The sequence below is a fragment of the Melozone crissalis genome, unplaced genomic scaffold (genome assembly GCF_028551555.1).
Source record: "Melozone crissalis strain CALT ecotype California unplaced genomic scaffold, PUWL_Pcris_2 ptg000042l_1, whole genome shotgun sequence".
Classification (NCBI taxonomy): Eukaryota; Metazoa; Chordata; class Aves; order Passeriformes; family Passerellidae; genus Melozone; species Melozone crissalis.
The window spans coordinates 20,589,774-20,711,669 of record NW_026535820.1 but is presented as its reverse complement, the minus strand read 5'-3'; the positions used below and the strand labels follow the sequence as shown (position 1 = coordinate 20,711,669).

At 39.3% G+C, this 121,896-nt stretch overlaps 1 protein-coding gene across 1 annotated transcript; it reads right to left on the bottom strand.

Annotated features, from left to right (window-relative positions):
- Window positions 1-764: 764 nt before the first annotated feature.
- ARHGAP28 (Rho GTPase activating protein 28) lies at window positions 765-73,049 on the bottom strand. The gene is made up of 15 exons (XM_054285047.1): window positions 73,013-73,049; window positions 32,015-32,214; window positions 27,248-27,465; window positions 21,627-21,714; window positions 19,551-19,708; window positions 15,854-16,019; window positions 15,650-15,741; window positions 14,251-14,328; window positions 10,865-11,027; window positions 9,654-9,736; window positions 6,576-6,773; window positions 5,738-5,881; window positions 3,482-3,636; window positions 2,763-2,827; window positions 765-926 (listed from the first exon to the last, which is right to left on the bottom strand). Exons 2-15 carry the CDS (start codon window positions 32,178-32,180, stop codon window positions 835-837), a joined length of 1,866 nt encoding a protein of 621 aa, XP_054141022.1. The 5' UTR covers window positions 32,181-32,214; window positions 73,013-73,049; the 3' UTR covers window positions 765-834.
- Window positions 73,050-121,896: the final 48,847 nt, after the last annotated feature.

Below are 121,896 nucleotides of genomic sequence, written 5' to 3'. Positions count from 1 at the left end.
AAGGTGATGACTGTAAGTGGCACCATTAACACATCTCATAGTGTGGCATTACACAGATTTAATTCTGAGAGTATCAAGTAAAAGGCAGAGCTAGGGGCATATGCCCCTCCTCACCCAGCCTTTTTCTCCTGAAACTTGTGTGACAGGGGAAGGGAGGGGAGTGTGGTTTGTGCCATTACAATTGCATACAGCTGAGGGATCCAGACAGATGATTTTGGAAGACTGGTAGTGAGATATACAGTGGTATGTACACGGAGCAGTACAGCTGTCTGTAGTTCCTCCTGCCTCCCTCCCCCAGCACCAGGTACTCACGAGGAGTGACTGAGAGACACAAGCACTGCAGTAACACACACTCTATGGGTTCACTTCCAAGAGAAAGGTTTGGTTCTCACACAGCTGTCTGGCATTGCTGCATGCTGAGCTCCCACCTTCCATGCCTGACAGACACCTTCCCTGCTCCAAGGTCTGTCATGCTCCTGTGTCATGCTGTGGTCAGTAGTGTTTCATTCATCTGATGCCACTGCATTATTTCCAAAAATTGTTCTAACACCCGGTCAGGAAACGAACACCGTACCTTGGTCTGCCCTCCTCACCTCCTGGGCCAGCTGGCACAAGTGTAATCCATATGGAAGCATAACTAATGTGATATTTTTCCGATGGATTGGAAGCTGGAATACCAAAAGTCCTATGTGCTGACCATCAGCTGGACAGTACAGTAGGAAGGAATGATGTCCTGTGGATACCATTTTGTTATGTCTCTGCAAGAGCTGCTTAAAATGACAGGCATCACTCTTGTCCATGTGGCTTTTGTCCAGTACACTGCTGCCTTCTGCTTCAGCTGGCTTTTGGTTTTATCACCCATTCTGCCTGAGGATTTGCACGGTAGACATCTAGCATGAATGCATCTGGATCCAAACAGTGCTGACCTGGAAAGGAAATTGTCAGCCATGAATCATAAGATGTTCTGAGCACACAGGGACAGAGCTGTGTTAAAATGTCCTTGAATGTTTCTCTGACCTGCACACAGCAAGCCTAGTTTGGTGTGTCCATCCAGCTAACATCTTGCCTGGATACAGAGAGGGCCTCTGGTAAATTTGCCAGTGATTTTACTCTCTGACAGTCATGAATTTACTGCCACTTCCAGACAGGATGTCCTGCATTACACTGAGTAATGGACAAGACATTTAGTCAAATGGTGAATATGGTATCTTCAGAAGCATCAACAACACTGTAAATGTAAGTGCTGCAGTTTGGGGGGGTTTATTTCTTTGGATTTACTGAGCTGGAATTACAACTTTCTGACTTCTACACTATTTTTAAATGCTGAAAAAGTAGCTCTGTAAACAATGTGTTCCCATACAGTAGGATCTTGGAGAGAAATACAGGGACTCTTAACAAGGTTTTTGGGAGTTGCCAATTTGCTAATTAAAAAAAAAAATCCTTTGCACTTTGGCTGTTTCATTAGCTGGTGATTGGGAAGTTGTGGCTGCCTTTGCCTGAATGAGGATTTTGTGCCTCTTAGCTGAGTAATAAGGCAATAAATTCTAGAGTTAAGTTGATTTGTTGGACTATATTGCATTTACATGGCGTAATGAAGTAATTTCACTGGTAAGGTTACTTTGCTGTGACACAAGATTATGGTAAAATTTTTGTATGGTTACTTATGAGGTCATTGGGGTCCTAATGATTTTATTCAAGTGAAAGCAATAGAAATGAATTAATGCATAATCAGTGGACTAAGGTACCCTGAAGGATCTAGGACTATAAAAAAAAATTATTTTAAATGAAGATGCAAATTAAATGTCCCAATTTTTTGGAAGACCATGGTAGGAATATTTAGGATTGTTTCACAAGGTCTTTAGGACCATTTTTCTGTTTTAGCATCAGTTGGTCATCCTGTTTGGACAGGCAAAACAAATCACTAATCCAATGTAGGTTTTTTTTATCAGTAATAAAGACTGATTCCTGATTGCTGCTGAAGTAAGTCTGTGATGTTTTGTAGTAAGTTTGCAGAAAGTCTTTAGAGCTGAATCTAGAAGAAATAAGGAATTATCTAATCAGGTAATTCACAACTGACTCCAACACAGTATCCAGAATTTTGACATGAACAGAGAAAGGAGAGAGTAAGAAGAGAAAGCATTGTGTAATATCAAATTAAAATATGTTTTTTGACCTTCAGGCCAGAATCTTGTGGGCCACTGTTGTTATAAGAAGTGTCACTGCATGAAAGTGAAGAAGACAAAAACCCTATTGCAAGGAATTTGCAATCTTTATAAAGCACACAGATTAATGTGAGTAGAGAACACCTATACGTGCAGGGGCTGAATTCACATTTCTGTAGGTCTTTATTTGAGGGAGGTTAACACTTGCATACAGTAAGAAAGAAAGAGATCTTGGAAAAATGCTTGACAGCAAGGTGGAATGTGCTTGCAAGAGGAAGACCAAGGATCTCTTAACCATGGAAAAATGTTCAGTTACAAGAGTGAGAGAGGTAAAAGCAAAAGGTCAGATGAATTTGGAAAGACTGTAAGAAGTGCTGCTGAGATCCAGCCGCCGGGTTCGTTCTCTCCTGGGGTACCCCTCCTGTCACTCTGGAGTTGGAATAAATGATGACATGGATTCTAACAGCTTTTGGGTCAGGCTCCTTTCCTCCAAATGGACTGGAGGGTAGGAGAGACCCAGCTGTGTCAAAACATTGCTGGCCTGAGGTATTTTTAGGAGGTTAAGGAAATTAAGAATTAATTTTCAAAATCGAGACCTACCTATATTTCCTCCAATTTCATGTAAACTTTGGATCTGGCCTCTCACATTCTGTGATGATCCACAGCTAGGATAGAAAAAAACCTTTCAGTTTGTCCTTCACCACTGCCTCATCATCCACCATCTATGGTAAGCTAAAGTTTGACATTTTTTCCCCTGTGAATTGCCTTACTAAAACCAACAAGTTCTACCAAATGGACCACTACAGAATAAAGAATCTGCCACAGAGGCAGATTTCTGCATCACAATCAGCCAAACCTTCTGTATTATTCATTTTATATTATTTATTCAAAGAACAGAATTATGTGGTAACATGGGAAGACTTTGCAGAAAAGACTTTCAGACACAATTTACCATCTCCCATAGCTGTTAATAATTATTACTTTACAGAAATAAAAACATTCTAGACTTATGGAGAGATGTAAAACAATCCCTTTGGGTTCTCTATGTGGCAAGTCTATAAAATATACATTTAATGTACATTTTTATTAGTGGTATAAGGGAGGGCAGATTGATTCTGTATAGGAGCCAGTTATTAAGGAGAATAAAAAGGATAAGATAAGTGGTTAAAATTTCTTTGATTGACATAACCATAAATCAGCAATTTTAGATTAGAAAAAGAGTTATTGTAACACAATGAATCTTTGAAGAGGGAGGAATCTATTCCTTTGTAGTTCTGACATTGTTATTCAGGAAAAACAAAATGTTCTGCTTTACCCACCTGTTTTCACAGTGGAATCGAGCCAGGATGTCTTTGGCTTTTGTTTGGCTGTTGAGTTGAATTGCCATAGAGACTTTTGAATGCAGTGGAGCATAAACTCTTATCACCCCCTCGGGTATGTCAGACTGCAAGTATGGAGGGAAAGTGACAGCTCCCTAAAATCAATATTCAATAGAGTAAGTCTAAGGCAAATATTGCTCTAGCTCAATTTGGAAGCTGTTCTGCAACCTCATTTGAGGTTGCTTGCAAAATTCACTGTCATGCATTCTCTTGACTATTCAAAAGACATTTACAGTCATACAAATGCAAATTCATGGACACAAATCAGATACAACACAAAGACACAAACTCTTTGGTAAGCAGCACATAAATGCACACAGGGTAAAGCCCTTGAATTGTAACTTTAACTTATTTCTGTTAACAGTGGTCAGTGAACCCGCTGCTTATTTAAAAACATAAAAATTATTAAGAATATCTGGTTTTCCTTCTAAAGATGAAATTCTCCTGAGGCATAAAAATTCAGTTCTCTGTTTCTGCTTCCTATAACTTCAACCAGATTGAAGTGTGTGTACAGTAAAACATCAAGTACCATATGGTTTCTGTTAATTTGAAATTTGACCTTGTGTAGGGTTCAAATGATCATCTATGAAGTTTATGCACTCTTCCATGATTAATGGTGGATAAATCAATTAGCAAGGTTTGCATTCCAGTTCTAATCCAGTTAATACCATGCTGACCAGAACACAATAGTCTCTCCAGTCTCTGTCTCTGTGTAATTTAGAACATCTGAGACCTGGGGATTGCGTTAAGTGCTCTCAACATTAAACTCAGTTATCCAAACAGAGTCTGCCTCCAATTTACCCTTCATATTTCAGCTCCTTGCAATGGCTACCCTCATTTTTATTAGATGTAAAGCCAATTACTCTGATCAATGGACTTGTCTTCCCAAAGGTGCAATGACTTCAGTAATGGACTCTCCTCAGAGAAGGAGTCTATCTGTGTTCATCCCACGCTGAAATTAACTGTGCAGCACAGTAGTCTACACTGCCATTTTAAACAAACATCTCTGTCTCCATCTGGAGCACCAATGTATGTCCTACCCTACCTAAAATACTTCAGTCAGTGGTGGCAAATTCTTGAGAAAGGTGAATTAGAATGTATTCACCATTCATACTTAACATTTATCTTTCTACATTTTCCCCCACACATTACCTTCTGCATTTTCTCTCTTGCCTGTAATAGTGGCTCATTCTCTGGTTCTCATAACCTTGTGATATCATTCCTTCCTAATTTGTCTTTTCTTTTGTTCTTCAAGACTATTCTTCTACAACTACAGAGTTCTTCACCATTTCCTTGATTACTTCTCTTATAATTGACCAGCCTTCCTTCTGTTAAGGAGTCTTCATGGAAGACTCTAAATACTTCCTCTCCAGGGTATTAGTTACTACATGGAAATACATGTAAGTTGCTATAGGGACTGTGTAGGTTGTGCACAGAGAAATGATATGTCTTGTTGCCCAAATTTATGTTGCACTTAATATGTAAGATAGTTTTAGTTGCCTATCAAAGCAGGATACTCCAAGTAAGTTTCTAGGCAGTAGATTAAAATTGGTGGCTTTAAGACCTTCAAAGAAAGGTTTTTCTATCAGATTTTCTTAAGTCCAAACTGCTACTGGAGCCCTGGAAATCCTCAAAAGTGTCCACCTCTCTCCTCTGACTATACAGGGAATAACAATACAATCTACTTCACAGAGCACATTAAGGCACAGTTTAGGTGTCTATGGTAGGCAGACTGAACTTTCTCTCTGCTTACAAAGTTAGTGCAAGCTGTAAGACTAAATCTTGCAAGAAGAGTATCAAGTGGCCTGTACCAGGACATGGATAAATGCAATAGATCCTAATATGGATCACTCTATTATTCATCAACAGATCCATGCATTTGTTGAATATCTACAAATCACTGCTGCCAGGGGCAGTCCACATATAACCATTTCTTATGGAACAGGTTGAAAACCAGCTTGGCAGCTTTGGCTGCTGGAAATCATTCTGCCTTTCTTACCTCTTCTCAATCAAGTCCCAAAACTTTGTCTTATCAGAGTGTTAGACTGGGAAGCACACCTTTCAAGACACCTTTCACACAATTCTCAAATCAGCTTATTTTGTATGGCAAAATTTCCTCCCCACACCCAGAATCTTTCATGAGATAAAGGAGGTAGGCTGTTTAAGCTGCTCTGAAACCTGATGTTTTTATCACACCTCTGGTCTTTCAGGTCTCTCCCGTTCCATGGTCTTTCTCCTCAAAAGTTTTCTCACTCCTTTGTCAAACATCAGCTGTCTCTTGCTGTTGTTCATGGCTGCCTCATTCATTTTTCTCACTTGGGAAATCAGGAAGGATGGGACCTAGGAGGAGAAAACCAGATCTGAGAATATACAGTAATTTTTCCCAATTGTGTTGCATTTTTAGAAGAGCACCAAATTTTAGGCAGCAGAAACTCTGTTTATTCCTAGAAGATAATGCAATCAGTAGCTTCCTCTAACAACCTACAGTTATCCTTTGGTGAAACTGTAGATTGTCTTTCATGCCATATGAAACTTTAAAGTGATGTTTGCAGCTGCAGGAGCTTTATTCGGAGGTAGTCTTTGCAACCCCCATTATACTCTCCCTCTGTTATGAGCAAATAAGCTGAGACTGTCAATATCTTTGGGCCAACCTTCAGAAGCCCAAAAAGCTGTACACACTTTTGCCCCATTTTATTGTGGGGTAGACTTTAAACAGACATCTAATCACATTCAAGTTTAGACGTATCACCTACACATCCAGATGAAATAATTCTTCTATGCATCACTCTGTATAAACAATGGTGTGGGAGAGGGACTTCCAGAAGGCAATTGATGCTAAAATAGATGTCTTAGATAAGTAAGATAAGTAATTTTTTCAATCCAGAAAAATCTGCCAGGGTGCCTCATTCTAGATATGGAAGACTCCAGTCAGTTTCCAAAGAAACTGTTTCTCCTTGGAAGGTGCGTTTATTCTGATTTCTGCACATGTCCTGCACTGAAATGGGACCATCAAGGGGGAACCAGCAGTACTCACAGTCCACAGGATGTCCTGGTACCGGATCAGAAGCCGCACAATGTGCGCGGTGGTGGCGGCTGCTTGCATTTCCTGTTGGTTTGCGCGTTTCCCTTTGTAGATGAAGAGGTTTGGTGCAACAATCATAGACACGTTCCACAAGCTCATCTTGTTTTTCCCTTCGTTAGCAACCACCTTCTTCAGGAACTGAAGAAAGGCCTGGAAGAAAACAGTACTTGTTTAATTTCAGGAAATAATTTACTTTTGAAATGCAGCATTTCAAATGCACATGTCTGGCTGCTACATCTGCACTTGGAAATGAAATTTAGTGGTTTTTTCATAGTATTTGGATTACTCTGATATTTGTTGTTACAACAACCTTTGTCAACCACAGAGGAACAGTTAATGTTATCAAAACACACATTAATAAATATCTATCACTTAGACAATAATCCCAAATTTATAAGGCAAATGCAGTGTCCACAGTAAGGCTCTGAATCCTATACTAGAGGTAAGATGTACACGTATTGCAAGGGAATAGTTACTTTCTTCATAGATTACCAAGTGTCCATTTTGATGCATCTAACCAATGCTTTTTATGTCACAGTCACTTGGGGTGATTAGTCTCTCCAAATCTGCACCAGTCCCACATGCAATACAACCTGAAATTTCTGCCAGAAACCCTCAAACTTTTATTCTGGGATAACAAAAGCAAGAAGAGCTAAGTGGTTGCCCATTGATGTTACTTCTGCACATGCTTGGCGGAGTCCAAGGAAATTAATTTCCCCTTTTGGGTAGTTTGTTCAGAATTTTGCTTGAATGATTAAACAGCACAGACTGCAGCTGTGATTAGAGTTAGCGTCTACCAATGACTCCTTCTACAATATTGTTCTGGTTTCAGGCTGGGATAGAGTTAATTTTCTTCCTTGTATCTGGTACAGGGCTGTGTTTTGGATTTAGGATAAGAATAATGTTGATAACACACTGATGTTTTAGCTGTTGCTAAGCAGTGTTTACTTCATGCTTAGCTTCTCATGCTGCACTGCCAGCAAGGAGGCTGGGGCTGCACAAGGACTTGGGAGGGGACACAGCCTGGCCAGCTGACTCCCAAGGGATATTCCATACTACATGGCATTGTTGTGCTCAGTATCTAAACTGTGGGGAAAGCTGGTCTTGGCCCACTACTCAAGAACTGGCTGGGCATCAGTCAGTGAGTGGTGAAAAATTATATTGTGCACCACTTGTTTTGTGTGTTCTAATTAATCATTATTATTTTCCCATTCATTTCTGTCCTATTAAACTGTTATTGTCTCAACCCATTAATTTCACTTTTTTTTCAGATTTTCTCACCCATCCCACTGGGAGGCGGGAGGAAAGAAGGAATGGCTGTGTGTGCTGGCTTTAGATGGAGTAGAGTTCATTTTCTTCACACTGACTGGTATGGGGTTATGTTTGGGACTTTTGCTGAACACAGTGTTTATAATATAGATTTTTCTTGTTACTGCTGGTTAGGACTTCCTTAGAGCCAAGCCCTCTTCTGATTTTCATACTGCCACATTGCTGAGAAGCATGAGAAATCAGGAGGAAACATGGCCAGGACAGGTGACCATATTCCAGACCATGGGACATCATGCTCAGTGTAAAAAGGTGGGACGAAGATGAAGGAAGGGGGGGACTTTTGGAGTGATGGCATTTGTCTTCCCAACTGTTACATAAATGAGATCAAGCCCTGCTCCCCTGGTGACAGCTGAACACCTGCCTGTCCATGGGAAGTGGTGAGTTCCTTTGTTCGCTCTGCTTTCATGAACAGCCTTTGTTTTCCTATTAAATTACACTTAAGTCATTAATTTTCCAGCTTTTACACTTATTCTCTCCTTCATCTTACTGATGAGGGAGGGAGAGAGGAGGTGCATGTGCTTGGTTGCTGGCTAGGCTTAAACCATGACAGGTATTAGCTGCCTCTTGGTTACACCATGAAAAGCATACCATTAAAACACTGTCTTTGTACCCTGACATAGCAATTAAAACATTTTTACAAACCCAAGAATTACAAAATAGAAACTCTGCTGGAGAAGTTTCTAAAACCTCATTAGAGAGTGGAGATTTGCAGAGTTTCATCATCACTTATATTTTTGTACAGAAGCATAATTAATAATAGAGTAATAATTAAGGGTACTCCTCTAGCATGTGTTTTACATATGCAGCTCTATACTCAAATGTATTTTGGTAACAGAAACAGCCCCCATTCTTTACAGAGCACTATCAGACCTCCAGGTACTTTGAAGACATTTGTTGGTCTTGTCCCTTGTTACTATGTAAATAAATTCAAGTAAAGAAGGCATCTGAACCTATAAGGTTGTATCTAAACTGACTAGTGAAAGGCTTTCAGAGGTGAGAGACCGGCATGGTCCTGATGAGCAGGGGACCTGGTGAAATGTCTGGAGGTTCCCAGGAAGCTTATTCACTCAGGTTTCCTTGATGTGGAAACAGGCCCAAGAGGCAACCAGTGTCTCTTAGGGTCAGGACACAGCTGCAGTCAGATCTGGGAGTTCCCAAGCATCCAAAATGCTTGTAGCTACTGTGTTTGTATCAGGAAGCAGGACATGGTGGTGGGCATGGGTTTGTAAGGCAAGCCAGCTGAGGGTGAGCTCCTGACATCTGTGCTGCAGATACGTGCTTTTACTTTGCACTACATGATGCAGTCTGGCCCAGTGCCCTGAAAGCCCTTCCAGTACCAGGAGTGCACTAGGCAAGCTCCTACAGGGTAGCTTCTCTTTCAAATTCATCCTGGAGAATTTCAGCTGCACAGAAAATCCAGAAACTGGACCTCCTTTGTCCAAACAAAGTGAGGAATATGGCTCTTTGAAATGAGTGTTCCATAATAATGATGCCTGAGATCCAGCAGCTGGATACCCCCAGCAACTATTTCTTAATTGCTTGTAAAAGAAATGACAGCCAGGAAATTTGAACATCTTTTCAGGGAAATCATCAAAAAACACAGATGAACACTTTCCTAGTGTAGCATCTGAAAAAAATGAGTCTCTCACTTAAAGGTCAAAAGCACCACAGATGGCAGGTGATTACAAATGAAGAACTTACCTTGGCTGTGTCTCTGTTGGCTTCAGGCATCAGCATGATCAACAGATGCAAAGCTTGTAGTTGTAACTTGATCTTGGAGATTTCTAAGGACATGAATAATTAATGCTTTTGAAATCCCAACTGCAATTGGTTTGTTCTAAAAACCTTGTGTGTCAGCAGTTCTAGACATACCAGCTAGTGCCTGGTCGAGACTAGCATGCTTAGGTGTTGATTAACCATAAAATAAAAAATCACTTCAATGAATGGATTTTTTCTCATCATTTTGGATCTTTGTTGCACAAGGCGCTATAAAATTCTATCTACATAGTAACAATCCAGTATTTTTCAGTACTAGCTAGTTTATCTTAGGTATCTGTGTATTTGTTGTAGGGAATAAGGTCACTTTATTCTGCACAGACATCTCCTGGTCAGTCTTCTCCAAACTGCTGAGCCATTGTAACTGCATGCAGCCTGGGACTCATAAGGAGTCCACACACACTCAGGTATGTGAAGTTTATGGAGAGAGGTCACCTCCTTCTGCCCTTTAAGCTACTCATGGAGACATTGAAAGCATGACTGCGACCTTATGTAAAGTTTTCTGTACCAATTTGCTAATAAATTCAGTCTGTCCTAGCTTGAGTGACTTTACAGTGAAGTCATAGGTATGGCAAGGTACAATTGCATTCTTCCTGGAAGAGAAATGAACAAAATGTACTGAGATTGAGAGGGTGTATGTACACTGGAAACAAAACCCAGCTGCCTGAACCTTTCTGTGCTCACACATATCTCTGTACCAATGTTCTGACCTCAATATAAACTTTAACAGAAATAAAATAGGTCCAGTAGGTCCAGTAGATAAAGGACAGTGATTTGAGTTTACCTTGCAGAAATTTTCATTTGTGAAACCTACAGTTAATGTGAATCAGAGTCTATACATGAAAGTCACTACTCAGTTTACTCAGAGGTTCCAAACTTTACATTAAACAGTTGTTTTGTTCACATAACAAGCCTGTGCTATTAGCTGAATGCAGACACCTTTCTCATTTGAAAACAAAACTTTGCAAAAAATGAAAACGTTTAGACAAAGCACTGGGTCTGTTTTTCTCTATTCTTCAGAGGGAGAAAAAAATTACCTGACTTTTCTCTATATACTTCAGAGAGAGAAAAAAAAGTAATGTCTACACTTGCATTTTATCATATTATCAGTCCATACTAACTCAATTTCTACATACTTTCTACGAGTGTGATGAATGCAGGCAGATATTCTACTGTGAAGAGCGGGCTGGGGAGTTCTCTTATAAACATTTTTAGCAGTCCTGCTGCATCATTATTTCGTACTTGGTCCCAGTCAAAAGTGTCTTCATAAAATTTTGCCTCAAGTTCTTGATGGAGATTCTGAAAAATAAAAGAAACATTTGGCTTTCAATCATTGCTGTTGATCCAGTAATTTGTGATCACTTCAGAAAGCCCATTACAAGCAGCAGACAGGTTTGTACAGCACTTGAACTAAATCAGCCCTAACCCAGTTACAGCCACGTGGAGCTCAGAGCAGGTTAACAAGTCAAGTTCCTGCAGATATTTGGCAACCCAGGCTAAATTTAGTTTCCTACAGCTACTAGACTTCTGCAAATTCGAACCACCTTAAGCAAGGCATTTTGTGCAATGTCTTGGAACTAGAAGCAGAAAACTCAGTTAGCACAGCTAACTGAGTTATTTTGTTTAAAACACTCTCCTGAGGTTTTGACCTAAAGTCACAAAGGAGTAGTGTTTCCTCCTCACTGCCAGTGAACTTGCTAGATACTCTGAATCCATGGGCCTTGAGCAAATGGCTTAAAATTCAGGTCTCTCCATCTTTGAAAGGAAGTTTAATGTTGGGATAATTATAGTTAGATTTGGTCAAATTGTAGAAAAATAAAGATTCAAAACCATTACTTACTCTCAGAAAAAACCTTAATGCATAAAAAACCTCCCTAAACCTCTAAAAACACAGGAGAGGTTTAAGATAGAATTGATGATGATACCATTTTGGGTTCCCATTTAACCCCCCTGTTCTACAATGGCAGCATCCTGCTCCATAACAGAGGTGAGTTAAATTCTGGAGGGTCACTAGCCAGTGTTCAAAACACGTATGTGAAAGGGAAATACTCAGCAAGGCTCCTAGTAGGAACAGGATTTGGCTTCAAACCCAGATTATTGTTCAAAAAATTGCAAGCTCCTCAAAAAATTGTTGAGTTAAAAAGATTGAAGGACAGTATTTTCACATAAGGATGTCCATAAATAATGCAGCTTTCACAATTATTACTGGCCAAACACTGTCCTATCCATAGGAAGTTTGTTGCTGCTTTTTATGAGACCATTTATGACAAAATGTATCTGTAGCAAATATTTGGTTTTGGATCATGATTTTGTCAGTTGTACTTTAATATTATGCAAAACATCCAGTCCATTCAGGCAGAAAAGCTTTTAGAAATGAATTCTGCTTGCCATGTCTCACATGAATGGAAGGAAATTACCTATCAAGTACAGTCACACATAATGAAGTAGAATGGCTGCACAAACGGAAGTAGAAAGTCGTTCAGGATTTGGCATAAAATGCTACAGTCTCATTTTGACTAGCACATTTTACTGGTTTTAATCTGGGCTATCTCAGCTTCCCCTGTATTCACATCCTTTGCACATAATCAATACAAACACCTAGACTGAATTCTCTCCTGTAGCTGACTGGAAATGTGGAACAGAAATCCTCACCTCATCAAAAGCACAAGAGGACAGAATTCTACTCCACATTTCTCTGCTGAGAACTGGGAAAAAGTCACAAAAACAGAATGCAAGATTTTGGAAACATAAACATTTTTTATATATATATATATCCAGTTATATATATATATCCAGTTATATATATATATCTCTCTCTCCACACGGGTAAGGATGTATTTTATACACTCAATTCCCTCCCTCCCCTGCCTTGTATACATGTATCTCTGTATGCATCTAATATTTTTAAAATATGTGCTACAATTTTTTTTTTAACATGACTGATCCTTCACTAGACTATCATACAGTTTCGGTTCACTGCAGCTTTTGTTACAGAGGAAAACTTGTATTCACTTCTAGTCTTTGTTTCATAGAAGAGCAACCTTTAATCATTTCCATATGCCTTTTGTTACTCCAAACAAGACTGAAATAAAGTTGGAATGCCCTTAGGTCCTAATGTCATAATAATGTATGAAGGCTTTTGAAGGAAGAAATCTGGATCTGCTTTGAAAAAAATCTCTCTCTTGCTCATTGGTTTGTTGGGCAAATGAAACCAAAACTCAAATAATTTAAAAACTTTTATATGGGCTGTTTAACTTACCACCTAGTATGGAGGAGGTGCATATGAAGTCATATCTCATAGCAGCTTCCAGGACACAGGTTGTGAAAAAGAAGTGAACAAGACACAGTGCAGTGTATGCAAAGAATATGAAAATAATTGAATTAGAGCACAGCCCTGCTGTGTAATCTCCATGGAAAGACTGGAAAAAATTGAGATTGTGTGAAATAACATTCAATCATTTGTATGAAAAAGTGAGGAAGCTGAAAAGTACAGGGCAAGTTAGGAGCTCCCTTCTGCAAGATGTGGCACTTTTCAAGGCTTTGGTGACTTTTATCAGCGCATGGAGTCAAAGGAACTGGGATGCTGCTGCCTAACTTTGGTATGTTTCATGTAATGCTGCTTCTTCTTATTCAGCCATTTTTTATGATCCTCAGCCCACCCAATCATTTAGCAACCCCCATCATTTGTGCGGCTGCCACAATGTTGAGACTTCTTGCCTCAAAACACAAAACTAGCTGAAAAAGTGGGAGTAGGATGCACTGTAAAGTGTTGCTTAAACCAGATAAAAAAGAAGCCTAAGGGAAAAGGAAAAAAAAGGAAAAAAGCAAAAATCTGGGAAAGAGATAGACCCTACTAAGCCCAGAAAAAAGCTCAACCAACCAAAAAAGTGTCTTGTTTTTCTAATTTGCCTCCTCCAGCTCCTGGAATGAAGTTGGTCTGGAGAAACAATTGCAAATATTACTGGCCCAGAGTGTCAGGTTATTGGGTGCCAATTATACTGTGTTCATAGCCCACAAATAGCCTGTGAAAATGCAGTACTTCAGGCTGCCAGCAGTGAACAGAGGCCAAATTTCTCTCACTTGGATCATGAAATTGCGAGATCACAGACGATAAATGGAAAACAAAATGACACAGAGGTTAAAATGACAGAGAATAAGATCTTTATCTGATGTTCACTCAGTTTAGGGACTCTGCATTTCTGAAATAAATTAAAACAGAGATAAGATCACAGCAATTCTGGATGACAGAGATAAACTGAAAGGATGTCTCCAAGTTTTGTGGAGAAAAATCACATTCAACATCCTCTATGCTTTATATAGAACGTTAACTAAATCAAAGTAATAGACCAAATGGTCTGTGATTTATTGGTTCCCAGGAACTAACCTGACCTTTCACTGGCAGGAGTAGGAATGCTGAGCTACACAGATCAGTATTTATGTGCAGTCTGAATTTGTGTGTATGCTGTATTATTTTACATAGAGTCTGTGGTCCAGAAGACAGAAAACTGGCTTGAGTGTGTACCTTCACTCTGGAGGCAGATCCAGGAACCCGTAGAATTCCTTCAGTTTCCAAACCTGTTTCCTCAAGCTTGAGCAGCAGCTGAAAGAAGAGACAAAAAAATCCAGGAAAATACTCAGAAGTGCTTAAAAATACTCCTGACTTTCTTTTCAACCTAGGTGTCCTTGAAACGAATCTGAAAAAGATACATTTCTATGGAATCAGCTAATGAGATCCAGCCAGTTCATATAAATAAATCTGCCTAATTTGTCTCCATAGTCTCGACCCTGAAGTAAGGAGTATGCACAGTATAGAAAACTGCTAATGCAATAGGCCCCTCTATCCTTGACTTGAGAGTTGGCACTGCTATAGAACAATTAACACATAAATATAATAATAAAACAGCAGATATGCTTAAACACAATGGTGTTTTGAAGGAAAAATAACCTCTGAGAAATGTTTAAGTGTGCCCCAAGGGGCACAAGGGAAAGGTCTATAGATAACATAGGTTTTTTGGAACTGAGAACTCTGATTAGGAAACGATCCCAGGATATTTTATTTTCATATTTCTGTGAATAGAGGACTAAACTTTCCACTCCAATTGGTTATTAAAAAAAAAAAAAGCTTTGATTTTATTTAATTTTGAACACTGAGGAAAATAATAAAAATTGCAGCATTTAATCATACAGCTCTGGACTTTCACCACCAGATCTGCTTCCTGCCCTAGCCTTGATTCTTCTGATTTCCAATATTATCTTGATAGGGCAGCAGTGGAGCTAATCACAAAGTCATGTAAATACTCAAGTTTTGTCAGTGTTTCCCGTGACATTCCCCAACACTTCTTTTGTCAGTATTTACAAGGAAATCTGTTGCCATTTTGAGTCTGTGTAAATCTGTGCACCTGCACACTTGTGTCTGTGTACCTTTGTCTGTGTACCTGCCTCCAAGACATCCACAGGATATCCCTGGCCCAATATCTCATTTAAATACCATTGTCTGGTCATACAAACCTCAATCAGAAGACACCACCTCCATTCTGCAAACAGTAGCCAAGTAATATCTATGGTTTGAATTAATGTTAAATTAAAACTCCTGAAACAACAACTCATCTCTGCCTCTTCTGCACACACATAATTTTGCTTGGCTCTCTATTTGAATGAAAAAGGGAAACAGAAAGACATTTTTTTCCTGTGTGGTATCACATAATTACAAAAATCAAAAAAGGTCCCCACCAGACATAAACAGCCAAAAAAAGAACAGATTTTCTCTCCTTGTCACAAAGTTTTCAAACCTTAATATTCAGTCAGACAGTCTCTAGACACCTGAAAGTCTAAAACTTCTCTGATCCGATGACTCCTTTGAGTGTCAATGCAAATGGTGGAAAAGCAAATCCTAGTGACCAAGCAGGCCAAGTGATACTCACTTTTTGGAAGATAAGGGGCACTTTTATTCCAGGAACCTTCTTTTGGTCATTCTCCAGCAGCACGGTGAGAGGGACTCCGAAAAGACCATTCTCTTAAAAATAACAACAACAAATGTGAAAAGGAGGAAACAGAGCCTCGGAAGCACCTTCTTCCACAGCTGATGGACACGAAGGTGGCTGCAGAGGGGCTGCCACACACAGTACCTCGTCCCCGCACCCTCTCCACGCGGTTCCTCTTCAGCTCCACGCCCAGCGCGTCGTAGAAGGCCGTGAGCTCGATCAGGGAGAGGTAGCGGATCTTCTTCATGTCCTCAGGAGACAGGTCCCCGACCTCCGTCAGCCCAAAGCGGCTCTTCCGAACAATGAATTTCTGCAGCAGAGATGGATCGCATCTTTAGTTGCGCCAAAGTTACAGGGAGTGAATTTTTTTTTATAAAGAGATGCACGGATGTGACTGGAGATCACGTTCAGGTAGATGGGTAACAAGAAAGGGATAACTACAGCCCTGTAGATTGGCCTGGCATGGTGACACAGCTGGCATCCACCTGAACATAAAACTGAGCTTCTTGCTCACCATGCACCCTTGCAGTTTGACTGGGAAGTGGTGCTGGAGCATCTCAGTGCCTGCACTTCAGCTAGGACAGATAAGTTATGTGCTTCTTTAAAAGTTTTGCCCAGTTTCTGCAGGATGTAGCATTTTGCTCTGCTCCTGCCTTCCCCAAAACATCTTTGAATGCTGTTGAAGTGGCTGGCACAGTTGATCATGGATATGGTTCTGTATCAGCTGTGTGTGTGCAATGAATCCATGCCTGCTTTGCATAATGCTATTAACTTATGAGGTCTTACAGGGGAGTTCAAACTCAAGATCTGAGGAAAAGCCAGGAAGCAAAACTGCTTAGTTCAGAAGCCAACCTGCCAACTTAGGGGTATTTTTTATTACTCAAGAAAGCTTAGAAACAGGACTCCCAGCAGCCAACAAATAATTTATTCAAGTAGACTTAAACTAAATGATACTGAGTAATTTGGGGGCATGTGAAGATGTCTACATATTTTAGAAACTGCAGTGTCAGGGACCAGAGCCAGGAATGTTGCGTCATAACAGATGCATTTGTACAAATGTCAAAAAGAACAAACATCCATCAGTTTCTGACATAACTGTTAGACATAATAACAAATTCATAGTAAAAAAACATGGTAAAAAAACATGCTTTTCAAAGAACTGTGGATTTTTGGTATTGTACTTTTTTTTAAATTTAAACCAGGCATTGTTAATAAGAGGCATAAATAAATGGTATTACAAAATCATCTCATTCCTTTAGGGAACTGAGTGGAAACCCAGTAAAGTTTTGCTTCTGGAGATTTCAGCTCAGTCCTTCATTTTTTTTAAAACAAATTTAGACTCAAAAGATTTAACCCATCTTTAAATTAAGCCAGTCAAACTGATTAAGAAAAAGGTAAACAAAAGAAAACCACAAACAAACCTTAAAATCTAATCAAAACAGAAATTAAACTTACACTAGATTTCAAAAGGAAGAGAGTACAAAGGACACCTAGATCATGTAGTTTAGGACTTCATAAACTACACTGCATATGGTCTTTCGATAGGGGTTAACAATAATTGGGGGAGAAAGAGTGTAGGGAATGGAATAACTTTTTTACTTGCTGCCTGGGGCATTTTTAGCCCAGAATATTCCTCCTTAGAATGCACTGTTAGCTTTTTTCTGAGACTTAATGTAAGAAAAGCTGCATAGGAGTTAGCCTTCTGAAGAAACATAAAATACTAAAGAATATCTACACGTTTTGATTCCAGTGATGCAAAAAGCAGTTGAAATGCAATAAATCACCTTGAAAAAAAGGAAAAAAACCCAGACTGTATACATATATTTTCTGGGGGAAAAGAGAAAAAATTCTAAGCACTGCAAAACTGATTAAAAAGCGTACTACAAAGATTTTCCACAGTGGCTATTTGACTCCTAGGGGTCACCATGATGTGATGCTGTGGTTAATACAAACTTTGGGGCTGGCTCTCTTTCTCTGTCTTGTGTCACAATTTTCCAGTGTTTTTTCTCGCAGTGGTGTAATATGCAGGTTTGAAGGAGGCTGTGCTATCCTGAAATTAGATTACCAATGTTTTGGCTAAGGATTGCATCTGATGTTTTGCAATGTTGTTTCTGTGCAGTGTACTCAGCCTTGTACTTCTGTGGTATCTTCAACAAAGTCACATGGACCATGGTCCCATATTGGAGAAATCACATGTACTCTGGGGAAATCCCTATGCTCCTGGGGATGTGGAGTTGACTCTTGTAGGAGACAGAGGACTCCCTGCTGCAGGGGGCATGCTATTTTTTGATATACAATATCTATGCAGCTCTGTACACACCACCAATGAAGTTGCCTGCGTTGTCAGGCCCACCCTGGAGAAAGTGTGATCTTCCACTGCCTCCCGTGTATAGTCCCACTGTGCCACTGTCCTTCTGAGTGTAGGTGACCGGCTGCTCAGGGTAACAGAGTGAGAGGAGATTTTCTTCTGAGGCCCATTACAGTCTGAGTCATCATGGGAAAGAACCAAACACCACGAGCAGCAGCAGATGAAGCAGGGGAAAGGCCAACATCAACAGCCATGATTGCTCACTTTTTTCAGAAATGCTTTGCAATGACTTGGCATGTTTCTTGTGTGGCCTTCTGAGCTCATAAAATTATGTCCTGTATGCAGAGCAGTTCAACTCCAGCACAATACTGGCATTTTCTAAGGCTTATCAATTATGAATCCACAGATACATAATTCAATATGGCATCTTCTCTTCCCTTTTTGTCATCAGTTTCCCTGCTCTGTCAACTGGGAATTGTCTGTGCTGTTGCAGAGAATATATCGTGAGTGTGCATGTAGGTAGTAAAGACCAAAATCATGATGAGTGTAGAGATGCCTTAGTCACCACCAAGTTATCCCCACCAAAAAACCCCCAAAAATCCAAAAAACCAAAGACAGAAAAAACCACACAGGGATTTCACATAAATTATGTAATCTATGTGGTGTCTTATCATTCAACATAGAAGCTTACTTCTGCATCTCAGCTTCTTCCTTGGTGGAATCTGTGATGGACAACTGGCTAATTCTCAGATAATTCAATGTCTGTGTGGATTGTAAGAATTTCAGATTAGTTTGGGACCTCAGGACATCATAACATCTAGGAAATTTTTCCAAATACTTTACAGCCACTTCATAAATGTCACTGAAAAGGTGGTATTGGAAGCACTAAATTAACACTCCAGTTTTCAGTGATGGAAGTTGTGAGGGCTGATGTGAGTAGAAAATTGACTTCCATGACTTCATTACATAATTCCAAATAATGGCACAACTGCTCCGTGCATGTCTGGATGATATGGCAAACTTTTCTTGAAATTCGTGTACAATCTCCTATAGTGGCATTTGCACTCAATACTGACTGGAATCAGCCAGGACTGCCGCAGGAACAAGGTTTGCGTTCCTCCCTTCCTCTTCAATTTTAAATCCATATATTAACAAAGGCACATAATCTGTGGGGGGAAAAAGGAGGAAAGCAGACAGGTAACAAAAATGATTGTTAGTTTTAATGCCAATAAGCAGTTTTTATTTCTGGGTGAAAAAATTGTGGATGATGCAATATTTGAGGACTGAGTTACACATACTCCTCTGGGTGCACATGTTCATGATGGGTACAAATGAAAACCTGGCTTGGATATCTGTATTAACTTTGGGAATCCGACACAGGCAGTAGGCAGGCACACAGAGAAGCCTCTACAAAGCACACACTGCAAGGGCCAGATCATGTATCTCAACAGACTCCATTGTGCTGGGGATATGAAACAGGAAATTGCTGTGTTAAAGAAAACAATCGAGGAAATATATGGAGAAGAAACTTACTGGCAAAGCTGAGTCTTCCTTTTTGAACCTCTGGTTTTTTGGCCACTCTTGGGTTTTTGGAAGGACTGTAATGGATTCTGAGAAAGAGACATCATAGGAGAGCTCTTCTGTTATGGATGGGCTGCCTTTATCTGTTACGCAGTCTAGACAGCTCTTAGCTGAAAATAAGGGAAATAATATATGAATAATAAATTGCATTTAGTATGGAGACATTAAAAATTTGAACCAGGCAGACAAAATTCTTGAGAAAGTAATAAAGGAAGTGCTTCAAAGAGGAATTTCAGTGCAAACCACAGCATGTTCCTGTTTTGTCTTGAGGAAATAACCCCTTAGAAATAAAATCCCTATTTTCGTTTTAGATTATTTAACTTGTTGCTTTCTGTGAGAAAGATAGTCAAGCTGGAACTTCCTGTTTATCAGGAATTACCAAGTTTTTTTACTCCATCCCTGTCTTCCCAGGCCAGCAAATTGTGGTGGCACTTGTCAAATGAACAATTAAAAATAAAAGGTCTTGACAGAAAAATGCTGTTGACACAGTTTCTCAAGTTACTGATGACTTATATACAATCACAAGACATTGTGCATATATTTTATGTAGTGACATACACATATTTCTCATTTTTAATAGTTTAGGTGTATAGCACCATAAAAGGACAAAACATGCAATTTTCCAGTTTAAAAAACACTATATCTACTGGCATTTATAGTAGATATTGCGAAATGACTTAATGCTCTTCTCTGAAATTTAGTCACCTCCTTAAATTGCTGGATGTCAGAGGAAAATTTTTGAACTCAGTACAATCAAGTCCAGAAATATGCTATTGTCATGGAGGCCAAAGTGTGAAAACATAAATAAGTTAAAGGGTTGCCAATTTTCCTGATGGATCTCTAGTATCTCAGGAAAATTTTTAGTTTTCCTGTAAGGTTAATCCATTTGGGATGGAATAATAAATTTCATTGAAAGTGAAGTAAAATTTCAGCCCCCAGGACTACAGAGAAGAATTTACTAACAGGACATAAGTGTATTCAAAAGTCATGGCAATCAGGAAGTGAATAAAAAAAAATTACATGTCTTATAAACATGTAGTTTTTTTAAATTCACTGCCCCATGTTCCCTGAATCATTGCATTTACAGTTACAGGGACTTTTCTGCAACACCGCATATTTTACAAGTCTGATATGAAAAAAGTTAAGTGAGTTATTAGGTGGCTTCTGGTTTCTGAACTGTGGCTTTAGTTGTTGTCTAATGTCCAAGCCATTTAAGGTGTTTTCCATCTCTCTTCCCATCTCTCTTGGACATGGCACCACAGGCTGCTCATGGTACCTCTGGGCATTTGGTTCCCCATTTGTTTCAGTAAAACTGCTTGCAGAGCAGAAGTATCACCTCAGCAGCTTTTGCCACCAGGGAAAATGTCTGTGCCGCTGTATCCAGAGGTAGATATCCAAGGGATTAGTTTAGAAATTTGGGTATTAATATCCCTTTAGTTAAGCCCTGAACAATGGTGATGGGAAGAGCTTTCAAACTGAGAGATGAACATTCTCATGGAAGATTGCTGACAATTATCCAGACACTGTGTAGAGGGGAGCTATTACTTTCATTAGTACTGCCAATCACTGTCAGGGCAAAGAATTTAAGGGATAACACCATTCATAGATCAGAATAACAGGGCAGAACTAGGAAAATTATAAATTTCTAATACTACAATTTCTGCAGTACTAGAGAAGAAATGTGAAGGAAATATACTTTGATTTGCAACAAGAAAATACACTGATGACATATTTTGGACAAATTCTGCATGATATTGCTTACAGATTATTTTTACATTCCCAGCTTTGCAATGATCAGCATTTTTAGATGCTGATGCCTCAAGGGCAGCAGTCTGTGTCTGTACAACGTTGATCTTTAATGGCAAACTTTGGTTCCTGCATGACAATAAGCTGACAATGATTTTGAAGAAATATACATAGCACTGCCCCAACATGAAAGAGGGGATTAACCTCTGAACCAGAAAGGGATCTTTCTGTCTGTCATTTACTAAGAGGAAGTGAACACTGGTTACATATTGTCATACTCACAGCTAACTGATTTCCAAACTGGCTTCTGCCCAGGAAGCTGGATACCATTAGAAGATACTGGTGACACTGGAACTGTCTCAAATGTGGGCTGATAGGCAAGGAAAGATGATCAGACTGCAGTGAAGGCAAACGTCTACGGACAAAAACTGCTACAGTTCAAGCAAAGGTGTATCATTCTCAGCTTACACTCTCTTGACAAGAATAAACAATCTGTTGTGATTCTTCAGAGTATATTTTTCAAAGCCAAGCCTGAGAATCAATCTTCCCCAGACTGCACAGATTTGGACTGTGTGGAGGTCAGTAATACTGCAGCTTGCTGTACCTAATGAGTCCTGTCCTATAAAATGACTGAAATTAGCCAAGTAAATTGCTGTACAGAATTAGGCTAACTGAAAGTCCTCCTCAAATTGTAATTCACCCTGGCTTTAATAATTTTGTCCACAAATCTTTCTGAAGACTCTCTGGCACATGTTGAACACCCGCTATTCCCAGGGACCTGTCAGAAATCAGTCAGTCTGCAACCTCTTGTGATTTGGGCACCAGAAAGCTTCTAAAGGATGGATGTCCTCCCACAGGTTATACACTAATACTTTTATCAATGAGTTGCAACAACCAACTTGAGGGAACAAAGAAACATTTTCTATAGTCAAATTAATTTCTTTCCACTCCAGAAACCATTCTGCACTGCTGAGAGGTGGCTTGGCAGCCCAGAGGGTGACTTTCAAGCAGTGTCACCTCTTCTTAGCAGTGGAGTTTTGGCCTTGTCCTCAGCAGTTTTGTGGCTCATAAAGACAAATCTGAGTGTTTGTGTTCCACGGGTAATAACAGCTCAACTATTCATTCTTGAGTAAAAAAAAAAAAAAAACAACAAACAAACAAAAACAAGATCAGGAATTATAAAACTGCTCTGAAGGTTACTCAGTGAAAGGAACTACAATGTGTACATTTTTTCTGCTGTTATTTATCTTCCTTGTGGGAAGAACCCAGCCCTCCTTAAACCTGCTGTCTCACACACCCCGAGCCTGATGGAACAGACCCAGTTTTCCAGGTGAACCTGTAGCTGCAGGCCCCCATGAGCCCTTAATAGCAGCTCTTTTAATTAGTCTTTAAATTGCTAAGTCAGCTGTTTATCAACAAGTGGCAATGCCTCAGGGCAAAAATTCTGTTTTCCCCAGTTGAAGTCAATGTGTGGGAAAAGTGTTCAGGCTGTCAAAAGATGTCAGATATTTAAATGACAGGCAGCTCTTCTAATTGGAAGCCTGAAATAACGTTTCAGTTGTTTTATCCAGTCTTATCCTTTAGCTATTTGGGTAACAAAGTCAAATGTAACAAGAATAAAATCGCTCCTGAGAAAGTCCATTCAATGGCTTGTGAGCTTGATAGCAAACAGGATCTGAGTCACATAGGCTTCCTTTGCCAGAAGACTGTAAGGACCGTGGATTTTTTAAAAAAGAGAGCTGGATACTCATGATAAAATCCCACAACATTTACACAAAAAGCTTCAAGACATAAAAAAGCACCATAAATTTCATGTGGGAGTATAGACGTGGAGAGGATTGCTTAACTGGTCTCAGCAATTTGGGAAAATCAACCATAAAAGCATATATGCTTCTGCTTAAGATCCAGATGTAGAAATTAATGGTAAATATTAGCAACTGGCTCATCTACTTTCAGTGCTCAAAATGTCTGACCCTGTGAACAATGCTCAGAATAGATTTATGGTAAATCAAATTTATTAAGAAAAAAACTCTTCCAGCCTTGTTACATGGGTGAAACGAGTCATGAAGCACCTGCAGTACCCCGGTTCTGATAAGCAGGGCAGAGCTGGCAGACACAGATATGGAAGATGGAGTGGACTGCACACTCTGCCTGGCACCAGCAGGGCTGGCAGCAGGCAGCCGTAGCCTGGGGAACTGCATAATGTGAACTGTGCACAATAACTGGGGTACCTGAAAATCTCATATCCTCAGTCCCATTTCCCAGCCTCCACAGTGAGAGTCTATAATGAAACCAAATCTATGTCTCTTTTGTTAAAATGTCTTCCTTCCTCCCCGCCCTTACTTTTTTTTAATGTTAGAAAGACTGGGAATAAAACCTTTTTAATGCATGAATTTAAAGATCCAGATTATTTCTGCAGGGTAAAAGAAAATTAAAGAACTTTTGAAGACCTTTTCCCAATGAATGTGAAAGACCAAGAGTCAAACTGTGTCCTTAAATAAACTGGGACAGCTTTATTCATTTGCCTGAGGCTTCAGCAAAGGTGAGACTTCCCATATCCTGATTTTGACTGAAAGTGATTCATTAGACACACTAAAAATGAGCCCACTGTTTACTGCTACAACATACACAGGAATTTCCAATGGGAAGATGAAATCAGAAGAGCAAAGGAGAGGATGGAGATGAGGAAGACAAACAGTTCTTTAGTAGCTACACTCATTGTAGAGATGTAAAACCAAATCATTGGAGCACCAAAGAGACCAAATTTTATTTTCAGCCCTGAAGCTAAAGGAAATAAAGGCAAAGGAGGATAACCTTATAGCTCTGGCAAGGATACAATTTGCCCATGCTTTGAATATATTCACATTTCCAAGCACTGCCACCACAAACACCTGCTCATGCAAAGAGCTCTGGGTTAGTAAGGGATTTTTCTTTAACTAGGACATGATTTTGTCATGCATTGATGAAGTAAAATGCTTGTAGAAAGTATTCAGGAGTTTTAGTTAATTACAATGTACAGGGTTGGGCTGTTAATGAGCACAGTGCTTCATCTCCTCTGTCCAATAACACAATGAATGTATGTGTGTCCCCCATTTGCATGCTGCTGTTGATTTTTCTAAGCTCTGAGCACTAACAGGGCCGATAGCTTCTGATGGAAGCAGCAGGGTAGCAGCAGTAAGGAAAATCAGGCCACTGTGATTAATAAACCATCCAATTTAAAACTCAGTAGTGTGGCTGTCAGTCGAGTCTGCTGGCTGTGGACCTGTCTGAAGCAGAGCAAAAGCACCTCAGCTGGGACAGGCTGCTCTGCTTGCCAAGGTGTGGCTTTTGTAACCACAGGGGTAGTCTTTTTTGTAACACAGGGGCAACATTTTGCCCCAAGGGATGAATGGCTTCTTTCCAGGACAGGCAACAGAAGAAAATAAACCCCTGCACCAAAGCTACCAAAACAAGAAAAGGAATAGCTGCATTTCCTTTTATTTCAGTCCATTCTGTCTGTTGAGGGGACACTCCTGCCATGAGGGCATGGACCTCAAGGCAGGATGGCTGGAAAAGCACCTTTTGTTCTGTGTTGACCCATGCAGAGCCTGGCCACTAGGCAGTAGTAGCAAAACATCTAGTAGGCAGGGTTTTTTCAGAACAGAGAGGAAAAAGGGCAAATCTATCTTCTTCTTCCCCCACTCCAGATGACAACTAATTTATGCCTCTTTAGTGGTCCCCTAAATCTCATCTCAGGTGACCCTAGTGAGCTAATCCCCTTTTCTCTCATCATTAACCAAGGAAGAGAGTAATCCATCCTGTGACCCATCCCTCTGGGCTCTTGTGATTCTTAGGTTGCTGGGAAGAGGTGTAAATCCATTCTCCTAATGGGGAGGATTATAGAGTTAAGTGAAACAATTAGGTCTGATTTGCTATTTGCAGCATGTTCTGTTTACTTCTGTCCTTCCCAACTAAAAGGCAGGATGGGAAAGCAGAACTGCATGTCATTTCAAGCAGCCTCTCTTACCCAGCTGTGCAGAGAAGATTTGCTTGTCTCCATCTCCAGCCACTCTTTTCTTTTAGCTGGGTTGTTTTTAATGTGATTCTCTTCCCCAAACTGATAAATCTCAAAGATTCTCTGGCAGCTGTAGGGCTGTGCCCAAAGAGGCAGCAAAGCTCCAGGGACTGCTGATACCCCCTTAAAAAGACTACCTGGGAAACCCTTAGGTCAGGGACACAAGCCCTCCTGAAGTGTGTTTATCCCTGGAGGGCTGATAATTAGGACAAAGTTTCTACATCCCATAACAAGCAGCAGAGATAGGAGCACTGGTGAATAGGAAAATTAGAGTGCTGGGGCCTTGCAGGCTTTTAGAACTAAAACGTTTCACAGGCTGTTGGAGGGAGGTGATGGTGTGCTCTGCAGTTGTGTTTGGGCATCTGGGTTTAACATCTAGGTCAGCACCTGCAGAACTGCATATTTTTGTGGGAAGAAGAATTAGAAGACTTAATTACTGATTTGATCTTATCTTTTAGACTTTCACAATTCAGAACTAGTAAGCAAACTGAATTTTGGAGGAGGTAAAACACTGATTTGAAGCGCAGCTGCTCTGAGCATCCAAATTCCTTTTGCAAGTGAGAAACTTCATCAAGTTAGAAGCAGAAAATAAGCAGGTCAAAAATAAATCAATAACGTGCCCATCTGAGAGAAAACATACAACTCTTACTTGGCTGACTTAAATTAATTAGGAAATTCAAGCTTTTGTAAAAAAAATTAAACACTTTATGGTTTACAGATACTTGAATCAGAAGAAGTGAGCTAATCTAACTAGAAGTACCACAAGCTTTTTAATGTTCATGCAAACATGCCTGATATTTCTCATTAAAGAATGTCTGCCCACAGGAAACTACTGGATGCTTCTGGATGTATTAGTGGGATATGTGCAAAAAGTTCAAAAGAATCCAGATATTAAATTTGGAAGCAAAAAGTTTAAATATCTGGACATTGTATCTTTGTAATTTTAACATAACTATGCAGCTACAATTTTTGTTCCCATTTTTTTTTTAATAATCCAGGATATCAAGCCTTGAGGAGATGGTAGAACACACAGGAAAGGACAAAGCACTGCCATAATGAAAAACAGTTTGTGGGAGTTTTATAATGGCAACAATTTTAATAATAATTTCAAAGGTGAGCTTGTGATCTTATTGGTGACTCCCATTTAAGACATCATGAGTGATAAACATAAAATCATGTGTGTTGCTTTGAGCAGTGGACTAAACTCACACAGCTGACTACATTCACCAGAATCAAAACATGTACTGACAGGAACTGGTGTGTTCAGAGCTATCCTCAGGGAAAAGTGGATGAAACCTCCAGAGGTACTGCTGATTTCTGAAGCCATGAAGCAAATGAACAGTAATAGGTTTTTGTTTGCTATGTAAGTGAAATGTAACTGCCAGTGTACAAGTTACAATCGTGCTGGCAGGTGTTTAATTGCTTATGCATATTTGAACCCCAGTTGCTTCATTAGACAAGTTTTACTTCACCGCTGAGACTGCTGAGTAAATAGCAAGTGTCCCCAGAAGCCATCAAAAATTTGAATAGCTGCCAAGAGTAACTCACCAGTTTCCAAAAAATAAAGGAGCAAATGTTAGTCTTGACATAAGGCTGCAGGAGGATGGCTGGCAACAGATAAAACTTTATGTTGCAGGTTAGTTACAAAACTGTACCGCTGCATTGGGTTTTTTCCTTACCTCTCAAATGTACTGTATACAACATTGAAAGTCTGGTGTTATGGTCAGAAACTGTTAATGACTGTCTGTGCATTGTCAGCAGGAAAGGGTTCCTGTCTGGCACAAACTTTGGTGAGCTACTTGCAAAATGCGTAAAAGTTAAGATCAAAGGCATGCATGGGGACACTTACAGAAGAGTCACTGGTGCCAAAGATGTCTCGCACATCCCGGACTGTGTGCTTGTTCTTTTTCCTCAGGGTCTGAGTGTAGGTGTTGTACCTCTTCTGTACAGCAGCAGCTTGAGTTCTGGTCAGAGTGGACAGCAGGGCTTGGCCATCCTCCTCTTCAGCTCCTGAGATCAATGTGGATAAACCTACGTCTTGCAGCCATTCCGCCTCCAGCTCCCCTTCTGTGGAGGAAGACAGCATGTTAATAACCCTGGCAAGTAGGGAGAGGGGGCTGAGGAAAAGAGTTGGCATGATGGACTGCTATCACAGCCTTTACCTTGAGAATACTCTAATTCCAACCTTTCTTAGGCCACAAGGGCAAGTTAAGTTAGGTTTGTAAACATATTGTCTTCAAAAAACTTTCAGTTTATCAGTATCTGCACAAGAGAGGCTTATGAGGAGAACAGAAGAGAGATTTCATCCTCATTCAGAGCATATGTGTGTGAAGAAGGCAGCAGAGTAACCAGCCTGACAAAGCAAGGTCCCTAAAAATTAACTCGTAACTCAAAAGCATAAATCCCCTCAGGTCCCATTTATGCCACGCTCACCATTTGTAACATGGTGTACTGGAGAATTTATTTCCATTTGGCTGATGGAAATAAAATTGGTATTCCAATTCAAATAAACAGAAATACTGGAGGTGTGTATATAACAGAATAATGGATTTGCACTCTAGCGATGCAATTCCAGAGGATCAGCTGGTAGATAGTGAAGAAGCCACACTGAGAGAAGGGTGATGTCCACCTAGTCCAACTGCATGTTTTGAACAAGATGATTAAGAACCAGGACTGCTCACTAAAGAGCAAGGGTCAGGAAGAGCTAAGTGTCTAAGAGGTCATGTAAGGGAGGAAGACGCAGAAATAGCCATCCTGACAAGTCAGGTATCACTCTAACTTCTAATTATTAAAGACTCATTAGCACTGTACACCTCAGTGTTTTTTGGGATCTCAATGTTAATACTTTCTTTAATCTGTTCAATACCTGCTTCCCAACTGGTTCAATACTGCAATTGGTTCCACAGTAAGGGCATGCATTGTGGGAAGAATTTGTTTTCTATCCTGGCACTGTTGGACATGGCAGATGCTTCTGGCATCTTCTCACAGAGCCACACATGCAGTCCTCTCACCACCAAAACCTGTCCATGTGAAGACAATATAGGTTTTCAGCTTGCTACCTGTTACCTGAAATGAATGTGCCTTGTCACTATCTGGCTCTGGAAAGGTCCAAGTCTACCTTCTCTGAATCATTCAGTAACTTTAAACTTTGCTCTTACTGCTTTTTGATTTGTGTTCTTTTTAAAATAAACAGTCATAGTATTTTAAAATCTCTCTTCACGTAGGAGATTTTGAGGACCTTCATTTCAGTTTTGTGAGCAATCCTAGCTCAGCAGTAAGCTGCTTGACGCAAGACAGTAATTTCATTCCAGCCCTGACTGAAGAAGAGGTACTGCAAATAAACATGTCAAACAGGAAATGGATTAATTTGCAGCATGTTCTATAAAACAACTCGTCAATGCTGTTATTGTTCTTGTCCCAGCACCAGTCTTAATGGCAGGCTGGTATTTCCACTCTCCCTTTATTGCCTTTTCTTGACATCAGAATGCAGGCTGATTGATGGACACCAGTTTGTTGCACTTTGGCAATTACATACACAAAAGAGAAAATTACAGGACTGGGCTGCAGGGACAAGCAAAAGCATCTTATGCATGTGCCATCACTGACTTCATTGTTAACTGCCCTGCCCTGCCCCTTTACAAAGCACTACAAAAATAGCTGCTTCTAAACCCCTGCTCTGTGTTAGCCAGGGGTGTGACCAGCCCTGTATCCCATCAAAGAGCTTGTCTCTGCTCTTATCCTTTCTGTATCCACAGACAGGATGAAGACTCTTCCTTTTCCTTCTCTGTAAGCTTTGAACCAGTGATTCATCTGCCATTTTCACTCTTCTTTCTAAGAAGGTCTCTTCTCTTTCTTGTGCACTGCTGTTGGAGCCACATCTGTCCATATTTCAGCTTTTAAATAACATTAATTCTGGCTTTTGTCCTGACATATTCTTTCCAAGAATTGAGCTTGTAATCAAACTTGCTATGAAAAACATCAGGGCAGACATTAAATTCTGCCTGCTTACGAGTCACCCTGTGACTTGTTTTCTCTGGCTTTTCCCTTTTCCTGTTCCAACCACACACAAACAATAGACTAACACATAACAACAACAATTAAAGGAGTAAAAGTATTCAAGAGAAGAAATTATTGCATTAAAAATGCTCAAAATTTTATGACACATTGGTATTAAATTAAGGTTAACTCCTCCCCTCCCCCATGTGGTTTAAGAAAGCATTATTTTTATGGTTTTAGCTACTAATAGAGAATGGTCTTGATACTGTGTTTGATTCTGCAGCACCAGAAGACAGATAGTTGAGAGAGTAGTTCTCTTTTTTTTCATAGAGTTTGCTAGGAAAGACATGTGTCTTGCTTTGAATCCCAGATATAACCTGAAACAGCCCAGAGATATAACCTTAAATAACTCCCAGCATTCAAGCCTTGTAACAAAAGTTGTAAAGCAATTCTGCACAGCATGGGCATCTTAAATACACCACGACTTTCGCCTCCCCTACATTTTCATCCCTTGTGTCACTTGTCATGATCCTCTGTTCCTTTTTGACTCTATTTGCTAACATCAACAGAATAAGTATGCTGTTGTCTGCCCTTTGCACATGATGTCTGGCAAAGCACACTGAGGTTTTGACAGTCATGCCTGCCTGGCTTCTATCACCCTTTGGCCTCCTTCTTAAGGATCTTCATCTCCTCCTCTCAAAGACATCTGAAATTAATATTTGCTTTTATTTTGCCCTGAGGGTTTCCACATTGGTTTTTAGTGTTTTGATCACTGGCAAGGAGTATTATCCTATTAGGACCCTAAAAGAACTCACTATTATTTCCAAGATTTATGATCCCAGACTGAATATATTCCTAATGTTAATAACCAGGACAAGCACTGCCTGATTGTGTGTGGGTGTATGCAATACATATATATGCATTTAAGACAACAATATGAAGGTAAATGAAGTGTGGAGATGTATTGCATTTTGACTTGCAGTCTCATTTTTAATTCAGGGCAAAGGGGAAAAAATCAATGTGATTTCATGAGGTGTACTCAGACAAAGGGTAACACGGGACTGCCGCAGAGTTCAGGCAGTTGAGAAGATTTAGTTCAGCACTGATGAAACTAATGGAAAAGTTTCTGGAAAGTAAGATCTTGTATTGCCTTGTCCTATTAAGTTATCCAACTTGGCAGCTCACAGATTTGTGTCATTGTCCTGACTGTGCAGACGAGTCAGGGACACCTGTGAGTTCGTGCTGACAATTGCATGGAGGTGGCACCAAGAGGCTCATGATCTCCTTAGGGAGTCTCTAAGCTGAAGAGTATGACCAGACAGGAATTTTCCCAATAAGAAACAGAGGAGTGCAGAACAGTGGATTTAGGCTGACTGATCATAACCCTCACAGCAGACCAAGATTTCTGGTGGTCTTCTCCTTTTGCTTCCAGGAGAGCCCAGCTGGAAACTAGTGAATGGGAGGTGTTTCCCATGGAAACAGCACATGGTTGGAGCTAGATACCTCTGCATGGGTTACTTACCATGACTGGTTGCATATTTGATTGCTTAATAAATAATAAAGCAGTACTTTCCACCATTCTTCCTGGTAGCAGAATTAATGACATCCCATTGCACGTCAAGGTAGGAAAAATACATCATCACTCATGTTAATAATTGTATGGAAAGAGCATGCCATTGTTTCAAAATCTATCCCTACATCAGTAGTAACCAGACCAGGGGCCAGGAGCCACAGAAGGGTAGCAGCAGTTATCAGCAGGTCACGACCTCAGAAGAAATTTGGTTTCATTGTATAGTAACACTTGGTATTTTGTGTTACACAATCTAATACATTTGTGACGAGGGTCCTAACTGGAAAAAAAAATGGGAACCACTGTTCTAGGTGTTATCAAATCATCTAACACAAAGGTGCATTGCAACAAGCCATCACATACTGAATGTTTTTCCAAACACAGTGCCTAACGAGAGGGGAAAACATTAAGGTAACAGAATGAGGCAGTAATACCTTCAGGACATGCTGTATAAATGATGAATTAATTTCGTCAAGTGGAGAGCCCGAACAATGTAGGCATCCCTACATTCAGACTTATCTCTAAACTTTCTTAAGTTTAGATATCTTAATTGGGCAATCTCAGAGAAACAGGCAGATATCAAATTCATGATAGGAGAATACTACATCTAACCAAAAACTGCTTCAACACTTTAATTATTTCTGAATCATATCCTATGAAAAGCCAGAAAGTTTAAAATTATAGCATACTAAATTAACATTTTGCTACTTTAAATGTTTTGTTTTAATCTATTTAATGCTGCAAATTTAGTTTTCATTGAGTGGCTCTCTTTTATGAATTACACTGTATCTGTCTTCCCAAAGCACAAATAAATTCAATGCAACAAAACTTACTTCAGAATTTAATTAGTGGCTCCAGTGCATAAACCAGACAATTATTGTTTCTTGCCAGTGGTTAACTGTGATGCTCATAAGAGGAGCTACAATGATTATAGACCCAGACTAGTACTTGTGCTCAGACTGAGTGATGCAAGGAAGGAGATCAGGCCATGGCTCTTTAGAGAGGAGGCAAAGCCAGGGAATGAGGAGTAAGTGGTGTTCATGTGCTCACCATCAGCAGGTTTGAACTCCAAGAGCATTGCTTCTTCAGGTCCATCTTCTCTGCTCTCCTTGATGCTCTCCACCTCACACCAGAAGTCCTCCATGGAAGTGCTGTCCATGGAGGCCTGAGAATTGGAGCGACTGAAGGCAGGAGGCACTGACTCGTTGGAAAGCATCCTGTTAATTCTTCGACAACGAGAGAAGGACTTTCTGAAAAGAGAAAGCCATACAAAGAAAATCATCTTTCTATCACGCTAACTTGTGCCATTCAAACGGAGCAGGCAACCAGTGCTTGACCGGTGGCTGTACCAGGAAGTAGGAACAAGATTTCAGAGGCCAAGTACACAGTCCTGGTAGTTTCATGATCTCCGTTGCTCACAACAATAAAGGCTGGACATGTATTTTGCATCTGATAACTTATCTCTTTAATGTCCTTCAGTATTTCCCAATCTAGAGGGAACTCAGGAAACACAATTTCTATTTCTAATACTGGTATCCATTTAAAGAGACACTGGAAAACTATTTTCACTTCTTTTTGCCTCAGTTTCTCTTTCTATCCCTTCCTGTTTTGCTTACTGGATGAAATGCCTCAGTGAAAACTTCTCTGGGGAAAAATAATGAGAACTGGGAACACCGAAATATGTTACAAACTCGTCTTCATTTCCAAAAAAGAAAAAAAAACTTGAAATATTTTAATTTGGAAAAAGAATTACTTTTAATTTGAAAACCTTTTAAAAAAGATTTGGGTTTTTTTCTTAAGTTAAAATAATTTTAAACAAAATTTGACTTTGAATTAAAGTAGTATATTCTAGGTCAAACAGAGGTTTTGATCAAGGTTCAAAAAATTATGATTCACCAAAAAACAAGTTTCAAGTTAAGATTCAATACAGGTATTGAATTAAAACTAGGTTTGCTCCTTGCTCTTTTGTTCTTGTCTTCTCCCCACTGTAAGTACATGCTGAAGAGAGTTATACAAATTCATTCGAAATTTCATATAACACCTACCATGAAAATCGCCTGACTTTGTTCTTTCGCATTATTATGGCTGCAATACTGTAAACAGCTTTTGTATGTGTAATTGCAGTAGATACAGCAATCAGTAGTAATAACCACAACAATATTTGTACAAAGGAGTTAGGAGGTAACACAATTTTGGCAGAGAGCTAGACCATAGGACTTAATGGAAAATTCTGACCTAAGGTCTTCTGACCTTCACTTATCTGAATTAATTCAAATACAGTTTCCCTTTCTCTTCCTCTTCTGTATGGCATGATCCTGCCAAAATGCCTTTGTTTAAAACCACAGGCATCACTTTTACTCCACTAGAAAAAAAGATATTTCCTTTTCAGTGTTTCCCTCCTTATCAAAGTTTTCCTAATGGATGTATAAACAATGTATTATTTCATAAAGCTGACTGAGCATGCTTCTCCCTCACTGCGCTGCTGCCTTTGCTTCATCCTTCCCTGCCAGTGAAGGGCTGGATGCTTCCCTGGGGCTTGCAGGGCCTCCTCACTTTATCTGGGCAGGTCCTTCTGGGCTAGATCTGAGCTCCAGGCTGGGGAGATGTGGTGGGGACAACAGAGCACAACAAACCCAGCTTTGGACATGATCAGGCATTATAAAAGGCAAAGCTCAGGCCTTCGCCTCTTTCTGAACACTCATAGGTGTAATATGGATGATTCATCTGCCAAATCAGCCCCTGTGCTCTTGGAAGCAAAGCTGGGAAGCAAAGCTTTCTGATGGGTGACGACATTGCAGCAGGAGAGAACACTCAATGTGGTGGTGGAGACACGTTCTCTGGAAAGAGAAGTGCTGTCTTCAGTGTTTCTCTCCGTTTCTCCCCTCATAAACAGTTTGTTTGCTTTAAAACACAGTGCTGAAACTGTTGTTGTTTTAATTAGAACAAGCCACAGCTGCCAAATGCGAGAGGAATTTGTGACACAACTGTGGTTAAAACGCTTTTGTTGTAGCTCTCCCTCTGGGGAGATGTGAGTTTCAGTCGGCTTTTATTCCCAAAGCCTCACATGGCTGGGGTACCTGATAAATTATAATCACCGGAATTATGCATCTGGACATGTCGGCCTCTAGGGTTTTTGTATGGATTTCCCTTTCTTTTGTGGATTCATCTATGTCTCATCCTCACATTAGCAAGTAAGAAAAATGCAAGGATCACTGGATTTAAATATGATGAGTCAACAGTGTACCAAGCCTCCCTGAGCAGAGCTTTTAACCAGCAGAAGCAGAACTCCTGAGAAGCAGCCAGAAAACCCCATCTCTTCAGCTGGGAGCTAGGTGGGATGGGGCAAACAGCACCCACCAACACATTGCTTGTTGCTGTGAAAACCTGAGCTCTTTTGTTCAAAAGGTGACAGTGAACACGAGTAAGGAAAAAGGCAAAGCTGCCTGGTACTCCAATGGTGTTTGGGGCCTCCGTTCACTGGACATTGTGCAAGCAGAGGAGACACCAGGGGCTGTCTGTCCTGCCACAGCTTGTCTCTCACCAGCTCCTCTTCAGCTTGGGGCCTGAGGCCCCAACACTGCTGCTCACTGAGAAATTAATGTCCCTGCTTAATATAAACCTTTGTGGAAAGTAGGTCCCTACACACGCTATATAGCACAGCCCAGAGCACCCAAGCCAGCAACTGCAGGAGGGAATGCTCTCACCATTCTGGAATCAAACACAAGCTGGGATGAGAAGAGGGCACCCCTGATAGCATCACTGGCTCCCATCATTTAGTCATGGTCAGGGAATTTAAACATTCCCTGCCTGCCCTCCCAGTGTGAATCCTGACCACGACCTTTGTGCTCTTCAGGCGCCACACCACACTGATCCTTGGGCTTTGGCTCCATCAGCACTTCAGCTGGCTGGGACCAAGGCTTTTTATTTCACCATATTAGGAAGAAAGAGGCTTAGTGGGTTGCTGCTTTTCTCCCCACAGTGAGTGTGCTTATTTTGTAATATTACCATACCAGAAAGCTAACTGCTTAAATAGACCATGTAAAACAGCAACAACTGCTGTGGCAACCAACTTTGCCAAATACGTCTAAGGTTCCTGTGTAATTAATGTGCATTTACAACAATATTACAAGTATGGAGCTTATTTGGAAAATCAGCTGAACAAAGTTCCTGAGAACTTCATATTTGAGGCTTGTTATCCCAACCCAGATTAAATCAAGCTGTGTAAAATTCCGGTAACAAGAAAGGTTAGGCAGAGGTGCTCTATCCTTATTGGTAAACATCTGAAGCTTGCTTCCAGGTGGTCTGGTACAAACTTTCTCCAATTATTCTGAGTCTGCCTAATTAAAGCTCATGTGTTTGAAAGACTTCCAGCTTTTTTCCAGCTGCTGTTTTGACCCATATACCTGTGACTTTTGTCCTGGAGGAAGTGGTCTTGCCTTTATGTGATAATGGCAGTTGTCTCCCATTTCCTCCAGCCAAAGCTGCTCAAAACAGTTTCAGGAAAAAAAAATCCTACTGAGGAAGCAAAGCATATTCTTCACTGCTTTTAATTAATTCTTGAAGGACACTGTAAGAGCACTGACTCAGCAATCTGTCTCCGAAATAGCTTAAGAAGCCCAGGCTGCCTGTTACCTGGGAACCCTTGCAGCAGACAACCTCTGTTCCTGACACATTTTTCACCCTCATGCTGTCCTTTGTTTTGGTCTTTTTTTCTCAGTGTCTCAAGAGAAGTTCAGAACAATAAAAAGTTTTCACTAAGCTGATTCTGCTGCTCCTACAGGAAAGTGGTAAACCAGTCCTGTTAAGCAAGCAGCAGTCACAAAGTTCATGCTAAGTTTCTTTTGTTCCCTCACACACATGGGTAGTAGTGAGCTAATCTGAAATGCTGATTAAATTAAACACAGGAGGGATCTCAGATCCTGGCTTCCTCGATGGAAAAAGTTGGGAGAGGAGTATGAAACTAAAAGCACTGAGCAAAAATTATAGCAACTCCACTGAATGAGCTGAAATGTTTTTCAGGATGGAATAAAATAAAAAAGAAAAGCCACGTAAAACACTGAGAAAGAGAAACAAAAGAAAGGAGAAGTATATAAAAACTAACGTTATCAAAGAACTTGTCTGTTTCTGGATATTTGCAGAAGAAAGCATTGATGAGTGTCAGGAAGGAGAAATACAATTTAGAAAGCTTTCCATGGAAAAATTATTGCAGGGAAGGAGGGTATTTCCATGGGGCACTAGAAAGCTAATTCAACTGTGTTTGACTTTGGTTTTGGCCTGGTGTATATTTATAACACTGATGAAATGCATCAGCTAAACAAGCCTCCTGACCCTCTATTTTATCTTGCATATGTACTGCAGTAGTGTGTTCAGGATCTGATACCACTTATCGATTTCAGGATAGTCAAGCCAGATCCAATAAGCTGTTCCCACCCTATCCTCAAAATAAAGGTTTGTAAAACCACACTAAGAGCTGGCTCAGTGACACTTAATGATTGCTCACAGGCTCAGTAATGATAAAGCCAAGCTTGTATTTTGAGTTTAATTAAGTAATGGATGGTGAAGAATCCATAAAACAAATTGAAGCAATAAAGCCATCTTGCAGTTAAAAACAGCACTTGATTGTTGTTTACACAGAGGGAGAGGACATCTTATTCTTGTGGGCTGTTATCCTTCATTTCATTCAGTGGGTCCTGAACCTGCTTCAGCACAATTAGTCACTTTTATAAGAATGGGAAAGGTGAAGGAATCAAATTGTCCAGGTCATTGTAGGATGAAGATCCACCTTTTCACACTGCAATAATTCCATCAGGACAACTACCTGTTCAGCTTTTCCTATAGCTAAAAAAGGGGATAGTAGCTTGCACTGACAGGGAAAAAACATTTATTCATTGTTATTAAGAACGGTTCTGAATTTTTACCAGTCATGTACCAACATATCTCTTTCTTCTAAATAAAATATAAACAAATTCCAGGCAAAGGAAGAGACCAGCAATGGGAAATAGTACTTTTGTGCACAGTTCACTCTTGACCCAAATCTCCCATCTTCTGGTTCCTTCCTGGTGACCTTGTTCCTGCACTGTTTGTGGTCTGCTTATTTCCTTCTCCCCATGCTTCATGGCTTCTGATCACAGAGAAGGGAATATATCAGACAATATCCCCCCAACTCCATCTACACACTTCTGTTTCTGATTATCTTGCAGATGTTAGGCAAATTGTAGACAGTGGATGCTAAAGCTTCCTTGTCCTTTCTCTAGCATGTGGTATAGCAAATATTTAAATAGCATGCTCATTCTTGCTGTCACACTGCCCTGCTTTGTAAAAGAGTATTTAAGCGAGAGGCAGAGGAAGGTTTTATTTCATTATTAATTTTCTCATCCTGTGGCCCAGCAGAACTTCAAAAACATGTGAATCTCATCACTCTTTTATTAACAAATATGGGTTTGCAAATAAGCCATCACCTTACTGTATTGGTTAGATTTCAAAACACACGAATTCTCAATTTTGCCTGTCTTTGTATTCTACAAAAGATTCTTCAAAAGATGTTTCTGTCAACTTGAATTTTACTCCAGATTCTGCACCTGGGGGGGGGGGGGGGGTCAACCCTGGAAATATGCACAGATTGAGGAACTAAATACTGGAGAGCAGCACCACAAAAAAGGGTCCTGGGGGTCCTGTTGATGGCAAGTTGAACATGAGTCAGCAGTGCCCTGGCAGCCAGAAGGGCCAACCCTGTCCTGGGGGCATCAGGGACAGCATCACCAGCCCAGCAAGGAGGGGATTGTCCTGCTCTGCTCTGCTCTGCTCTGCACTGGGGCAGTTTTGGGAGCCACAGTATAAGATATAAAGCTATTAGAGATCATACAAAGGAAGTCTACAGAGATGGTGAGCTGTCTACAGGAAAAGCTGTATGAGAAGGGACTGAGATCACTTGGTTTTTTCAGCCTGGAAAAGAGGAGACTGAAGGGAGACTTCACAGCAGTCCACAGCTTCCTCATGAGGGAAAGAGCCCGGGCAGGGACTGATCTCCTCTATGGTGACCAGCAATGGGACATGAGGGAATGGCATGAACCTGTGTCAGGTGAGGTTTGAGCTGGATATTAGGGAAAAATTTTTTTCAACCACAGGGTGGTTGGCACTGGAAGAGGCTCCCCAGGGAAGTGGTGATAGCACCACCCTGACAGAGTTCAAGAAGAGTTTGGACAATGTCCTCAGGCACATGGTGTGACTCTTGGGGCTGTCATGCATTGGGCTAGACGTTGGACTATGATGATCTTTATGGTCCCTTCCAACTCAGGATGTTCTATACTTCTATAGTTTTTAGGACCAAAAGGGGTTGTCTACTGAATCTTTAGATTTAAAGACTTAAAAAAGATCTGTAATATTTACAGGAATTAAAAGCTTTTTTAATTTAATTATATTTTGTCTGCAATTCATCAAGGTAGTAACAGAAGTTTGGAGATTGAATTGCAGAATTTGCATGCCAGTGTTACCTGCCAACATTTAAAAATGCATTTTACCGTGGGTTCTTCAGCTGTCTCTTACGCAACGTCCCTGTAAGTGGGAGGGAAGTTCCCTGCCCTAACAAAGGCCACATTGTGGCCCCTCTTCAGCCAGGCATGGAGATTGCAGAAGAATCTCTCTCTGTTTGTGGGTTCCAGTGTGAGGGCTCTCACAATCAAACCCTTTGAGCTTGGGGAGTTCAGGGAATATACTCTCTAGGTATTGCCTGCTGGCAACAGTGACCTTTGGGGACACAACCCAGACCTCTCCTGCGCTCCGGCAATCACATCACTTCAGTGCTGGCCCAATGCAACAGAGACAGTGCACTACATGGCTGCAATGTGTCTGTCAAATGCTGAAAGGGACTCTATTTCATCTTCTTTCTCCTAACAAAGCTGTTGCTAAAGGGCAGAAGGGGTTCCCAAATGATTAACAAGAGTATGTTCTGTTAAACATTTTTTTTCAAGTTAATTGGAAAGAATTCTTTTCATATACATTAAGAGGAAGCAGTATAAGCCAGTTTTCAATGCTGATTACTTAAGAACACGAACAGATCATGGCAGAATAAGTCATATGTAATTTTCAGTGGGTATGGGCAAGATAAGAAACATCTGGACATGACCTACAGGAGGCAAAAGCTGGACATAAGCATCTGGTTAAAACATCTTAAACATTTCCAACACATATTTATTGTTAGAAGTGACAAATTATTTTCTTGTGTCAATGCTTGCCTAAGACCTGTTTATTTTCTACGAAAAACAAACCCACGTAGGACAAAGAAACATAGGAATGCTGGCCACGTACTGTAGGCTTAGAAAACCCTGTGTTTCCAGAAAATGTTTGCTCTATTGTGCCTTTACAGTACCAATGACTTTTGTCTGAGCACTGAACCCACTGGATGTATGTCACACTTTATCATGAAAGGCTCTGGGAGCACCAGGCTCACTGCACATGCACTGTACAATTTATCCACTTCTGTTGAGTAGATGTCTCCATAAATTCCATCTGGCACTCACCCAGAGAGATCCTAGTTAGCTAAGAACTCCGAAATCCAAGGCAAACCCTTCAGATTCCACCTGGACTGACCCTGAAAATAGGTTGTGTGGCAGCCCTGCATTTACTACTAGTCCTTGGCATGAATTCCTCAGTGAAGGCACACAAATAGCATGAGGCAGAAGTGTTTTATTCTGCAGTTCAGGGCAAGCAGTGTGTTAACTAAAGTAGAAAGCAAAGATGGTTAAGAGTCACATGAAGGAAAAGGAGAGCAGGAAGCACAAATAAATTAGATTCTGTCTAAACACTGGTACTGCACGAAGCGTGATGCTGTTCGCTGCACGCACTCAGTCCCTCCTCAGAGAGCTATCTGTAGCAGTGAGGAAAACCTCACAAAAGGCAGTGGAAAAGCTGTCACGCTCTTTTGCTTCCTACTGCTCTGATGGTGTCACTTCTAAGGTAACCAAGAGCCCTGTAAACACTCCCTGGGTACAGCATGGTCTCATGTCAGCTGGAGTACATCAGGACACTGAGCATCCTTCAGTGTGCAACTATAAGTACCAAGGAGTTAGAAGGAGGAGGAAAGTAATGCACAAACTGATCCACAATATTTATTTACAATAAAATTGATTAGCCTCTGCCAGCAACTCACATTTAGCCAGATTCATTATTTATAACACAATAAGATAGTTAAAACTGCAGGAAATGCACAGGTTCAAGAGCTCCAGTGGGGCCCAAATCATACACCAAGCAAAGAAGCAAACTAAGTAAAATCTATGTGAGATGTAAACTTGACAATCTTAGGAGAGTTTTGGCTCTAGAACCACAAATTAGGGTTTTTAAAGAAAAATAAATATCAAAATACTCAGCAGACACAATGAAGCACTGAAACATAAGGGATCAAACTTTCTACAGCTTTCAATACATCTTCTAACATTGCCTCCGTTTATGACAAAAATGGGAAAGGAGGAGCTATCCTTTCAACCAGAATGATTATTATAATTAAGAAACTCAGAGTGTTTGTATGATTTTCTGAAACACTTCAAAAGACAAAGTCTGTCATTTTGGTTGACTTAAGGTAACAGCATAAGGAACTGGACTATACTGTCTACTGGAAGGCATCTCATGAAACTGCATATATTGCAAATGTAAGCACTGTAAGGTCCTGATATAAGCAATGAAGGGAGGCAGACACATCTAGAGAGTGGACATGTAAACAGGAGCCTAAAGTCATGCAACATGTGTTTGAAGTTTTCTTTGTGCTTAGTTTTAAGCAAAGTTCAGCCGTTACTTTCTTCCTTCCTATAATTAAGGAATGCTTTTAAGTAAATGTCACCACTCCACCCATTACACTTTTTTCAAAGGCTTCAGGACCTAAGCAAACAAGCATTACTTGAGTTATTGGTTTTTCCTTTAGATGTTTTTAATGTATATTGAAGGCATGGCTGAGCTACAAAACATGAATAAGTAAACTCTAATGTATTCATTTACATTTTCATAATGAATGGTATTTATGACAAAATGTTTTGAACATTGAGCTTAATAGTATTCACAGGACCAGACTGAAGAAATGTAAAGTAACACACTGAACTTTTAAAGTTAAGCAAAACACTACCTATAAAGTTATTTTATTTTAAAAAAATGCATATTCACTGAAGATATTATTGAATCTTTTGATAGAGTGATGAACAACTTTACATTGTCATGAAAATCCTGGATCAGATTCTCAGATTGCAACAAACTGTTACAACCCCATTGGCTATATTTATCCCTTATGTTTAAATTCAGAACATCCTTCTTTGTGGTACTGCTAATGTTAAAGTTATTACAAAACACAAAAACTTCCTGAGCAAATGTACACCATTTAAATTTTTCTTGGCAGTTCTGGGTTGGCTGTCTGGCAATTTTGGACTCTCAGGGTATTGCTTGTATTTTCTGTGCTGTATTGTACTTTGTGCTATACAGAACTAGTCAGAAGGAATGAAAAATTTGCTGGAAATTTCTGTAGCTAAACAAAAATCAAGATGTGGGCTTAATTTTATTTTCTGCCACTCAAGTACATTGGGAACGATTTTATGAGTTGCTTTGGAAAGTGTTCCACACTTATTGAATAGTCTGTTTTTTTGTTAATGAGATCGCTAAAAAAGCAGTGTAGATAAAGAATGTGCAATGAATAAAGAAACGTAGATGGAGAATATCTCAGAGCACTGGCTTTCTATTTTTACCTGAACAAAAATGGTTATACATCTGCTGATGGGAAATACATCAATGTGGAAACTCCTGTCAATGACCTGAATGGTCTGTGACTTTATTGTTGATGACCTGAGGCAATGTGAGGCCTCATCTCTAATTCTGTCCTCTTTTCCATCCCTCTGTCTGCAGATGTCCCTGAACCCTGCTTCTTTCCCTTCCCCTTCCATTTTCCAGAAATCAAGTGCTGCTGGGTGGGTGAGAGGCTCTGTAGGAGTGCAGCAAGCAGAGAAACTGAGAAGGGCTCTCTGTGCAGGGGGAGGTGACACCAACACCAAAATACACAGGGAGGGCAGCAGATGGGCATTGCAGCTGGTGGATGTCTCCCCACGTCTCTCCAACAGCATTTCACTGTCGTATTTCCTTATCAGCAGAAGTCACACACAAGCCCCTCTTTCCACTCAGTTCCAAGTATTTGTAAAAAGCTCAGTCAAAGCAATGAGGGCACTTTACATTCTACAAAAATTAATGACTAAAAAAATCCCAAACAGCCAGGCAATATGAACAGAAGTAAATCCTCTTGTCTCTGCTGAACAAATAGATGTTTTGCTGATGTGGTGCACATTTCACCTTCAAGAGTTAAGAAGAAAACTGTATCAGAATAGGCTTTTGGCCCACATTTTGTGGGGAACACTGAAGGTTGCATTTCTTGCTAATTCACTCATCTTCTTTTGGTTAAAATTTTAGGCTGTTTTACTCACTTTAGAATTAAATTTCAGTATATTATTTGATAATCTCTCCTATTCAGGACATCAGTAACTATACAAACATAACTGTGTAAACATAAATCTGATTTTAAATCGAAAACTGGTAGAAGACTCCTGCTGAAGATTGGTCTACAGAGTTTTCATTTAACATGTAGGTACAAAACTGTGCTGGCAAGAACCTCCTGAGCTGCCAAATAAGTCTAGTAGCATTGCCAATACTATGAAAGGTCATGGTGAGATGATAGTAAATGACATTTTAAGAAATGACAGAAAAGAGCTGAAAATGAGCAGAGGCTAAATTTCATGGAGACAAACACAACAGACAGGAAACACCAAATAGGTTCTCACAGGCCTCTAAAAAGTAGAAATTCAGAGTTTAGGAGGAAACAATGGACCACAAAATCAAATTTAGTTTGCTATATTCTCAGGTCTTCAATGGACAAATGAAGAAGTCAAGATAATAAAACCAATGCATTTTCTTATACTTTGGCCATGCAGTTCCTCTCAGTGGAGTATAAAAGGTTTTCTGTGACCTTAAAGTGATTTTTAGGCTTATAGTAAAGAGATGGAAAGAACATCTTCATGAGAGCTGTCAAGGTAACACCTTCTAGGTCCTAAGTGGTAGTTTTCTAATTGTGCCCAAATTTTTGTACTACATGCCTGTGAAAAACATTTCTATGTAAGCAGTCAAGTGAATCGGAGGTGCTTCCAAACCACTAGGACTCCAGTGAGAGCAGGAAATGTTAGATTAAGACACACGTCTTCACAATACCCATAAAAAAGGCAAATTCCAGAACAAGAAAAATCACCTTTTAAATGGGAAAACACATGATGCACAACAGCTTTCCAGTTTCCTTCTGGAAATACCACTTTCTCCTGCTTATATGATTTTTGAGGTTTGTCTCAAATATTTCATCCATGAGGACTCTGAGGAAAGCTATAGCATGCCAGGTATTTCAAAGCTAGGTTTTCAAATATACTGCAGCTCCTGAAGCTCTTAGAGCTACAGAGGCTATTAATATTTACAAAATATGGTTGGTACCTGAGTGATGAGAGTAATTCTGAATCCAACAAGCAGCCCTGTTGAAGTCAGCCAAGTGACTCCTGTGCTAAGGTTTGACTTTCTTAACTTTCTTAGTATTGATGCTGGGGGAGTAAGATGTAGCTCTTGGAAATCTCACAGAAGTAAAAGCTCTTGTCGAGCGGAAGAGAAGACATAGAGGCGTGGTACCTTAGTTTGAAGTATCTTAACAAAGGCACAAAATGCCCATTCACCTTCTCCTGGGAAGTAGAAACCGCAGATGGCCCAGCACTCCATTAGAAATTTCCTCAGCACCTTTTGTAGAAATCACATATTACAAGAAGGGATAACTCTTGGTTATTTTGACATTTACTGTTTTGCACTGGCTTTTTGTAAACTCTTTGAGGTTTGCACCAGGTTGTGCCGAGACAACGGAACAGAGGACTTTAGAGAATTGCCTCTTTAAGCTGAGTACTTCCCTGCCAGTCACAGCCCAGAGTGTGAACCCAGATATCAAACCATCATGCAGTAGATAACAGCAGAATTTGGTGACTATCAAAACACCTCAACCACTCCCTGTAGCACTTCATTAATTATACAGGCAAGAGCTAATTCATCATATCCCAACTCCAAAGGCATCATTTAAAAATTATGAGGCAGGTGAAATGAAATGTCCAAAATGACACAGATGTTTTGTTACAGAAGAGGGCTAAAAATACAAGCGCTATTTTGTGACTTAAAGCTGTAGCATACTGTGAGTAAAAGCACTGCTCCTGTAAGTCCTACAGAGCTTGGCTGAAGTTTCCATCCAAGCTCGGCAATCCTGTACATATTCTTGTATAGATAACCTCTAAAAAGTAATTAATATTGCTATGCAAACATAGTAAATCATGTCTGGAAGCTCACATACTCCTGTCAAAGGAGTACAACTAAGCTGTTGTTGTGCCCTCTGTCATTGTGGGTTCATGCTCCTCTTCCCACACCTGCCGAGATAAGAGAGCCATGATCCATGATAGGAGGTGAAGATTCATCGGGCATTCGTCCATCTTTTAATGACTGTGCTAGATCTTTCACTGTGCAGGCACTTTATGAATGTTGTGAAACTGTAATGCTATCCTTCCCATAAGGACACCAAATTACTTATCCATGCTTTTGATATAATGCATCTTGGCTGAACTGCTGCAGCTCTCTCTCTCTGGATGATTTCCAGTCCAGGGCTATATTTACGTCAGTTACAATTGATTCAAAATGCTTCCACAGGATCTTGAGCAGGCTAACACATCATTGTGAGTTTAATCCAAACCAGATGACACACGGCTTTCCAGTATAACAGGGAATAATGATGCTTGTACCTTTAGTTCTTTGGTTTGAGTCAGTAGCCTGGGTTGATATTCAGCCTCTGCTTGGACCAGAACAGGTTTTGGACTTTCAGGTGACTACAGATTATCCTTCCAAAAAGGGACTAAGGCAGGCCATCAACCAACTTCTCTTTTCAAGAAAGAGTGAAGGATTCCAGAGCACAAACCCTATGGATTTACAGGAAAGTAAATGCTCCTGCTCTCAAAGTCAGTTTTGACTTAGGCCTTTAAGTCACAGGAGAAGTTTTGAAAATTTGCCTTCAACTTAACTGTATATTATTACATTCTTTGTCCTTGGAGTTCTTTTTTACGTGGGTATTAATCTTGCCCAGTTTTCTGGGACTTTGACCATCTAAATTCAAGCCTTATCTTTTAAATTTGTCTTTGATTAACACAGCTGTTATTTATTCTTTTGCTTGGCAGGATTTTCTGCAAGACTGCCACAAAGTCAGCCTGTTTGTATTGTATTCTACTGTTAATCTCCTTTCCTTTATGACATACATTCACGGTATCCTAAGGGGAAGATTACTATACATTTATATGGATTTGTATTCACATATAAATAAATGTATGAATATACAACAAAGATAGCAACAAAAGGAGGGAACATTCTAGTAATCTCCTAAAAGCCATTGTGAAAAAGTCTAGATAATACATAAAATGGAATGTTTTATACAACATGAAGCAGAGGATCAACATTAATCAGTTGCTTAATGAAAGCATAAATCAAAATAAGAAAACTTCTTCTTCAATGAAGTTGGAATCATTTGGGTGGCAGAAAGATCTGACAAATTAGGAGACTGCTGTATCATTATGATAACTTACACGCAGCTCACCACCTAAGGTTTTCCAAAATAATGTATTTGAAGAGACTTTCTAGAAGTAATTAAAAGAGTTGAAGAAAAATACAATATTGCTTAGAGTTGCTGGGTTAATTTTCATCAGAATCTGATCATCATCTTAAAACCTCAACAGTGGAGAATTTTTAGCTGTCTAGAAACATCAATATTCTGGCGCTTCACAGAGACTTTTTGAATTAGGAATCACTTTGCAATTTTCCTGTAAAGCCCTGCCTTAAAAAGCCCTAACATCTAAGAGTGAGCTGCCTTTTCATGGTATATACATGATCACTGGGAGCAAACATAGGAAAACCCAGTGATGGGAGATCCTTCAGATTTCTTCAACTCATATGAGAAATGGGTCACAAAATCAGAAAAAGGAGCTTGGATAATAATTTATGCCAGTAAACTCTATCCCCCATGCTGACAGAACACTGCTGGGACTTGGAAACTTTACTGGTGCTAGGAGTGTAAGTCTCCAGTAGAAATTTCTCAATAATCCCACTGATTAGACTTTTCCAAACAAATCAATCTAGAATCTAAGGATCAAAAATCAAACCTCCAGAGATATTAGCTGTCTGGATTTCCTTTAAGTGAGACTTCATATTTGACAAGGGAAGAAGAAAATACTTGCTCTTTCATCCTGATCAAAGTCAATTAAAATCAATTATGTACTCATCATCTTGACCGTGGTCATATTTTTATGCTGCTCTACAGCATCTGATGCAATTTCAGACTTCCCTTTGACCCCCAGTACAGGCCTCATGCTGCCCTATGGAGGAAATAACAGGGTAAGAAATCCTTGAAAAATTTTCCCCAAGGCAAGGAGTATTATTTCTGCTGATGGTCATGACCCCAGCTCATGATATTTTGCTGCAGGGGGACTTTGGAACCAGAAAGGTTGTGCTGGCCATTTCAGTATGTCCCAGTACAAAAACAGCTAAAAGAAACTCTTCAAGTGCTCCTGATGTTTACTCTGGAGGTGCAGAGCTGTGAGTGTCATGCCAGGCAGTTCAGCAGGAGAGAAATCCCCTGGAATCCTTGTGCAACAGAGGAGAGAGCCTGTTTGTAAGTGTTGGGTTGATGGTCTATTGTTCCCATTTATTTAGACTACATTAACAAGATTGCAGTTTCCTTAAAACTATGTGGACAAGTCCTAGTTTCCAAGTCTCTTGAATTTCTCCTGTTTTCATTATTAAGTAAACAGTTTTAGCTGCTCTTCTCCACCAGCCTCCTGCCACACTGGATTTTTACCTGGTTATCAGATAGAAGCACTTTCAAACTGAAAGTAGCCATTAGAAAGAGACTGTACTATCTGCAAATCCTTGTCTGCCAAATGTACAGAATCAAGCCAAATTTGAGCACAATTTGAAAAATGAGGATTAGGATAATGTATTTGTCAATGTAGAAGCCTTTTAGCTCATTTACCCATGTAATCTCTATGAATGCATCACTTCAATTGTCAGACCTGGCTTTCCTCCCATGGAATAAATTGTAAGTTTCTTCTTTCCTTATGGCTAAGCTTGCACAAAGCTAAGTTAGAGTCTGGCCATGACACTGAGCTGAAATCCACGTAATTGCCATAAACAACCATATGAGCTCAGAAGGCAAAAGTTGAAAAAGGCCTCCAATCAAATGAGAGCAAAAATAGGAAAAATTGTGAACAATCCAATTTGAAGTGAAGGTTCTTCTCTCTCTGGAATATTATTCCAGAGGAACGTGTATTATTACAGAGAAAAATAAAATATTATAACAGAGTATAACTTCCTAGATGAACACCATATTAATAAAACCTTGAAAGGGTTTATATTAATAGATTTTGAGACATATTTTCATACAGCTTGAGTTGATCAAACCATGCATATGCACTTTCTGAAGTTGCTTACACTTGCACTGTGTCCAGTTGTTTTTCTACAGTGGAACATTTTTTTTTGTCCCCCCTTTCCTGCCTGGTAAAGCTGGAAAATTCCACTGGTGATAATTCTGACAGCTCACTCCCCCTCCTGTTGCTCCTTGTTTAAGAAAGCGAGAGGGAGGGAACATGGTCTGAGAGGCTGAGAAATCACTGATTTAGTAAATTCTGCAAAGTCTTACCTCAGAGGAGAACAGAGCCTTGGTGTTATCCTTAAAGGAGCAGAGCAGAGTCTTTCTTAAACCCAACTTCTTCATGCTCCTAGTGTCAGTGAATCCCTCCTCAGCCTATAATCACCAAGTTGCATATTCTGGGAGTTATCTGAAAGCCTGTGACAGGATATTCTGCCTCTAGTCACACAAGGGCTGCGGGAACAAAGAGTGGTGGAGCTTCTGGCCCTTCTGGGAAATGGACTGACACTGCTCCATCACTATTTAAAGAGCAGATGCCTTCAGGATAAATCCTCTTAGTATGTTTTCCTGTTTGTGTCAGAACTTAAACCTTTTATCCGTTTCCAAGGAGGAGAAATAAAAAAGTAATCAGCACTAAGCTGCTCTGTAATTCAGGAGAGTCCCTGTGGGGTGGCTCAGAAAAAGACAGAGCCAGCCTATGTGTTTTCTTCTAAAGGGATACGAGACACTCTCATTAGCATAATGCAGAAGCTCCTAAATGGCCAGATGCAAAGTAATGAGGAGCTCTTTCTGCATGGAGATGGCTGCTCCACCCAGAGGAGAAGCCTAGTGTGCAAAGCCAGAGAGGAAGGAGAAGGAAGCCAGAGTACAGCTGTTAAGAAATGAAATATTTATGGGGAAGCCTTTCTTCCTTTCCTTACGGTGGGATGATCAGTGGGGGGCCCAGATGAATACTGAAAAAAGCACTCACCAGGTTTATATGAACAGTGGCCCAGAATTGGGTTGTGGCCACAAGATTGGGAAAGTCGTGAGATTCAGGGGATGGTTTTGAGCTGCAGCTGGGAGATGAGAAAACACTCTGTGCAAAATGCTCCCTGCCACAGGCAGCTGTCAAAGCAGCCCTAAGAAATAACTCCTGAACATGAAAAACATATGAGCTGGTCAAACTTTACTCCCTCCACCAAACCTTTGTTTATGCACTGAAATGCTTAAACGGGTCTGTCAAATTTACGGCATTCCTGTCATCATTCCTCCAGCCTGAAATACAGGAGGAAAAGCTAACTTTCTGTTTATAAGCTTTCTGATATCCTACACTTCCTCCAAAGACATGGCTAAAACCCTACAGCAGAATAAAGGGAAAAGAAATCCTGTTATTTAATCAGGGAAAGAAAAAAAAAAAAGACTGAAACAAAGGAGAGAGAAGGGAAAGGACTTCCTGAATCAGACACAGATTTCCTAAGAGGCAGAAAAGAGCAAAACCAGAAGTCATTTGGTTTTACAGTTCATCTTGAAGTTAAATTTGCTCCGTGTTTTAAACTTAACGTCACATTTCTTTCTTCTGGGAAAATTTTATGATTGCATAAATCCTTGAAAATTTTGAAAACTTCTAGTTGTTTACCATTGTCTGTAGGTCTGTCTGGGGACTACTAGGTCATGCTTTAAAGGACAAACTACAGGTAAGAGGGAACATAGCTCAGGAATTTGGTAGTGGACTGTGGGGCTGTTCACGCTACAAATCCAGCTGATGGTGATGGAAACTGCATGGAAGCTCCTACTGCATTATAAAATTATGCTAGTCCATATCATCCCAACTAAATACCTCTACAGTGTTACTTTCTACAGGCATTCAAAGGCAACCTCTAGGCTGAATAGTCATGAGACTGTCCTCTCTGCTTTCTTCAAGGATGTCATCATCTCCGTGAAGTGATATACTGTCCCCACTATTGCTCTCCCTGGGCCATATAAATAAAGATTTAGGACTGCCTTTTCCCAAGGTTGCTCTCTGATGAAATCTATACAATCATCAGTAACACTGACTTCTTAGGTTTTCCTAGGAAAAACCTAGGAAATTTGAAATATGAAATTTTCAACCCCTGTTCCTTGTAGCTACCTGCCCATGGGGTAGAGGAAAATGTTTTTGGGAAGGGAGATGAGGAAATGGAGGTCAGCTTGGAGCAGCAATTTACAATGACTGTATCTTCCCTCTGGCTGCTCTTGGCAATTAAACACTCCCCAGACTCCAAGAAGTCCTGTATCCTCTCATCTCATGTTGTGTTGAACCAGGATGTGGGAGTTAGGATGCTGCTTGCCACATCCAGCACAAAATCATCTCCAAAGAGCAACGCAGCTCACCCTTGGCTGGGAGGTTTCTCTTGCTGTCCATAAAAGGAGAAACAGTGAGGGACTCATCAGAGACCTAATACAGGATGCAAAAACTGCTCACTGGGCATTTAAAATTAAAAGTGTGACCCTCTAGCTACACTGTCCTACTTAACATATTTTACCTCCAAAAATACAGTATCTTCTTTAGCTAAATTTTAAACAAACCTTTAGGTTTAAAGTCTTGCCATAGAAGTGTGTAAATATCCCTAAACATAATTTTCTGGCCTCACTCTTTCAGGACCAGCATAGTGGTGAGCCCTGATCATATCTGTCCTATGAAAAACAAAATGTGGTGAACACATATACACAGGTATCCCTCTGAGGATCTGCTTGCCCTGGCATTTTTATTCATATTTGAGTTTTCTGTCTTATAGAAAAGTAATTCTGTCTTGTAGAAAAGTAATTCTGAACCAATTCCTTATATGGGACATAATGATGGAATATTTCAGCAGACATACTGAATGCCATGCATCTGATAAATACTGACACATGGTTTCATGCTATTCTTTTTCTAAATTTAAATGTTATGCCAGTCATAAACAATTAGCTGTGTCAATAGGCGATTTTTTTCAGGGCTTTGGCCAAACAAGTAATTGAACAAGGTCTTCATTTAAAGTTATTCTGAAACAAAGCCATTTTCTTTTCCTGTAGAACTTCAGAAGAACAATAAACAGTTTGATCTCAGAGATTTGTTTTACTTTTCTGTTGAAAGTTAAATCCACATAAATCAGAAAGAAAGCTGTTATTTTAGAATATGTTGCAATGAAATGTTTCAGGCTTTCTGATTTTTGCCAATTCTTTTCCTTGGCTCGAAACATGCTCTTATAGATTATTCTGATCAACCCAAACTTTTTTTTCTCTTGAAAAAGAAATGTTCCTTTTATTTTGGTTCCACTTCTGAATACAGTCTCCTGTTTTAACAGGTCATGGCTGCTGGGGAATAGCTTTAAGGACTTGTCTAACTGATGCCATATGGCAGGCATGAAAATAAAACTACAAGGAAGGAACTGGAATAATTATAATTGGATTAATTATTCCACAGAAATTCAACTGGCATGATTATAACTGTGTGGTGGTTTCTTCTGAAACATGACTGCTCTTTCCAGAGTCTCTATATACTGATCTATTCCAGCTGTAGTGAGTAAAAACCAGAGGCTCTTCTCCAAGCTAGATTTTACATTAACGCTGGGATACATTAAGTGCACATGCTCCAAATCTGACTTGTTTTTTTGAGGTATAAAAACAGCAATATGCTAAAATTGAATAAGTGATGTATTTGAAAGCAACTGTATAGATAGAAAGAAAAAAGTATTTCATGGCCAAGCAGTCCAGACTTGCCATCAACTCCTCAGATGCCATGGAAGGTTAAACCTTCACTTAGGAGATCTCTGGAGATCTGCTTCCTCTGTCTGGGCCTTGGCAGAGGATCTGTGAAATGATCCTCTGCCAAGGCCCAGATCATGACCTACACTCCATCATGACCTACACTCATGATCGATAAAGATTTAATTGTGGTCTTACCTCTGCCTAGGAGACCATTAATTTACAGAATAGGGATTTTTTCTAAAGAGAATACTTAACCTCAAGACCACTTAGAGAATAAAAGCAGTCAGACAAGAGGAGAGGGTTTACAGAGCATGATAAAAGAATTGCAAAATGTGCAGCCTTTGTTGACAAAACCCGTGGAACAGAGAAATCCTTGGAGTGCCAGTAGGAAGGGTTCAGTTTGGCGACGCCCCTGAGCCTCCTTGCAGGAGGCCGCCGAGCTGGGTTTCACAAAGGCGCTGAGGCGGCTTTCTTTATCTGCAGGAGCGCTCCTGCAGGCTGGGAAGGTCACCTTGACAAACGAACTTGCCTGGCAGAAAACACCTCCTCCACTAGTAAATTAGCAGGAAGGGACTGAGCTTGTTTTGCAGGGCCCACTGTGATAGCCATAAGCCGGGGCCATATATACACTGGAAACAGTGGCTGGAGCTGAGTGAGGGGGGAGCTGGGTTTTGTGCTGAATTCACAAACACAGTTTTTCTCAGACGGCTCTTTGATCTTTGGACAAACACTATTTCCTCCCTTCGTTTTCAGACAAATTGTCAAAGATGACTTCTGAAAATATTCTCCTATTAGGATCTTCCAAGAAAAGCCTGTATTGCTTCTTGCGTTAAACAGTACCATAGACAAGCTTTTATTTATCCTAATTCCAAAAATTTACAGAACAGTTCCCTAAGGAAGCCACTTAGTGTCCCTTAGAGTCATATTTCTTTAAAAGCTGAACCAGGAAGGCCAAAAATAAAAAGACTGCAGTCTGGAAGAAGAGTTACCAATTGAGGAGGACATGAATAACAAACATTCCAAGTCACATGGCAAAAAGAAGAAAATAATTGCTCATATTGCTGATGTTGCTGATGCATTGTTATAAACTCTACCACTGACGATATTGCGGAGGCCATTTCACCTGGAAAGAACAATGTGAGACGACTGTCTATAATATTACCATTTCCTATGTTCTCCAGAACCAATTTCTCCCAACAGCCTGACGACAGAAACATAGAACCACAGAATGTACTTTGTGTTGGAAGAGACTTTTAAGATCATTAATTCCAACCTCCAACCATGTTCCAACCCTTCACCATGAGTCCAATGACACTTACACCCTGAAACAACTGTTGCCTCAAAGAGGCTTTTCTAGGTATAGTTTGGATTACTCCTCAAAAGAAGTCAAATTCTGACCTTTAAAAGCAATCTTTTCTGCTGGTCCTTCTCCATTTTGCTTTTTCTCATCCCAAACCATCTTTCAAACTTGTTTTTCTTTTACTTCTGATTGATGTTGCTCCATGTCTTTGACACACAGGGAAATGTTAGGGGTAGGGTTCCTGCTGCCTAAAATGATTGCCTGCCTCTCTACTCCAAAACAAGAATATTCATAACATATGATGTGGGCTGAGTGTTCAAAGATTATTATAAAGAGTATAGAAAACCCAGGATGCATGACATCAAGGGCTAAAGGATTACTGCAGCTTGAGAAAAAACAGAGGAACATTATTTAAACCCAAACAAAGCCAAGCAATGGGTAAAAGCTCTGGCTTACTGATTGCCAAATACAAGACATTTATTCCCCTTCCTCCCTTAGATGTTAACCAAGTACTTCTGAACTAACTACAGCTAAACCACTGTAATGTATCAAGATATTTTTATATTAACAGATGTTCTTCAAAAGTATCTGCTCTTTGGAATATAACTTCAAAAGTGACTGCCAGATTCATATTTGGCCAGTAACTTTTATTTTAAGAACTGGGGTGAGTTTCTGATGACCAATTTGTTTCTCCTTAAAGGTGCAGATTTAATTTGGACAAAATACCTTACTAGTTTCACTTATTAGGTAATGTTAATTTAATCAGCAATATTACTTGAGCGAGACTGTAAATCATTAAATGTGTTCCAGTAAAATGACTTTTAAAAATCCCTAATAGGCATCACATCTGAGAATTCTGTTGGAAAGAAACAAAGGAAAAAAGAAGTTTTTACTTTCTGTACACAATCATGACTTTGAATATGCTCAATCCATCACAAATTGCCCATTCCCAAGGTCCATTCCTTTAAACAGAAACATACGTAAGTCCAAGACAAATCTAATTACAATGTATAAATATTAGGTTAGTCTAAGATTTTGCTAGTTATTTGACATGAAAGCAGAACTGGGACTGGCAGTCAGGCAGAATTTAGGATGCTTGTCTTTTACAATGCAGTGAAATAGAAGATAGGACAAAAAAACTTCTATTACCAAGTGTAAAAGTTTATGTTACCCATTCTGTCACAGACATTTCAACATAAAAAACCAAAAATACATGACATGTGAAAATATTAGTATGAGATTTAAAAAAAAAGTAGAGACAGTACTATCTACCATTGCCATAGGGCATGAACTGTAGCTGACACCACAGATCTGTTTTCCTGGCTTCAATCCAGAGAAATAGAGCCCACCATGGTCAGCGCTTGGTACACCCAGAGCAGCCAAACTCACGTCAGTGCCACCTAAGGAACCAAGACCATCACTAGCACTGCTGAAAGTGGTGTTTTTCCTTTAATTGTGCAGATCTTAATGGCTGAAGGTTATTATTATTATTATTGTCATTGCAGATCTTAATGGCTGAAGGTACTGGAGACTCAGGTTGGCAAAGACACTGGGAAATGGGCATGCTCCTCATCAATGTACATGCCTTCAAAAGCCTGAATGGGGTTCCTGCATGCTTTCAAGATCAAGGCTTTCCTCAGCATTGAGAAATCTCTGGCTTCAACAGCACTGTCCTGCAAACAAGATATACCTGGACCCATGGTTTTCATGAACAGAGATAGAAGAGCACTGCAGGGCCAGCCTGAACCTGCCCTTCACAGCTTTTGTTTCCCAGTCCCTCTCACACTTGTACAAACCCAGGTGGGAAGCCTGGGGAGGACACCAGCCACATGACAATGTCACAGCTGTCATGGAGTCCTGCAAGATGGTTATCTGAGAGTTATTTCCTCTTGCATCACTGCTGCAGCAAAGCTCTTCAGCTCCCTGTTGCGCATTTAACAGCTGATACTGATCCCAGCACCAATGGTTTCACTGGCAGTGCTTTTTTGGCATTGGCAAGACAGAAGAAAATTGTTGATTAAAACTAATAGGAAGTTCTGGATCAGAGAGACATAAAATTCAAGATATTTTATAAAACATGATGTTTCAAACAGGCTTTTGTGGCAACACTGCCAAGACTACAGTAACAGTCTTCTTTGCCAGCTGATGCAATTGCAGGTGGTGCTCTTCAGATGTTCCAATGGACAAGTGTTTCATGAGGCCTCATAAGAGCTGAGAACGCAATTTATGTCTTACAGGACATGAGCTGGTAACTCAGTGGTGGGTTATAGCTGTTGGGGAAAAGCATGTGTTGTAAAGGGGAGGCAGTGAAATCTGACAATGCCACCCACACAGGATACATACAAGCACTAACTGATGAAGATGCCCTTTACTCTCTTCCCCACCAACATCTAGTTGGGGGTTTGGGTATAAAAAATCTACCAGGAATTCCCATGAGAATCCATTTCCTGACAGGCCTGCAGCACTGTGTCCAGTATTCTGGACAAATTCCAGCATACACCCAGCTCTGTTTACAGTGATCATGAAATTTCACTCTGCTGCTTATGTCATCTCTGCTTATGCCACCTGTGTCTGTTTCTGTGTGCTGTGAAAATGTTGCTGTGTACTATTATTATTATTATTATTATTATTGTTATTGTTATTGTTATTGTTATTATTACTCACTGGAGGTGTGAGTCAGACACAAAAGCCTCCTGCTTGCTGTCCTTTGTAGCAACTACCCTGAAAATTACTGTTTACCATCAGCAGCCTGCAGCCCACCCCCGCCTATGCAGAGTGCTGTGATCCCTAGCCCTGTTCTGACTGCAGTTCAGGCAGAAAATGTCACTTTATAACCCTAAGATGGCTACATTTCAGTGATGGAATTGCTTCTTTCTCAGTAATACACTCAGAAAGTTAGGGGTATAAGAAAAGTGTAGCAATAAAAACAAAAAGCCAGATATTTTCCCATACCCAATTACACGGCAATTTTAAAGCTGCTGCAGTGCCTTGTGAGGCACAGTGCTCTGGTCCAGCAAAGAATGATTTCTAGTCTCAGAGGGTATGGACATATGTGGACTCAATCCAATCAATGATCCAGGACTATACTTTTGTCTTTTTCAGGACTTAGGCTAATCTTATAACTGAAGAAAAGAGGTACATATTTCCTTTTTTTTTGTTTCTCTTTCTGGCTGGTTGTTTAGACACTACATCAGTTATTTGAAGACAGATGGACATTTGCAATGCTGGGAAAACTTTGTTGTAGTGGAAGCGGTGAGGGAACAGGGGGCAGGTGAGCAGAAGTAGTGTTCCTAGAGAGTGTTTTTCCACATGGCTAAAATGCTGGATGTCTGCACTTGAGCAGCACAGATGATGCACTGCAGGTGATAAACACACCCCTCACAAATACACACACACATACACACAAGCATGGATGCATGTGAAGCACAGGCAAGACCACACCACAGTGAGTGTGTATATCTCAAGGATTTTTAAAGCATTAAGGATCAGCTCATAGAGGAATTACACAGCCTGACCCTGAAACTAAAACCTTGAGCAGATTTGCCATGACAGCAAAAAGTGTCTCTACTTTCTTCATCATTCCTTTCTTACCATGGTCTTCAGACTAGTTGCAAATCTGGCTATAAGATTTGAAAATTTACTTAGTAATTGTAATTTACAGCAGCTCTTCACAAAGATTCACTATTATTGGAAAGAGATGAAAGTCGAGTTCACGGAGGTTGCACATCATCTTGACAGCCACGTTTGGAGTTATCGACTCGAAATATTTAATGCAGTGTGTGCTGTCAGACACACCACGAATTCTGGTTTGGTAGGGATTTCTCTGATTTGATTTAACAGCTTATTGCCCCTTTGGAGTATATGCTGAGTATGCCCAAGAATTTATTACACACTCTCTGCTCTATAGCTGAAGTTTTTCAAAGGCTGAGCAAAAGGAGTTTTGAATAACTCTAGGCAGGACCTCACTCAAGTGAAAATATTGTCCCCTGGAGTTTCCTCAGAGGCCAGCTGTCTATTCTGGAGTTTCCACTGTGGGCATTCACTGGTCTAATCCTGCTTGGAACTGACAATCCAGAATAAAAAATACGGGTGTTGGGGTGGAGTGGAGAAGGAAAAATCTCACTTAGAAGTGCCAGGATTCAGAGCTGGAAAGAGTTTTTTTACAAACCAGAAAAATTAAGCAAGGTCTGATTCCTTTGAGGTGCTCAGCACACTGGCCATGATCCAGCAAAGCACTTAAACATTAAGTGTGCTCCTGGAGAGTGCCGTAGGGAACAGCCTGAGCACTAAGTACCCAGCAGGATCAAGCTCCAAATAGGGACCAGACATAAACCAGATGGCATTATGTCAGCTTTGCCATTTTAATAAGTTATTTACTTTGCATTTTAATATCTCTCTTCCTTTTTCTCCTTTTTTTCCTTTTTGCTTTGCCTTTTCTATAAAACAATTCATGTGTACTAGCAGAGGAGGGCAATGCACTGAAACTGCCCCTTATCACCTTTTCACAAGTACGGAGTTAAAGCAAGAGCTGGGAAAGTGGCTGCTTGTTTGTTTTTTTTTTTTTTTTTAAATCAACAGTGCTTGGTAAAGGACCATCAGAAGTTTGGAGCTGCTGAAGGAAAGAAAATGCTGACTTGTCCTCTAATGAGCTCTCCAAACACGTGTTGAGTGTGCTACTGTGCTACTGTACTTGAGAGAATCAGTGCCTGCATCAGAGGTTATTTTAATGCCTTGTGGTTTTCTGGGGATGGGGGCAGGTAGGATGGCTGAGCAGGAACAGTGGAAGGCAGTTTTCTGCCTGTTTATAAGCTGGGTTCAAACTGAACTGAAGTGAGAATGCTGCCAGGCAGTGTTCAGCACTCATGCATCCACAGAGGTCACCAGCAGGAAAAAAATAAAATTCTAGTTGCTGCTTTGTTTTTTCAAACAAGCTCATGGCTTTCCCCTTTTTCCTTTCCAGCACAGTTACAACTATCTCCAGAACTTCCTCAGACTTGTGATTTGTGCAGAGGCCAGTTTTTACGTGGATGTTTTTGAAATTGAGCTCTGCTGGACTGGAAGCTGTCCTGGCTGGAGCCACTCTGCTGCAGGGAGGACGTGGGCTCCAGCCGAGGGGGGACACGTGCCTCCTTCTCTGCACTGCTGGCACTGCTGGCCCTCAAGACAGCGCAGTCTGGGCTCAAGTCCGAGCCTCAGAGCTTGGATTAGGGCACGCCAGCTGGCTGCCAGGCAGGTTTGGGGTATTTCTGCACAGGCTGCAAGTCATCACTTTGTTGGAGCTGTGCATGTGTGTGGGTTGTGCAGTTAAGACTGAAGAGGAAATTTCTGTGATCATTTCAGCATTCAGGAAACTGGAAAAGGAGCTGATGGAGGCGCCAGACCTTTGCTTTCATGACTGCATTAATCTTCTCCTGGCCTTGGAGAGAAGTTCTGGATGAACTTAACATGTGTTCTCAGAGCTTTCATTCTCAAAGTTATTTGTACTGTGGATCCTGAACTGATGAATGATAATGCCAGTGAATTGGCCAAAATAAATTAAACTTCACTGGATAATAACTTTAGTGACAATTCCTGCTGCTGTGTTGTTATGTAAGAAGCTGACAGTTGACTACCATGACCTGGAACTTTTGAGAAAATGGATTTTCCTATCACAAAAGTTGGTGGTGGAGACTGGAGGATGCAGTACTGACCCTTTATTTTGCATCTATGTATCATCCAAGAAAAATCTTTTCTTAGGTGTAGTTATGGAGTTCTTGTGGTTCAGGGAAAGGAGTTTCAGATGAATATAATTATAAGAGTTAAGACAAATAATGTTATTGCTACTGGTAGAAAAGTTCCTAATTAGCAACCGAGGTATATTAACTGCCATGTGAAAGTTTTGTCCATGGCAAATGTAACATAATTCAAAGTAATTCTGTCATGAAAGAAGTAAAAGCCTGGTTAAGTTACTTTTTATTAGCCATGCGCTACGAGCAAGTCCCTAAATGGTTATAAAAGCTCCCAGTGTAAGTGGCAGTTTGTTTTGTCATCACAACTTGGTTGTGATTCTGAGCCCCAACAGACGAGGAAAGAATGAAAGTAGTTTGGGGATAGCTGACTACCAGGCAGAACCTATGAGTTTGGTGGGAATTTGGCAACAACTTTTGATCTAGCAAGGAACAAACTGAAACTAAGCCATTTTGCTTTTGTGAACTGCCTAGTCCTCTAGAGCTGTCCCATTGATGCAGTTGTCACAACTGCAGGAGGAACACCAGGGTATGGGTGGGTTTTTCTTTGGTTCTCCTAGACTTTCTGTCCATAGATTTGCCATAGAGCTGCAGGTCTGAAAACTGACAGGGAAAGTTTTCTGCCTTCACTGTAACACTTTAAGGCAATGATATGAGCTGGGGAAATGGTCAGGAGAATCCCAGAGCACGCCCTGGCACAGCCCACAGTCAAGCTTAGAAGTCACCTGAATTTGTCCTTCATGAGCAACTGGGCAATGCAATTAATTGCCCTGGGTGCCCATCTGTGAAAAAAGTACAACCCAATAATTTTGTATAGAACATTTCTATATGAAACAGAATATGACTAACAATGTGCAAATCAAGTCCAGCAAACCTTGCAGGAAACGCAGGGCAAGTGCTACTCAGAGTAAGTTTGTGATAAGTTTGTGTCCAATGAAAATTAGACAAGCACAGCAACTCAGAGGAGGCACAGAGCTACTCTCATTATTTATCTTGTCAATGAGATTAAACCAGCCCATCCATCAAAAAATGTTCAGAGTACTTAGAAATACTGTAAATCATCAAAATTTTCTATAGTACAGACAGTACATGTGTCTAAGTCAAGGCTTTCCACTCAAGATATTATCTGATTGCTTTTTTCATGCAAAACAAATTAATTTCATTTTTTTTAGGCAAACATTGGATAGTAACATGAGGTCAATCTCAGCTAACCAAGAAGCTATGCTCTTATCATAATTTCCAGGGAAGCAGGACTTTCCTATTTACATATTGTATAGGATAACAGTCAAAACTCAAATGCAGTGCAGTAAATCATTTGGCTGTTGGCATTTCAAGGGTTGCATCAAAGAAATGTAGAGAATGAGTCAAAAAGCTTCTGCCATTACATCTGCTATGAATGTGTACTTTCAAATGCTTTCTTTGTGAAAATGCCCAGTAACATGTGTTTCAGTTACTTGTTCAGACTTCTGAGTAACAATTTTTACAATCTCTATTCAATATTCTAGTCACAAACATTCTTTTCCACATAATCCAATCACAGAACTTTTCAACAGCTTTAATTTCAACAAGTGCATGATTAAATCAGTAATTTAAGTAAAGCACCACATCAAAACAAACCCCTGAATTCAAGAACAAGACTCAGCTAAAGAATTTCGATGATCTTTCATCTACTTTCATCATGGTTTTAGTCCTTCATTTTACTACTTAGTAATGGAAAAGGGTATCTACTCAGAAATATCTCTTCCAATGCTGTCAAATATTACCGATTTTCAAAGAAAGACTAGCCAAGATTTTGTCAACAACAAGGCAAATGCAAAAAAATCCTGCAACCACCGAGCAAGAGGCACTTGTGGAATAGCCATTCAAGTAGATCTTAGGTATGTTTTTTTTTTTTTTTACTTATGTACTTCTTATTAAGTAATTGCCACTTTACCCTTAACTTTTGAGTTCTCCCCTAAGTTCCTTTAGATTCTATTAATGATTGGAAGTTTTCTTGCTTAAGGTTCAGATGTATACTGCATTATTTTCTTTCACCTTTGCGTAAGTGATACATCCTGAATATACAGATAGGATGACACAGATCTTCACCAATCTTCCTATCTTAAGCAAAATTATATACCTAAAATTATAGATCTATATATTTCTATTAATTTCAATTGATGTCTATAAAAAGAATCAATTAAATTATTCATTTTAGAAGATACAACATCACCCACAAAAACCAAAACACCTTCCCCATTCTTAAAATCTACAGGACTCATTCCAAAACCACAAGACTAACTCAGCAAAAGCCAAAAGTAATACCAAAAGCACACAGAATAACACAGGTAGAGGAAAAAAAATCCCACAATTAATACTTACAGAATTTCTTAAAATCTAGCTGTGTCTTTCAAGCTGCTGGCCAGAGGACAGCTGTGCATGAGGCAGAGACACAAACAGTACATCCTTTGTTACCTGCTCACAAGACTATTTGAAGTCCACTAAAAAGTAAATTTCTGTGACAAAATAAGATGAAGGAAAAACACATACATGATTTTGCATCAGGTCTTGCTTTCTGCACAGCAATTCCCATGAAGATTGCAACGTAGAAATTTTTTTTCTGTTAGTATTGCTCACTTTCAGTTTTTATAGCTGCTTCGAGATCTGCATCATTGTATTTGATTTCAGCTAATCAAGCATACAAATGAACAGGAATGCAGACACACAGCACTGTAAAAAAACACAGAAGGAAGTTTTTTCAAACAAAATCCCTTTACTAGGCAGTGGTTCCAGCGATGCAATCAGAATAGGAAGGAAAGTCTGTCTTGCTTCATTGTTTTGCTTGGATTTTGGGGTCCAGTGCTAACTTGTGATAATATTTCCATTTGTAAGTATATTTCTCTGAGTGCAATCCAAAAAAGTGACTGTGATGAATCTAAAAGGAAAAATATCCCATTGAACTTGCTAAGTTTTTCCATCATGAGTGACCATTACAGAATTGCCCCACTCAATTATCTTTCCTGTGTAGCTCAGTAGTTTTTCGCTAAGTTCATTGTTTTCATCAAAGTCCAATAAATGCACAAAACAGATGCAATAGAAATGCAGTTACAGAGAAATTTAATAACTGGTTCATCTCTGTGTGGAATTTAGGAGTTTCTAAATAAGAGAATGGAGTGAATAGGATAAATGACACAAAAGAGAAGAACTGCATTGTATTGAAGATAAAGAGTTTGCAGAATGCTGCCACAAGCATCTAGATTTTCAGAGGCAAGCCCAAAGCCTACTGTCACCAGGAGGAGTTCTAGATCTGACTTGCAGTGTGGTGAGATGTCAATCATATCTGTAATCCAAAGATTCAACTCTGTCTAGCCTCCACAGTTCAGCAGTTAAAACAAACACGTACTCTTCTCCAGAGCGACTTACCTGATCAGCCCACCACAGCACCCAACTCTAAACAGGATTTTCCAGGGGCCATGAACAGAGCACTGTGTTCTCTCTCTCCGGCTTTAGATATCATGGTTTAAGTGTGAGACAGGACAGAAATGTCAGCTCAAGCAAAGAGGAATTTTCTGTATGTCTCCCTAACATAAAATGTGCAACAGCAGTCTTGCAAAGTGAGCAAACTCTTTTCATCAAATATGAAACTGATATCGAAGATTAAGAGGTTTCCTTCCCTTCTGTAAGAACATGTCACTCCTCTCACTGTATGTAAGGATGGGTCGTTCACTGTTTATCTCTGAGATCTACTCATCACTTTCAAGTGATCTTCAGCATTTGGTAAATTTGGTCTGCTATAACCACATTACAGGGCATTACTCATTTTATAGGTACTTAAAAATGATGGAAAAATAGTATAAAGTTTTTAACTAAATGCAGACCATAGAAAAGTATAGAAAAATAAACACAGAGCATATTATCTTCAGCTATACCAGCTGCTTAAGTCTACTGATGTCAGTGAGTGTTTTAAGACCCTGTGAAGATGGCCAAAGCCATAAATATGTGTTTTCTCTAAAGATGCCAGAAGAACTCTTTCCACTGTGTATGATTTTCCTGGTTTTTTCTGGTATCTGGTGCAAAGTGATGTACTTAATTTCAAAGATTAATCCCATACTAAGTTTAAATTTATTCAAAGTCCTCAAAGATTGCCTATCACATGTTATCATTATGTCCAGTGAACTAACAGGATATGGCTATTTGCGAGCTTTAGGGTAGCCCTGCAGGTGTGTATGTATCATGTCAGAATTTGGGCCATTCCTATTGTTGCACAGCCTGAGGTCCCCTTGGTTTGTATGAAATACAAAATCTATCCCAGTGATGGAAACTCATCACCAATAGTCTCAAAGGAGGTAACTTAATCCAGCCATCCACTCCACTGATATAATTAGGAATGCACTTTGTCAGCCTTTGAGGGTTTAACTACAGCTGGCTGGGTTCAAGGCAGTCTCAGAAACCAATCTGTTCTTGGTAACACCATCTCCTTCACAAAATTACAGACATACTTTCAGCAGACATACCCAGCTGACTGCTGAATGATGTTTTTCCACCCACTTCTGCAGTGGTCAATGTCTCTTCCAGCATAACTGAAGCACTGGATCAATGCCATGAAATGATTCAGAAACCAAAGGCTGAACTGACAGCTCAAGAATAAAGGTTATAAACCTTATTTACAGCGTTTGAATGTGGCTCAATACAGTTTCTGAACATCATCATATTTCTGATCTGGCTGATGAAATTTAATTAGAAGGGAGATGTTAATGGATATTCAGATGCTGACTGGCCTCAGTCTTGTTTAAGAAATAAAAGGTTTTCAAGCTCTATTCTTCCAGAAAATCAGAACTCTACTTTTCAAATGGATTACCTAAGTTAAAGGGAAAAAACTCTAACCTAATAAAAATGTAAAATATTCTTTAAATTTATTCATCAGAACTAGTGCTGGATCCCTGCTGTACGCTTGATTGTTCTGCTGGAGTCTACAGGGATTCAGATGATGAATACTTTCATATTGTTGTCAATAAGCTTTTCTAAGTGAGTATCACAAGCAGTGTTCCTTTTTCATGTGTTTTTCCCTTGTAGGAATCTGATTTGCACAAAAGAACAAGTTATTCTGCTATGGTTCAAACAAGTTGGGTAAAGCTTCCCTTCCAGGCTGCAAAGCATTTGAGAAAAATGCAGTGTAACTTTATACCTGTTTATGTACCTAAACCTGAAAATACCCAACCTAACCTATTAATCAGCAGAATGGCTTGTTCAGAAAAACACATACCCTTTTTTTTTTCCTTATCAGTCTTGAAGCATTAGTTTAAACACTCTGAATTCCAGCCTTCAAGCTCCCTACAGCCGTGTAGGTGGGATGGATGGCTCCCCAGGGCCAGAAGCCAGCAGCTGAGGTGGTGCATCACCATGGCTGCTTTTTGGCTTGGGCAAAAACTCCGTGCTAACGTGGCCCTACAGCTCCTGGACACAGGCAGAGGGAGCTCAGATTTGCTTGCAGCCACCCCGTGAAAGTATGTCCGAATTCCTGTGTGCAGTCGTTACGTGGCAATCCTGATATCCACTAAAGCCATGGATTTATTATCTTGCTGTTAAACCATATGATGTCAGGCTGAATCGCTTTGGTTTTATATTTTCTTTTCATTGCTTTATTTGGTTCTTTTTTGCCTGTAATGCAGATTTTCAGCAGAATACAGACATCACAGCTGGGCCTAAATACTAATAGTACATAAATTCCAGTGTCCTGTGTGTAAGAGCAAAAAAACCCCTGTGAAATAAAAAACCAATACACATCCTCCTTACTTCAGAAAGTGTCACGTAAGGAGGAGAAGGTTACCTCAGAAAACTACAACTTAACTGTATCTTTTAGAATTCTTGATAGCACTAAGTGTTAATTATAGACATCCTTGTTGTCCAAATGAATACCACACCCCATGTTTGAATTTGGAAAGAGAAAATGAGCCTCCAAGGACATCCTATGACAATAAACTCCGTGTACAAATGCATGATTACTTAAAACTAGTGATTTATTGTTGCATGACATGTAAGGTAATTAGCTGCAGATTTGCTTGTGTTAAGTGTAGACTGGAGCAAGCTGTTTTGGCTTGCATGATCTTACTGCAATGCTGAGTGTGGTATAGTTAACTTCAGGCCAGGGTTGGCTAAATCTTGTAAAACAAATTTAGTAGTTTAAAAAAAGGCATAAGAGATGGAGTCCATTAAGGATGAAATGCATTTTGACCACACAAAATAGCTGAAGAATCAATATCTCTCCCAAAAATATGTGGTGTGCTTCCTAAATACAGAACATGGAGGTCCTGTATGATGAAGAAAGCTCTTCAAAAATTGACATAGGTTCTCTTGTTTGTTTATTTTTAATTGCTACGCTTTCTCAGAGGCAACAGATGGTTTGAACAAACATGCTTGAAGAAAATTTCAGTTAATATTTGACTTGTAGGATGAGTAATTCTAATGTTTGCCATATACTCTGTGAATTGTCAGTGACATACGGGTAACCATAAACTTCATGCTCCATCTATGGGCTTGCATATATTCTATACATACAGGTAAATTAGAATAAACGAATACTTCCCGAAAATTCAAATTACCAGTAATATTAAAATTCTCATGGGTTAATTGCTTTTGCTAATTGAAAGAAAGAAGGAGAGAAGAAAGCAAGCAAACAAGGCAGCATCAAGGAATTGCAGCAGATCACAGGGTCTTATAGTGAAATGCATCCTCTGAGTGGAAGATGTAAGAAAGACCTCATATAAGGCAGACACTATTGTTTCAGCAGGTGACAGAAGATTCCCATGTACTTAAAAGACCTCTTTCCTTTGTTTGGAAGGCTGTCCTGGCTTCCTTCTCCCCACGTTCTCTCCAAAAGTGAGCACTTGCAATTTAAAATCCTGCTGCAGCTTGAGTACCAAGGCTTTCCTTGTCTCTGTTCATCAGGATAAACTCTCTGCTTCCATTCACCTCCTTGCACATGCACGACACGGGCACCATCTGGCCCAAAATGGCAAGGACAGCCAAGCCTGAAAAACTTCTTTGCAGAATGCCCTAGGCCCCCATGCTCTGTGTTTCACCTGTATTTACAGCAAAGATTTTATAATCATCTCTGATACATTCAGACAAATATTTAGAACTCAAGTTTTCAAAATATTTGAGTACCGGAGGGAAGTGCTGCAAAAATGACAGGCCTAGTCACTGTTATGTTTTAATCATCTAAGACTTCATATGGATGCCCTATTCTGCAAGAATACTGTTAAAGAAGTCAGCCTGACTTGAGACAGGAGATAGCATAAACAAATCATGCCCTGTAAGTAAAATTATTGACAAAAATATATGAGGTCAAATGACTTATTCAATTTCTAGTAAATTCAGAGTAATTCCTCTATAACTACACCTAAGTGTTCTTTAATTCAGTCCATATGTACAAAGAAGACTCATATCCCACATGCTGTTTAACTGCCTGATTTATTATTGATGTTTTATTAAATTAGAATTAAAAAAAGGACTAATTCGTATTGGCTTGAATGCTACAACTATCCAGTTCTTGCTCTTATACCAAGGTTAACCTTAAAAAGGATCTGTCATTCCCACTTCTAAATTCCCTCTTGACCACTAGGTATGATAATCACTGGGCCAGAAAAGATGATTGGATGGTATTTTGTTCTGAGTTTTCATTAGCCAGAGAAAGAGAAATTGATGTTGAAGAGGCTCTCCACTGCCATACCTGTATTTTGCATTGATTAACTCAGAGTCTGGCTATCTGCAGACTCTGCAGGGGCATAGTTAGCAAAGAACCTACTATTCCATGAGTCAAATTCAGGCTTTTATACATTTCTTATGCCTTCCCAAGTCTGACCATTTGAAAGCCAGGGGCTTTTTTATAACCTCTAGTAAAATATGAAGACTTACAGCTCTCCATTTCTGATAGAAAATTTTGAGAATGACCTGATGGCTGATGTCCTGAGGTTTCATGCACAGGTGTTTAGAACACAGTTCCCTGGCTTGTCTCTTGCTTTAATCTTGCCTTTCATCTGGTTAATGATGTCAACACAGCTGGACTTCTACATTTGATACTTGTTCCCCACATATACTTGTTCTCCTCTGTGTCTCTCTGGTAGGGCTCTCCTACCTTCCACAAAAAGACTTACGGTCATTATCTTGCTCATTATCTGCTCAGAGGACCTTCTGCACCAAGAGATTTTAAAAAAGGCCTACCTTCTGCCTAAGCATCCAACATAAGTCCATTCTAAACTGGATGATTTTACCCATCTGAAAATCCCACAGGCCTACAGTAGCTGAGTATTACACAGCATCCTAAATGAGACAATGCAACTGTATTTAAATGAACAAGCTGATAAAAGACTCCCTGCTCCAGTGTTTATTCCACTCTCCTCAGAGACTCTGGCAGTGCCTGGAAAGTTGAGATATGGCAGGGGAAAAAATGAATTACAGAAATGAGGGATCCCTCACAGATCATCAATCTTTTCCTTGCATTAATTACAAGGGATGCCAACTCAAGCACTTCTGCTGATCTCTGCTGAAATAGTCCTTCAGGGTGAGAGAGCACTTTTTCAAACAACCTGTCTTTTAAACCACTTCATGTTTTGATTTCAAAATCACTACTTAAAAATGCTATTCCAAACCCCATGTGTTTGGTGGGACTTGAGGCCCAGCTATAAATTTCCCTGCCACAAAACAAGATTTATGAGTTATTTCTTTTGTGACTCCAGGTCCTTTTATTTGCACACAAGGATGCAAAGCAGGTAACACACCTCGGAATGTGGTCCTTCTCATGTCCTCCTGTGCTCCCCTCTTCTTCCCACCCCCTTGGATTGTTTTTTGTCTCCCTGTTCTGAGTCCCTAGAACTCACACAGGACTTGGAAGACCAGGGTGGTATGAGTTGATTTTCACTGAGAAAGTAGGAGGCAGGAAAAGGGGGGCCAAAATGCTAGGTAGGATGCTTTGCCTCAGTCACCTCTTTGGGATGAGACTCTGGGTTCTATTCTCTGGGTACCCATCCTGTGCTCTCTGAATGCACCCAGCCTGGTGGTACCTGAAGGCTGCAGAGAGCATGGTCCTGCCCCTCTGGCAGATGTGCTGCCAGCTGGGCTGGCTCTGCTGTGCTGCCTGGCCAGCTAGAGCTAGGCATCACAGTGGGCCAAATGGCTGCTCTACTGTGGTTAGCTGAAATCCAGGATGTCAGCTTGGCTGTTTGCTGTGGATACCCCACACTATTTCAGGATGTGATTCTATATTTGTACAGCACTAACCAGATGCTTTTCAGATCCTGCTTGAGCTAAGTACTTTTACTAGTACTCCACAGTCGTGTCTCGCAGTTGCCACCTCTCCACATTTTCCACACATTTGCACTGAATTAATAATATGATCTCCTGTGCAAAAGTAACACTGAGGTTGTGAATTCCTGGCAGTTTGTTATGCCAGTGATGTCAGACTGCCAGATGCAATCTGAACATGGCTGTGTAGGGCACGCAGAGCTCTCAGGTCCTACTCTTTTTTTTTTTTGCAGGCAGCTCCAACACTCATGTAATCAGAGATAAGTGACTTAGTTAAAAATGAATGGGGCAGCTGGCTAAATGCTCAACCCAACAAAATGATCAAAGGGACAGTGCCAGATGTTTTTCATTAGCTCTACATATGGAAGTACCAGGGAGAGCAGCAGGAGCACCAAACTAAAAAGAAACCAGAGAAGACAACTCTAGTTTCAACCATAACATGAGGAGCTGGCTATAAATACGACATTCCTCAGTGTGGCTCCCAGAGGACAAGGATATTTCTAAAACCTACAGGAAAAGCGTGTCTGCTATTGTCTGACTTATTTATATGCATCCTCCTGGTAAATATTTTATTAAGAATTATCATTATCAGCATCTATAAAAATATACTTTAAAATCATATTTTAGAAAGCTTCTATGAGTTGCAACAAGGGTTATTTTTTCTGTAAAATTTATTTTTTGTGCAGCTGGTGCCAATGCTGTTTTTTCCTAGGCTACTGATTTGTGGGATTTTCTTTACCACATTTAGTACATCCTAAAATTTTAAATTCATAGCTTTGGAGTCCAAGTTACTGCAAAAGGCTCAAGTCATGTCAAGATTTACTGTGGAAAAGGAGCCAGATTTTTATTTTTGTCTTCTGGGTAAGTTTATGATAAGGTGAGATAAACATCCAAAATAGTTAAAGTTGTTTATCCTGCATCACCAAGAAGACATTCTTGACATCACTTGTATACAACTGAGCAGGAGAGCTGCTCAGTCAGCACTGACAGAAATCCAACCCAGATCACCTGGCCCTGGGGCTTACAGACCAGTGAGTCTTTATCAGTGTGATAAAATCTCCTTCTGTTGGGATAAAACCTGAGTTGTTCACATAGCTCCTCCTGTCACAAGACAAATTTTAGTGCATAAGGACAGCTCCTGCAGTTGTATTCCTTCCAGGGAATTATTTCATGATGCTTTACCTCACCTTGACATATATCTGTAGTACCTTGAGGCTTGCAGGGAAGAATGAATCCTACAAAACAATCTGGTGCCATGCTTGTCCAGTGTAATGATTTGACTGTCAGCTCCAACTCTGCAAGCCTTAGACTTGGAGAGCAGGGATCCTGGAAGTTGCCAGCAGGGAACTCAATCCACACAGTATTTTTCAGCCAATATAGGAAATATTCCTGTTCTTTTTTGACTTTTTGGTTTAGTGATGTCTGCCTGAAAGTCAGACATCCTTCCTGACAGCAGGAGGAGGGAGACATGCTGAATGCAAAGAGATTGGGAAGCCATTTCTCTGAAACAACTGGAAGTACCAGACTTGCAGTTGACTAGGGAAGACAGTAAGAAGGGCTCTTGGCCGTGTTGATCAATAGTGCTGACATCTATTTTGTCCTTTACCTATGCAGCAAGCTCTTAGGTTTGGTAGTATATATGCTGCTCTTTGCATGATTATTGATTGAGAAGGTTACTCCATGTATAAAAAGCTTAATGTGCACTTTAAAAGCTGCTCTCACACCATTCTGCAGGAGCAAACCCTATGAACATGCTTTTTCTTTGCCCTAATTCCTATTTCATACTCACATAAGTGACAGCCACTCATTACAGTGAAAATGTGATTTGCTGTGCAGGATGAGTTCTGTGCTGGTAGCAAGCAGAGGAACACACTAATTATCAAACTGGAGTCAAGGAAAGCTGGAGCATGACTCACTTAGGAATGCTTTGTCTTCCCCTAATTGCATAATTACCTTAGAGAGCTCTCTGGCCATTTGGCATAGAGGTCATGCCTGTTTCCTTTGAGCACAGGAATAACTCCTCCTAGCTACTCCTAACAGGATGAAAGGGGATGTGAGAAAGACGTATGGCCACGGCCCCACTTTTCCTCTATATAACCCAGGAGCAGTGTTTGTGCACAACTACAAAGTCCTTAATTCTCTGAAATGAGAAGCCAAAGTTGACCATTATGTAACATAAATTAACACTTTCACCTTTGCATTGAGACAGATCTGTACTGACAGGCATAGTGTGATATTCTGGGTTCTTCAGTGCTGGTATTTGTGACATCTATTTTCTAACAATCAGGATTTTAAAAAAGTGATGGAGTTGCCACAAGAACAGGAATCTTTACCACTATACTTGTATGCTGTAGAGCTAGCCTGACTTCCAAGCAAACAAAACAAAGATCTCCCCAACACCTCATTCTCACAAGCAATAAATAAAAAAAAAATATGACTACTATAAATGCTTATAAAATGCACATAAAAGCAGATGGCAAACTAAGGAAAGAGAACTTAATATCCCATGAGAAAATGAAAAATGAACTTGCTAGTTATATTAGCATTAAAGGCAGGTTTGTCTGGAGAATTATCCTGGAACTCCAGGATATTCAACAGTGCAGTTTCAGGGCTCACCCCAGCCCATGTATAGAACAGGTTAAATAACTCTTCAAGATGCAACAAACAGGGGGAGATAGAATTGAACTATATGGATAAGTGAAGTCAAGATATTTAAGTCTTCATCATCTCTCTGATGAACTCTTGTTCTGGAGAACGGGTAGCATCTGTGGCCCCTTTTTTAACCACTTTATTGATATTATCCAATGCTACATTCAGAAGCTAGAATTCTCCTTTGCGAACTGGTGAATGGCATCATTATGCAGTCAAACTTTCATCCCACTCTCCTCTTCACTACTTCTATGAATTTTCCATCCTTCACTGCAAACTGATCCATCCTCCATTAAAAGCAATTTAACCAAATTTTCTCCTTACAGCCCACCACTTACTATCCCCTAACTTACGATGGAGGATATACCCACTGGGATTAGAACTGGAAATGCTTGCAGCTGCTGTACTTCATGCTGACCCTGATGCTGGCAGTGAGTTTTAGAAATGCACACAGGATGCCAGCCTTTGAGAGCTGGGCATGAATATGAATCCAAGTGGTCTGATGCATCTGTTAGTATAACCTTTCATATAGATGGGCTACTCAGCTGTGTGTCTGGGTTGTCAAGAGTGTTTAAAATTACTCATTTGTTTAGGGGCTCATAATGGTTACTTGAATCTTTCCTTCTTTTTTTATCAGTGTCTTTTTTAATGGTGAGGAGTGGTGCAGTTAATTGCTGGCTGAGGCTGCATTAGATTCCACTTTTTGTGAGAAAACTCTGATCAGAAGGTTTCCAAAGGGAAAGTTTTTTGCAAAAGAAAACAGGTGGAAGACAACTCCAAGCCTAACTCTGGTGAGTGGATCTATTCTAATATAAAGAGTGCATCACTCTAAAGCAAGCAAAATGTTAATGAGGAAGGAAAATGAAGTATCTTGATTCCCAAGATGAGAGAGAATTGGCCAGCAGTTTACCAAATCAAAGGCTAATATCCAACACAGGTTGTATTCTCATGGATAAACATCTCAAACACAGAGTGCTTTAGAGCTACATGTAACTTAAGCAGCTGACTTCAGCCTCTGGGTCCAACTGTTTTTGTTACCAAACAAGAAAAGGGTGACACAGAGGTTCTTTTCCTGCTTTTTTGAATTATTTTCCTGAAGAGTTATGGAGTTAACATGCCATAGTGTGGGTAGCTGCCCTAGGGATCAAGGAACACCAGACAGAACTTATAATAAAAGCTCTTGCATTAGGATGGTGGCAGAGGAAACTATACAGAAAATGCAGTCCAGGAAAGAGTTCTTAGAAGATGAAGTAGGGATTAAGCCAGAGCCTATTTTACCATTTGCTAAAATACTCAGTGCATTTGCCTTCATGGGTTCTGCATTCCAGAGGACTTCATGCTGGGTTAATAAAATCACTCTCTTGAACAGGCTTTGGAAGCTCAGATAGCCACTGACTGCCCAGATGGCAGAATTTGCCTATTGCTGTTAGACAGCTGTGGGAAGTTGAGGACAAGAAAGGGGAGACCAAAATCTTATGGATTTGTAGACATGGAGAGAGACACATGGCTTTGGCTCATGGCAGGAGCTTCCAAAATACGTTCCTCATCCAAATGTCAGAATCCGCTTTAGTTATTTTCTTTCAGGAACTGTAATTGGCACTTCTGCTTTCTGTAGGTGATATGCATGTGATTTATGTGTGTGATTTAAACCGCCAGACACTCTGAGCTTAAGTATCAAGTGCATTTCAAAACAAGTAGCACACCAACACGAAAACCAGCAAAACACCACATTTCTGTCGCTCACAAACTTAAAGGGAGATTGAGTTTAGTACTCTTCTTAAGGGAAGAGCACAGCGAAAAAAACTAAATTTCCCTGTAACTCAATGCCAAACCACTGCTCTCTGTTTTGAGTAGCAAATGCCATTCTTACTGCGTCTAAACGCCCAGACTCCAGTTTCTTTTCTCAACATGTAATTGTGTATTTTGGTACTGCTCTCCTTACCAGAACAAAGGAGTTATCTTTATGGGACAGCCAGGGAAACACACAAAGAACAGGAAGATGCAGCTAATCTAAATAATGACATTGAAAACAAAATAGCTATTGGGCTATAAATAAACAATATGAAGTAAATATCATTATTTTTGTTAAGAGAAGACCCAGACTTAATTCATGGAGATAATGTCATCTGCTGTTTCCTTAAACTTCTTAATTTTTTCAGTCAAGCCATAATGCAAGATTTGCTACTTTCTTCAGCTTTTTACAGTATGAACTTTTATATCACTTCTTTTGGAGAAAGTTGCAAAACTCAGCATACGTATATTTAGGATAAAGATCAGATTTTCTAAAATAGTAAAACTGCTCAAACCACTTGGTTTTGAACTCTGCAAATACATGCATTCTTACAAGGCAGGAAGGTAAACATACACGCGACGGCATTAATTAAGACAATACTTAGTTTCCTGCAACACAAAGGAATTTTCGTATTTAGACTGAGTCTTTAGCGATGCAGTCCCCCATTGTGCGTGCAAAGCAAAGCAGCAACCTCAGCTTCACAGAGAGAAGCACAAGGGCTGGTTCTGACCCGGCGAGTGAACGGAGAAGGAATTAAATAATCCTCTAAACCAAAGCCAGAATCAACTTTCTGAGCGCCAAGCTCAGCCGGTCCCACCACCTCACTCTTTGGCAGCACAGTCCTAAACTATCTGAGCAGAAGCCTGATTCACGTGCCTTTTTTCCGAGGGATTGTCTTGTTCAGTATCCTGGGCAGGAAACTGGCCTGATCTGTCGATTTACAAGATTTAACACAGGCACTCGTGTTTCCCCTTCCCAAGCCCAACCCGCACCCCTGGGCTGAATCACTGCCCCGGGAGGGACGAGAAATGAGCGAGGAGCTCTCGGGTGTCCGAGCCTGGCAAACACCGGCCCAGGGCCCCGCTCCCCCCTCGGGCTTTACCTGCTGCCGGGCGAGTGGCTGGGGGGCACATCCTGCACAAAGCTCTGCTCCATGCCCGGGATCCTGGCGGGGCTGTGGGGATGGTAGGCTGTCAGCACCACGCTGCCCGAGTCCTTCATCTCCATGGTCATAGGCACATGTCGGCCCCGCTGCTGGCGGCAGAGGCGACCCGAGGGCCGGGCGAGGGACCCTGTCACAAGCGCCGGCCCATGGCCCGGCCCGGCAGCAGCGCCCGCCACTGCCGGCTGTCAGCAGAGCTGTGGCACCGAGACACGGCTCCTCTCCCTGTCAGCCAAGCTGAATTAGCATAAATTCAAAAACACCGCCCACAAAACAACCCACGGGGAAGTTACTACGTTCCTAGGAAACGAGAAACCTGAGATAATTCTGCAGTCCTGCAAACGGGACGCTTCCTGCCCGCGCACAGCACTTCTTACTTCTTCCCCCAATAGTTTTGTCCTTACTTTTTTTTTTTTCCCCCTGTTTCTTTTTTTAACAGCAAATTCGTTCCACTCCTCCTGGTCTTGAATTAGTCTAATCGAAGTGAACCGATCTGGTGGAGAGGAGCGCTACTCAAACACAACAAACACATGGTTTGGTGCAGCAGGGAGAGTTACAAGGGACGCAGAAACCGAGTGGAATCTGCTCCGTTTAAATCACCGGGAAAAAGCAGCGGGAGCTTGGATTTCCTACATGCCGGATCATTTCTATAGCGGGGAACTGCATTTGCTGTCTCCTGAAAAGAGATTAAGCTTTCATTTTGCCTGATATGGCTGTGTACATAATTTGAAAGGCACTGGAAAATGGCTAAATTACTTTTACAACAGTGTGTGTTCTTCTGGAGCAATCCTGTAAATAAATACACACCAAGATGCTTGGTAATTTTTCATTATTTAACTTGATCTCTCTAATTAAGTGCTTTTCACTCAAAAGGAGACAATCAGGAAGAACAATCAGGTTCTAATTCTGGAATAATACTCAGAGAAAACTCTGTAGGACAAAGTGAGGAAATTTGCAAATCCCTCTATTTTCCTCTGCCACTCCTTCAGTGTTGGTTTTTTTTGGGTTTTTTTTGGTTTTTTTTTTAAGATTTCTGATAAATGCCAATTCCCAAAAACTATGAAATCATGTGAAGGATGCCCCTAATTTTACTCATTGGACCGCAGGTCTCTGAGCGCCTTGTGAGCACAGGTGTGAAAAACCAACCTCAGTGCAGCTTTGTCACAGCTGCCACGGCATCCTGAGCTCAGGATCTCTCCAAAATGCTTGTTGGTCTCCTCTTTTGCATCTCTCTTGAGTGAGGTTGCTCTCTCCAGCACTGCTATACAGTGCTATATTGTGCTGTCAGTCTCTCTGGTGAAGTAGTTCAGGTTTTGAATCACAAAATGATCTTCTCAGCTCTGCCTTCCCCCTGAGCTGGGTACCCTGCCTGGAGGGACACGGTGGTTTCGGTCAAACACGTTGCTGCGACTCATGTAGGCAGTGCCCAAGTTAATTTTAAATTAGCCAGCGTAGGACACTGATAAAGGTGCACTTGGCTGCACTTCTTGCCAGACTCACCCAGGAAGCATAAATATTTGAATGTACAGAGCCTCTAAGCCTGCTCTTGCTATGCTGTTAAGATATCCTGGATTAAATATTTTCAGGCCAGGTTGCCTGGGATAAAATCATGGCTGCTTACATGGCAGCATGGATACCTTCTAGGAGCTTCCATGCAGCCATGCAGAGATTATAGAGGTGAAGGAGAAGGCTCTGAGCTATCTCTGGAAGCACCACCAGGACAATAGTATGTGGTGCCACCAGTGATGGCTGGGGTAAATGCAATTACCAATGTTCTGTGATTACTGGGATATTCAGTCCCATCCAGGTTTTACATTTTCCTTCCTAGACCAGAAGGTGAGAAATCCCCTTCTCTGATGAGGGGGAGTAAATTCTTAATAGAAATTTATACTTGGCACAAATGCAAATAGATGTTTTGAATATTAATCAGCCGAAATGTGTATAGCAAACAGGATCTGAGAGAGAAAAAAAAAGATAAATATATGTTATAATATACTTGCTGACATCCTTTAAGCATGTTCTTCACAATTTACTTCAAGAAATTAAACACCTGAAAAAGCATACATAGTGAAAGGAACAAAGAACTATCAAAAAGCGAGTGGGCGTCCTTTAGGAGATCAGGGTGTTGACAAAATATTGGCTTAACTTCAGGAAAGCCTTTTTTCTCTCCTTTCTATCATAACACTAGTCTTTTGGCAGTACCATCAGCCAAAAAGTGATTATTATGTGCTTTAAGCTATGTATAGATAAAGCCCACAGTAGAAATGCAATATATTTATAGTATTATTTTTATTTTCTCTTTCCATAATAAAACCCCTCAAACACCAAAATGATTTAGAAAGTATACAGATACCATCTCACTAGAAAAATACATATAAATAAAGGAGGCCCACACTTATTAAATGGGATTTTCTCTCTAAGAAAAATAAACATGGAAGATTTTATTTGGAGATTTATAAAGTGCTGATGCACAAACTGGAGGCATATATGGAAATGGCAGACTATTTGGCACAAGTACAAATAGATATTTTGAAAACTGATCAACCAAAAGACATGTATCAGAGCAAAAGCTAAAAATGTTTATATGCCTAATGGCTCTTGGGTTTAGACATCTGCATATTATTGAAACCCCAAAAATATGCTAAATCGACTAGACACATACATCAGCTTTAAACAGAGTTTTAACTGGGCTGGTGAGAAGCCGTAAGAAAAGTGTACAAGACAACATGAGCTGGACTCCAGCTCTATCTGAGCAATTCTGTTCCCAGTCGAGAAGTTATTTTCCTGGTTTATAAAGAAACAAGTAGGAAAGTATTTTAATCCAACATGTGTGTGTTTCCGCAAGATTCCTTTGAATACTGGATTGTGAAGTACTCAGGATTGTGATTGTTTTAATTGTTTTTTCAGCTAGTTAATAGCTTTCTAGACCTTTCAAATACTATGCAAATGCCATTTCAAAATATTGTGAGGATGCTTTTGGTGGCAAGAAGTAAAGTGAAGATGCAGCAAGAGAAGAGTCTGTGGGGAGTCTGTGGCCCGTGATCTCATGAGCAACTGTCTTGGGTTTTGTAGGCAAGGGGCTTGTGCTTTCAAATTTTATGTCGTGCTTCTGTCAAGGGGAGTGCTTTGCACTTTCATACATTTGGCAAAATAATTAATAAAAAATAATTGTATAAGGATTAGTGGACCTGAACTTGGAGAACTGGGAGTGAGAAATCTTCACTGACCTGTTACTTCAGAAATATACTGTATACTTGTATGATCAAGCCTTCAACTCGTCTGTTGAAGAGTATCTGTGACACAAGAAATATAAACACACAGAAAGCCACTAGTTCAAGCTTACTGAAATGAAAAAGAAAGTGTCACTGTTGTTAATACAAATTTTGTATTTTCATTCAATTAATTAATGATCATTTTGGTGGTAAATTGATGGGCTACCTTTGCATAGCACATTTAGTACCTATTGCTTCAAAAGGAACTATAATTTTAAACAGATTTTAAGCAGCCTTTTCTGGTCAAGTTCAAGGTGTTATTACTTAAAGGAATGGGATTTGTCATCTAGGGGTTCTTGTCCTGACATGGTGGGACCATTCACCATTATGTTATAAGAGTAGACCCACAGAGCCCTGGAAAGTGGAAGATTCCCCTTTGAACCATGAAACACACAAAAATTTCTGAGTATTGAATTTCATTGCTCATTTCCAGCTTAAATTACCCTGGGCAAAGTTAGACAAAATTAGCAAAACCCAGAAGTTAATTTTGGACCAGATTAATTTCAACTTGGGTTAGATTAAGTTTTATAAGGAAGCTGTGTAAAGCACAGCATTTTTCTCTGATTAGATCAAGGGGAAATGAGTAATACATAGAAAAATGTCATCCTAGCTCTGTGTCTAAATTTCAGCATCCCTCTTGCAATAAATTTTGTATCTATCTGTATGAAAGTAACCAAAACCAGAACCACTGTATTTCTTCATCTTTTTTGGGGGGATGGTGGGGGGGCGGGGGCCGTGGGGGAGGCAAAGGATATCTCCTACTTCTCTCTAATTTTTCGTTTGCATGGAAGCATGTTTGAGGGGTGGGGAGCAGAAAGCCTCATCCACCAAAGAGTTGGTGGCAGCAGAAAGCACCTGGACAGTCTGAGAGCAAGCAGTGACACAAACTTGCATAAAAACCAAGGGCAGTGGTGTGTGCATCTTCTACTGCTCAATTCACATGAAGAAAGTGTCTGAGAAGGGGCTGACTTTGTGTCAGGAGAATTTTCACTGTGTCTTGAGGTCTATATCCTTTCAGATAATTTTATGTGCTATGAAGGATAGTTTTTAATCTTGGTTTAGCCTCTGAACCTTATATTCAGGTGATGTTGGAAGGATTAGAGTCCTTTTTTCTACTATAAAGGAGAGCTGTTTGTGTGCCTTGTTGTGGTCAGCTGGGAATGTGAGGGCATGGGTGAGACCTACTGCTTTTATACCACTGAAAAAGTCATAAATCAAAAAAATTAGAGAAAAATCTTTGTTATTCTGATTTGTCTTTTCAAACTGAGAGTAGAAACAACAAAAAAACCCTGTTGCTTCTCCTTTAAAAGCAGGTCAATTAACAAGGCTATTTAAGCAAAGAGAATAGAAATCAGGTATTGTGGCAACTGATGGTTTTACAAAGGTTTGTAATTAAAGTATGAAACAAAACATTCATCTTTGTTAAATATAGCTTCACAAATTGCATTTCCAGGCTCAATTTAAATATATATCCCATTTTGGTGAATTTTAACATGATCTTTTTAAAATTGATTTACTATGGTTTCTTTTATCCTAGAAAAGATACTAAGTATAAAAAAAAATATTTAGACAACTTCGTGCAGTTTCTTGCTTAACAGTGACCCTCATTTATTTTCTAGGAGCCCAAAAGTTGTTTCTCCTTAGCCCAGATGAAACTACCCATATATTATTCCCATGTTAATTATGTTCATAAAAGAAAGCTTCCTTAATCTGTCTGCCACAGTAGGGCTTTCTGGAGGTTTACTTTAAGAAAAAGCTCATATCCTTTCATTCATCCATGAGGTTTCTGCTCCTTCATGACATGTTGATCTAAGCACTTCAGCTGGGACAGCTGACATCCACAGCTGAATACTGTGGTCTGGGGTTTTTTTTTGTTGTTCTGAGGCAGTAAGTTAAAATTACATGAAGGAGTGGTAATGTGGTTAAGAAAAGTAGCACTGGGAGAGGCTGGTTCCTTCTTTGAAATGTTCCTCTAAGGACCAGCTGAAAATGGGAATTTGTTTCTGCAGAATGGAAGGGGAAAATGGTTGTGGATAGACAGCAATGAGCATTTTCAGTACATATATCCTGGTACCTCTGAAAGAGCAGAATTGGGTTAGATATTTGAATTTGGTGCAAGGAAATTGAGTCCTTATATTCAGATGATACTCATTTATAAACATTTATAGATTACACATCATACAAATAGGTTAGGAATGAAAAATGAAATAGGAAGATAGATTTTTGTATAAAAAGCAAACCAGACAGAGATTTATAACTTCATTCTTTTAAAAAGTACTGTTTTCCAGGGGCCAGTCAAACTCCTAAGAGGCTGTGTATACATGTATATATATTTGTATAGTATATGTATATATATTCACATTACACCTTCTTACCATTCACCTTTAACCACCATTTTAACATTTAAGAAAGGTATTCCTTTTTCTTTTAGGCTACGAACAAAAAATGCAATTTCTGAAGTTAGTAATGATTTGTGAATCTGCCTTTGCCCTTACAGCAGCACTTTGGTAGTATATCCAAACACAAGAAAGAGACTGTTGCCTCTTTCTTTTTACACTCACAAATCACTTTACATTCAGCATTTTTGTAACATTTTTAACCCTGAAAAAACAACATTCATTAAAGATGGCTTTAGGTAAAATACAGTGGGTATTTCCCCATAACCCTGACAATGATTTTTCCATTTTGCCATTTCATAGCTGAGGCTGTTTCCCAGGCAGTAGCAGTAGACCACAGCTCTGCTGGTGTATTTGAAAGCTGTACTGAGCTATGTGTTCAGCAGAGGACTGCTCTGTTAATGAAACCATGCTTTGAGCTATGGTCTGAGGAAAATGTGAGAAACTTGATGGAGCAAGGTAGAAAGGTGTTAACAGGAACCACTAATATTCCTCAGGCACATAGCCAGACATGTCAACATCAGCTACCTTGTTCTGATTGCATTCTACTCCTTTTTTTAAATCAAGAGCTGCGTTTTTTAAAATTACAGAGTCTAATAGCACTATTAACTGGATTTTTCATGTCTGCATGCAAGGGTTGAAACCTCAAATTCTGCTTCCTGTCTAGAGAAGAGGGGTGTGTTTCAAAAAGCAGAGCTTACATCTTCATCCTGCTTTCTGTGGCTTGATGACTTGAATTCCCAAAGTTACTAAATTTACTATTGCCTTTACTATGCAAAAGTGAAGAAAGTTCTCTTCTTATCTGCTAATTTCTTCATAGTACTGCCATATCACCACAGAAATGGTTATAAAGGTTTTCAGAGGAAATCTTATTCTTGTATTGGTCATGCAGCAGTGATATCTCAGAACTTCCCTGCAATACCTGTGTTAGGTAAGTTATTGCACAATGAAGTGAATTAGATTCAAAAGGGATTTTGCTTTTTTGAGAGAGACATTTTTATAAGTTAGTAACTGCAAATTTAGATGTGTTGCAAAAGTAAATTGATGTATGTTGATTTACAGCAGCTCTAAAGATTTTCAGTAAGAGGAAGCACAAATAAACCCAATTAAAATCTCTGTAAGTAAATTTAATGCTATAATTTACTTGAAAGTTTTTTACAAATTTAAACCCTAATTGTATAATTTATGAACAGTAGGAAGAGGATGTTTTCAAATTTAAAATAAAACAGACTAAATATATCTCAATAAATTTAATATGCAGCAGAAAAGCACTGGATGGCACCATTATTATTATAAATGTATTTTCATTTTGAAATCATATTATCAAAGGTCTGCATTCACTTTATAGCATTACTAATTTAAAGATACCTTTGGGAAAGGCATGTTTCATAAACCCCTCTATGAACACTTTGTGTTTTAGGAATACAGACATTAAAACACCAGCTAGAAGGAAAGAAGACTGACCTGGTGGAGAAGGGAGATTTTCACAAGTACTTAGGGGGGGAAAAAAGGGTGTATCATGCTTAGGGGGGAAAAAGGGGCAGGTGACTCAGGAAATTTTTAAGGATGTCATTAGGTCATACAGAAAGAAAATTAGAGGCAAAATCTCAGTTAGAACTGAATCTGACCACTTATGTAAAGGATAATAAAAAGTGCTTTTATAAATACAAAAATTAATTAAAAAAAAAAGTAAGTGCAGTGAAAATCTCTATTTGTTATTGGATGTGGGGAGAATATAGTTACCAAAGATGTGGGAAAGACTGAGGTACTTAATGCCTTTTTTGCCTCACTGTTCTACAGTAAGACTGGTTATTCTCAGGGCACCTGGCCTCCTGAGCTGATAGGCAGGGACAGGGAGCAGAATGGACCCCCTAAAATCCAGGAGGAGGTAGTTAGTGACCTGCTGTGCCACTTGGATGCTCACAAGTCTATGGGAGCAGGTGGGATCCATCCTAGGGTGGTGGAAGAGCTCACTAAACTGCTTTCCATCATTTATCATCAGTCCTGGCTAAATCAGGAGGTCCTGAATGACTGAATGTTTGGCAGTATGACATCCATCCATGAGAAGGGCTGGAAGGAGTTTTCAAACTTCCAAAGAAACTTTCCAACCTCAAGTGTGGCCAGGATGAAAGATTATTATGACTAAATAGGAAAGTCCACTCTCTTGTAGCCCTACAAACAGCATAGTACAGTAAGTAGTAGAGTGAACCTCACCAACAAACTTTGTTGTGCTGTTGCTTTTATATTAAACCTGGTTTTTTTGGTAAATTTTCCAATGATTGCTTAAGTGCTTTTAAACACTCATTAATGACACAAATATCTGAAAGTAGGTTGTAGCCAAGTAGGAATCAACTTCTTCTCCCAGGCACCTAGGGCAAGGACAAGGACAATAGCCTTAAGTTGTGCCAGGGGAGGTTTATGTTGGACATGAAGTAGAAATGCTTCACAGAACGGATGATTAGATTTTGGAATGGGCTGTCCAGGGAGGTGATGGGGTCGCTATCCACAGGAATGTTCAAGAAAAGACTGAACTCAGTGCATTGGTCCAGCTGACATGGTGGTGTTCAGTCATAAGTTGGACTTGATGATCTCAGAGGTCTTTTCCAGCCTAATTGAGTCTGTGATTCTGTGATGCTCTAACTGGCTTTTGCAGGAAAGTGCCAGACATAACTATAGAGGGAACTGCCTGACTCACAGTCCTGTGCCCTAATCACATGTGAGGTTGCAGCTTAATTAATCAACAGTTTGGGAAGCACTTTTATAAAGGAATGGGTAAAAAGATAATGCATTTAATCAGCCACAGAATCAGAACCCCAACAGGAGATGCAGCGAGCATACCATGTAAGCTGCAGAAATGGCACATCTTCCCTGGAAGTGGCTAGTTAGAGATTTATTCCCTGCAGTTTTGGTGGAGTACCTAGGGAGACTCGAGGGCTTTCCACCTAATGGTTATTAAATCATCCAGATTAGCCCTAAGTGAAAACACATACATGAACACAGCTTTGCTAAATATATCAACAGTCATGTTTCTAGCCTTCTTTTATGTCACGGTATTGAACACTGTGAACTTAAACATGTTTTAGAAGCACTAGAAATAAATTTTGTCACTTCTGCAAGGCGCTGTTTGCATCACCATAGTGAACTAAATAAGTTATCATAATCAGGGGGTAACAGAAGGGAATTTTGCAATACCAAGGATCTGGGAATTATTGTCTCGGGAGATTGCAAAGAACATTTTAGATTCTTTTGCTAAACAAGGTCAGCACGAGCTTTTCCCTCTCTGATACTGGCACAAGGAATTTTGTTTCATAGTTGAAAGTTCTATCAGAGTTTAAGAACATGGAAATTTCCCATTAAATTTTGTCATTGCACATTGTTCACAGAAAAATAAGCATTCCCAGGGTTCTTGTGTCAATTTTGTTAGTGTAAATTGCTAGTCTTTTCAACACAACAGAAAAAATTACAGTTGTTCCAAAGGCATTTCTGCTAGAGGAAAAAAAATAGCATGCAGCCATTACTTATTTATTTCATTTGTTTTGGGTTTTTTTATTCATACGTTTTTTATCTGTGGCCTCAGTGGGCTACAATCCATGGTATGCAACTCTATCAAAACAAAACAAAGTCCCACCAGGGATGAAATAGATACATTTTCTCCAGATTAATTTAATAGATAAATGTTTCACACAATAAAGGAGCCAAGACTTGCAGATGACTTGTTTTTGGTTTGGAACTTCAGGGAACAGATGGGAAAGTGGCAACATTAATGTACCTTAATGGATCCACAGGACCCTGTTTATTATTTGGCTTCAGTTCAGAATTTATTTTTTCTTTTTTTTTTCTCTCTCTCTCTTTTTTCTCTCTCTTATTTTTTTTTTTTAGTGGCTGTGCTCTGCTGAATCACTTCAGAATCTTTTCAGAATCTGCTTCATTTTTCTACCGCGCTTTCTCCCACTTTTGTTCCCACCTTTGTTGTCGGGATTACAGGTTTCAGACTCAAAAAGCATGGAGAGTCTCTAGCTGTTTTTCCAAAATGAGTACTGTGTATGCTGAAGGGGATGGGCAGAAAGGTGCCCCCTTGGCCTCTGCTCCAGGAACTGGGAGTATTGGGGGGTACACATAGAAGAGCCTGCAGGGCTCAGCTCATGTGCTCTTCCTAACCAGCATCTCCTATTGCTGCTGTTGGAGACAGAGGAGTGAGCCAGATGAACCACAGACCTGACCTTCTGACTTTACAGGGACTTTCTTGTGGTCTTCAGCTCACAGAATGAGTTTTTATTAACTTACTTATTATTTGAAGTACTCTTACTATTTACCCTTGTCTGCTGTCTGTCCACATGGTGCACAGTAAGGCTTGGCTTACTTTTAAACACAACATCAAAAATCTCTGGGCTGCTCCTGAGAGTGCTGTCTTTTTGTGTATGTCTTCTGCATGGTATTTACAGCATAGCTTTCTTCTATTTCTTGCAAACACCACTTTCCTTATTTCTCTCCAGTTGTTTTGCTCTCTGACATTTTGTTCTTTCCTACCTTTGACTGAACTGGAAAACAAAACAAAAAAGTAGGTGAAACTTTGAAAGAAAGAGAGAAAGTCATAATTTATTAAATATAGTTCAGCATGAACCAAATAAGGACAAAGAAGCACATAAAAAAAATACAGGTACTGGCAAATTGGGAGTGGTTTGTCCTCCTCAAACTCTTATCATTTGATGAATGAGATACTCCAGGTCTTTAAATACACAAAAACACATTTCTTATACAATCATGCCAAGCATGCATGTCTCAGCAAAGATTTAATGATGAAGATATGTGGATTAATCTGAATTACAGAAAAAACAGAGTTTTATTTAGTCATTCAAGTCTTTACTCAGCAATCAAACTGGCATGTCAAATCTGGCATTTGCTTGCATAAAAGAGATAAATAAAATGCTGAATAAATCTCATTTTCCTGGGAAATTACTGGTATTGCAACAAACAAAAAACTCTTTCACACACAGAATGCAAGGCCACGCGTTTTCCTGGGTGATGCATTGTGCCCAAAGTGTGTGTCACTCCTTCTCAAAACAAGAGCTATAAATAGGCAGGCACTTTGTGCCATTTTAATGCTGAGTATTACACATTCCAGCAACTTCGGTTTTTCAACTGGTTATTTTTATTTTCCTTTGTTGTGACTGAGCAAGTGTACTCAGCCTACTGAAATGCCACCCACTCCTTGAAAGAAAAACCTAGGAATAACCTGAAAGGTCAGGAAAGGGCTCTACCTAGAAATATGCTTGAAACAAGGAGGAGAGTGCAGAAAACTGAATGAGAAGGCTGATCTCGATAGAGTGAGTATTTTGTTTGAAAACAGCAATGATCTTTTGTCTGAAAACCACTGACTTAATTACAAATCCCAGTCCCTAGCAAGGAGTATCAGTAGGATAGAAGAGGTTTCTGAAGCAAGTCAGAAGGCTGCCTGAAAAATGTTACTTTTTTTTAATTTTCATTTTTTTATTTTAATGTGGCCCCCCATTGTTTCTATACCCTGGGATCTGGCACTCAGAAAGCCAGTAGTTTCCTCTGAACACTATTAGAAAACACCAGGAATGATATGGAACAATAATGTTCCTTAAAAAGAGTTTCACTTCATGGGAGAATTACTGCAATATGAGGACTTGTTTATAACACACTACAGTGACTTCCTCACCCTATTATCATTAGCAATACGGCCCTTAAAGTTGCAATTACCATCCTGCTAGTGAAAAATTCCCAAATCTGCATTCATGTCAGCTATGGTTTCCTGGATGCCCTCTGTGTTAGCAGACCTTGGTGCAATGCAAAGCTTTTAGTGTTCTCCTGACTGCTGAAACCTGTGCTGGACCTGAGCTCTGGTGTCCACCTGGGCCTTGTGTTACCCATTTGGGCAGCCTGGAATCTGTCTGATGGGAATCCCTCATCCCCTGATGGCAGTCCATGACAAAGGGCTGTTCCAATTTTGGAGAAAAACATCAGCAGAGCCATCAGCTTAATCTTAGGCACTTTTGTTAATGGTAGAGGTACAGAAACAGAAAGTCAGAAAAGCTGCATCGTGCTGGGGCAGTTGTGAATGGAACCATGAAACTCTGTGTTTTTGGAGGGTGCACATGATGTTTTTATGGGTTATTTACCAGCTGTTTTGTCCAACCTGTCTGTGAGAGTATTCTAGAGGATAAACACTCTGCAAAGCTGACCTTGAGCTAACAATAAATAGAATGGATTTACTGTCACTCTTCTGAGGATTTGAAAGTTCAGTAATGAATTATAGAAAACTCCTGTTCCTGGGAAACATTGTCTATGTGGGATCATAACTGTTCCATAAACTGACAGACAGTGATCCTTGTGGTCTCATATTATTGTCACTGCAGTTTTACTCTGGGCTAAAATTCTCTGACAAAAATAGAAGTACTCCTTATTTATGCCACTGCAAACAATGTTAGCACAAATGGTTGATCAAAGCAACTGCTCCAGCTTGTAATGGCTGGGTTAGGACGAGTGCTAGGAGCTGTGACTCTGAGGTTCTGCACTGCTCAGGAAAAGGCTCATTTCCAGAAAACTTTATTGCCCTAAACTTCTGCTGCAGTTTTGGTCCTTCATTAGACCACCCTCCTAGCCCCCTGGCCCTCTGCCATCTCTCCAGTGATTCTTTGAACCCCACAGACAAGGTTGCAGATTGGTTCTGTCATTCCAGTTCTTAATTTTCTCTCTGGGCTGAATATTGTTTAGGACGGTTCTCTTTTGGGCAAATAGAAAAAGTCAGCTTGAGGATCCCCAAAGAACATCAAAGTGGTGGTGCATATACAGCAAACAAGGACACTGAACATGTGAACTTAAACAGAGGAAAAGGCTTGAACATGACTGTGTTTCCTGTGCCGCAGCCTGTGCTCCTAGTAACGGCGGTCCATGGGAGCCAATTTTTCCTTCATAAGCTGATGAAAACGGGTATTTGTGTTTGCAGCAGCTAGGAGGGAAACCATCCAAATGTGCTCTGCTCTGTAACACACACAGGTCTGCCTCTGCAGTGGCAGCAACCCTTGGTGCTGCAGATACCTTGATAATTTGCCCTTAACTAATCAACCGAACTCCTATTCCCACTGTTTGTCTGAGAACTGTATCCTCATTTAGACTGCAAAATTCCTGCAGCCTGTGTATGCTGAAAATAAGTTGAAAATTATATTCTTTATCTTAAGGGTGAAGAATATAATTTAAAAAATATTTTTGTGATCCTGAATAGCTACCTAGATCTTCTTACTTTGCAATTACTGCACCAGCCAAGAGAGATTGTCCCCATCAAATCACTCAATAAAATGACTTTCTGTCAGAGAAACCTACTCACCTGACTTTGTAGAGAGGATCAAAGGGATTTCTTACTGCAAATGGTGTGCTGGTTCTATTGGAATACAGTGTAATTATAATACATATGTGCCATTTTAAGTTGCAAGTAACCCCCTAAAGGGCTTTATAGTATTCTGCTTCACTGTGCAACAAAGGTGCAAAGAGGGAGGCACAGTCCCCAAAATTGGTATATAGTCCCCAGATTTGGCTCTCTGACTGCTGTGAATGATGAATTTTGTGTTACTGTTTTCTAGACTGATACTACTAACATAATTTTTAGGAAAGGGTTAGAGTAGTAACAGTTATCATATTTATGAAAAAAAACCAAAAAAAACAACTCCACAAATTTTGGAACTTTGCTCCAAGAGTAAAGCATGCCCTTTCACCTGGACTGTACAGCTAGGAAACAGAGAAGGCAGCATAAGAAATGTTCAGCACAAGGACAGGAAAAGCCTGTCCGACTCAATATGCCCGGTATTTTCTTTCTGCCCTTGTTTATCTGAAACTCACTTCCCTTCTTTTTTCCCTCTGCTCCTCTAACTCATTCTCAACTTGTCTTTAGTTTCCAGCACTTTTTCCATTAGCACTACATAAAGTCTTGGCATAAAGTAGTTGTGATGGCAACATTTCCCACTTTCTCCTGTTTTGAACTTGGGGAAGCTCTAATCTCTTTGCCTGTGGTTTTAAAGGCCAGTGCAGACAGTGAGCACACAGCTTTGGTCTGATAGCTGTGTATGCTTTACAACTTTGCTGAGTTTTAAAATTCTTGTGCCATTTTAGATTAGCATGAAAACTGCTCTTATAAACTTTGAGATAACCACAGTTACCACGCTTTTTGACTAGTTTGGCATGAAGAAGTCACATCAGTCTTTATTTTCCTATTTAATCATTGTCAGGACAAGGGAATATTGGAAGAAATCTGTAAGTTGCCCAAGTCCATTAGTTTTTAATCAACTTGGAAAAATCTCTCATATTGCATGTGGCAGGTAAATTTGTGGTAGTTGTGAGGGACAAAGCTGATATACTGCTTTAGAAACTGTCCCCATTGATTCATAAAAGTCCCATTCAAACTACACATGCCTCAAAAATTTCAGAATGTTTAAAGCTTATACTTCAAGTAACCCTACCAATCTCTTTTCTTCCTTAAAATAGCTAAACATCATTTTCTTTTGTTCTTTGAAAAACAATTTTTGTTCCACTCTAGCTCTTAGTCTTTGTTCTATAACTTTTATCCAGTAATCTTTGATGTAGAGCAGTGCTAAGTATCCTCTCAAAATCTAATTAAATTGGAATTCCCTTTATCTATCGTGGCAGTAACATCTTCAAAGAATTCTAACAAGTTAGTTAAGGTTGAATATTTTTGCTTCAATATAGTGCAAGTATTTTGAGATGTTATCCCCCTAACAGAGAGCTCTTTTAAATAGCTTTCAATAAATTCTTAAAACAGTCTTCAAAAGTTACTGGATCCCCATTTCATCCTATCTCTCCCATGTAACGTTTTTGATAATTGACCTTAAATTATGTATCTTTGTTGTATTATACAAGAATCCCCATAAGATATTGAACTTTGCATAAAACATAAAGTAGAATTTATGTTCAAAGGTTCTCATTCTCTTTCTCCTCTTAACTACATGGACATTGTTTTGATTAAATGAAACTATACCAATGAATTACATTATATACCTAACAGAATATATTCTTTCCTCTTTGACTTTGAAGAATGATTGCTAGTGAGAACAGTTTGTTTTGCATTTCCTGTACAAAGAACGGAACCATGATATAGACTTAATAATTCTATTGTATTTAACCCATATTAACTTTTCACTTTTCAAAATTCCAATCAATATGTAATAGATAGATAGATAGATAGATAGATAGATAGATGGAACAAGAGCATTTGGATTCACAGAAGGTGTTAGTTTTGAAAGTTATCCTATCACTTATGATGGATTAGCTTTAATGTAATCTTAAAAATATAATGTAATCTTAACAATAATTTCCAGGGTTTGGTTTCATTTTTTTTTCCCTGAATATTCTGGTAGTGCCAGTTTGCCAACACCTGTTCTGCTTGCATAGTTATAAGTGTACCTTAAGCTTACACACTGGAATAATTTAATTTTTCTTTGTAATTTCACTGGTGCTTGCAAAGTACCAGTTACCTTCCCAACACCTGTCTCTCCTGAGCTGAAGGGCTGCCTGGGCTGATTCCATTCCTGTTGCTGCCAGGTCCCTCCCACCATGTAGAGTGACCTTTCAGTTCCTTTCCCATAGCTTCCACGCACACAGAAAGGCGCTGGGCCTCCACCAGCTCTGAGTAAACCAGATCCTTTTGCAGCCTTGCAAATCATGGCTAAGGAGCCCAGCTTAAACAGCAGTGCCCAAGGAGAGGGAGCCCCTCATCAGCATCCTCATTTGAGGACTTGAAGCAGCCCTGTTCCCTCCTCTGCTGCGCCAAACTGCAGATTGGGTTTGCAGTGGTCTCTGTGTCTGGTGGTGTCAGTGGTACAAGCATTTCTGTTTAAACAGAGGGACTTTAGTGGTGCTCTGGTTTACTTTAAGAGTACTTTCTAGGTATTTGCATGAACTAAACAAAAGTTATGAAAAATCGGGTATATTGAACTGGAACCCCACTTTTTTCTGTTTTGTTTAGGTGGGATATCCTTTTTGGCAGGTTTACAAGCATATGTCAGACAACTGTTTTACAACAAAAACATTTTGCTACAGTCATGGGTTGATAGAATGACTGATTGTCATTTAAGAGGCCCTTTGTTCTGACTCCTCATATGTTTCCTCATGTGCTTACAGTCTGAGATTAATTTCTCTCCAAAATTGAATTCATATGTTCTGGAGAAAAAAACCCCATCCCCTCATTCTTGAACTATGAGGTCTTTTTCTTTCCCCCCATGACTGATTTTCATAGTCCTGTAACTGATTGTCATAGTCTGAAATGATAATTTTATAACTGCAGTGACCGTGGAAGAAGGGAAGCTCAGCCCCAGGAAGCAGATAAGAGCCTGGACTACCTGTGGAGAGCTGTGCTGAGACACCCGTGTCAACTCTGAGAGAGGAGCCTTGGGCACAGAAAGATCCCTGTTGCTGCTTCACAGAGAGGACTCCCTGCTCTCATCCCTCTTAACACAGACCTCAGGCACAGACATTAATTAATAGCAGCCTGCTGAGGCAGTGAAATGTTATACCTATAAGAATTGCCTGCAGTCACAAGCTGAAACAGAGCCAGAAGCTCAAGCCAGCCTGGAGTTCCAGTCTAGTGCCTTTTACCACTTCCTTCTCTCACATGACTATTTACGTTACTGACCTTTGGAAGAAAACAGCAACCCCCAACTAGATATTTATATATGCTCATATTTCAACACAGGATTCCTGCTTTTGAAACATCTTTAATACCTCTGCAGTCCAAAGGTCTCAACAAAGCCCAGTCTATCTGAGGGAAGGCACATACTGAAATTGAAATATGAAATCTCCTAACATTTATATAGAGGTATAACCAGCCTGGTAAATCCTGTTTCACCACATTATTTCCCTTTGGCACAGAATAAAGGAATCTAGGGACAGTTGCTGGGTTGCTTCTAGGAAAGGTGAAGTAGCAAAGTGTCAAGGTAACAACAATGGTTTAGCTCCTGCAGGGATTTCAGGGGTGTGGTCTAGGTTGCTCTCTACTGCAGACTTCAGGCTAACCATCCTTGAGAGGGGAGCATTTCCGAAGCTGGGCAGTGGTCTCAGCTGCCTCAGTTTCAGATAAGCATATGATGAACAGAATATCTGTTTACTTTGGAGAAGTAAAAATTCTATCTCTTGGTTATCCTCTTCCCACAAGTTTATTAAATTTTGCATTTGTTGTCTTTATTTGCTTAAAGATGAAAATTTTAACTCACTTTGACTGATCGCAGAGCCCCTCACAGATCACAGAGATATCAAAGCGTGTGATGTGGTTCAACTAGACCCTGCCATCAGGGCATGTGCCCAGCTCTTGTGGAGAGCATGCTGTCCCCTTTTGCTGAACAAAGGCTACCTGAGCCCAGTCCTAGATCACCAGCCTCCACCACCAAATACATGATTTTGGCATGGAGAAGGCACCACAGATGCAGTGAGCAAGTGCAGCATAGCAGTCTCAGTTTCTAGATAGCCTTGGGGTCATTAGAAGTCACTGTAATTCAAAGCAACCCTTATGTCCTCCGAAAAAGTGAAACTACTGTAAAAGCAGAAGACTGACATGCAAACCTCAAATTAAAAATAAGCAAGGATAAGAATGACTCATCTCTTTGGGTTTTTAGAGCTAATTCATCTACAAGTGTCATTTCATCATATCAATATGATGTGTCACCCTTTTACAGTATCTAGCGTAAATTAAACTGGGAAAAAATCAACTTAATCTGAAATTAGGGGACTATTTGAGTTCCCTGCCTTGAAAAAGCTTTTTAAGGGAATTCCTTACATGTTTGTGTTATCAGTTAGCATGCAACATGAACTGATACAAGAATATATGTAAAATACAAATATTGTACTTTGAGGTTCCTGCATTCTAATGAATGGTAGTATAGTCTGGAAAGAAAAAGAGATTTTTTTTTATGTTTTAAAGAAGTCCAAATGCACCAATGATCTTTGTGTTCATACACAGGCAGCAAAGTCAAAACACAGCTGTGAGGTCTAATTTTAGGGGCCAATAACCTTGATCATGCTCTTTTAATAATCCTCCTATTTGGGAATTCAAAGATTTGAGGAGGGTGTAACCTTGAGGCTTTTAACCAGTCCTTGAAACCAGTATTCACAATGTGTCATCTGATTTTAGAAACAATATTATCAGAATGCACTGGTAGATAGTGGCTTGACCATAGGATGCCCTGGAAGCTGAAATGCCATTTAAAATATAAACAACACAGAGGGCTCCACAAGAATGTTTCAGCTAAAAGAGATGTGCGAGAAGTCTAGTGTCACATTCCTGTGTCAATCATAATATGGACAATGCACAGAAATAAGTCATTCACTCTTTAAATCTTACACCAAACTACCTCTCATAACAACTCTGAAGAGGAACTTTGTCAGGGTTTTCTGGTAAATACATGGGGAATTACTGAAAAGTCCTGAAATGAACCTTATTCTTGAATCTTCTTGTGTCTTTTTTTTCTTTCAGCATTCCAGGTTGAATCTTAGCAAACTAAAGCTTTTTTACATTTTGGAGCCCTGCTGGTTTTGCAAAGCTGAAGAATTTGCTACTTCCAAATGTATTATTCATTTGAAGACTTCTTACATGACAGCTGACTTTCAGTAAGCAGAAAAAGTATGTAAACAGTGACTATTAATGTAATTTTATTCAGTTAGAGAAAGCTGTGATTTCTAAAAGGAATGAAGTAAAACAAGACTGTGCATCTGTGGAAACATAAAGACTACGGGAGATTTTACTCCTGTCCTGCAGTGACGGAGTGGCTCAACAGCAGCATTTGAATGATGCCCTGCACAACTGATCTGACAGTGCCAGAAGGACAATCCCAGTGTGCAGAAGGGAATAGAACTAAGCTGAGCCTGGGTGAGTTAAAACTGTGCCCATCATGTGCAGTGTTCTCTGTTGCTGTTAAGAATCCATTGCCTGAGCATTATCGGCAGCTTTTAGGTTTGCTTGTGATGGCACAGATGAATGATATTCCCAGATGGATTAAAGGAAAGTTCCAGAGCATAATCTACTCCCTATCATTCTTCTACCTCATGACCACAATGCTGTACAGTCCCTCCCACATAACTACTCAGTAGTATTTCAAAATCAGACTGATTCCCTACATTCCTGGTTAGCACATTCAGAGGTTAAACATAAACCAGAAACCAACACTGATTATCATTAAGCATTCCTGTGCCAAATACCTTGGTGAAGTAAAATGATAAAAGTTCAGCACGTAATTCTTGGCAGGTATGGCTGATAATTTTTTTTATGCTTCTATTAATATTCTTGGTTTACTATGGTCTCAACATTACTTTTATTTGTCTATAAAATTCCACTTTGTTTAGTCTTGTGAGCTATTATTTCTGATTCAGTACAATATCACACACCAAAACCAGGCTGCAGGAGTTCATAGCTCATTTTTATATATTGTAATGAAGTACTGTGGAGCTGAGGTGGTACTGTGTGAATTGGCAAAGTGCTATGAGAAATCTAAAACACTAAAAGGCAGCTGTGGGAAATGGGGACCTATTTGCTCACAGCTTTTTCACACTTAACCTGAATGTGCACAGGGTCTGTGGGATGGACTCTAGTTTGTTTTCTACATCCTGCCTAGTCTTATATTTATTAGTGCAGACTGTTCCCCTCCAATTGTCAAAAATTTTTTCACTGATCATGTTCTTCAGCATGTAGTAATGCTTTTTCCTTGCTACTCTTTCCCAGGGGCTCTAGGCAATCTAGAAAAGGGTGGAAAGAAATGAGCAATTCAGAGGCTCCAGTCTGTGCATCTACGGGCCATGGAATGAGCAGGCTCTCAATTGATTCATCACTGATACAGTATTTTAAACCCTGTCATTATCAAAAAGTACTTGTTCCTGATAGTGCAAATTCATGAGGTTTTCTGAACTTAGTTGAAAATGGAATCAGAAATAAAGCCACAAACCTAAAAAGCATTAACTAAAGCCTGTGGGAATATTTGAGACACCTATGCAATGATATATGATGGATCTTATGAGTTACATCTTGCTGTTTCTGGTCTTCTCCATACTCTGATGAGTTCATAGAGATTACAGGCTTGATGATGGGAAGGTGTATCAGTCTCTAGAACACTTACAGATTTGATTACACTCCTCCAGAATTCAGAAGTGACACACATTACCAGGATCTATCCAAACCCCATTCATTCCTGCACAAAAATTGATAAAAATGAAAATAGTGTCAGCACATAAAGTACTTGGCAGTGCAATTGAACTTATTTTTTCTTGTTTGATAAGTACAGTGTTACCATAGATTCATAACACAATGGGTTCTGCTTGTGCAATAAAACTCACCACCTTGTCCTACCACTGTAAGTCCAGCAAGAGTTGGCAGATATAACTTCCAAGAAAGGCTGCCAGACACAGGCAGAACAAGTCATGGATAAAAAGGAATTTCTAGGGTTTTTTCCCTTCAAGGGGGAGAATTCAGATAATTGAGATTGCCTTTGTTTACTGGCATTGGAATAGCTTTTTATACAGGCCACTTAAAATAGTAAGAGGATAAACATTAAAAAAATGCAAGACATTGTGAAGTAAATAAAGTTATGGAATCCACTTGAGTATTTGAAATAGCTTTAAAAATTTGACTAGAATCCCTCAAATCTGATTGTCTCTGAAAGGGGATCATTCAGTTCCTTTTAAAAGATAAAAATACTGTGATAAAAATTTGACTTGCTTAGACTTTTCTGGATTAGGTCAAAAAGACTGCAAAGGTGTGAAAGACTGGCAAACAAAAGTGTTTTCGTAGATATATTTTCTTTAAAACACCTTCAAAACCTCTGATTTTCAAGGTCCCTATAAAAATAGCCAGCCAAAAAAGAGAAAATTAAACTGTGCCTGGACAGTTCTTTTATAAGCAAGAGGAAATGCATCATGGCATAATAGGGATTTTTCATGTCACCTTTCTAACCAAAATAAGTGTGGTTAAGAACTGAACTGGAACATTAAAAAGCAAATATGATCTCTCCTTCCTAAGAGCTTTCTTTTTTTTCTCTTCTTCCAACTTGAGAGACTCCCTTTATCTCCCCATAAGATCAAAAAAATGTTATCAAAATTAGAAATACTTCTTCTCCAAAGATTTTGTGTTCTTCTTGGTCATGTTTTTAAGCATCCCAATAAAAGCAGAATTTCCTTGCCACAGAGAAATCCCCCAAAACACCACTGGAGAAGTCTATAACTGAGATAAAAACTTCCTTTTAAGGATTTTGGGATTTTTGCTAAACTCTCCTCTAGGTCAAAAAGCAGTTCACTGCTCCTAGGAGGTATTTCAGCATTTCTTGTTTCTTTCATCAACTATTTTTCCCCTAGAAAAGGGAACATTCTTTTTTGCTTGGCTCTTTCCCTCACGTGTTTTGCTGTGAGTGTCTTCAGTTCCCATCAATCTTATCAGATTTTGTCATGGAGCTTGAGTAGGTTAGAATTTGTTTCTTGGAGAAATAATGATAAAAAATACTTCATAATCTGAAGTTCTTAGTTTATGCACTCCTCCTACATATCTAAAACATTTTGAGACTACTAGCACTAATTTTGGAAGATTTTCTGACTACATTTAAAGAACAAAATTATGGGAAAAACATTTGGCCATGGGCCAAAGCATTTTGCTATGTTCAGGAATGTATTCTGTCCTTGGCTGCTTGTTCATTGCTTGCTGCAGTGTGAAAAATTAATCTTTAAGCCTTTGGACTATACAAATCACTGTTTATGGGCTGCCAATGTTTATTATTCTTCCCACCAAAATCTCTATTCAGAACAAGAATGAAGAAATATGTTTTGACCTCTATTTAATGAAATATAAATTTACCTAACTATTTAAATCCTGTTCTCATTTAGCCATGAGTTTAGCCAGAATAACTTCGTTCATGCATCATGCAGTGTGACAAATCAGCTGCATGATGCATGAAAATAATGCTGAGGAATTTCATTAAGAAAAGATACTTTAGCCTAGAAAGTTGTTTAGTTTCAAATGCAGCTACTGGGACACAAGAGGTGTAGCAGATGTGTCTCTAATACTGATTTTGTCTGGGAGGAACAGCTATTAGGCTGTCATTAGACACCAGCCTCTTTCTGTGATGCAGGCTTGAATTTTCCACAAAACACCTGTCTGGCTTCTGCTGGCTGTGGGCCAAAATACCTGTGACAAATACAAGCATCTGTTTATGAGCTGCTGCTAATCCTCTGTCACATAGAGATGATAGGAGATGTGAATGGAAGAAATTAATCTTGTAACAGAAAATTCTAACATTAGAAGACAGCTTATCAAGCATGGAGTATGTACTTAAAAGTTTCTTATTATTACTTAGAAAACTGAATTTTAATTTATTGCTAAAAAGTTATAATTTTTTTTTCAAATAAAATGTGATGTTGATTACCTTTTTTTGGAATTCACGATTCCTTTATTTAATGTTTTTTTCTTGTTCTAAATGACCTTATTAGGACCATGCAATTTAACCTAGTTAAATGAAGTTCTAATTTAATCTAGTTCAGATCACAAGAGCAGAAATCCATCTGTTCACCTACTTTACATGTGAAACCATTATATAACCTAGTTTTGCATGAAATATTAAGCTTAACATACTATTCAACATCCCTGGGCTAAAAAGAAAGTGGAGCTTCTAGTAAAACCAGAAAATAGTTCATCTGAACATAATGAATCCTGAAGTTCGATATGCTACGTTTTGTAGAGGACAGAAGTAGACATGTATGGTTTAAGGACATCGTGAAAGCATAATGTTTTCCATTTTTAAGAGTAACAAATGGTCAATTTCTGCTGTCCTGCTGCTTATAACAATGTGGGCAGATGGCTCTCAGTGTAGGAGAGATCAATCAAATGATGTCAAACTCCACAAAAGTTGTGATATGAATAACCTATAAAATGAAGCCAGTTAAATATAGTGCCTATAATGAAAATGTAAATTGATGTAATAATATTACTGTTTTGTACTAAGAGATCTGGTATTTAACAGGATCCATATTTTGAACTTATCTTACCCATCTTATTTAAAAAATAGAAATGACAAGCCTTTTCAGCTTTTATTCTTTCCTGCTGTAATTAATCTTATTTTATAATTGTCAGGCCATTCTGAAAGAATTGAGTCAGGTTGCTCTGGGACCAGAAGTGATTTAAATTCCTAACACGCATGAAATGATCCTTGTTGGTTTTAAGATCCATCCATTTCTGAATGGATCTCCATCAAATATAGCTTTTTACCAAATTTTTGTGAATGAGGTAACAGAATGACAACCTGTTCCAAATGTGATGAAAGGACCAAAGGCCATAGCAAAGCCAAATATGCTAGATGAGAAACCCTTGTCACTGAGAAGGGAAAATTCAAATGTAAACTATTTCAATTCTTTAACCCATATTGCTATTTTAAGTATTGATATCTCTGGAGTAGACAGGGTCATTTTAGAAAGGGAACAGCAGCTGCTAATTTGAGAGTTAGAAAGACAACCAAAGGTATTTATGGTAGTTGTAATATTATGAGGAGTGACCTCCACAAAATCTCAGGAATCTGCAGGGAAGCACTCCAGTAAAACTACTCTAATTATTAACAAAGCTTCAATTACACCCCACACCACATGCCAACAGTTGTCTGTGGTTACCATACTAAAGATACTCAGTGATCCTACGTGGATGTGGCATAATTCTCATTCTCTGTATCCCAGTTGTCTGAACTTATTTATTGTTCATGTTTATGATGCTACTATAAGTATTTCAAACATAAAAGCTTTTTTTTTGCAAATATCAGTGAGGATATGTCTATTTGATCAGATCAGAAATGTACTGAGATGTCCAGGAAAACAGAGGCAAGTATTTTGGTGAACTTAATGTGAGAACTTTCAACTGCAAGTTGAATTCATTGTTTTAACCTGCACTTGCTTCTCTGGCATCTATTGTCCCCTAAATGCCTCTATATCCATATATAGAACTCACTTCTGAAAAAATATCTTGCTTTGTTCTCAGGCTGAATATTGTAATAATAGATCACATTTTAATTTGTGGTTACAATATCCTGCAAATCAGATCGACCTATCCTACAGAAACCAGAGTGGCCAGTTAGTCTGTCATGGCTACTGAGGATGCTAACATTGTGGACAGAAACCAAAAGGTAAAGCACAGATTTAAAAAAGATTTCACAAGAAGTAAACCTCATGCAGACATGGAAAACTTCGGACAGGAGGAGAGGGGAAGCAAATAGACCAGCTTTCATGAAAGAAGAAGTCCAGATGACAACATGTGTCTTCTTGAATATAGTTGCCATACTCCCCAAGGTTCCCTTAAAGAAAGGCAAGATACCATTTACTTTCAGATGGTGGTTGGTTTTATATGAAAAAAAAGGTGTCAGAGATTTGGGAATGCCATGTGTGTGAAGCAGAAATACTCAAAACTTCATGAAGATCCTGAGAAAGATGGGTGAAGGGTCCTTCTGGGAAGCCTGTGCTGGACCCAGTGTCAGGTGGCTGTCTCAAGGGCCTCTTGTCAGAGGAGGTGGTTGGCAAGGTTCCACGATCAAAGAACAAGAAGGTGCACAAAAAAGGAAATCCTGATGTTCGATGGCTTAATGTGGAGATTTTCACTGAATGAATTTTGATAAGAAATGAACCTAGGCCAACTCTAGCGTCAATTTTAAATGGATGTCACATTAAATGGATGACGTGATGTCTGCCTACATTCACTTCTGTGTTCTGTTCATGTACACTTTGCACTTCTATAGATTTTTCAAATGCTGCAAAGCCTTTTTTCTAGCAAAAGCGAATGACCTCTCTATAACCTGTAATGTAAGCATTTTATCCCTATTTTATGGGAATCTGGTGCACTGACTGATTAGTTGAGTGACCTGGTAAGACACCCTACAGAGCTGTGACAGAACTGGAAGCAGAACATTGATCTTTTCTATGGCTTATTACCCTGTGCCTTCTTATGACAGAAAGTCAAACTATTTGCATCAGTTCATGTCCTTTGTACGTATACCTTAGCCTCAGAAATCTGCCTCGATACCTTCAGATCCATCCTCTTGCATCTTTTATGTGAATTCTCAGAATTTCTCAGCAGTTTTAGCTGCCCTCCCATTGTGGACTGAGAGGAATGTGCCATAATTTGGCCAGCAATTTATGCACCATCTGGCACATCAACAGACAAAACATGAAAGATAATGAGCTAACTTTTGTACAGAAAGTCCGCTAACTGGGTTTTTCTTCTCTAAGCCTGTGACATTTTTTCTGAAACTCATATGAATTTAAGTGTCTTTAAAATTTTCATTCTTCCATCACACCTCTTTATATGGCCCTAATCAAATTGATTAGGGGGTGCAGGCTTGACATAAAAGACATGATTGCAACATACCTTGCCTTTAAAGAAACTAGTTAAAATCAAGCTTAATCTAAATCAAATATAAACTCCATATTGAAGAAGAACTTGCACTGAAAAAGTAGAAATGAACTTCTGTGGGATTATTCCTAGAACAACTTACTACAGAACTTTTTCATGTTCCTTTGGAACTTCTTGCAATTGTGACTATCTGAGGTGAGGAATGAGACTTCACAGTTAAGGCATCAATCTCCTCCAGTCACAGGAGAAACTGCAGGGAGGAAATATTCTGTATGGCAGCTGATCTATGAAGCTGAGCTAGATCATTCAGTCTTTCACCCCTAATTGTTTTATGGATCCATTACATATAAGGATTTGTCCTAGCCAATATTTGGTGAAGGAAAAGGCCCCTGCTTGACAAACGGCCTTTTGGTTCCTGTTCTGTCTGGGCCTCCTGGTCCCTCTTTGTTTCCCTGTCTGGCATTAGCCTTCTGTTTGGCTGAGTTACAGGTGGGTAGTGTTATTACACCAGGAGCGCTTGGCTTGTGTAACTACATTTCTGTCAGTATTTATCATAACAAACACTTTTTTCCCTTTCAGTGGATTCCTAATTAGAGTCTGAAAGCTGTTTCAAGGCTGTCTTAACATATCAAGGCCCCAGTTCTTCTTTCAAATACATAAAAGTAAGACCAGGGCAGCTAATAGAATTATTCTGTAGATTTAGGCCAGTGAGATAAAAGTCTATTTGGGAAAAATAAATAATTTGATGTATTTGTTGTGTTAATAGCTTGATGAGAAAACGAGAGTTTCCTTGATGAAGATGATTCTCTTTATGCTTTATTGCCGTGGAGAATGTGTGGTTGTGATGAGCACCTGCTGGTGAGAAGGCTGCAGGCAGATCCAACTTAGCTGTCTGTGGCCAGTATGGGTTAAATAACCTTTGAAGAGCTACAGCAAAGGAAAACAGTGAGAACAGGCTCACTCTACAGCTGATGACAGGATTGTCCAGAGGCACAAGGTATTTTAGGGCTCTATTGCCCCTTGTGCAGATAATGTCAAGTAGAGAAGATTGATAAGGACATTTCTCGCAGGAATGTGGTGTCTCCTATCTCAGGAACAGAGAGCTAAACTGAAGATCTATTCACACTTGAGCAAGCACGCTGGAGTGAGCACGCTAGCACTCAGGGAATTGCTTTAGCAAAACATAAAGCCAAAAAATCACCACAAGACACACTCCAAAGGGAATCTGGCATACAGATAATGTAGGTGAGGGAGTATTATTTTTCACTAGGGGACACTTCTTATTTCCAAATTCACCCTGAATGAATATGCTGAATGTTGGAGATGTTCACATAATCTGCTATAAACAGCATAAATTAAGACCTTAGTTCTTTCAGTCTGACTAGGAGACACAGGGTTGTCCAGCATTATCATGCTCATTCTTAAAGTAGTCTCAGCTGGTTTTCTTTAACAAAATTAATTCCGAACAATCATAGGGGATTTTGATTATTTTCAGTTAAAAATGAAGGATTCATACTCTATCATGCTAACAATCATAAGGACTTTGCCTGGCAAAATCTTATAGGGAAATAAATCCTGAAGATGACATTTCCTTTTCCTTAGATCAATGTGAATGGAGCTCTTAATTCCCAAACCTTTGCTATTTTTCTGTTGCTTAATTCAATCCTTCAGTTATAATTCCCAATATGGTTTGAACGTGACGGTTTATTTTTGTTACAGGACATCTGAAGTTCATAGTAGTTTTGTCATTGAATTCAACATGCAAATGTGGAATTAGGCCAGTGGAGCAGGAAGGAGATGCCAGTTTACTGCCAAACTAAGGCATAACTCTGTTAAATCTCTTTTTGATTTTATTTTTCCTGGGTCTGTTGTCTGACCAAAAGGATCAGATTTAGCCCAGTGCTGTGTTTGTTCTAACTTTTGATGTCTAGAAAGATCATAACAGAGGAATCACTTGTTGATAAAGGATGAGAAGGTGGAAAACCAATTAATATGTTTACAGACTTTTTTTTTTTTGAGAAATCTATGAAATAAGATGTTACTTCATAGAGGGTAGGTATTTTAAGTTCCAGAACTCCAGAGCTAATTAATGTGTGTGTGTCACTCTGGTTGGTACCTCTCTTTACCACCTTAGAGCAATTACAATTACTTATGCCGGCTGTAGAAAAGCATACTGTCATGTGGAATCTTACAGCTGTATCTGTCTGTATCAATTAAATTTGGATAAGACATTAGCAAACCCAGGCACATGAAAAACACAGAATGCTAAGATTTCCAAACCACTGTACTGTTTTCCAGGACTGTATCCTGATTAAGTGATTCATGACCTCATTTACAGGAACCAATTGATCCCAGAGTAGAATATGCTGAACAGCACATTCCTGAAAGGAATTTGCTGATGTATTAAAAAGTGGTGATCCTAAGCTGTCCTGCTTTAAATTTGATCAAGCACTGGATATCCTAGCAACATTTAAAAGGGAGGCTGAGTCCTGAGAAGAAAAGGAGTGTAATTATTTGTGGAACAGCAGTGGCATTTTTATGAAAAAAGCCATCTGATGTGACAGGGTGTTTTCAAAACTTTTCTTGCAGACAGATGTTCAATTGAAAAAGCTCTGATTTTTCTGCGAACTTGCAAGAGGAGCCAGAGGCACTTTGGGAAGTAGATTTGTTCACAAAATCACTTCTTTTTGATGTATCCTTCACACATGGATAACAAACAAGATAATCAAGACAGTGATCACAGCTGTTAGAAAACAACTGTGTCAGGAAGAAAAGCATGTGCTAGGAATTTCCCACAGAGATGCTTTGAATAATAGAGTTACATTGCTGTCCATCATGCAGATGCCTTTTCACTCCCGTCAAAATTCTACACACAGTATAAAGCTATTCCATGTAAAATCTACACATAAAAAACAGTTTTAGATTATTTAAGGAAAATTAGACAAAATTAAGCACCTTTCCATCACAGAAAGGTAGCTTTAATAAGATTTTACAAGCTACAAACTTTCTACAAAAAAGTAGAGATTCTTAACTAACAAATTGCTAGTCTGATATCTGAGACTAAAATGTATAGATGTGCATTAATTTTTAGCTGCCAGGACAAAAAATTTCCAGAGACCAAAACCTGAGAGTGGATTTCCATAAGTGTTTTGCCCATATTACTCAGTTGAACACTCAGCTTTGATTAACTATTGTTGATTGCAGAAAATTTCAGCTAAGTTTCATTCGTCATTAGATTACAAATCAGAGAGTTTCTATTTCCTTTCCCCATTTTTCTGTGTTTACAGTTTCAGTCATTTTGGAAATTGGTTGTCAATGTTCCTCTAAAAAGAAGTACAAAATGGATTTTAACATAGTTTTTGAGATGCATTGGAAAACAGGTGAAGTATCAACTAATTTCCTTTCAACAGGAGTGCAAACAGAAATCTTCATAAGTTTCAGAAAGTGATGGCCATATGAAAAGTCCTGATAATCTAATGGTAATAAAATTTTACAAGAAATGTCTGGTTTCTGGTAATGACTTGATTGTTGTCCATAACAAATTCTAACCAATCTGGTTCCGCAGTTTTTCTAATAAGTTTCTATCCTGGATTTAGATTTTCGTACTGTTCAGAATTTGTTGGACATGGTAAACTTCAAATCTTATTTGAACTTTCAAGCAATTAACTTTCTTAGTACTCTACCTAAGGATATAGGGAAAAATATCCTCCTGATTTTCATAGGTCAAATCTTTATATTCTTTTAATTAGCTTTGTCAAGCTGATTTGATATTTTTAAAGTCATTGCATTCATGTAGGTAATTACAGTGCACATAACATAATAGTTTAATCAGGTAAATAGTTCACCTCTTCAGTGAGGAAATGACTGAACTCTTTCAGTAAAACAATGTTGGATTTATTTCAAAATACTTTTTCACTGTGATGGAGCTAGATCCAGACAATGGAGCCAAATAGAGCTAAAGCAAGAAGAAAAACTCTACAGTTGCAAGTTGTTTTCTGCTCCAGAGCTAATGAGAATGGAATTCTTGACACTAAACTTTCTGTAGATTGCAGCTGTTTCTGGCCACCCAATATATTTAGTTCACATTTCCTTGCAGCCATTTGGTGGAATTTAGTTTAAATTTTATCTTTAACATAAGCACATCTGGGAGTGTCTCTGGGGTTCATCCTTGCCTGGATGTTTGGATGGCTGAATTTGGGCAGGGTGAGACCCTACTCCTTTCCAGCCTAGGGGAGATGGACACACATACAGGATCCATATGGTCATGGAAGCAGGATTGCATATTTTCTGTAGAGTATACCTACTTGTGCAGTATAAACACAATTTCTGGGACTTCATTCCTTGAAAGTAGTGGTGTTTTAACTGAAGTACACCTTCAGTTATAACACCACTTATATTTAGAATAGGGCTTTTAAAACTTTTTTTAAAATACAGATAAAAAACAAATAGTAACATAAATAAAGGGTCTGTGTGATATTTATGGCATTAAACATTAAATCACTTGGGATAGCTACCTTTGAAGCAAAGGAGTATTCAGTGAGAAAAACTATGCTAACAGAAATGCACACACTTTGTTAAATTTTGGAGCTGAAGCTGCACAGACACTCAGACCAGTGCTGAATAGGGATGCATATTAAAAATATGATCTGTCTCAGAGAAGAGTGGAGGTAATGAAATCCTGAAACAAATTATATATCATGTTTATAATGAAACACAACATTATTAATGATGTATTAGGTAATTGTGCAACTCTTCCAATATAGAACATATTTACAATGAGTTGAAAAATAGCAATCTTTTTGCCAAAGATGTTTCCCATTTTCTCCTTTGCAAAAGGAGAAAAGTTTAAGCCAGATTTGTTTACAGAGTGTGATTAGACTCAGTGGAGTGCTGTTAAAAGGAAACTTGTTTAACTCAAGCCCATGGAATCAGCAGAAATAGGAAACCATCATTTGAAAACAAAATCTATGCAATGCTGCCTGTGTTTTCCACGTGGAAGATATTAGGATTTATGCTGTCTTATTTTGGCACTCTAAACCAACATATCTGTTTTAAGCTAGTTGTCCATGTTGTCCATTTCTCCAAGTCAATGATGAGAAAAGTACAGCCAAAAGGGCAAATTTTCCCATCTGAAACAAAAATCTATAAATTCACAAAATTTTGTTTGGATGGGTCAAGAAATGAGCTACAAAATCACCTGGCATTTTTTCAGATAGGCAAAAGATAAAATTTTCCGGACATTCCTTCTTACAATTAATGCTGAAGAAATGGTACAGTCATGATTCAGAGTGAAATACAAAATATTAATTGCAGAAATATGTGATTTTAAATTATTTTAAAAGTGCAATGCAATGGGATTCTGAGAAAATTATCTTTTTACTATGGAGAAAATAAAGAAACTGAAAATAAAATTTATAACATGTTCCAGGTGTAAAAGCATTGAGATTACATGTAACTACTCAAATATACATTTTTAGTAGTATCACTTTCTAAACAGAAAATGCAGTTACATTCCTAGTCTTTAGCTGTTCTGGTAAGACAGTTAAAACAGAGTTTACTGTAAGTGCCAAAAAAACATGTTCATTATGCAGAGATTTTATTTTACATATTTTGTTATTTTCTAAATTCTAAAATGTAATTTATTCCAGTAATCTTTTCCAACCAAAAAAAAAAAAAAATCCTCCAATATCATCAGAATAAAGGCAAATTGTGATAAAAGGTGAGAGCAAAGAACTTTATGAATGAGAAGACAGGAGAACCTGCATCTTGAGTTAGTTGCTGATTGCATTTGCAAAGAGGAGTCTGAGTGATGCATACAGATTATAATAATACTTATCAGTTTAAAAATTATCTCAGATTTCCTGTGGTAGTATATAACTTCCAGAGAGACAATTCTCTTCAGTAAATCTAAGCATAGTGTGAGATCTGCGTTGAAAAAGACACAGAATGTGAAAAACATTCTTGTTTGTTTCATATGTTATCTAAGTATTTTCCATTTTAAAAAGTTCACTCGGTGGTGTTATTAGTATTAGTATTAGTATTAGTATTAGTATTAGTATTAGTATTAGTAGTATTATTATACTACCTAAAATACACTAAAAAGCAAACATGCAGAACTTGAAGTTTTCACACAATGAAGTTAGCAGATAACATAGTTATAACAAGGAAGGTACAACATGCATTAGAAACTGTACAGACAGACAGAAGCATCAAGACAGATTTTCAATAGGAAAGAAGAAAGCAAGAAGCTAAAAATCAGTCTAACAAATCAGTCTACCATATTCTTATCTTTTAGAGGCATATTTTGAGCAATGAGGGCTCAAGTGGAGATAAAAGTACAAGCAATAGGTGATATGGCTGAGAATTCTCAGGCAGCTGCTGATGGAAGCAGAAAAGGTAAAACTGCAGTTCTGCAAGGCACAGATAAGGCAACAAGAGAATGCAGTCCCTGCCAGGAAAATCACTGCAGGCACCAGCACTGCCATGACCCTTGGGCACAGAATTATTCAGGACACCAAAATCACCAGTATTGCCAAGTCTGTGTAAGGACGGTGGGAGCTAAATTCTTATCAGCTCAATTAGTACGATAAGAAATGCGTTGGCACATCTTTAATCAGACAAGTGAGTTTAGGTACACATCTATAAAATTAGCTGTCTTTGATACAAATAAACTATGTGTTTCCAGAAATCTGAGCTTAGTCTTTACTGACTGATCCAATTTTAGTTTTTGAACAGTTCATAAAAGTGACAGAGCACCACCACTGACAAATCTGATTACTAAGTGCCTGCCTCCCGATTCCCAAGGGCTCATTGAATGAGACATGTGCTGCATGTAAAAATATTTTGCCACATTTAGTATAGCACAGACAGACTTCAAGAAGCATGGTATGTTGTATTTGTTAGTTGTCTGACATTGACCAGACTGATTTTCCTGTAAGACATAGGACACAAAATAGTTCCTATGTTCAAAAAAATACCAGTAGCAGTAGTTACAGATCTAAAAGGAATTTTGATCACCTAGTTCATCCCTTTGGGGTGATATTTAACCTGAGACCTCTCTTATGCAAGAGAAAGCATAGATTACTAAGTATTGTAAAGAATAATATATTTTCTAGATCCTGGTTTGGTCTTTCCCACTCCTGTTTTTCTTTCAAGAATATAACACAGTTTATCTCTGTTCAATTTGTGTGTCATGTGAGCCACAGGGCCTTTTTTACCTTGAATTCCTTTCTGTGTCTCTGTGTAACTAAACAGACCTTTTGCAATGTTATTTCCTTACTGAAAATTGCAATAATAACATTTTGAACTCATATTTTTTCTTCTAACTTTCTTGGATCCCATACAGGCTGATTTGAAAAACATCTTTCTCTACTGTCCAGAATATTAAATTAAATGTGTAATGCCAAATCCATGACAAATTACTGTATCTTTTTGGTTGCTATGGTATTTATCTTAATTTGTACATGATTATCCTTTTTTGTATATTAATCATAAGGTCTCAAAAAAAGGAAGTTGGTCACAGAATAGCATGGTACAGTTTGAGAACCTTAAGAATAAACCCCTTTCACTATAAAAATAAATCCTCATCTATCTGTGATTAAAACTGGACCGTGTAAGGGGTCATTAAAATTAAAAGACAGACACCCAGAGGAGGAGAATAAAGAGTGGACCTTGCTGAACTGTCAAATAAAACCAAATGTATTCCAAGTGCTGGTAAAATTCTAGGTTTTTTTTTTAATGGTCTTTTTTTTTGTTGGGGATTTTTTTTCTAATGTACACTAACTTTGTTCCATTTTACAATTCAAAAGTTTTTTTATAATTCCACTCTATTTTACATAAAAACCTCAATGTGAAATTTTGTGTTGATGAGCTTAGCTGGTGTGAGAAAGCTTAGAAGACAACCACCCTCTAAAGAGTGCAGCAATAGTATGTTAAATTGTATGAATAAGGATTAAAAAACAAATTTGGAAGAATTCCTGGTGAATGCATATGCCAACTTCTTCATTAAGGAGTCTTGCTCTTTGAACAGGCTCTTCCATAAATTTTCCACTGCAGAATTCAGAATAAGAAACCTCCAATCCAAATGAACACAGAATGTATGACAACAGGGTCCTGAGGTTGTCAGCACTGCCCTCGGGGTAACTAAACAGACCTTCTTAAAAATCAATAAACCTTGCTCTTTATACTTGATAACCTGACCCAGCCAAGCTGAATGGGGCTCTGAGCATTGGAAGAGCTAATGGTCTCTCTCTTCCACCACCTGGTCTAGTGGAAGGTGCCCATGGCAGAGGGTTGGAACTAGATGATCTTTAAGGTCCTTTTCAACCCAGACCACTCTGTGATTCTCTGATTCTGTGATCAGACTGAATGCTACTAGAGCGTGGAAAAACAAATACCATATATTTGCATATAATCCAAATAAAAATTTAACACAAAGTTGATTTCTAAAGCTGATGCAGCTTATGTTCCTTCTGGCTTTGCAAGCTTCTGGTTAAAGCATCCCTTTTAGTAATTGCTGCTGATACACATCTGCAACACAAATCAAAATATTTAATCTCATGAAATGATATTGTCAGATAGATAGATGAGAACCCTGTAACAGTCTTATCTCTGCAAATAAGTAATGACAGTGTAAAGCTTTATTTGTAATAACTACAAGTTTCAAGAATAAGCTTTTCCATGTAACCACATAGAGTGTGTAGTGTTTTGTGTAATTAAAGACTTAAGAAATAAAAGAAGTTGTATTTAGTGTTCACACATAGAGGAGTCCAACCTGGTGTTTAGTTATCCTGGGGAAAAGTCTAGCACTTACTATGCAATGTAAGAAAACATTCAATATTTATTTATGACAACAACATTACTCTTGATATGACACTAGTAATTCAGATAATACCAAAAATCTGAGAAAATAGCATCTCTTTACATACAGTTTCTGAATGTTTTCAGAGAGCAGCAGCATCAAATCTTCTGCCCTATCCATTACTAGAAGCCAAGAATATATGTATTTTGAAAAAAAAAGTATTTTTCTAAGGTGGCTCTACTCATTAATTGTAATGAAATAGCTTTGAAAATTTTCATTCACCAATTTTCATAATTACAAGTATAGATATGTTTATTATTGATGTTTTCTAGTTATTTTCAAGGAATGTATCAATAATTATCTACACAACTTACTTTCTTCCTGACTCATACCTCTCAGGCTGAGTTTTATTTCCGACACAACAATGTACTTCAAGCCTCCAAATCTCTCTAAAACTCAGATATAACTACTCAGAAGATGCACTACATCTGGACCATGGTTCCATTTTCCCCCTTAAACTTAAGGAAGGGAAAAGAGGCGCTGATACTATTTATGCCCTGAAATTTGGCAAAGTTGTTCTGGATGTGATGTGATGATATCCTGTGGATCCTAATTTGACATGCCATGCAGACAAGGTAGTAAGTGTGGGCCAAAACCATGGGGCCAACAAAACTTCAAAGTTCTGTTATGAAGTGCTATTGTGCTGAAAGAGGGTAAGGACATGGTTATGCCTCCATGAAGTCAGAGTGGCTGTTGAACAGATGAATTATCTCCTGGTCTCATGTATGAGTGGTGGGAAAATCAGGTCCTGGTGCTCCCTGTTGGGGAAACAAGCAGAAAATTGTGCTTTGTTAGGCAGGATTGTGGGGTTGACAAAACTGAAAGACAACCACGAAATTCACTAACGCATTAGGAACTGAGCAATTATTTATATTCTCAATATTTGTCTCAACAGGCTGATCCTACTTAATCCCTTCAAGTGTTATTCTTGGTTTAGAATAGAGGATAGAGTAATTTAAGAAGAATAAGGATGCCATCAGTAGTGTAAGTAGCAGCAATACAGGGATAGACTTTTTTTCCCCCTAAGTCATCTGTTAATCTAAATTCTTCCTCAAAGAAAAAAAAACCACACAATATTAAAATGAATAATTACTTACAGAGCTAGTTGTCAGTTTGATAATTCAATAATATTCTTCAACATAGGAACGAGAAACTGCCTAAAAAGAAAAAAATTGGAAATGCTACATTGTCTAAACTTCTCTTGATAAAAACAGTATTTATTGCTATGATTCTTAACATAGTATTTATTTACTGTAAAGTTTCTAGAACCAATGATTTTTCATGCCTTTTAAGGATTTTGCAGAAGGCTGACTTTGGAATCTATAAATTATTTCTATTTCTTTTGGTCAAATTTATCTTGGTTCATATAAGTGAACCTAAACTTCAGAGGTCTGCAAAAGGGATTAACCATAACAAGCACATTAAGGGGTCCACTGAAGGTTTTTCAGATGTCTACAAATATAAGTTCTCTCAGATGAATAATATTAAAAAACATAAATCTGTCTGTCTAGCTGTCTTCAACAGACATATCTGCAGACAACTCACCATAATAAGCACAACAGAGTATCTCTCTTTATACCTGCTCATGTCCTTCGGCACTGAACCTGTCACTTTTCTTCACATTTGGGTCCTGTTCAGATGATAGCTGATGCAGATATGATCATATTCTAAAAATTAGTGTTGCAAGTTTGTGATGTGTCTGCCATTTAACAGCTTACGCTTGATGAGGCAAATAAGCCAACTTCCCTGTTTTCCTTAGACAAGTCACTGAAGTTGCCTGCAGCAGAAGTTCTTTGGAGCAGAAGAATAATGGGACAAAACTAAACCTCTTTACATCTTTATGCAAACCCCATGGATTGTGCAGTAGTGGATTATACAAGTGCAACATAGGAGAATCATTTATAAGTGTCTTTTCTTTGCTTTCAGCAAAACCATTTTCCAATTCCATTACTGTAAACTTTCTTCTAGTGATCAAAAATAATGATCCAGTTCACTTTACCATCTAACCAAATGAGTCCCTTTCATTAGAAAAAGCATTAGCATTCCTAATTCTAATATAGTTGGTAGTTTTAATGTGCAGCTTTCTGGTAGTTCCCCACACTTATTAATTTTGCATTTTATGGTTCTATTCTTAAGGCTGGAGTTTTAACTCACAAATAATTGCACACCATTCCTTGGACTCAGAGTGGAGAAGTTTTGAACTTTTATTATCTTGAGATGGCTTTGGATTCCCTTTGGAATCTGCATGGTTATTTTATGAAGATCCTTAATGCTTAACAAGCACTACAGGAAATTTCAGTTAAATGAAGTTATGCTGGTGAAGGATAACAGAAGGACAAAACAAAGCTGTTTTAGCAGCTTGTGTTTTATGAGAAACAGAGGTAAGGGAGAAACCACCCACGCGTTCCAGGGTGACAGAAACAGTAAGAGAGAGTGTTCCCTTTGAGCTTTCCAGTGCTATGATAATCAACAGAGCTAATAAAATGCAGCAGTTCCTGGGCTTTTGGCAGCGTGAGCCTTCAGAAGGACATAAAATTATTGCCCAAAAAGAATCTTAAAACCTTGGTTTAAAAACAAATATCCTGCCTGCTTTCTCTAGCAGCACTAAATTGTTCCTGAGGTTGTTTGTGTAATCTGCCTATCTCCCTTTATCTGGATTAGATAAAGGAAATGAGGTTATTGTATCATTGATCAAAACAGTGTATTAATGGACTCCTTCTGGATGGGGCCAAAGATACTGTCTACATTTGATTTACTCAAGTTGAGAGAAAGCCTGCAGTGTTTGTGAACCCTGGGTCAGTATGCTAGGTACGAGTGTATGATACAGAGACAGCAGCAACATGCAGACTGCTGCAAATGACAGATGATAATATTCAGTGTGAGTTGGTAAGATTAGTCAGTCCAGCACAGCAGCCAAAATCCTTGCCAAGGTTGTCTCTCTCTCAATGTACTCCTATCCATTGAGAAAATGCTCACACACACAGATTGCTATAAATTTATGAGAACTCCCAATGCAAAATCTTTACTCTTGTTTTTCCCTCCCGGGGAACTGCTGTATTTATTACCTGGACTGAATCTACTCCTCACAGACTGAGCAGGCAACTAACTTTGCCAAAACAAATGTTTACGCAGGGCTTCTCTAAACTGTGGCATTCAGCTATTGTCAGGCATGAACAGAGTTTATTTGGATTTAAAATCCCACATTTTGGAAATGGAAAGATATAAAAAATAAAATTCTTTGCACTTACTTAAAGTAAGCAATAACTTACTAGGTTACTTAATTTACTTACCTACTCTAAAGTACTTAAAGTACTTTAAAGAAAATGCTTGTGCTTACCAATTGACATGACCAGTAGATATGAAAAAGGCAACATCATAGTGAGTGCCTTGGTGTTATTAAGCTCTCAGAACAGGCATCAATAAATCTTCACAGGTCCCTGTACACTTCAATATATTGACTGTTTGTAAGGGGCAAATCTTGTAAAGTGGCTGCAGAAACCCTATGAGAAATTCCCCTCTTTTTTTCCTTCCTGACATTTCAAGAACCATCTACCTGGCTCCCCTCCTGATGTGTCTGTCAGGTCCTGAGGTCTGATCACACAATCACAGAATATGCTTGCTGAGTTGGAAGGGGCCTTAGAGCAGCTCTGTTCTGCTGCAGGTTCTTACTGCTCCCTTTTATTGCTGGAGCTTGATCCAGGTAACACCTATGAAGAAGAAAGGGATTTGGGCCACAAAGTACAGCCAGCTCTATCCCTGGCCCATGCACAGAGGGTGTTAAGATTAACACAATAGGATTCAAGACTGAAACGTTGTTTAAAATCATAGTTAGAGAATCTCCAGAAGGCTGCTTCTGAAAAGAGACTTTAAAACAAACTAGAAACAAAACATTTTATTTATCAGCCAAACAGATCCTAGTTATGAATTCTTTCAAGTTATTTCCTCTTGGCCAGACTAGTCGAGCTTGAGGGCTGCTGCAGACTGGAGGCACCACAACCACAGCAGCTCACTCCAGCTGGATGCTTCAGGAAAGCAGAAACACAGGATAGTTATTCTGCCTTTTTAAAGCCAAAGTAGTTAAACTGTGAGGTGGAATTGTAACAGCTCTAGTCAGATTTCCTGGATAAAAGTGAAAAATACCCCACAAAAAGCTGTGACCTAGAGTTGCATTTCCTCTATAAACTTTTGTTTAAAATGTCAGATAAGCATAAAATTTGGCTGTGTAAAAGAAGGAACAATAAGCAAGTAAGTAAGTAAAAAGTGTATAATGTCAGATTGATCAGAGAGGAGTTAGACTGGTACAAATGTTAGGTAATAGCATGAACTTTCCATGTTTTAAAGTAATGCACTGCCAATTTTCCCCTGCAAGTACTTTCTGGCAGGAAACCACTAGAGTACAGAGAGGTAATGAAAAGAACATATGCATGACCTGTGCAACCTATACAGATTCAGGTGACCTCAATGAAATGAGGCTGCTAAGTTTAATCAGAACAGTAAAGTGTGGAGAAAAGGGTGAGGAATATCTTAACCCAAAAACTGTAAAGGCTCTTACAGCAGGCCCATCTTGAGACTGAGGTTTCTCAGCACAAGCGAAACTGGGACAGCTCTGCTTGTGATGGCCAGGGCAGGAAGAGAATGATCAGAAGAGAAAGAAAAGGGAGAGAGAAGAAAATGCCATTCCAAAGCTAGCCCGGCAGCCTTCAGAGTGGAATTTTTCTTATAACTATTACAACTAGACTGGCCATGAATGCATAACAATTTATCCAGGGCTGAAGAAGTTTATGGATCGAGAAGGTAGTCATCCCTCTGCATCTTTTCCATTCTCCTTTTCTTCTGGCATTAAAGATATCAGAGAATCACAGAATATCCAATGTGGAAATGGACCTCTGAAGGCCATTTGCCGCTACCTCTCCTGCTCAAGCACAGCCAGCCAGAGCCAGTTGCCCAGAGGGGTTTTGTATATCTCTAGGGATGAGAACCCTAGAGACAACACCTCTGAGAAACCTGTGCCAGCGCTCAGTCACTCTCACAGTAAAGAGGTGTTTCCTGACTTTCAGAGGGACCCTCCTGTGTTTCAGGTTGTGTCCATCTCCTCTGGCTCTCTCACTGGACACCACTGAAGTGCTTGGTTCTGTCCTCTTTGCACCCTGTTCCTGAGATATTTGTACATATCAATAATATCCCCTTGAGCCTTCTCCTACCTAGGCTGAAGGGTCCCTGCTCTCTCAGCCTTTCCCCATAAAAGATGTGCTGGAGACCCCAAATTACCTTTGTGGCCCTTTGCTGGACTATGTCCACGGGTATCACACACTGAGGAGCCCAGACCTGGAGACAGCGCTCTAGGAAGGGACCTCACCTGTACTGAGCAGAGGGAAAGGATCACCACCCCCGAGCTACTGGCAGCACTTTGTCTAATGCAGCCCAGGATGAACTTCTTTCCAGCAAGGACACATTGCTGGCTCATGGTCAGCTGGGTGTCCAAGTCCAGGGTCTTTTCCACAAAGCTGCTTCTCAGCAGGATGGCACCCAGCATCTCCTGCTGCCTCAGGCTGTTCTGTCCCAGATGAAGGACTTGGCATTTCCCCTTATTGAACTTCATGAGGGTATACCCTGGGACAGAAAAGAATCTGATCTATTATTTTGCCTACAATTGGAAACTTTACTTTTCTAAAAGCGTTGAAAAATATTATTCCATTAAAATATACAAATGTATTAAAAAGTATACTATATTTTATGGGGATTTTTTCCTAACTCTTAGATACCAAAAAGATGTTCAAATTCATTTTGTTAATATCTATTTTCTTCTATTGTGGTTTTTTTTTTTTTTTGCAAACAATGCAAACAAGATGTGTAGTTCTAGTATGTATGAAAGTTGATCAATGACTTGGTAAATATTCACCTTTACTGAAGCCACACTAGCTTTTCCCAGGTAGGCTCTATTTCTCAAGGAATCCACTAATTCTACACTTGGTTTGTACTAGTAGTAATTTCCTCAGTAAAGAAGGCAGACTTAGAGGTTTCTTGATCCCAAAGGAACTTTAAAAAATATAGCACATCTGTGATACCACAGATGCTACACTCCAGCCCTCAGGTGCCATGGGAGCCTTAAAGCAGAAGTTTGATGGTGCTGTTAGTAATTTAGCTATTTCATCCTTGAGATCTCTCAGAGCTCTTGGGGGCACATGATCTAGGTCTGGTGATGTTTTAGTGTTTGTTTCATTGTTTGTTCCTTGTCCCTCCTGCAACCACTTCAGTTTCAGACAGGGCCTTTGCAGATTTTTCTTTCAAATTTTTCTTACTTCCACAATGAATGTCAAGGCAAAAAAATTGTGTAGCATTTTATCCTGATGATCAGCTGTCCCTGCCTAAAGTCTGTGGTTTTCTTCTGATGTGTGTGAAGGATTTAGTACTAGTTTTCATTTTATCTTCTTAGTATTAGCTTCAAATTGTGGTTTAGCCTGCACTGGTTTTCATTTCATTTGATATGCTTGAAGTTTTATTAATACCTTTGTTATATTAATTAGAACATGTATGATTTCAGCAATTTGAACGATGGATTTCTGTTTCTAGCAAAAAACCTTTCCTTCCCATTCTGTCTTGTTTTCATCCTTATTTAAGCCTTTCCTACTGCAATACAATGTGCAAATAATCTGTAAGTGTTTAACTTTGTCAGCTCCTTCTTTCAAACTCCATTTTCACAGGCTCCTTACTTTTACATCACTCTGTTCCTTCAGGACTCATGAAAAAGTACATGAACTGGAAGAATTGTTTTGCTTGTGGAACCATTCTCTTTGGTAGTAGGTTGTATGAGGCCACAAACTGTGTTCCTTTAGCACCAATGTTAAAACCACCATACCTCAACAGAAATGGACTGGATGATTTCTTGAGTGGTATTTGTATCAGTTGTGATGGAGAATGATGTAGATATGATCTCCAGATCAGGAAGTCACTACCTAATTGCTGAAAACAGAGATGGAGTACCAGGGGAAATATTATCCTTTATGCATTCTCCATCTCTTATATACCTCCCTAAGCACACCAATCACTGTCTAAGAGAGGATATTGAGGCAAATGGCTTTTTTGGTCTAACTCCATAAGCTAGTTTTTATAAAAAGTAAATCTGTTAAGAAGCAAATGCTTCTGGAGGGAGGTAAATTTCCCCAGAACTTGATTTCACAGGAAAACAGCAGGAAAAGTTCTGATGTTATTATATCTCTTTCTAGGGAACCAGTTTGCTTTATTGTCTTTCTGAAGTGCCTGTACACAAATGCACGCAGCATGGGGAATAAACAAGAAGAACTGAAAGCCTATGTGCTGTCACAGGGCCATGATCCCATTGCAATTACAGAGACGGGGTGGGACTGCTCCCATGACTGGAATTGTCATGGATGACTATGTACTTACAGAAATGACAGGACAGAGAGGTGAGGTGGTGGAGTAGCTTTTTATGTGAAAGGGCAGCTGGAATATATAGAGATCTGCCCTGGGAGAGACACATGATTTGAGTGTTTCTGGATGAGAATTAAGGGACAGGCTAATACGAATGACACTTGTGGATGTTTATTAGAGGCCACCTGTAGTGAAGATGAGATGGAACTCAGGCTCCTGCACAGGGGAAGCAAATCAATAGGCAGGACTAGAATCCTAAACTTCTAGAGAGCTAACTTTGGCCTCTTCAAGGACCTGCTAAGTGGAATCCCATGGGTTATGGCTCTAGAAGAGAAGTGTGTCCAAGAGACATGGTCAGTATTTAAGAACTATTTTCTCTAAGGTCAAGACCAGTGTATACTCATGATAAAGTAATTGGGCAAAAGGAGTAGGAGACCTGCATGGATGAACAGAGAGCTCCTAGTATATGTCAGAGGCAAGAAAGAAATTTGTGGGCTGTGGAAAAAAGGACAGGCCATGCAGGAAGACTATGGGAACATTGTCAAAATATGCAGGAATGAAATGAGGAAGGCCAAGACCCACCTGGAACTGCAACTGGCAAAGTACCTCAAGGGCAACAAGAAGGGATTCTACAATTATATCAGCAGCAAAAGGAAGATTAGGGATAATGTTGAGGTGCTGCTGAATCAGATGGGTATCCTGGTAATATAAGACACAGAGAAGCTGGAATTACTGAACATCTTCTTTGCCTTAGTCTTTGCTTCTGAGGATGGCTCTCAGCAGTCCCAGACCTCAGAGGTAAGAGAAGAACGCTGGAGAAAGAAAGACTTCCCCTTGGTCATAGAGGGCTGGGTTAGAGGTCAACTAGGCAGACTTAACACCAATAAATCCATGAGCCCTGATGGGATGCTCCCATGGGTGCTTATGGAGCCACATATGCTGCTGCTCTGCTGCTCTCCATCATCTTTGAAAAATCACAGAGAACAGGGGAAGTGTCTGAGGACTGGAGGCAGGCCAATGCTTTTCTCATCTTTGAGAAGGGCTAGAAGGAGAACAAGGGAAATTACCACCCATTCAGCCTCAACTCCAGCCCTGGAAAGGTGATAGGTGATAGAACAGGTCATTCTAGAGATCATTTCCAAGCATTTAGAAGAAGGCAATTAGGTGAAGTTAGCATGGATTCACCAAGGGGAAGTAATGCTTTACCAATCTGATTGCCTTCTGTGATGACATGGCAGGATGGGACAATGAAGGAAGGGCAGTGGATGTTGTGTGCCTTGACTTCAGCCAGGCTTTTGACACTGTCTCCCAGAGCATCCTCATAGGTTAGCTCAGGAAATGAATGGACAAGGTTTTGCTCAGTTGAGCAGAATCCTGTTGGAAGTCTGTAGTCAGTAGCATTCCCCATGGATCAATACTGGGCTCCGTCTTATTCAACTTGTTTATCAATGACCTGGACAAAGGAATTGAATGCACCCTCAGCAAGGTTGCTGGTGATACAAAACTGGGGGCAGTGGCTGATACACCTGAAGGCTCTGCTGCCATTCAATGGAACCTTGACAGGCTGGAGAGTTGGGCAGAGAGAAGCATAAGGTTCAACAATGGCAAGTGCAGAGTCCTGCATCTGGGGAGGAATAACTCCAAGGACCAGCACATGTTGGGGGCTGATCAACCTGAAGTTTCTCGTGTTTCAGAAGTATTTTTCATCCAATCTCTTCTTTTCCAAAATGTTTCACTATGGTCAGTGTCAATACTTCAGAGCATCACAGATCTTGCAATCTTGAAAAACTTTCACAAGTCAAAACATTCAAAGCCTTGAAAATAGAGTCTCAAGAATACACAAAATATAAAGTCCTTCCTGGCATATAAGAAGAAAATTGGTCATATTGAAACAAAAGGCTACTGTCCATTGTTTTCTTGCAGTTCCTACTATAAGAAGCATCAGGGCAAAACCAGATGAAAAAATGCCAATTTAAAAGTAAGTTACAATCAGTATGCAATTTGAAATGCTTTTGTCCTCTATTCCAGAGTTCCCACTCACACTTCACTAAATTTGATCACAGCTCGATTTCACCTTCGTGCCTAAATTATGGTTTTTCCCCTAAAGGAGCCTGGTTAGCTTACCCAGATTTCATCCTGTTAACAATGGATAGATATAGAGCTTTATTTCTTTCTTTGGAAAGGTATTTGATTATAAACATCAACTGACTTTAAGGGTAATTGATGGTCATCAATTTGAAGGAACACACACAGTTTGTTGTGATTGTGAGATGTTTCTGAAGATCTGCCCATACAACCTGCTAGGCCACTAGGCATTCCAGTGAATTTTGGATGTCCTGTTTGTTTGACCTATTGTGGAATGTAAAAATTCTTAATTACACAGTAAATTTTAACAATTAGCTGTGACATGTTTATCAATGTTTATCCCTAACTGCTTCAGAAGGTTTCTTGTTCTCCTTGCTGTTTTATAAGCCACAATGTTGTACCAACTTTAATAAATGTAAGTCAATACCATAATTTCATTAAATGATTTTATATTGTTCAACATACGTATGGAAATCCTCATGAAGAGGAGCAGAAATTTGATTATTCTTAAACAGCACTATCTGACTTGGAACAGGTTAGCATAACTAAGAGGAAAACTGTGTTTAAATTAAAATGCAACACTTTAATTTTAAACTTTGAAAGTGAATGAACTTTATTATGTCCTTTGAGCACTTACATTGCAGGAAAGGTTACTTTTACCAAAAGGGCCCTCATCTTAAACTCCCAAGAAAAAGTAATCACTCATGTTATTGCTTGGCCTGTATTGCTTGAGCATATCCCTGGTAGGAAACTCACTGTGTAGATTAAGTTTGTATGGGGCTTTCCCCACAAAAGGAAGGGTAATGTAACTTATTTTAAAACCAGCCCTGTAGTAATTACTTGGATGCAGGTATCCAAAATGAGATGTGTGTTTCAGAATCCATGGTGCTGTTTCCCTCCTGCTGTCCAGCCTTACTTAAAAGGAAAGCTTTTTACAAAGATATCAATTTACTTTGGTAAAAATTGTCAGATATACTGGATTTTCCTGTGCTTTTGTCAGGATGTGAATTTTGCCTTTATAGCTTTCCACATTTTCTGTGAAGCCACAAGCCAGCTCCTCCAGTCTGGTTATAAAGCTGTTACCCAGCTGTCAGCTTGTACAGTGATACTTTTAATAGCTCCAGTACCTCAGGCTAAGTCTATTTAGGCTTCCAGCAAAGATGTGTTCTGTCTTGGATGCGCTCAAGTGCACATCAGGTTATTCCCTTCTAGCTATCAAAATATCTATTCACTTGATGGTTTCCCTTCTAGTCACAAAAGAAGAAAGTGCAACACTTCGAGCATCACCTCCATTTATTGGCTCCTAAAGTCTTGCATCCTGCCTAATGCTTCATTCTTATACCTTTTCTCTTTTTATTTCCTCTGAGTCTGTCTCCTTCCTCTGCCCTTGCTGAAGCACATACATTGCAGTACAGGAGGCCTTGCTGCTACCTCCATAGCATCCTCCCAAAGAAACAAAGATTATTCTTCTTGTCTCCCTCGGTTTTGGAATCGAAATTAGTTCTTCCAAGACTTTCCCTAATATAGTGAGGAATGAATCACAGCTTTTAAAAAAAAACACAAACCCCAAAAAATACTCTCTTTCTCACATAACTGCAGTAACAAAGGATTTTAAATAAGACATATAAAAAAAAAATGGCATAGCAGAATACTCATGTAAAAATGGAAACACAGCTGCAATATATCATTAGTGGTTTTCATGATGGAAGGAAAAAAAATCTTTTTGGAGAAAATATAGAAAAATATCATTAAATTTGGACCATTTTTAAAAAGAAAAGTCTGTTACAATATAATGGCCCTTTACAACTGGGGGACTCTTACATCTTTGCTGATAGTTTTTTATACCTTCTTCTACATTAGGGCAAGTTGTTTTATATCCCCAAAATACAATAATTTCTAATTGTAATAATTTTAACATGTACATAAACCCTTAAGAGACATTGACAAAATGTGTACATGAGTCCAATTTAATATCAAATTTTAGATGTAGAATATGAGTCAGCTAGCTCATTAAGTACATAGTTTGCTTGAAGTCAGGGATAACTTCATTGACCTTAGCAATCCTATTAGCAGGTTTACCTTAATTTTAAACCCACCAATGTCTCATTAAAATAAATGACACTGACTACAAAGACTTTTAACTCCAGCCTGGGCAGATATTACGTGATTAATCTTTAGTGGGTCAAGACCACAATATTCACTATCTGAAAACTTTATCACTTATGTGCAATAAGATACACAATTAAGTATGATTGAAGTTTCTCATGTCTGGACCTACTCAGAAAAGTATATATTCCTGCTTTGGAAGAGTAATGAAATAATCTTTTTAGCTTGTACAAAGAATATATTTTCTTTTCTCATGCTGCACAAAATCTTCCCTTCATCAGACACTGACCAGGATTCCTCTGTCCTACGTCCTTTCTTGGAGATTAACAGATCTTTTATAGTTGCAACATCTATGAAAGAAAAGTACTATAATGATTTTAGAGGAAATGTACATTTCTTTCAGAACTTCCAGAACATATATTTCATACCTTGCAGTGTGAGTGCATTCACAGCTTTGAAATGTAGAGCCTTTTAATGACTCTTTCTAGTCACTTATTGCAGTCATAAATTTTGTAACATTGGATGGAGCATTTCTAGGTGGGTTGTCGAATAGGAACTCAATAGTTTAACGTGCTGTGCTCTTTACATAATGCACTGTGTTAACAATCAGATAGAGTTTCCTAATTAAATGTGGTACAAGTTGTATAATGCAGGCATTAGTAAATCTGTGTTACTGACGCAGGAGCAAGGCATGCTAAATTATAAATGATGATCACCGGAAATTGAAACATAGCATGTGCAAGTTTAACAATCAAGAAACAGTCAATTAAATGTAGGCTTAATTTCCCTTCTAAACTCAGAGAATGTATGCAAGTAAGAGGGGTAGTATTTTTTTAGCATAATATGTGCTTTTTAATCTGATACCTCCCAGCTGAGTTTAGTCATTGTCAAGGTCTTTAACCATGGACAGGATTAAGTTTTTGCAGTACCTGCGAGGGGGAGGAGCCTAGAACAGTGTGGGTGTGGCCAAGACCCAAATGTTATTCAATGTTATTTCATGTCATTGCCAGGGCATTCCTTTCCAGTGGAGCAAGCCTGGCAGATGGAGGCTGGGGTAATGCTGGTCCCAGCCAGAGGGAGCAGTCTGAGTGGCATGGCTGTGGGTGGGTTGAGCTCCACGCTCTGTCTTTTGTATGCTTTTGTTATTAATGTTGTTGCTGTTACTGTGCCTTTTCTTATCTTGTTGCTGTTTCCAGTAGACTGTTCTTATCTCAACTGGTCATCTTTGCCTTTTGTGCCTCCAGTTCTCCTCTCTGGCCACCTATGGGCAGAAGAGAGGAGGAGGGGAAGCAAGCAGGAGGCACTGTGGTTTTGGAGTCCTGGTGGAGGGGGCACTAAACGCCATTCCTAAACCACAACAGTCAGGAAAAACCCCAATAAAGCTCCTATTACAGGTGCTGTGAAGGAAATGTAGTCCACAGCTCAGGAGGATACAGACCAGAGGGAGCCATTAGCTGCTCTGTGTGACAGACAGGTGCCTCTGATTGCTACCCAGCTCTTGATCATTACCTTGCTAAGGAGCTCCCAGAAGCAGCCATGTAGGAAATTCCTGAGTATCCAATCTATAAGAGAGATGGTTATCTGGCTTGGAAGTAGCCAAGTAAGTAACAAGAGAGCTGGGAGTTCTTAGTACTTATTGATAACTTGCAGACAATTATCATTAATATCAGGTAAAAATTCAATGGATTATCACAGTATTGAGAGCATGCACATTTTAAATGGTATTCAAATCAAATAATATTCAAAAGATTGCATAACAAAGCACAGGACGCCAATGTTTTAGCAATGCAACATACAATTTAATCTGATGTAACTGAAAGTTAGAATTCCTGCTGGATGGGACAAATGTGCCCTGCAGGAGGTGATGCTAATGGAAATGTTTATATTATTTTTTTAATCAATGTGCATTGGTATTGTGAATTAGAGTGTGAATTTTAGAGTGACCGTATATGAAGCAATATGAATATGCATAACACAAATCTATTCGTAAGAACTTAGATTTGATGGTTCTAATAACAAGACTTACAAAAAACCATTTTTTCTGCAGAAATTAGAGGTGTTTATTGTCGGATTTTGGGGCTGTTTAGATGGTCTGGGAAAAGCCCAAGATGGCCTTGGGCCCCCGGGTTCGAAAGGACGAGAGGAAACTTCAGATTTTTTCTCGGTCTCGGTGTTTATTAATTGCTTATCTAAAAGATTTTCTCTTGGCCTGACAGAGTTCTGCTCAGCAGTCAGCCATGGGCACACACTGAGAGCCCCTGGGGCGGTCACCTATCTTTATACTTGGAGTTACGTATACAATATTTATCATTTTTCTCCAATACCCTCTACCCTTATTAACCAGTGTTCCCCTAGTAAGGTCCAATCCCAGAGTGCCAACACCACCACAGAAGATGGAGGCCTAGAGGAAGAAGAAGAAGAAGAAGGGCACGCCCCAATTCCTCCATCTTACTTCTCTAGACCCCCCTGTACAGAAATCTTAAACTCTTTATCTCACACTCCAATTAACTTATCCCTTCACCATTCACCCCGGTGAAATCCTCCTATCCTCATACTGATGTCATCTCCCATGTGGGATCAAAGTCCAGCCACCAGACATTTCTGGCAACATTCCAGGACTCCCGAGCCCCCCAGGGGTGGTCTCGTTCACCCTGCACCCCAGTTCTGAGAGACTGAGATCCCACAGTTTATAGTGTCATGGAAAGAAGCAAATCAGGAGAATGTTCTTCTGATGCATTAATTACTCATTTTCTCACCCTTATTACAAGGATGTTCAATAGCTAATCAAGAAATTAGGTGATTAACTTGGGCTGTCTTTACTTATTCTGTGATTACATTTCACTCAGACTTGCATGACAACAATCCTGTTGTATGCCAAAGCACTGAGGATGCAGTAATGATTTGTGTATGTATATGAGTTTATATATGTTTATCTGTGTGCTCAGGTCTGTTGGCTGATCTTTAGGTGCCTTGCATTATCTGAAAAGAAATATTTGAAAAGTAAGTGTTTACTGAAGAAGCTTTAATGCAGAAAAACTTTTACTCACAGATGGATAAACATTATATTTATATAAATGCTATGAATGGTAAGTATTAACTGAATTTTTTAACTTGATCTATTAACAAAAAAAAATTACTAATATAACTAAGTATTTGGAATGTTCTAAGGTGACTTCCAAAGACTCTGATGAGCTTTAGGTCAGGTATACAAAAAGATGAAATTTCATTGATCCTTCCATTCATGGCATTTTTATGCTATCCTATTGGAAAAAGCTATGGACAGTTTGCAGTGCTAGGCGCTTTCAGTAATCTTTGTATTGTTTATGTATGTATCT

Excerpts from the sequence above, each read along its gene's own strand:
- ARHGAP28 (XM_054285047.1), bottom strand. The coding sequence starts at position 32,180 with ATGCTTTCCAACGAGTCAGTGCCTCCTGCCTTCAGTCGCTCCAATTCT. Across the intron at positions 15,742-15,853 it reads GGAGAGGGTGCGGGGACGAG|AGAATGGTCTTTTCGGAGTC; the intron begins GTACTGTGTGTG and ends GTTATTTTTAAG. Across the intron at positions 11,028-14,250 it reads GATCTGCCTCCAGAGTGAAG|AATCTCCATCAAGAACTTGA; the intron begins GTACACACTCAA and ends TTTATTTTTCAG.